This window comes from Jaculus jaculus, chromosome 10 (genome assembly GCF_020740685.1).
Source record: "Jaculus jaculus isolate mJacJac1 chromosome 10, mJacJac1.mat.Y.cur, whole genome shotgun sequence".
Taxonomy (NCBI): Eukaryota; Metazoa; Chordata; class Mammalia; order Rodentia; family Dipodidae; genus Jaculus; species Jaculus jaculus.
In genome coordinates this window covers 25,019,141-25,162,130 of record NC_059111.1, presented here as the reverse complement: position 1 = coordinate 25,162,130, position 142,990 = coordinate 25,019,141, and the positions used below count along the sequence as shown (strand labels likewise).

The window sequence follows — 142,990 nt, the reverse complement described above, 5'->3', positions numbered from 1 at the left end:
CTGTAGATTCTTCATTGAGCAAGTCCACACTACTGGTCATTTTGGGTGATGAAGGGGCCCATGGGGAGGTAATGCCCTCAGCTCTTGCACTGGTGCCTCAGGGAAGGCAGGGCTGTACCAGCTGCTGCCTACTGTGGGGGAGTGCTAGACTCCAGGTGGCTGTGAGCTCCAGGCTGGGGAGGAAAGGCAGAGGCGCTGCGTGTGCGAAGCCTTGGCAGTGGGGAAGCTTCACGTGCTTATGGCAAGCCTGCACCTGGGCAGAGCTGGAGCCCAGAGTATTGGCAGAGGATAGGCACTAACAAGACGGGAGAGAAGGGCATCAGGGCCAGATGACTTTTAGAATTAGTTCTTTAGGCAATGCACAGGCAGCGCACAGGCTACTGGGATTTTCGAGTGGAGAGAAAAACAAGTACTTGATCTCACTTAAACAATGATTTGTGGAGTCCAGAAGGTGGGTTAAGTAGGGAGGGACAAGGTAGGGAAATGAGTTAGGAGCTTACTGAGATAGGGGAAGAAGTGTGAGGCTCCCAGGCTGTCAGACTGAGGAGTGAGAAAGAATAAGAGATGCAATTCACACTAGTTACAGTTTGTTTTTATTTTTTGTTGTTGTTTTGGTTTTTGAGGTAGGGTCTCATTGTAGCTCAGGCTGACATGGAATTCACTGTGTAGTCTCAGGGTGGCCTCCAATTCATAGCAATCCTCCTACCTCTGCCTCCCAAGTGCTGGGATTAAAGGCATGTGTCACCACGCCTGGCACACTAGTTACAATTGAATCTAAGAAAAAAAAAAAAAAAAGAATGGTTTTTGTTTTCCTTGAGATAAAGTCTTGCTATATAGCTAAGGCTGGCCTAGAACTTGCTACATAATGATCCTCCTATCTGTTTCCTGAGTGGTGGGATTAAAAGAGTGTACCACCATGCCCAGTTTATCACATTTTCTTTTCTTCTTCTTTTTTTGTTGGTTTTGTTTTTGTTTGGTTTTTCGAGGTAGGGTCTCACTCTAGCCCAAGCTGACCTAGAATTCACTATGCAATCTCAGGGTGGCCTCGAACTCACAGCAACCCTCCTACCTCTGCCTCCCGAGTGCTGGGATTAAAGATGTGTGCCACCATGCCCAGCTACCACATTTTCTTTATAAAAATATAGAACTTTGGGCTGGGGAAGTGAGTGAGCGGTTAAAGGTACTTGCCTGCAAAACCTGATGGTATGGATTTGATTCCCAGTACACATGTAAAGCCAGCATGCATCTGGAGTCTGGTTGCAGTGGGAAGAGGTCCTGGTGTGCCCAGTCATTCATATCCTCTCCCTCCCTCCCTCCCTCCCTCCCTCCTTGCAAATAAAGTATATAGAGATGATAGATTAATAGATAGATAGGGATGGATGGATGGATAGATAGATAGGTAGGTAGGTAGATAGATAGATGATAGATAGATAGATAGATAGATAGATAGATAGATAGATAAATAGGGATAGATGATAGGTAGATAGATAGATAGATAATAGATGATAGGTAGGTAGGTAGATAGATATCCATGGACATGTCCTTGTTTAGGGCTGTGCTGATCTACTCTCTGTATTGTTCCAGTTTTAGTATATGCACTGCAGAACCAAACATTTGTGAGTTCTTTTAAGGCTAGTTCTTCGTCATTTGTGTTTCAAATAGTTTCCTATTTGAGGCTTTGCATTTTAATTTATTTTGTTATGCTGATACACTGAAAGGTTTTGTTTATTTATGTAGGCAGAGCGATCAATTATTTGCAGTTGTGGGTAGTATGGTGCATATAAAGATATTCCCCAATAGCAAAATGCATAAAAATGATCATAGATAATTATGATCGTGATGCAGCCTAATAGCACATCTGAGCCGGGCGTGGTGGCTCGCGCCTTTAATCCCAGCACTTGAAAGGCTGAGGTAGGCATATTACTATGAGTTTGAGGCCAACCCAGGTGTACAGAATGGGTGCCAAGTCAGCCTAGGCTACAGCAAGACCCTACCTCGAAAACAAAACAAAACAAAAATAGACCAGGCATGGTGGAGCACACCTTTAATCCCAGCACTTGGGAGGCAGAGGTAGGAGGAGCACCATGAGGTTGAGGCCACCCTGAGACTACAGAGTGAACTCCAGATCAGCCTGCACTACAGCAAGACCCTACCTTGAGAAAAAATAAAAAGCACAGCTATAGTCCCAGCTCTTTAGGACTCTGTGGCAAGAGGACGGTAGTCAAGGCCAGCCTAGGAAATGCCAGATTAACAAATATATATGTGTGCACATGTGTGTGTGTGTGTGTATGTATGTACTATATAATATATATGTATATATTTATTTATTTGACAGAGAAAGAGGGAGAGAGAGAGAAAGAGAGAATGGATGCTCCAGAGCCTCCAGCCACTGCAGATGAACTCCAGATGCATGTGCCCCCTTGTGCATCTGGCTAATGTGGGTTCTACGGAATCGAACCTGGCGGTCCTTTGGCTTTGCAGGCAAATGCCTTAACCACCAAGCCATTCCTCCAGCCCTATATTTATATAAAATTGTTAATCTATTTTTATTCTCACAAAAGCTTATTTTCATTTTTTAATTTTATTGAGTCCTTTAATACATGAACATACAGTAATCTGCTTTTTAAAAAATATTTTACTTTTAGGCCAGGCGTGGTGGAGCACGCCTTTAATCCCAGCACTCAAGAGGCACAGGTAAGAGGATCACCACGAGTTCAAGGCCACCTTGAGACTGCAGAGTGAATTCTAGGTTAGCCTGAACTAGAGTGAAACTCTAACTTGAGAAAAAAGTTTTTTGTTTTTACTTTTATTTATCTGAGAGAGAGAGAGAGAGGCAGAAAGAGAGAGAGAGAAAGTATAGGTGCACCAGGGCCTCAGCTGCTGCAAATGAATGTGCAGACACATGACACCTTGTGCATCTGGTTTTTGTGGGTCCTGGGGAATGGAACCTGGGTACTTTGGCTTTGTATGCAAGCACCTTAACCACTAAGCCATCTCTCCAACCCAGTAACTTGATTTTTAATTTTTTTTGGTTTTTCGAGGTAAAGTCTCACTCTAACCCAGGCTGACCTGGAATTCACTATGTAGTTGTGGTCTTGAACTCATGGCAATCCTCCTACCTCTGCCTCCCCAGTGCTAGGATTAAAGGGGTGCAACAACACACCCATCTTAAATATATATATAAAATTCGCAAGCAGAGACAGAGGTAGAGGGTTACAGAATGGACATGCCAGGGCCTCTACCCACTGAAAATGAACTCCAGATGTATGTGTAACTTTGTGTCTTTGGCTTTACATGGGTACTGGGGAATTGAACCCGGGACTGGCAGGCTTTGCAAGCAAGTACTTCTAACCACTGAACCATCTCCCTAACCCCTGGGCATACAGTGATTTGATCATGGTCCTATTGCTTTATCCTTTGTTGAAAAAAAATTATTTGTTTTTCCTTATGAGGAGAGAGAGAGAGAATGTATGTGAGCACCAGGACCTCCTGCTGCTGCAAACAAGCTCCAAATGCAAGTGCTACTTTGTGCATCTGGCTTTATGCGGGTACTGGGGTATTGAATCCCGGCTGCCAAGTTTTGCAGGCAACCATCTTTAACCCCACCATGCCATCTCCCCAGCTGAATATCCTTTTGTTTTCTTGTTGTCCTCTGTCGCCTGTCCCCATCCCCTTCCAAGGTGGTTCTGTTTTATTGTCTCATTCCTTTTGTCGTCCTCCATGTCAAGATGTTAATGGACTCAGAAGTGTGCTGGTGGTTTGGGGGTATTGGGAACCATTGTAGTATCATGAATGTACCAGTCCCGAAGAACAGCTACACACCCTGTGGCTCTTACATTCCTTCTGTAGTCCCAGTCTCTTCTAGTGCTGAGCTCAGGACATCCTCTTATCTTCTACTTTGATGAGTTTCAAGCCTCTTCAGTGCGTACCACCGTCTCCGTAGGGGTGGGTCTCTGGCTCGCAGTGAGAGCAGCGCTCATTATTTCTGAGACTACCTCTGCAGTGCTCCCTGAGCTGGTGGTGGTAATAGAGATGACTCATCCACTGCTAAGCCCTGGGCCTTCTTGTCATTTTCTTTTTCTTTTTTTTCAAAAGTCCACATAGGTTTTATTAATCCCAATGATGTTCAAACATTCCCATAGTCCAACATCTTTTAACTGAGCCATAATAACAATAAAAATCACAATGGCAAAAAAAACCCACAATGGCACAGAATAAACATTCACACTGCAAAAGATGGCATTGGGCATAACAAGAAAATATTGAACCAACACAAGATTTAAAACAAACAGGGAAAATATCAAACTCTGTAGCTCCAAGTCTGGCAACCCTAACCAGTAATAGGTCTCCAAGTCTGATAATTCTTTGACAAGTCTCAGGAATTCCAATTCTGCCTCTCTAGGTAGGCTACTCATAGTCCCAGAAAACTTCATCCACTGCAAGTAGCTCTGCTTGGCAGCCATCTCATAGTCCTGGCATCCCTACTGGGTCTCCACTGAAACCCACGATTCATCCTCTTTGCTTCATTGGTCTCCACACAGGTAATCCAAGAAGCCTGCTTCACACTGCCCATGGCCATTACAAAACAAAACAAAACAAAATTGCGTTTCAAATTTAATGCCCTTTTTCCTCCCTACATTTGTTACATTCCATAGTACCAGGTAGGCTACCAATTTGGCTAATCCAGGGGGTAATAAAGCAGACTTTGGAGAACAGGATACTCCTTCAGCATTCAGGCCCCTTCTAAACAGTTCGCATTCTTGGGGCTGGAGAGATGGCTTGGTGGTTAAGGCACTTTCCTGCAAAGCCAAAGGACCTAGGTTTGATTCCCCAAGACCCATGTAAGCTAGATGCCCAAGATGGGTTCTTGTCATTTTCATGAGACTTGGGTCTCCCTGGTATTTGCTGCCATCTGTAAAAAGAAAGTTCTCTGAGAGAGAGAACACCATTAATCACAGGGCTTAAGCATATACAGTAAAAGGTGATTTGGTGGGCATAACATCTCTGTTTAAGTCAAAGGACAGTGGCAGCTTTCCTGTGGGGTCTATGACTTTCTAAGCCACAAGTCTTGACTCAACCCCTCGTACCCGGCATGGATTCCCACACATTGAGAGAGGCCTCTTATCCAATCAGAGAGCAGTTGATTACCCCCACAATTTATATGCCACAGTTGCCATTGGATATGCCTTGCCTGGTGGTGGATTTTGTAACGTGCAGGATTCACTGCTGTTCAGACTGTAGATAACTTTTCTCCCCCAGCAGTTCACGTAGAACCTTCTAGCACAATGGCGGCTGTCTGGCAGGGGATGGTTTCTGTGGTAGTTTGAATGGCTGTCCCCCAGTAGCTACAGGAGTTTTTTTTTTTTTAATATATATTTTTGTTTATTTTTATTTATTTGAGAGCAAGAGAGAGATAGAGAATGGGCACACCAGGGCCTCCAGCCATTGCAAATGAACTCTGGATGCATGCGCCACCTGTGCATCTGGCTTACATGGGTCCTGGGAAATTGAGCCTCAAACCAGGGTCCTTAGGCTTCACAGACAAGTGCTTAACCACTAAGCAATTTCTCCAGCCCACAGATACAGGAGTTTTGTTAAAGCTTGTAATTTAGATCTCCAGCCAGGTTAGGGTTAGGGTGTCGCTGTGGGTAGATCCTAGGGTCCAGCCCTAAGGTGGATCTGAATTCTAACCTAAGATATGCCAAGTGCCCCAACTTCTAAGACATCCCTCCAGGCTTGCAGACACATTTTTAATCCCAGCATACAGGAGGCACAGGCAGGAAGATCAAAAGTTCAAGTTCATCCTTGGCCACATAGTATGTTTGTAGTCATCCTGACATGTATGGAACTCTGTCTCAAAAACAGACAGACAGACAGACACACAGAAAGAAAGAAAGAAAGAAAGAAAGAAAGAAAGAAAGAAAGAAAGAAAGAAAGAAAGAAAGAAAGAAAGAAAGAAAGAGAAAGAAAGGAAGGAAGGAAGGAAGGAAGGAAGGAAGGAAGGAAGGAAGGAAGGAAGGAAGGAAGGAAGGAAGGAAAGTGAAAGAGAGAGAAAGAAAGAAAGAGAGAGAGAGAGAGAAAGAAAGAAAAGAAAAGAAAAGAAAAGAAAGAAAGAAAAGAAAGAAAGAAAAGGGAAAGTAAAAGGTATACTTCTGGTATATTCACAGAGTTGAACAACTCTCACTACAGTCAATTTTAGGATATTTCTCTCACTGCAAAAAAGAAACCCTCAGAGAAAGAGATACCACCAGTGAAGAAACTCAACAGTGGACATTTGCAAGCCTTATAATTGGCCAGCCAGGCCAAATGAGCCAATGGGTGCAATAGTGGCATATCTATCATGGTGGAAACCAACTGCCCTCTAATTGGACTGGAGGCCTGCTCCATGGGAGGGAATACATGCCTGATACTGAAAACTTAAAACAGGGGTAGTCATGAGCCTTAGGGGTGTAACATCTGCTGATGTCTGGCTAAATGTATATACTATGCTTATCAAACTGCCCAGTAAGCACTTATCTTAATATTCACACCCTAATATTAATGCTACTCTCACTTTTAGTAGAGAATCTTCTCTTTTCAGATGGCAGTGACTTTGGGACAACTCAGAAGGTATCATAGTGCTGGAAAGAAGTGACTGGAGTACTGAGTAACATCTCGATCACACCTTCCAAGGCTCAGGGTCAAATGTGGAAGAGGTGGTGGAAAGAATGTAAGAGCCAAAGGAAGGGTAGGACTCCTTACAACATGCTCCCTCAAGACATAAAATGGCCTGGATATCCATGACCTCACAGTGCCTGACACTATCTACACAAGACCATCATAAAAGGAGGAAAAGATGATGACATCAAAATAAAAGAGAGACTGATTGAGATGGGGAGGGGATGTGATGGAGAATGGAGTTTCAAAGGGGAAAGTGGGGGGGGGAGGGAGGGCATTACCATGGGATATTTTTTATAATCATGGAAGTTAATAAAAATTGAGAAAAAATAAAATATAATAAAATTAAAAAAAAGAAAAAAATATATATATAAAAGAAACCCTTGGGCTAGAGAGATGGCTTAGCAGCTAATGCGCTGGACTGCAAAGCCAAAGGACTCAGATTTGATTCCCCAGGACCCATGTAAGCCAGATGCACAATGTGATGCATGTGTCTGAAGTTTGTAGTGGCTGGAGGCCCTGGTACACCCATTTTCTCTCTCCTTTCTCTCTGTCTCTCAAATAAAGAGAAAAGCATAGATATATTTCTTTTTAAAAAACATTTTCAGGGCTGGAGAGATGGCTTAGCGGTTAAGCGCTTGCCTGTGAAGCCTAAGGACCCCGGTTCGAGGCTTGGTTCCCCAGGTCCCATGTTAGCCAGATGCACAAGGGGGCGCACGCATCTGGAGTTCGTTTGCAGAGGCTGGAAGCCCTGGCGCGCCCATTCTCTCTCTCTCCCTCTATCTGTCTTTCTCTCTGTGTCTGTCGCTCTCAAATAAATGAATAAAAAAAATTAAAAAAAAAAAACATTTTCAGAGCTGGGCGTCATGGCGCATGCCTTTAATCCCAGCACTCAGGAGGCAGAGGTAGGAGAATTGCCATGAGTTCAAGGCCACCCTGAGACTCCATAGTGAATTCCAGGTCAGCCTGGGATAGAGTGAGACCCTACCTCGAAAAACAAAAAACAAAACAAAAAAATAAATAAATAAAAAACATTTTCGGGCTGGAGAGATGGTTTAGCAGTTAATCGCTTGCCTATGAAGCCTAAGGACCCCGGTTCGAAGCTCGATTCCCCAGGACCCACGTTAGCCAGATGCACGAGGGGGTGCATGCTTCTGGAGTTCGTTTGCAGTGGCTGGAGGCCCTGGCGCCCCCATTCTCTCTCTATCTGCCTATTTCTCTGTCTGTCACTCTCAAATAAATAAATAAAAATAAAAAAAATTTTAAAAACATTTTATTTATTCATTTATTTGGGAGAGAGGCAGAGAGAGGGGGTGGTGGGGAGAGAGAAGAGGCGCAGCAGGGCCTCCAGCCACTGCAAACAAACTCCAGATGCGTGTGTCCCCTTTTACTTCTGGCTTAACATGAGTACTGGGGAATTGAACCTGGATCCTTAGGCTTTGCAGGAAAGTGCCTTAATTGCTAAGCCATCTCTCCAGCCTGATATATTTCTTTGTATTGCTGAATTTTATTTCACTGAATGGTTTTCTGTATTTTGTTTGTCCGTTCAACAGTTAATGGGCATTTAGGGTTTTGTTTGTTTGTTTGTTACTTTTTGGCTATTATGAATAATGCTGCTGTGAGCATTCATATACAAGTTTTAAAAATATATATATATATATATATATATATATATATATATATATATATTTTAAAATTATTTATTTATTTGACGGAGAAAGAAGGAGAGAGAGAAAGAGAGAGAGAGAGAGAATGGGCACGCCAGGGCCTCCAGCCACTGCAGACTCCAAACACATGTGCCCCTGTGCATCTGGCTAACATGGGTCCTGAGGAATTGAACTGAGGTCCTTTGGCTTTGCAGGCAAATCTCTTAACCACTAAGCCATACCTCCAGCCCTTAAAATATTATTTATTAATTTATTTATTATATTATTACTTTGTTTTGTTTTTCTGAGGTAGGATCTCACTCTAGCCCAGGCTAACCTGGAATTCATTATGTAGTCTCAAGGTGGCCTCAAATTCATGGCGATCTGTGATTAAAGGCATGCAACACCACACCCAGATATTTATTTATGAGAGAAGGAGAGAAAGAGACAGGGAAAAGAGAGAGAGAGAGAGAGAGAGAATGGGCATGCTAGGGCCTCTAGCCATTGCAAATGAACTCCAGATGCATGCACCACCTGTGTATCTGGCTTATATTAGCTTTGTAGGCACACCCCTTACTGCTAAGCCATCTTTCCAGCCCTATGTACAAGTGTTTATTTTTGTTTTTTGTTTTTTTTTTCCGAGGTAGCCCAGACTGACCTGGAACGTACAATGTAGTCTCAGGGTGGCCTCAAACTCACAGCGATCCTCCTACCTCTGCCTCCTGAGTGCTGGGATTAAAGACATGTACCACCATGCCCAGCTAAGTTTTTTGTTTTTTTTTTAATTGCAAAGCATCTCTCTTCCCTTCCTTTATCTCTTACATTCTTTTTTTTATTGACAACTTTTATAATTGTAGAAAATAACCCATGGTAATTCCCTCCCTCCTCCCACTTTCCCCTTTGAAACTCCACTCTCCATCATATCCCCTCCCCCTCTCAATCAGTCCCTTTTATTTTGATGTCATGATCTTTTCCTCCTATTATAATGGTCTTGTGTAGGTAGTGTCAGGCACTGTAAGATCATGGATACCCAGGCCATTTTGTGTCTGGAGGAGCACATTATAAGGAGTCCTACCCTTCCTTTGGCTCTTACATTCTTTCTGCCTCCTCTTTGCAATGGACCCTGAGCCTTGGAAGGTGTGATAGAGATGTTTCAATGCTGAGCACTCCTCTGTAACTTCTCAATACCATGGTGCCTTCTGAGTCATCCCAAGGTCACTGCCATCTGAAAAGAGAAAGTTCTCTAACTAAAAGTGAGAGTAGCATTAGTATATGGGTATGAATGTTAAGAGAAGTGCTTACTGGGCAGTGTGGTGAGCATAGTATATACATTTAGCCAGACAGCAGTGGACGTTACACCCCTAGGGCTCATGACTACTCATGTTGTAGGTTTTCAGTATCAGGGATATAATCCTTCCTATGGAGAGGGCCTCCAGTCCAATTAGAGAATGGTTGGTTTTCTCCATAACAGACATGCCACTCTTGCACCCATTGGTTCATTTGGCCTGGATGCCAAATTTAAGGTTGCACTTTCCACTGTTGAGTATCTCCACTGGTGATTTTTCTCTCTCCCATTAAGCTGCATGCAGTGTAGCTTTTTCCAGCTTTCTGTCAGCTGGTCTACGTGGAGGTTTTCAGCTCACCTCCAGCAGGATTTCTCAGTGATATTGCAGCCCAGGTATTACATTCTTTTTTAAAATTAAGTATTTATTTATGAGACAGAGAGAGCATAGAATGGGTGTGCCAGGGCCTCTAGCCACTGCAAACGAACCCCAGACTCATACACCACCTTGTACATCTGGATTTATGTGGGTACTGGGGAATTGAACTTGGGTCCCTAGCCTTCACAGGCAAGCGCCTGAACTACTAAGCCATCTCTCCAGCCCATGTACAGGTTTACACACACACACACACACACACACACACACACACACACACACACGCACACATTTTCATCTATTTTGTAAATATTCCTAAATGTGGAATTTGGGTTCATGTCTTGGTTTATTTTTAACCTATCCTTATACCATATGCTGCTTATATATTAGGGACATAGTTTATTTTTCTTTTTTTGGATATAGATTTTAAAATGAATTGATATTTTGCTATTTTTCTAAAATAGTCCAATAAAGATACAGAATGGAGTTATTTAAGTATATATGGTTTTGTTAGTTGTTGAAGTAGGTCTTAGAGTTGGAGAGGATTTTCACTTCCTTACATATTGGCAGGAAGAATCTTTTCTGTAATTTCCTTTATACCTAACACTAGGACAAGCCAAATCTTTGATTCTACACCTAAGAATCTTATATAAGAACATTCTCTGAAAGTTTTAGAATTATAGTATGAGAGAATCCAGGGTGAATTATTTACTGAATCCTAAAAACTAAATAAAATTATAATTTACTTTTTCTGATTTCAAAAGCCAGAAATGTTGATTTTTAGAAAATGTACAATTAATAGAATAAAAATTTCTCATTATAACTTGCCTAGGTTTAGCCATTTATCTCACTGGACCAGTTTCAATGCTGAATAAGTGTGTTGATAACTTTAATTCATATTTTCCTCTATTTAAATTCTTAAGAGTGTTGTAAAATATTTCATTTATTTATTTATTTAAGAGAAAGAGAATGGGTACACCAGGGCCTCTAGCTACTGCACATGAACTCCACATGCATTCACCACTTTGTGTGTCTGCCTTTATATAGATACTGTGGAAGTGAACCTGGACCAGCAGGCTTGCAAGCAAGTGCCTTTAACTAGTGAGCCATCTCTCCAGCCTCAAGAGTATTTTATTTTTTATTTTTGTTTTTTTAAGGTAGGGTCTCACTCTAGCTCAGGCTGACCTGGAATTCACTATGTAGTCTCAGGGTGGCCTCGAACTCACAGTGATACTCTTACCTCTGCCTCCCAAGTGCCGGGATTACAGGTGTGGGCCACATGCCCAGCTCAAGAGTATTTTTAAATTATTTGCTTACAACTTGTTGAAAGAGGATTAAATACACATTTTCTCTAGTGTTTCTGCTTTGCTTCCTTAAAAAGCCCTGTTTCTACAACCGAGGAGGGAAGCTATCATTTGTTGAGTAAACAAAAAATTGTTAATGGTCATTCTCACAACAACCTTGTAAACTAGGTATTATAACTATAGTACTCAATTATTGAGGCCTGCTGCATGCCCAGAGACCTAGAGACAGTTCTTCTAATATGTACTTAAAGAAAGCCTGGGCTGGAGAGATGACTTAGTGCTTAAGGTACTTGCCTGCAAAGCCTAAGGTCCCTGGCTTGATTTCCCAGTACCCTTGTAAAGCCAGATGCAGAAGGATGCACATGTGTCTGGAGTTCGTTTGCAGTGGCAAGTGGCCCCGGGGTGTCCATTTTCTCTCTCTCCCTCTATCTGCTTTTTTATTTCACAAATAAGTAAATAAACATAATTTTTTTAAAAGAAAGAAAACCAGGGATGGAGGGATGGCTTCGCGGTTAAGGTGTTTGCCTGCAAAGCCAAAGGACTCTGGTTTGATTCCCCAGGACCCACATTAGCCAGATGCACAAGGGGGCTCACGCATCTGAAGTTCGTTTGCCCTGGCTGAAGGCCCTGGTGCATCCATCCCTCCCACCCCGCAAAAAAAGAAAGAAAAAGAAAAGAAAAACCAAAGCTGAGCAACTGTGAGGACCTGAGTTCAGAGCCCCAGCACCCACATACCTCCTGGTGCTGTGGTGCCTCTGTCAGCCCAGCACACCTATGGCAAGCAGGTAGGAAGGCAGGAATAGGAAAGTCTCCTGAAAGCATTCAGACCAGCCGCCATGGCAAAGCGCCGAGCAATGAGACTTGCTGCCTCCCATGACGCAGGTGGAGGGGAGGAGTGACCCCTGAAAGTCGCCCTCTGATCTTCATATACAAGCTGCCACAAGTGATCTCCACATGTGTGCTGTGACATGAGATCTCTACATGTGTGCTACAAAAGGTGATTACATGTGTGCTGGGACAAGTAATATCCACATGTGTGCTTGACAAGTGATCTCCATGTGTGTGTTGTGACAAGTGATCTGCACGTGTGTGCTGTGATATGTGATATACATGTATGTGTTTGACAAGTGATCTCCACATGTGTACTGTGACAAGTGATCTCCATGTGTGTGTTGGGACATATGATCTTCACATGTGTGCTGTGACAAGTGATCACATATTTGTTGCTATATGTGATCTCCACTTGTGTGCTGTGACATGTTGTGGTGGTTTGATTCAGGTGTCCCCCATAAACTTAGGTGTTCTGAATGCTAGGTTCCCAGCTGATGGAGATTTGGGAATTAACGCCTCCAAGAGGCAATGCACTGTTGGGGGCGGGCTTATGGGTGTTATAGCCAGTGTCCCCTTGCCAGTGTTTGGCACACTCTCCTGTTGCTGTTGTCCACCTTATGTTGGCCAGGGGGTGATGTCCACCCTTTGCTTATGCCATCGTTTTCCCCTGCCATCGTGGAGATTCCCCTCGAGCCTGTAAGCTAAAATAAATCTCTTTTTCCCAGAAGCTGTAGATTTCCACCAGCAATGTGAACCAGACTGCAACACATGTGATCTCCACATGTGTGCTGCGGTATGTGATCTGCACGTGTGTGCTGTGACAGGTGATCTCCACGTGTGTGCTTGACAAGTGATCTTCACATGTGTGCTGTAACATGTGATCTCTACATGTGTGCTACAAAAGGTAATTACATGTGTGCTGGGACAAGTAATATCCACATGTGTGCTTGACAAGTGATCTCCACGTGTGTGCTGTGACATGTGATCTCCATGTGTGTGCTATGACAGGTTATCTCCATGTTGCGACATGTGAGCCTCACATGTGTGAAGTGACAAGTGATCACATATATGCTGTGGCATGTGATCTCCACGTGTGTGCTGTGACATGTGACTTCCACATGTGTGCTGTGATATGTTTTGTCCACATGTGTGCTGTGACATAGTATCTCCATGTGTGTGCTATAATGTAATCTCCACATATGTGCTGTCATATGTGATCTCCATGCATGTGCTATGACATGCAATCTCCACACCTGTGCTGTAACATGTAACCTCCCATGTGTGTGCTGTGACATGTGATCTCCCACGTGTGTGCTGTGAAATGCAATCTCTGTGTGCTGTGGCATGTGCACACATGCATTCACACAGATGAACACATAGACATGCACAAAGACAAACACGCACACAAAAAAACATAGTCCATGAGTCCATCTTAAATCTTGTGCTGGTTTCCCATCACACTTGCTGTGAAGGTGAAGCTTGGGCTTCGCTTAGCCCCATCCAGGGCCCTGAGAAGGACCCTGAGAATGTATTCTTATATTGGCCTGCTTTTCATAATATGTGCAGCACGTCTTTTGAGCCAGGTGCAGTGGTACACATCTGTAGTCCTTCCTAGCTATTCAGAAGGTTGAAGCAGGAAGCTCTCTTGAACCCAGGAGATCAAGAACAGCTGAACAATATCATAAAACTCCTCCTCTCAAAAATACTAGGACTCGGGCTGGAGAGATGACTTAGTGGTTAAGGCACTTGCCTGTGAAGTCTAAGGACTCATGTTCATCTTTCCAGGTCCCTCACGCAAAGTGATGCATGTGAAGGTCTCACATGCACACAAGGGGGTGCATGTGTCTGGAGGTCGCTTGCAGTAGTTGAGGTCCTGGCGCGCCAGTTCTCTCTTTCTCTCTGCCTCCTACCTCTGCCTACCAAGTGCTGGGATTAAAGACGTGCATCACCACATCCAAATTCCAAATAGTACATCTTCAATATATACCTGAACCACGTCCTACTTCCCATTGTTCATGAAATAAAGTTCACCCACTCTCTTCAGTCTCACCTCCACATCAACCCCTCCCCAACTTTTTTTCTTTTCTTTTCCTTTTTTTTTTTTTTGGTTTTCTGAGGTAGGGTCTCACTCTATCCCAGGCTGACCTAGAATTCACTATGTACAAGCAAAAGAGAGACAGAGAGAGAATAGGGGTCTGAAGAAATGGCTTAGCGGTTAAGGCACTTGCATGTGAAGCCTAAGGACCTAGGTTCGATTTCCCAGGACCCACGTAAGGCAGATGCACAGGTGGTGCATGTGTCTGGAGTTTGTTTGCAGCGGCTGGAGGCCCTGGTGTGTCCATTCTGTCTGTCTTTGTGCCTGTTTCTCACTCTTTCTCTGTCTCTCCCTCCCTAAAATAAAATTTAAAAATAGAGAGAAGAGGGCTGGAGAGATGGCTTAGCAGTTAAGGAACTTGCCTGCAAAACCTAACAATGGGGCTGGAGAGATACCTTAGTGGTTAAGGTACTTGCCTGCAAAGCCTAAGGATCCAGGTTCAACTCCCCAGAACCCACATAAGCCAGATGCACAAGGTGACACGTGCACAAAATCACACAGTGCACAAGGTGGCGCATGTGTCTGGAGTTTGATTGCAGAGGCTAGAGGTCCTAGCAAGCCAATTCTGTCTCTCTCTTTCTCTCTCATAAAAAATAAAAATTATGCTAGGCGTGGTGGCACACACCTTTAATCCCAGCACTTGGAAAGCAGAGGTAGGAGAATGGCTGTGAGTTCGAAACCACCCTGAGAGTACATAGTGAATTCCAGGTCAGCCTGGGCTAGAGTGAAATCCTTCCTCGAAAAACCAAAATAAATAAATAAATGAAATGAAATAAAAAAATTATTTAAAGCAGAAACCAAAACAAAACCTAACAATGCCTGTTCAGTCCTACAGGTCCCACTAAGTGATATGTACTATTGCACAGTGACGCAACACACAATATTGCATATACGCACAAGGGGGCGTACAGGTCTGGCATTGGTTCACAATGGCTGGAGGCCCTGGTGTGCCCATTCTCTCTCTGCCTCTTTCTCCCCAAAAATAAATTCTTTAAAAAAAAAAAAAACCAGTTAGCCGGGCATGGTGGTACATGCCTTTAATCCCAGCACTGGGGAGGCAGAAGTAGGAGGGTCACCGTGCGTTCGAGGCCAGCCTGAGACTACATAGTGAATTCCAGGTCAGCCTGGGCTAGAGTGAGACCCTACCTGGAAAAATAAAAAGCATTTAAAAAATAGAGAATCGCTAATAATAAGGCATGTTACCAGAAGAAAGAATTGCTCTTATGTGAGACATCTGGAACCAGGTATTATCAAATGGTTTCCAATTTTAAGAGTTTTGGATCTTAAGGTAGCTTAGAATTAATAATAATTCTCTGGAACAATCAATGCCATACATTACTATAACCTTCCAAGGGAGCTCTTTATGTAGCTAAGAGGTTGCTCATCTGGTCTCGTTTCTTCTCCATATAGAAACGTTGATACTGATTAGTATTCCACAGGAAATGAACCTGGATGAGACGTGAACCCTGGAGAACTAAATTAGAAGAGTGAGTAAGAAGAGCAGAGATTATAAGTCACATTAGAGCGGCAGCTCCATTTGGGTTTTATTTTATCTTGACTTCCACGCCAGTGTACCAGGGGGGTGTGGTAGTTACGCTTCCCTGTCAACTTCATCAGATTTAGAGTCGCCTTGGAGACACACTTCTGTGTGTGTCTATAAAGGCATTTCCAGAGAGGGTTAACAACAGAAGACCCACCGTAAACGAGGGTGTCACCATCCGATGGCCTGGGACCCCATACTGGAGAAAAGGAAGAAAAGGAGAAAGCTAGCTGAGCCCCAGCATTCTTTCTTTGCTTCCTGTTCTGTTGACATAGGAGGAGCTCCCCTCCTTCTGCCAACGTTCTTCTGCCACATTGGCTCTTTCCCTCTAACCATGACCCAAAAAGAAATCCATCCTCAAGATGCTTCTGGTCAGTATTTGGTCATAGTAATGTGGGGCATAAGTAACACAGACAGTTTACAAATCACAGATGGAAAATGGAACATATTCATTTTAATATTGTATTTATTTATTTAATTAATTATTATTTTTGTTATTATGTTTTTGTTTTTGAGGTAGGGTCTCAGTCTAGCACAGGCTGACCTGGGATTCACTATGTAGTCTCAGGCTGGCCTTGAACACACAAAAATCCTCCTATCTCTGCCTCCTGTGTGCTGGGATTAAAGGTGTGCACCACAAGCCTGCCCAGCAGATACCTACTTAAAAAAAATATTTCTTATTTATTTATTTGAGAAACAGAGAGGGAAAAACACAGATAGAGAGAGAGAGAGAGGGCACACCAGGGCCTCCAGCTACTGCAAATGAACTCCAGACACATGTGCCACTTAGTACATCTGGCTTACTTGGGTACTGGGGACTTGAACCTGGGTTCTTACACTTCGCAGGCAAGTGACTTAACTGCTAAGCCATATATTCAGCCCTACTTTTCTTATTTAAACTTATGATAGCATCATCTATGAAGAACCAGTCACTTAGACACAATATATTTATAATTCTTTGTCTTTATTAAGTATACAAATATTGAGATTTGTTAAAAAATGTTTTTATTTATTTGAGAGGGAGAGGAAGAGGCCAATAGAGAGAGAGAATGGGTGTGCCACCCTCTAGCCACTGTAAAGGAAATCCAGATGCATGAGCCCCCTTTTGCATCTGGCTGATGTGGGTACTGGGGAATCAAACCTGCATTCTTAGGCTTCACAGGCAAGTGCCTTAACCACTAAGCTATCTCCCCAGCCCAAAATTGAGCTTTTCTATACTAAACATATTCATACCATGCATAACAAGGTTACAGTTAACAATGGACTTCATCCTGTGTTCCTTAGGACTGATTATACCACTTAATGGTGGCATAGCTGTCTGTACTGGAGGAAATCACCTAATGATACATTTCTTGGGACATGACTGTGTTAAGTGATGCATGTCTACAATTGCAAATTTGCTGAGTGGCTTGATCTACAGAAATACAAATTTGTCTTAAATGGAAAAATTCTTTTTTTCTTTTTATAAAAGATTTTATTTTTATTTATTTATTACAGTCAGAGGAAAAGAATGGGTGTGCCAGGGCCTCTAGCCATTGCAAATGAATTCCAGATGCATGCACTACTATGTACATCTGGTTACGTGAGACCTAGAGAATCGAACCTGGGTCCTTAGGCTTCGCAGGCATATGCCTTAACTACTAAGCCATCTCTCCAGCCCCCCCCTTTTTTTTTTCAAGGTAGGGTCTCACTCTAGCCCAGACTGACCTGGAATTCACTATGTAGTCTCAGCGTGCCCTTGAACGCAAGGCAATCCTCCTCCTACCTCTGTCTCCCGAGTGCTGGGATTAAAGGCTTGCACCACCATGCCCATCTCAGAAAAATTCTTTCATAATATAATTCATCACTCCCAGATTTCAAAGCTATTAACATTTAGAGGATACGGGATATTGTCATGTTCATTCCTAAAGTAGAAATGGTATATATTCTTCTTGTTGATGGTTTTGAGGTAGGGTCTTACTCTAGCCCAGACAGACCTGGTACTCACTCTGTAGTCCTAGGCTGGCCTCCAACTCACAGTGATCCTACTACCTCTGCTTTCCAGCGCTGTGATTAAAGGCATGTGTCACCACACCGAGCTAGAAATGGTATCTTCATTTTAATAATAACTGATGTTTGAGACCAGGCGTGGTGGTGCATACCTTTAATCCCAGCACTTGGGAGGCAGAGGTAGCAGGATTGCCACCCTGAGACTAAATGGTGAATTCCAGGCCTGCCTGAGCTAGAGTGAAACCCTACCTCCAAACACCACACACACAAACAAACAAACACCTGATGGTTGTCCAGGATACATTGTAACTTACTGTTTTGTCGCTAAATTACTATTTGCTTGTTCATATTTGTTTTTGTGTATGTGTATGGGATCACGTGTCACAACCCACATGTGGTCAACTTCAAGGTGTCCGCCTTCTCTGAGACAGGGTCTCTTGCTGCTGCAGATGAATGTCAGAGTGGCTGGCCCACAAGCTTCCCATTCTCCTGGCTCCACCTCCCATCGTTGCCGTACTGGGATCACAGGTGCCTCTGCCTGTGCCTCTTTAAAGCCTTTGTGTGGGTGTTGGGGGATTGAACCCTGCTGGCAGGTTTTGCAAGCAAATACCTTTAACTGCTGAGCCATCTCCCCAGCTCTGCTTGTTAACTTTTGTTTTTCTGTTGATCGTTGGGCCTGTGACTTGTGCTATTAATGTGACTATTAAATTCTATTGGGACAGATGTATTTTGTATATGGTTTATATTTTTATATTTAGATTGTAATCTAAAAAATATAGTCAATTATATTTTATTTATTTATTTGAGAGTGAGACATACACAGAGAAATTAAATAGATAGATGATAGATAGATAGATAGATAGATAGATAGATAGATAGATAGACAGACAGACAGATGAAGACAGAAAGATCATTAGATTTTGCAGGCAAGCACCTAACCACTAGCTATCTCTCTAGTCCAGAACCTTTTCTTTCTTTCTTTTTTTCATTTTTGGTTTTTTGAGGTAGGGTCTCACTCTAGCCTAGGATGACCTGGAATTCACAATGGAGTCTCAGGGTGGCCTCGAACTCATGGCAATCCTCCTACCTCTGCCTCCCAAATGCTGGGATTAAAGGCCTGCACCATCATGCCTGGCTTTTCTTTCTTTTTTAAAAAAGAACCTTTATATATATATTGTAACATGTGCATTACAGGAAACAACCAGAACACTTTCTTTTTATGTCATTTGTTTTAAAGGGTTGAATTTTAATACCCTATCAATACTTTTTTAATCTGTAAAAATTCATGTAATTGCAGCAGTAAAGTTGACAACATCCATTTTTATCTTTAATTAACTTTTCAGTTTGGCCTTCATTTTAAGAGGCTCTTACAGCAGAATTTATCACCAAGTCAAAATGGAAGTGATGAATGGAAGAGTTGACGAAGCCGCTTAGCTCTGAATTTAGCTCAGTTGACCCTGTTATAGAGAAGAAAAGCCAACAACAACATCAATATAAAAGACAACTCATTGGGCTATAGAAATTGCAATGTTTATTTTTGACTCTTGTTCTCCCCCTACCTCCTAATTCTCTTTTCACACCCTGAGTTTTAAATCCAAAGTCTCAAGTTCTTTTTGCTTAGGAGCTTTAAAAGTGGAAAATCAGGCCAGGCATGGCAGCACACACCTTAAATCCCAGCACTCGGGGAGGCAGAGGTAGGAGGATCGCCGTGAATTCAAGGCCACCCTGAGAGTGCATAGTGAATTCCAGGTCAGCCTGGGCTAGAGTGAGACCCTACCTTGACAAACCAAAAACGAAAAAAAAAAAAAGTGCAAAAGCACATCTGAAAATATTTGTCACCTGAACATGGGTCCTGTGCTAAACAAGTCACAGACCTTCTCTCTTGCCAGGGACGCTTTAAGGCATTATTTCAGAGATGACTGATGGGGCTCAAGGAAGGAGATTAAATTCACTTCAGCAAATAAGAACATCCCCGAGGTGAAGCCACCTGACTTTGAATCCTCTGCTCATTTCCTGGGTCACTGGCTCTGAAATCATGAGCTAACAAATTAGCATTCATTTATTCCATCCAGCCAACATTGGGAGTTCTAGCATGCACTCAATATACTTGGGCATACACTGATGAATAAACCAGGCACAGCTGCTGCTCAGTGAGCCAGTTATCCACAGGGGAAATAGACACGAACATGCTTAAACAATGGAATTAGAAATGATAAAAGCGGTGGTCATTAGGGTTTGGATATTTGTCCCCCAAAGGCTTGTGTGTTGAAGGCTTGATCCCCAGCTGATGGCGTTGTGAAAGGGTATGGAATTTTTAAAAATATTTAATTTATTTTTAATGCTTTTTTTTTGGGGGGGGGGAGGTTCAAGATAAGGTCTCACTCTAGCCCAGGCTGACCTGTAATTCACTATGTAGTCTCAGGCTGGCCTCGAATTTAGAGTGATCCTCCTACCTCTGCCTCCCAAGTACTGGGATTAAAGGCATGTACCACCATGCTTGAGTTTAATCCCAGCATTCAGAAGGCCAAGGTAGAAGGTTGCTGTGAGTTCAAAGCCAGCCTGAGACTAATTCCAGGTCAGCCTGAGCTACAGCAAGACCCTACCTTGAAAAACCAAAAAATTAAAAATAAAAATAAATAAATAAATAAATAGAATAAAAATAAAAGAATGGAGGGCTGGAGAGATGGCTTAGTGGTTAAGGCGCTTGCCTGCAAAGCCTAAGGACCCAGGTTCAATTCTGAAGGCCCCACATAAGAACCTAGGTTCAAGTCCCCAGGACCCATGTAAGCCACATGCACTAAGTGGCACATGCATCTGGAGTACATTTGCAGTGGCTGGAAGCCCTGAAGCACCCGTTATTCTCTCTCTTTCTTGATTCCAAAAAAATAAATTATAAAAAAAGGAAAAAGGGGCTGGAGAGATGGCTTAGCGGTTAAGCGCTTGCCTGTGAAGCCTAAGGACCCCGGTTCGAGGCTCAGTTCCCCAGGTCCCACGTTAGCCAGATGCACAAGGGGGTGTACGCGTCTGGAGTTCGTTTGCAGTGGCTGGAAGCCCTGGCGTGCCCATTCTCTCTCTCTCCCTCTACCTGTCTTTCTCTCTGTGTCTGTCGCTCTCAAATAAATAAATTAAAAAAAAAATTTAAAAAAAAAAAAAAAAAGGAAAAAGAATGGAGATGGGCGTGGTGGCACATGTCTTTAATCCCAGCACTGGGAAGGCAGAGGTAGGAGGATCATTGTGAGTTTGAGGCCAGTCTGAGATTACATAGTGAATTCCAGGTCGGCCTGGGCTAGCATGAGACCCTATCTCAAAAAACCAAAAATAAATAAAAAATGGGCAGGCCAGGGCCTTTAGCCACTGCAAAGGAACTCAAGACACATCTGCTATCTTGTGCATCTGGCTTAGGTAGGTACTGGGGAATTGAGACTGGGTCCTTAGGCTTCACAGACAAGTGCTTTAAATGCTACACCAGTTCTCCAGCCTAGGTGTGGAAATTTTAAGAGGTGGGGCCTAATTAAAGGAAATTGGGTCACTGAGGGTGTTCAACTAAAGGCAATATTGCTATCCTGGTTCCTTCCTCTCTGTTTGCTTCTGGGCCACCATGAGGTGAGCAGCTTTGTTCTGCCAAGTCCTCCCTCCGTGATGCACTGTGCGACCCAAAGCAACCACGGATAGAAGCCTGTGGAAGCCGTGAGCTCAAGCAACCTTTCCTCTCAAGGCGATTCACTCTGGTATTTTTGTCAACAATGGTGAGCTGACTCACACAGTACTGAAGGAAGGGAGCAGGGATCATGATGGGGTGAAAGCCCGAGGAAATAAAAGACCCAATTTCTCTCAAGAGGTACCAAGTAAGCCCAGATGTTGGCGTCATCACCTATTGACACCAGTTGAACCTGTTTCCATGTCCTGAATGATGGGTGCTGAGGAATTGAGCTGAGACTGGAGCGAGTCAACAGAACCAGGGGACTCCTGGCTATTTCTGCTGTGCAAAAAAAAAAAGGGGTGGGGGTGGGGAATGGGCTAGAGGGATGGCTTAGCAGTTAAGGCGTGTGCTTGCAAAGCCAAAGGACTCTGGTTCGATTTCTCAGGACCCACGTTAGCCAGATGCACAAGGGGGTGCACGCGTCTGGAGTTCATTTGCAGTGGCTGGAGGCCCTGGCACCCCATTCTCTCTCTCATAGTGTCAGCAGAGTCACGGAGTGTTCTGCAAACAGAATGTAACAGGAGAAAATCCACCTACACCCAGGGTTGAAGACACCCCGGGTTGAAGCAGGAACGGGATTTAGATGAAGCAGGGGACAGGAGTATGGGAAGGCAGGTCCAGGGGAGGTCAGGGCATGTATGAAGACCCCTGGGTAGGACTGGTCATGGTGCTTCTGGGGACTTAACCAGGGGAGGGTGGTGATACCAAGTTAGTGAGGGTGGCAGGGCTTCTCCAAAGTCATGACAAGAACTTGGGGCTTGGTTTCTAAAATGTCCCTGCTGCAATCATCTGCAGAATGTGTAGGAAAAGTTACCCAGCAGAGAGGCTGGGGCAGAGTCTAAGCTGGAGGCGCGCTGGAAGAGAGGAGGAGGAGTGAACAAGGATGACATGGCAGGTGTTGCACTTGAAGTTGAGTGTGACTTTCTGGGTGAGGAACAGACCAAGAATAACTTCGAGGATTTTGAGTAACTATTAGATAGAGAAACTTGGTTTTTTTTTTTTTTTTTTTTTTTGAGCTAGGGTCTCACTGTAACCCAGGCTAACCTGGAACTTACTCTGTAGTCCCAGACTGGCCTCGAACCCACAGACATCTTCTTACCTCTGCCTCCCAAGTGCTGGGATTAAATGCATGCTCCACCACACCTGGCTTGGATAGAGAAAAAAATTTTTTTGAGATAGGGTCTTCCTCTAGCCCAAGCTATTATGGAATTCACTTTGTCATCTCAGGGTGGCCTCAAACTCACAGTGATCCTCTTACCTCTGCCTCCCAGGTGCTGGGATCAAAGGTGTGCACCACCATACCCAGCTTAGAAGAATTTTTTTCTTTTTGAGGTAGGGTCTCACTCTAGCCCAGGTTGACCTGGAATTCACTCTGTATTCTCAGGGTGGCCTCAAACTCACAGCAATCCTACTACCTCTGCCTCCCCAGTGCTGGGATTAAAGGTGTGCGCCACCACAACTGGTACATAGAGAAATTTTTGACTGAGATGGGGAAGTTTACAGAATAGAATGTTTTGAGACATATTAAGTGATATATATATTTTTTTTCTTTTCAGGGGAGAGCGCGAACGCAGTCCCCCACTACCACAAATTATGCAGTCGAGTTTCCCGCATTTGGGGAAATCGCAGGGGTCAGCACATCCGGAGTGCAATGGATAAGCCTCGCCCTGGGAAAACCACCTTCGTGATCATGGTATCTCCCCTGCCAGGTAAGTATATATTAAATGATATTTAAGTGTTAATGATTTCAAGTTCACTATCAGACATACTGGAGCTTAGAAGTGAGACCAACATCTGAATAGGAATCTGCTCGTTGTCAGTATATGAATGATATTCATTTCTTTCTTCCTTTTTTCTGAGATAGAGGCTCCCTATGTAACCTGGGCTGGTATAGAACTCATGATCCTTGTATATGCCACTTTCTCATTGCTGAAATATAATATCTGACCAGAAGCAACTCAGGGAATGAAAGAGTTGATTTCAGTTAATAGTTCCAGAAGGTGGTGTGCATCATGGTGGGGGAAGCGTGGCAGGAGCAGGAAGCCAGTGTCACACCATCACATCAGCAGGGAGGGAGCAGAGCAGCGTGATGAAGGCTGGTGCTCAGTTAGCTTTCTCCTTGTCATACAGTCCGAGATCCCTGCCATGGAGTGCTGCCCACAATTAGCATGGGTCTTCCCACCTCAGTTAATCCCATCTGCAAAGCTCTTAACAGACAAATCAAGAGGGTTGTTTCCATGGTGATTCAAAATCCTCTCAAATTGACAACCAGAAATTAACCATCACATCTTGCCTACACTCCAGAGTGTTGGGAGTACAGGTGTGGGCTAGGGAGATGACTTAGCTGTGAAGCACTTGCCTGCAAAGCCTAAGGACCCAGGTTTGACTCTCCAAGACCCACATGAGCCAGATGTGTAAGTTGGCGCATGCGCCTGGAGTTTGTTTGTAGTGGCTAGAGGCCTGGAGTACCCATTCTATCTGTCTCCTTTTTCTCTCTCCAATAAATAAAATATTAAAAAGAGATTACAGAGCTGGGTGTGGTGGCGCACGCCTTTAATCCCATCACTTGGGAGGCAGAGGTAGGAGGATCGCCATGAGTTCAAGGCCACCCTGAGACTACATAGTGAATTCCAGGTCAGCCTGGACACCAGAGTGAGACCCTACCTTGAAAAACCAAAAAAAAAAAAAAAAAAAAAAGAGATTACAGGTGTGCCACACCAGCCAGCATATGGATAGCATCTAAGCAGGAAAACAGATAAGATCACTGCTATAGATAGCTGCATGTTGCTGGGATGAACATCCAAACGCGACCCAGTGTAAGGGAGCAGGGGCTTAAGTCAAGCTTGCAGATTCAAGGGGAAGTTCTACTGATGGAAGAAGGAACGGTTTCCACACATCAAGCAGACAGAATCAACCAACACCAAAGCAACAAACACCAACTGGCAACAAGCAGAACCCAAGCAGAGCTCACACTGTTTCCTTATAGCTTTGGGCTGGAGTTCAGATCCACCCCCAGTGACATTTCCTCCACCCAGGTGGCTAGTGATCCAAGTTACAAGCTTTACTAAAACACCTGAGTCTTTGGGGCCCATATATTCAAACACCCACAATCAATGAGAGAGGAAATATACTGGGACAAGACCCTGGGCTCCATGTTGAGCCTATGGAAATCCTGAAAACAGCCTAGATGAAAGGAAAGGAGCATACAAAGGGAATGAGGAGTGAGACAAAACAAAACAAGGGCAATAAACATGCCTCTTTAGAAGAATTGCTTGAGATTAAATGAGCTAATATTTATTTTAAATACTTAATTTATTACATTTCCCATTACTTAGCAGGGTTGCTATTAATGTTATTCAATTTGACTTTTTTGTTTGTTTGTTTTTTGGGGGGTATAGGGTCTCCTTTTAGCCTGAGCTGACCTGGAACTCACTATGTAGTCTCAGGGTGGCCTTGAACTCGTGGTGATCCTCCTACCTCTGCCTCCCAAGTGCTGGGATTAAAGGTGTGCGCTACCACGTCTGGCTTTTGTCCAGTTCTTCATATATCTTGTCTGCTAATCAATACTGACTTCTTTGGTGTAGAGTCTATGTTTTATTCACTTTGAAAATGTCCCCTCACCTGTCACCATTTGGCCATAGAAAGTAGAATTGATGCCAGGCATGGTAACGCACACCTTTAATCCCAGCACTCGGGAGGCAGAGGTAGGAGGATCTCTGTGAGTTCAAGGCCACCCTGAGACTACATAGTGAATTCCAAGTCCAGGTCACCTTAGGCAAGAGTGAGACCTTACCCTGAAAATCAAAAAAAATTGAAAATTTAAAAAATAAAAATAACTGGAAAAAAAATTACAAGTGAAGCTGGGCATGGTGGCACATGCCTTTAATCCCAGCACTTGGGAGGCAGAGGTAGAAGGATTGCTGAGAGTTCAGGAGTTCGAGGCCACCTTTGAGACTATATAGTGAATTCCAGGGCAGCCTGACCTAGAGACCTTACCTCAAAAAACAAACAAAAAATGGAGCTTGAGAGATGGTTTAGCCATTAAGATGTTTGCCTGCAAAGCCAAAGAAGCCCAGTTCAACTCTCCAAGACCCACTTAAGCCAGATGCAGAAGGGGGCACATGTGTCTGGAGTTCCTTTACAGTGGCTGGGTGCTCTGATGTGCTCTCTCTCTCTCAAATAAATAAATAATATATATTTATATTTTAAAGGGTGGCTTGGGTTCCCACCAAGAATAGATGGTAAGACCCTATTGCTGAAGACTCCATATACTTGGGCTGCAAGGTCATTGAGATGAGCTGATTACCTCCTCCATGTAGACCAGCTGACAGAAAGCTGGAAAAAGGCACTCTGCATGCAGCCCTATGGAAGAGAGAGAAATCACCTGTGAAGATACTCAACAGTGGACACTGCAAGCCTTATATTTGGCCAGCCAGGCCAAATGAGCTAATGGATGCAATAGTGGCACGTCTGTTATGGGGGAACAACCACCTTCTCATTTGACTAGAGGCCTGTTCCATGGGAGGGAATACATCCCTGATACTGAAAACCTACAACAGGGGCAGTCATGAGCCCTAGGGGTGTAACGTCTGCTGCTGTCTGGCTAAATGTATATACTATGCTCATCAAACTGCCCAGTAAGCACTTCTCTTAATGTTCATACCCATATATTAATGTTACTCTCACTTTTGGTTAGAGAATCTTCTCTTTTCAGATGGTAGTAACTTTGGGATGACTCAGAAGGCATGATGGTACAGAGAAGATATAGGAGGAGTGCTCAGCACTGCAATATCTCGATCACACCTTCCAAGGCTCAGGGTCCATTGTAGAAGAGGTGGCAGAAAGAATGTAAGAGCCAAAGGAAGGGTAGGACTCCTTACAGTATGCTCCTCCAGATACAAAATGGCCTGGATATCCATATCCTCACAATGCCTGACACTACCTACACAAGACCATCATAACAGGAGGAAAAGATCATGACATCAAAATAAAAGAGAGATTTTGAAAGCTGGGTGTGGTGGCGCATGACTTTAATCCCAGAATTTGGGAGGCAGAGGTAGGAGGATCGCCATGAGTTCAAGGTCACCCTGAGACTACATAGTGAATTCCAGGTCAGCCTGAGCTAGAGTGAGACCCTACCTCGAAAAACCAAAGAGAGAGAGAGAGAGAGAGAGAGAGAGAGAGAGAGAGAGGCGCAGATAGAGAGAGGGAGAGAGAGAGACTGAGAGGGGACGGGAATAGGATATGATGGAGAGTGGAGTTTCAAAGGGAAAGTGGGGGGAGGGAGAGAATTACCATGGAATATTGTTTATAAATTGTCAAAAAAAAAAAGGGCAAGTGACAGTTTTTTTCTTTTTGGTATTTTGAGGCAGGGGTCTCATTCTAGCCCAGGCTGACCTGGAATTCACTATGTAGTCTCAGGGTGGCCTCGAATTCACAGCAATCCTTCTACCTCTGCTTCCCAAGTGCTGGGATTAAAGGCGTGTGCCACCACACCCGGCGGCAAGTGACATTTTGCAGAGTCTTGAAGAAAGGTGTGTTTAGATATTCAGAAAGGAGGTAATGGGGCTGGGGAGGTGACTCAGTGGATAGTCTTGCTGCACAACCATGAATACCTGAGTTGGTGTCCCCAGAACCCAAGTAAAATCAGATGCTAATGTCAGTGTCACCCAAGCAGGCTTAGGGTGAGAAGGGAGGCAGAGACAGGAGACTCTGAGGCACTCACTAGGCTGTCATTCACAGTGGTGAGCAATGAGGGACCCCGCCTCAAACAAGGCACAAGGTGAGGACTGACACCGGGGTGTCCTCTGACGTCCACATGCACATGTACGCCCACGCTCACACCCATGAGCGTGCACGCACCCCACGCACATGCTACAGGAAGGGAGGAGAGCCGGACAAGACTGAATGAAGAGAGGAAAAGGTGACTGCGGAATACAGTTGCTGGGCGTGGTGACATGCGCCTTTAACCAGCCCTCGGGAGGCAGTGGGAGGAGGATCGACATGAGACTAAGTTCCAGGTCAGCCTGGGCCAGAGTGAGACCCTGCCTCGGAGAAAGGGGTGGGTTCTGGGGAGATGGCTCAGCAGTTTAAGGCACTTGCTTGCAAAGCTTGATGGCCTGGGTTCAAGTCCCCCGGTACCTGCATGCATAAAGTGGCTGCAGGCATCTGGAGCTCAGTTGCAGTGACAGGAGGCTCTGGTCAACCCATACGTGTGTGCTCTCTCTCTCTCTGTTTCTGTCTGCCTCTTTGTCTCCATCTTTTTTTTGTTGTTGTTGCTTTTTATTATTATTTTTTAAATTTTTATTAGCATTTTCCATGATTATAAAAAAAATCCCATGGTAATTCCCTCCCTCCCCCCCACTTTCCCCTTTGAAATTCCATTCTCCATCATATTACCTCCCCATCACAATCATTGTACTTATATATATACAATATCAACCTATTAAGTACCCTCCTCCCTTCCTTTCTCTTCCCTTTATGTCTCCTTTTTTTTTTTTATTTTTTTATTTTTTTTGGTTTTTCGAGGTAGGGTCTCACTCTAGCCCAGGCTGACCTGGAATTCACTATGTAGTCTCAGGGTGGCCTTGAACTCATGGCGATCCTCCTACCTCTGCCTCCCGAGTGCTGGGATTAAAGGCGTGCGCCACCACGCCCGGCTTTATGTCTCCTTTTTAACTTACTGGCCTCTGCTACTGAGTATTTTCATTCTCACACAGAAGCCCAGTCATCTGTAGCTAGGATCCACATATGAGAGAGAACATGTGGTGCTTGGCTTTCTGGGCCTGGGTTACCTCACTTAGTATAATACTTTCCAGGTCCATCCATTTTCCTGCAAATTTCATAACTTCATTTTCCTTTACCGCTGAGTAGAACTCCATTGTATAAATGTGCCACATCTTCATTATCCACTCATCAGTTGAGGGACATCTAGGTTGGTTCCATTTCCCAGCTATTATAAATTGAGCAGCAATGAACATGGTTGAGCATGTACTTCTAAGGAAATGAGATGATTCCTTAGGATATATGCCTAGGAGTGCTATAGCTGGGTCATATGGTAGATCAATCTTTAGCTGTTTTAGGAACCTCCACACTGATTCACAATGGCTGGACCAGATTGCATTCCCACCAGCAGTGTAGAAGGGTTCCTCTTTTTCCACATCCCCGCCAACATTTATGATCATTTGTTTTCATGATGGTGGCCAATCTGACAGGAGTGAGATGGAATCTCAATGTAGTTTTAATCTGCATTACCCTGATGGCTAGTGACGTGGAACATTTTTTTAGATGCTTATATGCCATTCGTATTTCTCCATCTTAAATAAATAAATTAATTAGAAAAAAACAGCAACACACAATCTGGGGAGAGATCAGAGCAAATTGCAGGGGTTCAGCTTTGGGCCGGCAGTGTAGAACTGTGGTTCAGTGGCATAGCTCTAACTAGCATGCATGGGGCATTGGGTTCATACCCAGATATGAAAAAAAAAAATTTTGTTTCAAAGAAAAATATGTCCTGGATACAGGTATATTGTTAATATTACAACAGCACAGCAACAAGCCCCAGCACTTGAGAGGCAGAGGCACAAGGGTCGAGCTTGAGGCCAGCTTGGTCTATGGAGCAAGACTCTTGGACAAACAAACAAAAACAAGGCTGATATTCCCTTTGGCTAGGTCTCAGGATTTGGTGGACAGATGCTATTTTAGGAGGACTTCGGTGGCAGCTGTACCACAGCAGCAGTGGCCATTGTTACTTGACCAGCCAGCGTCTCCCAGCAGCGTGAACATACCAGTTAACAGTCAGGCGCAACCATAACACTAGCGTGTCATTTCAGAGTGGGGAAAGCCAAGATGTGTATATCATAGTCTAGAAATAGTTGTTTGAGTTTTAAAATGTCTAATACATTACAAGCCCTTCACTTAAAAAATGGCAAGTGGGGGCTGGAGAGATGGCTTAGCGGTTAAGCGCTTGCCTGTGAAGCCTAAGGACCCCGGTTCGAGGCTCGGTTCCCCAGGTCCCACGTTAGCCAGATGCACAAGGGGGCGCACGCGTCTGGAGTTTGTTTGTAGAGGCTGGAAGCCCTGCCGCGCCCATTCTCTCTCTCTCCCTCTATCTGTCTGTCTCTCTGTCTGTCACTCTCAAATAAATACATAAAAATTAAAAAAAAAAAATGGCAAGTGGGCTGGAGAGATGGCTTAGCGGTTAAGCACTTGTCTGTGAAGCCTAAGGACCCCGGTTCGAGGCTCGGTTCCCCAGGTCCCACGTTAGCCAGATGCACAAGGGGGCGCACACGTCTGGAGTTCGTTCGCAGAAGCTGGAAGCCCTGGAGCGCCCATTCTCTCTCTCTCTCCCTCTATCTGTCTTTCTCTCTGTGTCTGTCGCTCTCAAATAAATAAATAAAAAAAAAAGGCAAGTGGTGGGCTGGAGGGATGGCTTAGTGGTTAAGGCGTTTGCCTGCAAAGTCAAAGGACCCAGGTTCGATTCCCCAGGACCCACGTAAGCCAGATGTACAAGGGGGCGGCACGCATCTGGAGTTTGTCTGCAGTGGCTGGAGGCCCTGGTGTGCCCATTCTCTCTCCCCCCTCTTTCTCTATCAAATAAATAAATAAATATAAATATAAATATAAAAAAAATGGCAAGTGTTTTGCATAGATTATGCAGGTAGCTGTCTTCTCATAATTATTTACTTAACTCTGGGGAGGTCTAGGAGTTCCAACTATGCTTGCTTGTGGCCCAATGGGCAACCATTTAATTCTAGTTTTGCACTGACAGGTACTGTGACCTTCAGCAGTTATTCAACCCCTCTCTCTCTTAAATCCCTTAGCTATAAATGTAGAATAACACTTTGCATTCATCCAGACACTGGGTAGGATGGGTTGCATCAAGTGTGGGTAAGCCCCACAAATTCTTCAGGCAAAGTACAAATTTGAGTGAAGGGTCATTAAGGATTGCAGAAGTGTAACTAACGACTGGCCCTTGTTGTGCGCCCTTTTTCTGCGGTTCCTTTATTGACCTGTGCAAAAAGATCAGCTTCATTGGATTTTGTTTCCATTTTCCTGGTTATACTTAGATCTAGGGGAAAAAAAAGTCTTAAGTGGATTTTTCTGTTGGGATTCTTAGCAAGCAGGTTCTAGTTTTAACAGATTTAGGCAGTCTGACGACTTGCAGTGAAATTTCTGCTCATAATGAATCTTAAAGGTGTCAACTCCATAACTTTCCCGTGAAAACTCAGAGGCATACTCTGCCACTGAAGTTTAAAGATAACTTGCCTGAGTCTCATCAACCAAATGAAGCTTTCTAATCAATTATGAACAGAGGGAAATGGACACAGTAGCGGGTCTAGAGGGATATGAGCCGCAGCACAAACAAAGGCACAAATGCTAATGGATGGCAACTCGGAGGACACGGCCCACGCTTGAAGTAATTGCGAATCATTTCCACGGATGGCTTGGATGAGCGTCAGAGCTGAAGTCACAGCTGTCCTTTAAGTTCTTTAGCTGTCCCCCTCATTTCAAGGAAGAGAAAATAAGCCCACAGAGGAAGGGTGATTTGTCCCAGGGTGGCTTTGAGGGCCCAGAATATAGGTCTCCCAATGGGGTCGACTTGGTGCCTATTACAGCAGCAAGATGCAGGTAGGTAGCCAGGTATGGTGGCCCATGCTGGTATTCCCAGCACTACAGGGGCCGAGGCAGGAGGATTGCCATGAGTTTGGGGCAAACCTGCTTTCTAGTGAGACTCTGTCTCAAAAACAAAGGTGTGGTGGTGTACGCCTTTAACTTTAATCCCAGTACTCGGGAGGCAGAGGTAGGAAGATCACTGTGAGTTTGAGGACACCCTGAGACTACATAGTGAATTCCAGGCCATCTTGGGCTAGAGTGAGACCCTACCTCGAAAAACACAACCAAACAAACAAAAACAAAACAAGAGGCAGGCAAAAAAAGGGGGGGTAGTTGTTGGCCAGAGAGGTCCCCGATGCCCCCAAAACATTATAGGCCATTGCTGAGGCTCTTGGCTTCCCACCAGGAATAGATGGTAAGACCCTATTGCTGAAGACTCCACATACTTGGGCTGCAAGGCCACTGAGAAATCCTGCTGGAACTGAGCTGATAACCTCCTCCATGTAGACCAGCTGACAGAAAGCTGGAAGAAGCCATTCTACATGCAGTTCGATGGGAGAAAGAGAAATCACCAGTGAAGATACTCAACAGTGGATACTGCAAGCCTTATAATTGGCCAGCCAGGCCAAATGAGTCAACCGGGTGCAATAGTGGCACATCTGTCATGGTGGAAACCAACTGCCCTCCAATTGGACTGGAGGCCCGCTCCATGGGGGGGGAAACACCTCCCTGATACTGAAAACAGGGGTAGTCATGAGCCCTAGGGGTGTAACATCTGCTGATGTATGGAAAAATGTATATACTATGCTTACCAAACTGCCCAGTAAGCACTTCTCTTAATATCCATACCCTTACATTAACGCTACTCTCACTTTTGGTAGAGAATTTTCTCTTTTCAGATGGCAGTGACTTTGGGATGACTCAGAAGGCATCATAGTTCTGGAAAGAAGTGACTGGAGTACTGAGTAACATCTCGATCGCACCTTCCAAGGCTCAGGGTCTAATGCGGAAGAGGTAGTGGAAAGCATGTAGGAGCCAAAGGAAGGGTAGGACTTCTTACAACGTGCTCCCTCCAGACATAAAATGGCCTGGATATCCATGACCTCACAGTGCCTGACACTATCTACACAAGACCATCATAAGAGGAGGAAAGATCATGACATCAAAATAGAAGAGAGACTGGTTGAGATGGGGAGGGGATATGATGGAGAATGGAATTTCAAAGGGGAAAGTGGGGCGGGAGGGTATTACCATGGGATACTTTTTATAATCATGGAAAATGTTAATAAAAATTGAGAAAAAAAAAAAAAAGATTGTACCTGTCAGAATTCAAGCCTGGAGGCTGAGCCAGGGAGCCCAGAGGGGGCCAAGTGGAAGGGATGGGAGGGGGAGAGGGAGAGGGAAGGGGCGGAGCCAGGGACGGGGATAAAGGGGCGGGGCAGTCCCAGGGCGGGGCCGTGGGGAAGTGGGCGGGGCCGTGGGGAGGAGGGCGGGGCCAATCGCCGCGGGCTTCTCGGAGAAGCCGAGCCGAGCTGCCTGCGGGCGCTTTGTCCCGCGGGCTCCGGGCCGGCGCTGCGCTCCGGGCGACATGGTGGCGCGGGGCTCGGGGCTCCGCCTGCTCCTCGTGGTCCAGCTGGTGGCGGCGGCGCGAGGTGAGCCGGGGGTCGTGGTGGGGAGCGGGGGCTTGGTAGAGGTCGTCGTCCTCGCTGGGGGAGTGCCCGCCGCAGCCCGCGGAGATGTCATCCTGGCCCGGGGGCTTCCGCACAACTTTTCCCGCCGCCGGGCCCCGCGCTGCAGGGGCGCTGCCGTCCTCCCCGCCCCCGGCCGCCGAGGGGCTTCTTCCTTCCCACGGGATGCTCGTTCGCGGGCCTGGGGTAGGGGGTCCTTCGGTTGGATTCTAGGGGTCCCTGTCTGTCTGTCTGTCTGTCTGTCTGTCTGGCTTGTCTTGTCCCTCACCCTGGGCGACGTGTGACAACGGAGCGTGCTGGATGTGGGATGCTCCTGCCTCTCAGCCTCCGCTCCCCTCCGAGCGTGCTTTTCTAGGTCTGTTTTCCAAGATGTTGCAGACCCGAATAGAAACAACGAAAAATCCTAGTCCCCTTCATACATACCCCCTTAATACTGTTTTAGAGGAAGTCTTCGCAGTACCTTGAAGAAAAATACTACCGCTCTCCCCCCGCCCCCGCCCGCCGAGATAGGGTCTCTGGCCCAGGCTGACCTGGAATTCACTATATAGTTTCGGACTGGCCTCGAACTCACAGCGATCCCCCTACGTAAAGCGCCCGTCATTTAAAAAAAAAAGAGAAAAAAACAACCAGGAGCGGTGGCGCATGCCTTTATCCCAGCACTCGGGAGGCAGAGGTAGGAGGATCGCCTCGAACCCCAGCTGCCGCCCCCCCAAAGAAAATAACTTTTTATTGACAACTTTGGAAGCATTGAGAGCGTTTCTTTCCTTTTCCTTCGTGAAGGTTTCTTACAACCGTGATTTGCTGGTTTGAGGAAGTCTAACTTTGAAGACTAGAATGAACTATTTACAAGAGGCGTATGCTGAATCAATCAAATGCTTTCGGAGGGACAGTCATGGTTTAAGAGAAGGAAAAGAATGGTTTGGTAGCCAGACAAAACCTGCATCCAGATTATATGCTTCAGTGTCTTGGGACAACCCTTTCACGTTCTTACCTTCTGTGTCCTTCATTCACTCATTTTCAGGATGAAATAAGGCATGTAATATGCCAAGCATGGAGCCTGGCGCCCTAGGAGATGGTAGTGCCCTCTTCCCGTTGGGGAAGCTGAGAACCTATGTTTTAGCTGGGCCGGGCCATGTAAACAGCTACCTCGTCTTGCTGGTGGTTACTATTACAACCACAACCGGTTACTTTTAACAAGACCCATCTTATTTGTTTTCTACTTTTCTCATATAAGCTTTTTGGAATTTTGTTCCCTTTTTTTTTTTTTTTTTTTGGTTTTTGTTCCTTTAAAAAAAAAAGAAAGAAAACTTTTTGGGGGTCTGGTTTATGGGATGGCTTGGGAATTGAATCCTGGCCATCAGGCTTTGCAAATGTGCCTTTAACCACTGAGCCATCTTCCTAGCCTCAAATTGTATTGTGTATTTTCTTTTTCTCTTCCCTTCCCTTTCCTCCTTCCCTTCCTCCCTCCCTTTCTTTATTCCCTTCCCCTCTCTACCCTTTCCTTTCTTTCTCTTCTCTATCTTCTCCCCTCTCTTCCTTTCCTCCTTTTTTTTTTTTTTTTTTTTTTTTTTTTGTTGTTGTTTTGAGGTGAGGTCTCACTCTAGCTCAGGCTGACCTGGAGTTCACTATGTAGTCTCAGGGTGGCCTCAAACTCTGGGCAATCCTCCTACCTCTGCTTTCCAAGTGCTGGGATTAAAGGCGTGCGCCACCACACCTGGCTCTTCTTCTTCTTCAAGCTCACAGCTCAGGCTAGCCTCTAACTCACTGTGTATTCAGGGTCTGAGAAATTCTGGCTCTCCTGCCTCTACCTCCTGAGTGCTGGGATTGCACATTGCTTCTAAATGCTAACCTGCTTTTGTGATGAGCTATTCTTAAATGTGCGTAGCTGAAAGTACTGAACAGAGAGAAGAGACCTACTACTAATTTGCTTTGTTTTGGGGGGACATATTACTTGACCTTGCTGATTCTATATTTCTCCCTTTGAAGATGGAAGATTGGGAGCAGACTTTTTCTCTGGATAAGTTTACATATGTATCTTATGGTTGTCATATTTTATATTCTTACATTCTATCTCTCAGGCAAAGAGAATTTTCATCTACTCAGCCAGCAGCCATAACTGTTGACTGGTAGGAGGTCACAGAGCTGTGGAAAGTGACCCGGAAGGCAATTTTGCCAGTAGTGAAATATAATTTACTAGTACATTAAGATAATGTGAGTCTTTTGAATTGACCTGTGATTAGGATGGTGACTGATGGAAATCAGTCATTAGTTTGTAATAGTTCTTAGCCGTGTGACATTTTAAGTGGCTGAGACGTTTTTCTTAGTATATTTTTAGCATATGCATTGGCTGAGTTCTCCAGGCCAAGGCAAATAAAAGAATTCATAGTAAATGAGTGCCGTGGAGGCTTTTGTTCTTCTCACCTCTAGTCATTTCACTAACATTTTTAGAAATTAGCAAAAATGCCTGGGAAGTGTCTGTCACCTCTACTTTGTGCATGTTCTTAATCTGACTTTTCACACCGTTTATGTTGGAATTAGAAGTTATTTTGGCCAGGTGTGGTAGTACACGCCTGTATTCCCAGCAGTTGGGGGGCGGAGGCAAGAGGACAGAGTTCGAGGCCACACAGAATGGGAGAGCATCTTCGCTAGCTAGATGTCTGATGAAAGATTAATATCTAGGCTAGATAAAGAATTCAAAAACCGAAACACCCAGAAACCAAACAGTCAGTCAATAAATGGGCTAGTAACACAGCTTCCGAAGGATGAGGTACAAATGGTCTATAAATACCTCAATAGCAGCAATGCAACTTGAAGCTACATTGAGAGTCTGTCTCACTCCAGTCAGATTGGCTATCCTTAAGAAAGCAACAAATAAACCTGAGACTGCATAGTGAATTCCAGGTTCGCCTAGGCTGGAGTGAGACCCTAACTGCCCCCCACCAAAGGCAACAAATGCTGGGCAAGCATGGGGGTACTTAAAACACACACACTGCTGGTGGGGATATAAGTTAGTCCAGCCACTATGAAAATCAGTATGGAGATTTCTCAAATAAGCTAAAAATAGAACTACTATGATTCCTAGCTATTTATCTGCAGGACTGTCAGTCAAATTACCCCAGATATATTTGCACATCCATGTTTATTGCAGCACCATTTGCTATAGCCAAGTTGTGACATCAGCCTCGATGTCTGTCAGCAGCTGAGTGGATAAAGTAACGTGGTACATACACGCAGAGGAGTTTTCTTTAGTCATAAAGAGAATGAAATTATGTCATTTGCAGGAAAGTGGATGCAACTGGGGATTGTCATATTAAGTGAAAAAGACTCAGAAAGACTAATGTTTTCTTTCATTCATGGCCAGGCTTTACATAAGTACATAAAATTATATATATATGAAAGTAGAAACATGGCTGAAGGAAAGAGAAAGGCGGTTGGGAGGAGGCTGAAGATAGAAGATTGCATGGAGATGAATTTCAGTGAAAATACATGATACACTCAGATGAAATGCCTTTATGAAACCCATTACTATATACAATGATTATACACTAATAAAAAATTAAAGTTTGAGGTCAGCCTATCTTGCATAGTGAGATCCTGTCTCAAAAAACTTTTTTTTTTGAGGTAGGGTCTCTCTCTATATATATATGTGTATATATGTTTTTTTTTTTTTTTTTGGGGGGGGTTTCGAGGTAGGGTCTCACTCTAGCCCAGGCTGACCTGAAATTCACTATGTATTCTCAGGTTGGCCTCAAACTCTCAGTGATCCTCCTATCTCTGCCTCCCAAGTGCTGGGATTAAAGGTGTGTGCCACCACTCCTGGCTTCAAAAAACATTTTTTATAGAAAATATCAACTATGCTCTACCACCTAGACTGTGAACACCTGGAAGATAGGATCTTATTTGTGAATTTCATTGCAGATGTACTTGATTATATCATATTATATTTATTCTTTTTCAAGGTAGAGTCTCGCTATAGCCCAGGCTGACCTGGAATTTACTATGTAGTCTTAGGCTGGCCTCGAGCTCACAGGGGTCCTCCTACCTTGGCCTCCTGAGTGCTGGGATTAAAGGCATACACCACCATACCTGGCTTATTATTATTTAAAAATTTTTTTGTTTATTATTTATTTTTTTATTTGAGACCGATAGAGAAAAAGAGGCAAATAGGTAGAGAGGCGCCAGGCCCTCCAGCCACTGCAAACGAACTCTAGATGTGTGTGCTACCTTGTGCACCTGGTTTAAGTGGGTCCTGGGGAATCGAGCCTTGAACCAGGGTCCTTAGGCTTCACAGGCAAGTGCTTAACTGCTAAGTCATCGCTCTAGCCCTTTTTTAAAAAATATTTTTTGTTTATTTTTATTTATTTATTTGAGAGCGATAGAAAAAGGCAGATAGGTAGATTTTTTTAAATTTATTTAATAGTTTTAGTTATTAAAGAAAGAGTGAGTGTGGATGCATCAGGGCTTCCTGCGACTGAAAACAAACTCCAAACACATGTGCCTGTTTGTGCCTCTAGCTTTATTTGGGTCAATTTGTGTATTTGTCTCTACATGGGCCCTGAGGAATCTAACTCAGACAGGCAGGCTTTGCAAGCAAGCCTCTACTCAGCCCTCTCTCCCCTCCCCAGCCCTGGCTTTATGTGTGTACTGAGGAATTGAATTGGGGCATTTAGGTTTTGCAAACATGGTGCCTTTAACCTGTGAACTGTCTCCCCAGGCCCTGGCTTTTGTTTTTTGAGACAGGGTCTCATGTAGCCCAGGTTGGCTTTAATGTATAGCCAAGGATGAACACTGAACTGCTGAAACTCCTGTCTTAACCTCCTAGGTGTTGGGATTCCAGGTGTGTGCCACTACACCTGGCTTGTACCTGAGTTTATTAAAGTTGCCTGTGGATGGACCTTGTGGGATGATTTTCAGATGATTGTTAGAATAGAGTTTTTTTTTTCCCCCAATCTGTAATTACAAATTACATCTAGCAAGTAATTTTTAAAACTTGGCAGAGTTTTTAGTACAGTGATTTTAGCACAGTTTTTTTTTTTCTAATAACATTACATTCCTTTTATAACAATTGGAATTAAATTCTTTCAGATGACATCTTTAGTCTAATATTGAATAAGCAAGTTGACAGAGATGTTAAAATTAGAAAAGTTTAAAAAAGAGTAGAATTTGCATTTCTGAGAATTTGCTTCCTAATAGCACTGATCTAGTTTATGATGACAATATGATGGATAATTCTTTTCTTTAATTTTTATTTATTTATTTGAGAAAGAAAGAAGGGGAGAGAATGGGCATACCAGGGCCTCCAGTCACTGCAAACAAACTCCAGATGCATGTGCTCCCTTGTGCATCTGGCTAACATGGGTCCTGGGGAAGTGAACCAGGGTCCTTTGGCTTTGCAGGCAAGTGCCTTAACCTCTAAGCCATCTCTCCAGCACCCCCAAATATTATTATTATTTTTTAATTTTTTATTTATTTGAGAGCGACAGAGAGGAGGAGGGAGAGAGAGAAAGAGGAAGAATGGGTGCACCAGGGCTTCCAGCCACTGCAAACGAACTCCAGACAAGTGCACCCCCTTGTGCATCTGGCTAACATGGTTCCTGGGGAATCAAGCCTCGAACAGGGGTCCTTAGGCTTCACAGGCAAGTGCTTAACCACTAAGCCATCTCTCCAGCCCCCAAATATTATTTTTCATGATCCTTTTCTATGATAAAAAACTTTAAATGTTTTAGTCACAATTTAGGGCAAAATGGTACTATTTCTCCTGCTGTATTTAATTCAATGACCTCATTGCACTTTTCTTATAAAATAGATTCTAGCATTTTACCAGTAAAAATAGGAGTGAGATGTGCACATTTAAATTCTGACAAGGGGCTGGAGAGATGGCTCAGCAGTTAAGGTGCTTTCCTGCAAAGCCTAACAAACCTGAGTTCAGTTCCCCAGTGCCCATGTAAAAGCCAGATGCACAAACTGGCATAGGTGCCTGGAGTTCATTTGCAATGGTTGGAGACCCTGGTGTGCCTATACTGACTTGTCCTCTCTCTATCTCTGCTTGAAAATAAATGAATAAATATTAAATTCTGACAAGAAGGACAATATGAACTTTTGGATTTTTAAAATTTCCTCTTGAAAATCGTCAACTACATGAACAGAATTAGCTAAAACTTGAGCTGGGCGTGGTGGCGCACGCCTGTAATCCCAGCACTGGGGAGGCAGAAGTAGGAGGATCACCATGAGTTCGAGGTCACCCTGAGACTACATAGTGAATTCCAGGTCAGCCTGAGCTAGAGTGAGACCCTACCTTGAAAAACCAAAAAAAAAAAAAAAGAATTAAGTAAAACCTTTCTTTGGCTAAATCTATCTGTCATGGAGGAAGTGAAGGGTCCTGGCCTCCTGGGGATATTTAGAAGCATCTGCCTCTATTCATTGGCACCCACTAAAAAAATGTCTTTAGAGGCTGTCAGATGTGTGTGCCCCATGAGATGAAATTGTTTCTCAGTGCCGGGCATGGTGGTACACGCCTTTAATCCCAGCACTCAGGAGACAGAAGCAGGATCGCTGTGAGTTTGAGGCCAGCCCGAGACTACATAGTGAGTTCCAGGTTGGCCTGGACTAGAGCAGGACCCTACGTCGAAAAAACAAACAACAGAAGCAACAGAAGTTTCTCTCTCACTGCCCACTCCTCTACAATCCTGCTTTCGTTTTATTGACCAGGGCTTCTCAAGCTTTAATGTTCACAGAAATCCCTTCGAATCCTTTGGCGTGAGGTTCGAATGCAGGTGCTGAGTCACGTCAGAGGCAGGGCCTGAGGCTCGGCATTTCTAGCACACTCTCAAGGGTTGTGGACATTGCTGGTCAGTGTACCACACTCCAGGAGAAAAGCTAGACGGTTCCCCGTTCATCTCAGTTGGGTGAGTTCCTAGGAGTCAATGAAAGTAATTTTGGACGTAGTGAATTTCCAGTGAATTTTGGCTCAAATGACGACTGATAGAAACTTAGAAAATGAACATTTTCTTCCTATCCTAATGAAGCAGCTGCCTTTATCTTCTCCCTCTTTCCCTCCCTTCTTCTCTGCATTGCTCTGCCTCCTTCCTTCCTCTTTTTAATAGGGTCTCATCATGTAGCCCAGGCTATATTATGTGTAGACAAGGCTAACGTCAAATTTGAGATTCTCTTGCCTCAGCCTCACAAGTATTTGTTACCTGGTTTTTTGAGGTAGGGTCTCACTCTGGCTCAGGCTGTCCTGGAACTCACTATGTAGTCTCAGGGTGGCCTTGAACTCACAGCGATCCTCCTACCTCAGCCTTCCGAGTGCTGGGATTAAAGATGTGCACCACCACGTCCGGCTTTGGCTTTACTTTTAAATATTTCATTCTAGTCATTATTTATTCATAACTGTATAGTTTCAAGAAAAAATTTTTTTTTGAGGCAGTACTTCATGTAGCCCAAGATGACCTCAGTTATACAGCTGAGGTCACCTTGAGCTCCTCCTTCTCCTGTCTCCCCCAAGTGCTGGGATCACAGGGTATGCCACTACACCCAGATCTAAAAAGCCGACAAGCGTCTTATTAAGGCCATACAGGCTATATGACTTCATCTGTCAGTAGGTGTTTTAGTTCCTAACCATGTAAGTGTAGCAGCTGATAATACATGTTTATTACTTATGGAGAGATCTATGGTCCCAAGTTAAGACACTGAACTCTGCATTTATTTGAGCTGGTGTTGCTCAAACTTTTTGTGTGTGTGTGCATCTTGAGAACTATTGACTGATCTAAATTTAACCCTGCCTAAGGTCATTTTGTTATTCCAAATTCTCTGAAAGTCAGGGAAGGTGTTAAATTAAGTTTGCTAAGGCATATCAATTACAGTCCAATGTTACCCCATAATTCTATGATAAAAATCAATATTGAATATAACAAAAATCCCACAGTGAAAAAAAATGCTTCTGCAATTCATCTGTAATATTGAAAAACCAAATTTTTGTTGTTGTTTATCAAGATAGGGTCTACTGTAGTCCAGGCTGACCTGGAATTCACTGTGTAGTCTCAGGGTGACCTCAAACTCATGGTGATCCTCCTTCATCTGCCTCCTGAGTGCTGGGATTAAAGGTGTGCCCCACTACATCTGGCTAAAAGAGTAATTATTGGGCTAGAGAGATGGCTTAGTGGTTAAGGTGTTTGCCTGCAAAGCCAAAGGACCCCAGTTCAATTCCCAATGACCAATGTAAGCCAGATACACAAGGTAGCACGTGTCTGGAGTTTGCAGTGGCTGCAGGTCCTGGTGTACCCATTCTCTCTTTCCCTCTGTTTGTCTGCCTCTCTCTCTTTCAAATAAATCAATAAAAAATAAATAAAAATATTTTTTTAAAAGAGCAATTATTGAGTGTACTTATTGGTCACATTGAAAAGGCATTTATAGGGTTACCTGGACTCTTATAGTAGTATCAATATAAAAGTCTGGGTGGGGCTGGAGGGATGGCTTAGTGGTTAAGGCGTTTGCCTGCAAAGCCACAGGATCCCGGTTCATTTCTCCAGGACCCATGTAGGCCAGATGCACAAGGGGGCACATGCGTCTGGAGTTCATTTGCTGTGGCTGGAGGTCTGGTGTGCCCATTCTCTCTCTCTCAAATAAATAATAATAAAATAAAAGAAGCCTCCAGGTTGGTGGAGGCTTCTTTAAAAAGATAAATAAATAAAAGTCTGGGGTGGGTGGGAGAGGTGTGGCCCTCCCTGTTGTATTATAATAATAATGCCCTGCAGTTCAGTGCCAAAAGAAAAAAAAAGATATAATGGTTGATTATAATCACTGTTTTGTCTTCCTGTTGCTTAATATAGCCCTTCTGGTACTGCTGCAAAGAGGATTTTTTTTTTTTTTTTTTAAAGCTATCAAAGTCACTTTGTGTTAGCTTAAAAAGATAAAAGGAGACTTGGGCTGGAGAGATGGCTTAGCGGTTAAGCGCTTGCCTGTGAAGCCTAAGGACCCCGGTTCGAGGCTCGGTTCCCCAGGTCCCACGTTAGCCAGATGCACAAGGGGGGCGCACGCGTCTGGAGTTCGTTTGCAGAGGCTGGAAGCCCTGGCACGCCCATTCTCTCTCTCTCTCTCCCTCTATCTGTCTTTCTCTCTGTGTCTGTCGCTCTCAAGTAAATAAATTAAAAAAAAAATTTAAAAAAAAAAAAGAAAAAAAAAGATACAAGGAGACTTAACGGGGAGGATTAGCTAGTCTAAGAATGCCATGATTATGAATTAAGGATATATAATAGCTACCATACTTGTGAACCATTTTAGAGATATAATTTTATTTCTTTCTTTTGGTAGCCTGTGAAGATGTTTCAGGATATTGGCAGTGCCTCACAAAATTTAAAGCATACATACTCTTTTTTTTGTTCATTTTTATTTATTTATTTGAGAGTGACAGAGAGAGACAGAGAGAGAGGCAAATAGAGAGAGAGAGAGATTGAATGGGCACGCCAGGGCCTCCAGCCTCTGCAAACGAACTCCAGACGCGTGCGCCCCCTTGTGCATCTGGCTATCGTGGGTCCTGGGGAATCGAGCCTTGAACCGGGGTCCTTAGGCTTCACAGGCAAGCGCTTAACCGCTAAGCCATCTCTCCAGCCCCGTAAAGCATACATACTCTTGACTCAGCACTTCTGTGGCTAAGCGTTAGTGGTTGCATAAGTTTAGAAAGACAGATATGTAAGGATGTTAATTATGGCATTTTGCCATGGTAGCATTATTAGGAAGACACCCAAATTGGGGCTGGGGAGATGGCTCAGTGGATAAAATGTTTGTCACATGAGTGGGAGGAATTCAGACCCCCAACATCCATGTCAAGCCAGGCAAAAAATGTGCCAGATGTGTCTGATGCTCATTTGCAGTGATAAGAGACCCTGGTGCATGTGCACACATACAAATAACTAAGTGAATAATTTTTAAAGTTTTTAAAGAAAAACAACCAACCATAAACTAAACATTACATAAATGCCCATCATTGATGAAAACTCAAAATATAATACACCTATAACGCTTATGTTTGTTTGCTTTTGAGTTAGGGTCTCATGTAGTCCAGGCTAACCTGGAATTCACTACGTGGTCTCAGGATGGCCTCGAACTCATGGCGATCTTCCTACTTCTGCCTCCCGAGTGCTGGGGACTAAAGATGTGCGCCACCACGCCTGACACCTATAATGCTTATGAAGAAAGAATAGAGATGGGTGGATACCTAATGACTTAGTTTTGAATGAAGAAAGCAAGTTACAGAACTTGAATAGAGGACAAAATTTCTAACATGCATGCACACTACACATAGGGAGAAAGACTACATGTAGTGTGCATGCATGTTAGAAATTAAAATTGACAGCCAGGCATGGTGGCACATGCCTTTAATCCCAGCAGTTGGGAGGCAGAGGTAAGAGGATCGCTGTGAGTTCGAGGGCAGCCTGAGAATACATAGTGAATTCCAGGCAAGCTTGGCCCAGAGTGAGACCCTACTTTGGAACAACCAAAAAAGAGTCTACACTTCAAACTTAGTAATGCCTACACCTGTAGTCAGGGAGAGTGAGATGAGAGTCTCTATTTTAAGAACTTCTGGGTTTGAATTTTGACAATGACCACAGTTTATAATGTTGTAATGAAAGCATCATTAGAGAGGGAATTATGTTGTTTTTCATTTATTGAGGTAGGGCCTTGCTGTAGCCCAGAATGACCTGGAATTCACTATGTAGTCTCAGGCTGGCTTCAAGCTCACAGAGATCCTCCTACCTTGGCCTCCCAAGTGCTGGTAGCCCAGCTATCATTTAGGGAGAAGCAAAACAAATCTTGAATCTAATCCAATCTCTGCTTTTTACTAGCTACTTTTAATACAGCAGTGAGTCTCAAACAAAGGCTAGTTTTACACCACCCTCCCAACACACACCTCCAGTGTCTTAAGATATTTGTTTTCTTTTCACTTTTGTTTTTATTAACAACTTCCATGATTATAAACAATATCCCATGGTAATGCCCTCCCTCCCCCCACTTTCCCCTTTGAAACTCCATTCTCCATCATATCCCCTCCCCCTCTCAATCAGTCTCTCCTTTATTTTGATGTCATCATCTTTCCCTCCTATTATGATGGTCTTGTGTAGGTAGTGTCAGGCACTGTGAGGTCATGGATATCCAGGCCATTTTGTGTCTGGGGGAGCATGTTGTAAGGAGTCCTACCCTTCCTTTGGCTCTTACATTCTTTCTGCCACCTCTTTTACAATAGACCCTGAGCCTTGGAAGGTGTGGTAGAGATACTGCAGTGCTGAGCACTCCTCTGTCACGTCTTCTCAGCATCTTGATGCCTTCTGAGTCATCCCAAGGTCACTGCCATCTGAAAAGAGAAAATTCTCTACCAAAAGTGACAGTAGCATTAATATTAGAGTATGAACATTAAGAGAAGTGCTTACTGGTCAGTTTGGTAAGCATACTACATACATTTAGCCAAACAGCAGTAGACATTACACCCCTAGGGCTCATGACTACCCCTGTTTTAAGTTCTCAGTATCAGGGATATATTCCCTCCCATGGAGTGGGCCTCCAGTCCAATTAGAGGGCAGTTGGTTTCCACCATGAGAGATGTGCCACTATTGCACCTGTTGGCTCATTTGGCCTGGCTGGCAAAATTTAAGACTTGCAGTGTCCACTGTTGAGTATCTTCACTGGTGATTTCTCTCTCTCCCATTGAAGTACAATGCAGAATGGCTTCTTCCAGCTTTCTGTCAGCTGGCCTACATGGAGGAGGCTATCAGCTCAGCTCAAGCAGGATTTCTCAGTGGCCTTGCAGCCCAAATATGTGGAGTCTTCAGCAATAGGGTCTTACCATCGATTCCTGGTGGGAAACCAAGGGCCTCGGCAATGGCCTGTAATACTTTGGAGGTATCAGGGACCTCCCTGGCCAACAACTCACTGGAAGGTATCTTAAGATGTTTTTGGTTTTCATGTGGGGGCAGCGTATTTAGAGAGTAGACTCTTCACTACTAAACATTATACAGTGTATAAGACAGGCCCCCACAAGAGAGGGTATTCATCCCCACCTACCAGAAGTGCCACATCATGAAATCCTGGGTTTATATCTAATGGCTACAGCCATATTCAGATATTCATGAACTGATGTATTAGCAAAGACCTGCAGGGTGGGTGAGTTAGCCATGTGGTCAGGGATGGAGAACGTGTATGTTGCAGGAGAGAAGAGAGACATGTCTGAGAAACAGACCCTTCAGCGCAATTGTGGCCAAGGGCCAAGGGGAGAGTCACACCAGAAGAGGCTGGGGACAGACCCAGTGGCACTTTGGCCTTTGGGATTTGGATCTGTCTTTTTGTCTTTTTTCCTCTCAAAATTTTATTTATTTGATAGAGAAAGAGACAGAGAGGTGTGTGTGTGTGTGTGTGGTGGGGGTGACGGAATGATCATTCCAGGGCCTCTGGCCACTGCAAATGAATTCCAGATACATGTGCCACCTTGTGCACCTGGCTTATGTGGGCCACTGGGGAAATGGACCTGTGAAAACAAAAAAATGTCTTAAGATACAGCTTAAGATAGCCATGGTCAATCTTTTTGTTTATTTATTTTTATTTTAATTTTTTTTAATTGACAACTTCCATAATTGTAGACAATAAATATGGTAATTCCTTCCCTCCCCCCACTTTCCCCTTTGAAACTCCATTCTCCATCATATCCCCTTCCCCTTCTCAATCAGTCTCTCTTTTATTTTGATGTCATGATCTTTTTCTCCTATTATGATGGTTTTGTGTAGGTAGTGTCAGGCACTGTGCAGTCGTTTTGTCTCTGAAGGAGCACATTGCAAGGAGTCCTACCCTTCCTTTGGCTCTTGCATTCTTTCTGCCACCTCTCCCACAATGGACTCTGAGCCTTGGAAAGTGTGACAGAGATATTTCAGTGCTGAACACTCCTCTGTAACTTCTTCTTAGTACAAAGGTGCCTTCTGAGTCATCCCAAGGTCACTGCCATCTGAAAAGAGAAGCTTCTCTAACCAAAAATGACAGTAGCATGAATATATGGATATGAACAAAGAGAGAAGTGCTTACTAGGCAGTTTGATGAGCATAGTATATACTTTTAGCCAGACAGCAGCAGACATTACATCCCTAGGGCTCATGACTACCCCTGTTGTAGGTTTTCAGTATCAGGGATGTATTCCTTCCCATGGAGAGGGTCTCCAGTCCAATTAGAGTGCGGTTTCCCCCATGACAGATGTGCCACTATTGCAAACATTGGCTCATTTGGCCTGGCTGGCCAAATTTAAGACTTGCAGTGTCCACTGTTGAATATCTCCACTGGTGAGTTCTCTTTCTCCCATTGAACTGCATGCTTTTTCAGCTTTCTGTCAGCTGGTCTACATGGAGAAGGTTATCAGCTCAGTTCCAGCAGGATTTCTCAGTGAACTTGCAGCCCAAGTATGTGGAGTCTTCATCAATAGGGTCTTACCATCTATTCCTGGTGGGAAACCAAGGGCCTCTGCAATGGCCTATAATGTTTTGGGGGCATCAGTGAACTTCCTGGCCAATAACTCACTGGAAGGTATCCCACCCCTGGCACTGAAAATATTCTATTAACAATTTATGGCTTCTGAATGTTCCATTGTTGAAAAATGTAGGTTTCCATATGACTTATTTATAGCCTCTTAGATTTTGATTAGCCCTCCCTCTACTTTTCCTTTACTCAGTCTCTTCCCCTGACCTCACTTAGGTATTTTCACCCCCACTAATCTTTTCTTCTACTTATATATACACAATATCACCCTATTAAGTCTCCCCTTCTCTCCCTTTCTATTCCCTTTATATCTCCTTTCTAGCTTAGTAGCCTCTGCTACTGAGTTTTATTCCTACTCACATAGTCCAGTCATTTGTAGCTAGGATCCACATATGAGAGAGAACATGTGACATTTGGCTTTCTGGGCCCGAGTTACTTCATTAAGTATAATCCTTTCCAGAGCCATCCATTTTCCTGCAAATTTCATAATTTCATTTTTCCTTACCGTAGCCAAGGTCTATCTTAAGCAATGGAAAACTCTAAAAGGCTTATAAACCAGTAGATAACATCAGCGTTGTGTTTTGAAAATAATGCTTAGGGGCTGGAGAGATGGCTTAGCATTTAAGGCACTTGCCTGGGACGCCTAAGGACCCAGGTTCAGTTCCCACGTAAGCCAGATGCACATGGTGGCGCTTTTGTCAGGAGTTCGTTTGCAGTGCCTAGAGGTCCTGGTGCACCCTTTCTCTCTCTCTCTCTTTTTCTCTCGCTCAGATAAGTAAATAAGTAAAACTTTTTTTTGTTTAAAGAATAGAAGGCTTAGGTATCTGTACAGAAAACCAAGTGGTAGTGGTGGGCAGGGCAGGGCACTGAGAAGATGGTTGTGCCATCTGTTGGCTGGTGGTTCTTTTGCTGTACCTGGAAAGAAATCAAGAGTAGGCATAGAGAGGCTCGTCATGTGTTGGTGTTGAGTAGCTTTGCTTTGCCCAGCAGTGCCTGGCAGCTACAAGCCAGTGGAAGTCGTGGGAAGTGGTGCTTTCTAGTCTTATACCCTGTGGTTGGTTGAATGTAGAACGTTCCTCTGTGGAGTCATGCGTTTGAATCCTTGATCCTCATTTGGTGGCACTTTTTGGGGAAGATTGTAGAGCTTTTGGGAGGTGGAACCTTGCTGGAAGAACTGTGTCACTGAGGGCAGGTTTTGGGGTGTTACAGCCCAGCTCTGCTTGTCACATTCAGCTCACTCTTTCTACTTCCTCTCTGCTGACGTGGCAATGTGATTTCAGGCTGTCTGCTCCTGCCATGCTCTGCCCGCCATGGTGAAGCTTCTCAAAAACCCTAATCCCTGAATAAACCCTTTCCTTCCAGAGGCTGCTTCTGGCCCAGGTGTTTTGTTCTCGCTATGTGATCTTTTGGCCAACCTGGAGTATCAGGACCCATGACCCTTGACAGCAGGTGGAGCTGTCAGACAGGCATCTGAGACCCTTGGCCCTGAAGACTGGCTGGTCTCTGGAACTTTTCTGGAGACCCCAGCCTGTAGGATCTCTTCTCTGGCTCCCTGTAGCCTGTCATCCTCCTGCAGCCTTGGCTCTCTGCTTTCTTGCCATCTCTCTACTTTCACGGTCCTGAGCAGGGCCACTTGGCCGGAGTGTCTGGCTGGGCCTCCGCTGCCTGCGCATCGGCTGCCTCACCTGCTCCCACAGTTGGCTTTGCCATTTGCATTCCTACCTCCCCGGCTGTTCCGCTGCCTCTGCCTTCGTGTGTCCCAGCTGAGCCTGTATTAGCAGACAGGGTCAGGGCGGCTATGCGGAGTGAACCTGAGCAGCCGGCTTAGGTGTAGTGAGTTCAGGGAGGGGTGTTTGGTGTTTGGACTGGTCACAGCAGTCTCTCTGCTAGACTCCTTGAGAATGGGGCTCCCCCTCCTGCCAAGGGGGGAGTGGTTGGGGGTCATCTAGAGTTCACTGATGCTTGTGGGAGTGTCTGGTATCAACGCCCTTGGGCTCCACCTTCAGGACTGGGCGATGGTTGCGGTCATACTGTGGTTGGTTATATCCGAGTGTCTGTGGACTGTTTGCAATCTGCTTGGCTGTTGGATCACTGGTCCTCTTCTCAAGGCAGCTCGAGAAGCAAGGGAGCGTCCAAGAGCCGCTAATCAGGGAGTCAGATCGCCCACCTCCAATAGCTCCAACATCTTTGCTCGTCTGCAAGAAAATCCAGAAGGTGTGCTTACAATATAAACACGGAGACCTTAGCGTTGATGTTAGACTACAGATGTGGTCACTTCAAGAAGCCCTGAGGCCTGGGACCAAAGTCAAATGGAAAAGCAGGACCAGGGGCTGGAGAGATGGCTTAGTGGTTGAGGTGCTTGCCTACAAAGCCAAAGGACCCAGATTCCATTCTCCAGTAACCCACGTAAAGCCGCATACACAAGGTGGCACGTGTGTCTGGAGTTCGTTTGCAGCAGCTGTAGGCCCTGGTGCGCCCATTCACTCTTTCTCTTTCTCTCTATCTGCCTGTCTGTCTCAAAATTAATAAACAACTAAATATATTTTAATAAAAAACAAGACCAGCCAGTGACCTCCCTGCACCCCCAAGGCCGCCAGAGTTATGGCTTTGGGTTCTATTTAATACCACCTTGATTTTCTGTACCACTACAGCTCCTTGCATGTAGGCTGGGTCACATGGTGTGGAACTTTCCCCCTCTTTTGGAACTCTATAAAATCAGGAAACTAAGCCAGGTGTGGTGGGTAACACACACCTTTAGTCCCAGCACTTGGGAGGCAGAGGTAGGAGGATCACCGTGAGTTTGAGGCCACCCTGAGACTACATAGTGAGTTCCAGGTCAGCCTGAGTTAGAGTGAGACCCTACCTTGAAAAACTTAAAAAAAAATTGGGCTAGAGAGATGGTTTAATGGTTAAGGTGCTTGCCTATGAAGCCTAAGGACCTAGGTTCAATTCCCCAGTACTCATGTAAGCCAGATGCACAGGATGGCACATGTATCTGTAGTTTGTTTGCAGCACACATTCTGTCTATCTGCCTCTCTCTCTTTCTCTATCAAGTAAATAAATAAATAAATATATTTAAATATTTTATTTATTTGATACAGAGAAAGAGGCAGAGAGGGGGGGAGGAGAGAATGGGCACGCCAGGGCTTTCAGCCACTGTAAAGGAACTCCAGATACATGCACCTCCTTGTGCATCTGGCTTACATGGGTCCTGGAGAATCAAACCTGGGTCCTTTGGCTTTGCGCACATGCCTTAACCTCTAAGCCATCTCTCCAGCCCTGTAAGTATATATATTTTAAATTTCCTAAAATTGGTTAAGGTGATGGCTGCACAACTCTGCAACCATAACTAAAAACCAGTTCATTATACACTTTAGGCAGTTGAAGTGTATGGTGTGGTGTTTTGTACCCCAATAACGTTGTTACTTAAAAAGAATGAGAGAACATTTTGATGATTCGGAAACAGACAATATAGCAATAAATCAGAACTGAGAAGTATGCCATAGAAAATAACATTTATTTTCATACTTGGAATACCTTGTTGGAACAATGACTCTCGTTTTCTCTATGTAAGTCAGAAGGATAACCCACTACCCAGCGCTACTGTATCGCCTCAACAGCTAAGCCACGGCTCCAGCCCTACTGTATCCCTCCTTACGTGTTAAATATTTTATGCCTTTCCTGGTAATGGTCTTTTTTGATAAGTGCTTTTAGTAAATAAAATGTGACATTTAGGTAATAAAAATGTCAAAGCACATTTGAAAAGTGTCAGTAGCACTCTTTATAATGAAGAGACTGAAGTCCCCAGAGGTTGTCATTTGCCCTGGATCCGACAGCTGAGGCAGGCTGTCACCAGGCTTCGATGCCATTCTTGTGACCAAAGTCCAAGGCTTGTCTTTCTTTCTTTCCTTCCTTCTTTCTTTCTTTCTTTCTTTCTTTCTTTCTTTCTTTTTTTCTTTTTTTCTTTCCCTCCTTCCTTCCTTCCTTCCTTCCTTCCTTCCTTCCTTCTCTCTCTCTCTCTCTCTCTCTCTCTTTCTTTCTTTTGCCACCTTTTAAGGGTAAGTGCCAGTGACGCACAGAGCTGTCATGACATGAGACAGTCCTCTTCTTTCACTAGCTCCCCCCGAAGGACCATACCCTCCCCAGGCCTAGGTGATTACTGACTCATTTACTGTGCCTACACGCGTACCTATTCTGGACATTTCATATAAGTGGAATCATAATATGGGGTCTCTTGTGACTGCCTTTCTTGTACTTACTATGGTGTCTCCAAGTCTCAGCATGCATCAATAATTCATTCCTTTTTATGACTAATCTGTCATACGGATATTCCACATTTCATCTGTCCACTTACCAAGTCAGTGAATTTTCGGGTTATTTTCACCTTTTGCCTCGTATAAATCATGGTGCTGTGAGCGTTCATGTTCAAGGTTTTGGTGAGTTATCTGTTTTCAGTTGGAATTGCTGGATATACCTAAGATAACGCTGGGTACTTTTCAAAATATATATTTTTAAGATTTTTTCTTTTTTGTTTATTTTTATTTATTTATTTGAGAGTGACAGACAGAGAGAAAGAGGCGGGGGTGGGGGGAGGAGAGTGGGCACGCCACTGCAAACAAACTCCAGATGTGTGCACCCCCTTGTGCATCTGGCTAACATGGGTCCTGGGGAATCGAGCTTCGAACCGGGGTCCGTAGGCTTCACAGGCAAGCATTTAACCGCTAAGCCATCTCTCCAGCCCTTTTTAAAATATTTTATTTGTATTTGTTTATTAGAGACAGAGAGGAGAGTGAGAATGGGAGTGCCAGGGCCTCTAACCACTGGAAACAAACTCCACATGCATGTGCCACCATGTGCATCTGGCTTACGTGGGACCTGAAGAATCGAACCAGGGTCCTTAGGCTTTAAAGGCATTAGCTTCAACCATTACGCCATCTCTCCAGCCCCTAAAACTATTTTTTTATTTACCCTAATTTTTAAAAATTATTTATTTATTTATTTGAGTGCAACAGACACAGAGAGAAAGACAGATAGAGGGAGAGAGAGAGAATGGGCGTGCCAGGGCTTCCAGCCTCTGCAAACGAACTCCAGACGCGTGCGCCCCCTTGTGCATCTGGCTAACATGGGACCTGGGGAACCGAGCCTCGAACCGGGGTCCTTAGGCTTCACAGGCAAGCGCTTAACCGCTAAGCCATCTCTCCAGCCCTACTTTTTTATTTATGTATGTGCATGTGTGTTTATGGCTGCTCCAGGGTCTCTTGCTGCTGCAGACAAGTTCCTATCCAGCTTTATGTGGACAGCTGGTGAATTGAACCCAGACCAGCAGGCTTTGCAAGCAAGCACCTCTAACAGCTGAGCTATCTCCCCAGCCCCCGTAACTCTGTTTAACCTTTTGAGGAGCTGCTAGACTGTTTTCCACAGTGATTTCACCCATTTACGTTCCCACCAGTAGTGATCTGAGTGTCTCATTTTTTTTCCATGTTCTCTTTAACATTAAAAAAAAATTATCTTAGCCAGACATGGTAGCACACACCTTTAATCCCAGCACTTGGGAGGCAGAGGTGGGAGGATTTCTGTGAGTTCTAGGCCACCTTGAGACTGTATAGTGCATTCCAGGTCAGCCTGAGCTAGAGGGAGACCCTACCTCAAAAAAACAAAATCTTATTTTAGAGAGAGAGAATTGGCACACTGTGGTTGAGTAGATGGCCCCCAGTGTATTGAGTGTTTTATTAGCTTGTAGTTTGGATCTGCAGCGACCTAGCTGGAGGCAGTTTAGGGTCCAGCCCTAACGTGTGGTGGTGGGTTTGAGATTCCAATCTAAAGTTCTATAAAGTGTGCCTAGCTAGGGTTCCTGAAGTGTGCTGTGATGTGTGGCTTTTGTTTGTGGTTTTTCTCTTTGTGTTTGGTCCTGTGAAAGCAGGACCAGCCTCTACTATGGAACTTCTCCTGGATCTGTAAGCTTCAATAAATCACTTCCTTCCATAACTGTGCCTGGTCTGGAAGTTCAACCCAGCGAACCTGAAGCTGTCTGCTGGCACCGATGCTTCAGCCACTGCAATCAAATTTAATATGCTTGCGCCACCTAGTGGGCATGTGTGACCTTGCACTTGCCTCACCTTTTGTGTGTTTGGCTTACAGGTGATCTAGAGAATTGAACATGGGTCCTTAGGTTTTGCAGGCAAGTGCCTTAATTGCTAATCCATCTCTCCTGCCTGTCCTCAACATTTTTTTTTAAACTGCCTTTTTGGTAATAGATACTTTAGTGAGTCTTCAGCCATGCCACCCTGCAGCACCCAATATCCTCTGATATCTTAGTATGAAGGTGTACCTGACTGTGACTTTTAAGGGTGTTTTGCCTCATAGCAAATGGTGTTGAGCCACTTTATATGTACATTTTGGCCATTCTTCTGTGGAGAAATGTCCACTGTTAGTTTTTTTTTGTTTGTTTGTTTTTTTTAAACTGCTTCTCACTCTGAATTCCAGTAGTCTGGCATTCACTATATGCAACTCAGGGGCTGACCTCAAATTTGTGCCAATCCTACTTTCGCCTCCCTGAGCGCTGGGATTACAGGTATGAACCACCACACCCAGATTCTTGCCTATTTTAAAACTAGATTTTGTTTGGTTTTCACTCTAGCCCAGGCTGACCTGGAAGTCACTTATGTAGCCTCAGGCTGGCCTAGAACTCACAGTGATCCTCCTACCTCTGCCTTCCAAGTGGTGGATCAAAGGTGTGCGCCACCATGCCGGCTTATTTTATTTATTTTTTAAAAATAATTTTGTGTGTGTGTATATGTATGGCATGTGTATGTGTGTGTGTGTTTTTAGGAGTGTGAACACAAGCATGTGTGTGCCAGTGTATGTTTTCACACATGAGTGTGAAGGACACAGGTCACAGGGTCTCTTGGTGAACATAGCACTCACTGATTCAGCTGTACTAGCCAGCTAGTGAGACATAGAGATTCCCTGCCTCTACCTCCACCCCCAGCTCTGCAATTATAGGGGCACACAATCATGTCTGCCATTTTATATGGGTTCTGGGGATCCAAATGCAGATCATCATGCTTATGTGCCAAGTACTTTACCCACCGAGACATCTCTCTCCCTTCCTCTGTTTTGATTTTTTAACCAACTGTGATGGTTTGATTCAGGTGTCCCCCCCCCCATAAACTCAGGTGTTCTGAATGCTAGCTTCATCATCGCTGCATTGGCCAGGCTTGCTGACCTACAACCTGCTAGCTGTTCCTCCTGTCTCCACATTCCATCTCACCACAGAAGCACCGGGGATTGCAGATGTGTGCTAATGCATCCAGCCTTATGTGGTTTCTGAGGTTCTGAGTTTAAATGTGCATGCGTACACACTGAGCAGCTTATCTACTGAGGCATCTCCCCAGCCCTGTGATCATCTGCTTTTTTTTCCTTTCTATTCTTTTCCTTTCTCTCTCTCCTTCCCTTCTCTCTTCTCCCCTCTTCTTCCTCCCTCCCTCCCTTCTTTCTCTCCCCTTACCTTTCCTTTCCTCTCTTCTCTTCTCCCTCCTCTTCCCTCCTCTCCCCTCCTCTTCCCTCCCCTCCCCTCCCTTCCCCTCCCCTCCCCTCCCCTTCCCTCCCCTCCCCTCCCTTTTCTGTTTTTGAGGCCAGATCTCACTCTAGCCCAGACTGACCTGAAACTCACTGTGTAACCCAAGTTGGCCTCAAACTCATGGCAATCCTCCTGCCTCAGCCTCCTAAATGCTGGGATTATAGGCATGAACCCCAGAGTCTGGTTTAGCCCTGTGATTTTCTTGAAGTATAGGTATTTGGTGGGAGCAAAGCCAGTATACTAACTTCTAAAATTTTGTTATGCAGGATTATCTGAACTATCCTTGGTTGCAAAACATGAAGACAATTTGTTTAAGGATTTATTCGAAGACTACGAAAGATGGGTTCGTCCTGTGGAACACCTGAATGACAAAATAAAAATCAAATTTGGCCTTGCAATATCTCAATTAGTGGATGTGGTAGGTGTGCATGAGCTTATGTATTCCACTTCACACCCATTTAGGGAGGGTCTGTAGTGTGCCCAGGTATGATAGCAGGCACTAAGGTTGTGAGACGTAGCCCCTTTCCTTAAGGAACTTTCGATAGAAAATGTTGCTGTGCCACAGACGTAGGTATACACTGAGTGTATATGCTGTTGTATCATTTAGAAATTGTTTTTCTTTTCAAGGTCTTGCTGTAGCCCAGACTGACCTGGAATTCAGTATGTAGTCTCGGACTGACCTTGAATGCCTCCCAAATGCTGGGATTAAAGGCCACCATACCCAGGAGAGAGAGAGAGAGAGAGAGAGAGAGAGAGAGAGAGAGAGAGAAGGGAATGAGGTGCACCAGGGCCTTTAGTCACTGTAAATGCAATCCAGATGCATGTGCCACTTTGCACATCTGGCTTTATGTGGGTACTGGGGAATCAAACTCGGATCATTAGGCTTTTCAGGCAAGTGCTTTAACTGCTAAGCCATCTCTCCAACTCCTAGAAATTGTTTTATCCCATTTTCTAGGAATAGGTTTAACAAATTTATAAATATTATGAAATTCCTCCTTACATGTGTTTAGCACATGACTAAAAAGTTGAAGTGGTCCAAGAATAGATTTAGGTTCTAAGTATCAAAATAAATAAAATAAAATGAAATAAAATCAACAGAACAGTGTCTCAGGATCACACCTACAACACTGAAGAGATGTTTATATATGTCATATGCCAGAGAAGATAGGCTTTCTTGACAGTCCCTTTTTCCTGTCCAGATATCCTTCCTGTTTACTCTAAGATATTCACACTTGTAAACTAGCTCATTCTTGTTTTGATCATGTTGATCAATTATTATTTCCATGCTGGGTTCCTAGAGTAGTGAAAAACAATCTACATATATTAAAAATAACATTTATAGTTGGGCATGGTGGCACACACCTTTAATTCCAGCACCCAGAAAGCTGAGGTAGGGGGATCGCCATGAGTTCGAGGCTACCCTGAGAATACATAGTGAATTCCAGGTCAGTCTGGGCTAGAGGGAGACCCTTTCTTGAAAAACCAAAACAAACAAATTATAGATATACCTTTATTTTATAATTAGAGAAGTCCTGCATGATTTTCAGCATTTATAATGTGTAAAAATATAAATAAAATAAGAATTGATTATAATTTTACTATCCGTAGATGGCTAATGTTAACAGTTGCTGGGCATGGTTGCACACACCTATCATTCCAGCATGGAGGAGGTGGAGGAAGGAGCATCAGGACTTTAAGGTCATCCTTGGCTGCACAGTAGTTCTAGGACAGCCTGAACTACACGAGACCATGTCTCAACCCAAACAAACAAACAAGAAACCACAAAAAGCACAAACCAATTTGTTGTGTTTCTTGCTATTTTTTCCTTTGTGTATGTTTAATAAAATTTGAATTTTTTTTTTTTAAGGTTGAGTCTCGCTCTACAGGCTAACCTAGAATTCACTATGTAGTGTCAGGGTGGCCTCAAACTCATGGCTATCCTCCCACCTCTGCCTCCCAAATGCTGGGATTAAAGGTGTGCGCCACCATACCTGGCTCCCTAGAATTCATTTTTATTCTTATAATTGGCAGAAAATTGTTCTGTTTTCTTATTATAAATAATGATACCGTTTGTACACAAACGTCTGAATTTCTCCTTTCCTTAGAAGGCAGGCTGGGGGCTGGAGAGATAGCTTAGTGGTTAGGCACTTGCCTGTAAAGCCTAAGGACCCCAGTCCGAGGCTCAATTCCCCAGTACCCACATAAGCCAGGTGCGCAAAGTGGTGCATGCATCTGGAGTTCATTTGCAGTGGCTGGGGGCCCTGGTGTACCTGTTCTCTCTCTCTCTCTGCCTCTTTCTCTCTCTGTTGCTAATAAACAATTAAAAAAAAAAAACTTAAAAAGGCAGGCTGGGCATGATGGCATCTATTTGTAATTTCAGCACTTAGGAGTCTGAGGCAGGAGGATTTCCATGAGTTGGAGGCAGGCTTGAGCTATAGAGTTATGGAGTGAGATCCAGTCTTAAAACCAGACCAAACAAAAAAAGACAGCAGTTAGTGGAGGCCTGAGGGTATATCTCAGTGCTAGAATTCTTGCCTAGCATGGAAGAGACCCTGGGTTTGATTTCTAGCACTGAGGAAAAGAAGAGAAAAACAAAGAAAGAGGGAGGGAGGGGAAGGAAAGGAGGAAAGGAAGGGAGGAAGGAAGGAGAGGGAAGAAGAGAGAAAAGGAGGAGCGGTGGTCAATCAAAAGATGAGTAAATGGGTGTGTGTGTGTGTTTAAAGTCTGTTGACGTAATCTATTTGTTCCAGAAAGGTCAATGAATATAAATGAACTATGTGCTTATCTCTTCCCTAGGCAATATGGGGAGATTTAAAATATCAGTAAAAGCAGAAAAGGGGAAAGTAAGATAATGTGGGGCTGGCTCTAAAAGAGCTTATTTCTAATTGAGGTTCCTGGCTCAAAGGAAGGTCACAGCCGAATATTGCAGTCCTGGGTCGTGACGCTGGGGTTTCAGAACTTGGTGGCTGAGATTATAAAGAGGGCAGGCAGAGGACTGGCATTTGAACAGATCTGGATGTAGGCAGTGCAGGATTTGACATGGTGGATGTTGCAGTCAGGTTCGCATTGCTGGCAGAAGGTACCCGACCAAGAGCAGCTTGTGGGAAAAATAGGGTTTATTTTGGCTTACAGACTCGAAGGGAAGTGTCACGATGGCAGGGAAAACGATGGCATGAGCAGAGGGTGGACCTCACCCCCTCACCAACATCAGGTGGACAACAGGAACAGGAGAGTGTGCCAAAAACTAGCAAGGGGACACTGGCTATAACACCATAAGCCCGCCCCCAACAATACACTGCCTCCAAGAGGCATTAATTCTCAAATCTCCATCAACTGGGAACCTAGAATTCAGAACACCTAAGTTTATGGAGGGGACACCTGAATCAAACCCCCACAGTGGAGAAGAACAATGCTTTAATAATAAGAAGGAACAATAAATATAATCCTAGTTTGTAAGTGCCGCATGGAGTTGTTTAGATCAAATCAGCATGGAAGCCATGCTCTGTAGAAATGGTCTAATAGGGGCTGGAGAGATGGCTTAGCGGTTAAGCTCTTGCCTGTGAAGCCTAAGGACCCCGGTTCGAGGCTCGGTTCCCCAGGTCCCACGTTAGCCAGATGCACAAGGGGGCGCACGCGTCTGGAGTTCGTTTGCAGAGGCTGGAAGCCCTGGCGCGCCCATTCTCTCTCTCTCCCTCTATCTGTCTTTCTCTCTGTGTCTGTCGCTCTCAAATAAATAAATAAAAAGTTAAAAAAAAAAAAAAGAAATGGTCTAATAGGGGCTGGAGAGATGGCTTAGCAGTTTTGGCGCTTGCCTGCAACACCAAGGGACCCAGGTTTGATTCCCCAGGACCCATGTAAGCCAGATGTACAAGGTGGAGCAGGCATCTGGAGTTCATTTGCAGGGCTGGAGGCCCTGGCACACCCATTTTCTCTCTCTCTCAAATAAGTAAATAAAATATTTTAAAAAAGAAATGGTCTAAGAGGATGGATTGTGTGGGGGGGCCAGTGAGCTCTGCGTTCACTATTCCTATTTGGTATTCCTCCCTTCTCCCTCCCTCCCGTGTGTGTGTATCTGTGTGTGTGTGTGTGTGTGTGTGTGTGTGAGTGTGCGATGCTTCTGCATGTGTTTCGTGTGTGTGCGTGCAGGCACACTTGTGGAGGGTAGAAGACAGCCTTGGGTGTCAGTCCTTGCTCTCCGCTGCGCCTGAGCAGAGTTCCCCACTCTCACTGGGTAGGCTGGCTGGCTGGCCTGCAGGCTTCCAAGGGAGACTCCTGTGCCCGCCTCTGCTCCTGGCTACAGGCACACTGGGATTCTAGACACTCGTGCCACAGTGTCTGGCTTCACGTGGGTTCTGGGGGTCCAAACTCAGGTATCCACTGAGGCATCTCCTCAGAGTCCTTTACATTGTTTTCTAAATATTTTACTTATTTATTTGAGAGAGAGAATGGTCATGCCCAGGCCTCCAGGCACTGCAAACGAACTTCAGACGCATGCATCACCTTGTGTGTCTGGCTTGCATGGGTCCTGGGGAATCAAACCTGGGTCCTTAGGCTTCACAGGCAACCGCCTTAACCGCTAAGCCATCTCTCCACCCTGAGCTTTTTTGTTTTATTTATTTATTTATTTATTATTTTTATTTATTTACTTGAGAGTGACAGAGAAAGAGGCAGATAGAGACAGAGAGAGAGAGAGAGAGAGAGAGAGAGAGAGAGAGAATGGGTGCGCCAGGGCCTCCAGCCACTGCAAATGAACTCCAGACGTGTGCGCCCCCTTGTGCATCTGGCTAACGTGGGTCCTGGGGAATCGAGCCTAGAACCGGGGTCCTTAGGCTTCACAGGCAAACGCTTAACCACTAAGCCATCTCTCCAGCCCTGTTTTATTTTTTAAACTTGGTGAGCTTTCCCACTGGTACAAGCTATGTAGTTTTCAAGGCTGAGTTATGTCAGACCCTATGTGAAATCTGATCAGACTTCCTAAGGCAGTCTCCTCTGTGCAGACAGCGTCTTGCACACCAACATAGAGCCTATTTCATTGATCTGCAGAGCAGGGAGATTTTATTCCTGTGTTTATTTATCCTTGTCAGCATCCAGGTCACTCAGTAAATGCTGAGTGCACAAGAGATCTGAGAAGCCACGGACATGGTAAAAAGCAATCTGTAAGCGGTCCGTGCAGCCTGTCACATAAACCAAAGCCAGGGATCGAATCTTTAAGCTGTGCTTGATTCAAAGCGTTACAATCTGAGAAGATGCTGGATTCATATCTCAAGGATTTGTCTTGCCCACTCTTTTTTTTTTTTTTCTTCATTACCATTTTTTTTTTAATAGGGAATCTGAACAAAGGCAATAAATCTATTCCAAATGTAGGCTTATCCTGCTGCCTCGTGGGTTTTCAAAGTTCCGTCTTAAGTCGCTTTGTCCCTTGGTCCTGTCCCTGCGATCTCACCCTCCTCATTTAGCCGCGCTGTCCGAGAGCGCGGGGCCCTGCTGTCCGCCGAGCCTCGCCGTTAGTGCTGCATGCTGAGTGTCGAGCTGCTTACAGTACGTCCTCGTGTCCCCAGAGGTCTGTAGAATACCAGAAAAGCAGTGATATATCATGGTTCTGAGGAGGACAAGGGAACCTGGAGGCTTGAGATAGGAGACCACGCAGAGGAAGGAACGGAATGTGACCATCGGATGTGGAAGGAAGAGGGTGGCAAATTTAGAATGGAAGGGCAACAGCCCAGTGATGTCTGTACTGTGTGTGCACGAAGGTGTCGGTCCTCATCTTTCACCTTGTTTGAGTAGGGTCCGTCTGCTTTCTCTCTCTCTCTTACCCTCCCTCCCTCCCTTCCTTTCTCTCTCTCCTCCTTCCCTCCCTCCCTCCCTTCCTTCCTTCATTCCTTCCTTCCTTTCTTTCTCTCCTCCCTTATTTCCTTTCTCTCTCTCTCCATCCTTCCCGCCTTCCTTCCTTCCTTCCTTCCTTCCTTCCTTTCCTTCTTTCCTCTCTCCCTCCCTCCCACCGCTGGGAATGCCAGACTAGCTGGCCTGAGAGCTTGGGGATTCTTCTGGCTCTGCCTCCTATGGCTGTAGGCACATTGGGATTACATACATGTGCATCATGCATCTGGCTTTACATGGGTTTGGGGGATCTGAACCCCAGTGATCAGGCTTGCCCAGAAAGTGCTTTTACCCACTAAGCCATGACACTAAGCCTCCTGTTTTAAAAAAAATTTTTTTGTTTATTTTTTATTTGAGAGTGACAGAGAGAAGGAGGCAGAGAGAGAGAGAGAGAGAGAGAGAGAGAGAGAGAGAGAGAGAGAGAGAGAGAGAGGGAGAGAGAGAGAGAGAGAGAATGGGCGCACCAGGGCCTCCAGCCACTGCAAACGAACTCCAGACACATGCGCCCCCTTGTACATCTGGCTAACGTGGGTCCTGGGGAATTGAGCCTTGAACAGGGGTCCTTAGGCTTCACAGGCAAGTGTTTAACCGCTAAGCCATCTCCAAGCCTCCTTTTTCAGTCTCCGGGTTGGCTATACTTACAGTTTATTGATGGTAGATGAATATGGCGACCTGTTACTGGCTCAGGTGACTCTGCGAAATCTCAATAAAATTTAGTGGAAGAAATGTCACTTTCATTAGGCCTTGAAAACTTGGACAAGTACTAGCATAGCAAATCTAGGGCAGCAGGAAGGAATAAATGACAAGTATGAGGGAACCTGGTTCTCTAGGAAGTAAAATGTTAAAAGCTTAATGAATTGTCACTGAAGGTGAAGACCGCAGGGCGCTGTCTACATGACAGACCCAGACCTTTGCCTCGGTAGAGGTAAATGACTACAAGCAATAATCTTCAGGAATGCCATCTCTCCTGACCCTTACGCATATACCCGTCCACATTCTGTCTGCTCAGAACTCAAGATCTGTATTATAATGAATAGAAGTGTGGGCTTCATCTCCAGCCTTTTCTCTTGTTATAGAGCCAAGCACATAGCGTGGTGCTTATATCTCAGATTTTTGACTAGTAAGTGAGACCATGGAAATTCAATATACCTTTGGGTAGTGTTGTAGTCAGCTTCAGTTGCTGGGATGAACATCCAAACCAGGCACAGGTTATTGGAGGAAGGGAATTGATCTGAAGCTTATAGATCCAGGGGAAGTTCCATAACAGTGAAAGAAGCTGGCCCCTTTACCAGATCCACGCAGAGAGGGGACAGCCACCATCAGCACAAGCAAGCACACTCCAGGAACTCCAGGAAGCACACTGCATATGCTTTGCTGGAATTCAAATCCGCCCCCAGTAACAAACACCTTAGGGCTGGACCCCAGGATCCGCCCGAAGGAGATCTAAATTACAAGCTTTAATAAAGTACTGAGTCAAACCACCACAGATAGCTTATCTGAAATATAGAGTACGTGTAAGGAATAGTGTGTGTGATGTGTGTGCGTGTGTGGATGTAGATATGTGTGGATATAGGTGTGTGTGTGTGTATATGTTTATTTAGAGGTCAGAGGTTGATACTGGGTGTCTTCCTCAGTATTTCTCCACCTTATTTATTGATTAAGACAGGGTCTTTCATTGACTCTGGTGCTCACTGATTCAGCTCATCTAGCTAGCCGGCTTGCCCTGGGGACCTGCCCTGTCTTTGCCTTTTGAGTGCTGGGATTATAGGCACATGCCTCCATGCCTGGCATTTATATGGGTGCTGGAGATACGAACTCAGACCCTCATGCCTCATGTCAAGCACTTTACCCACTGAGCCATAGCTCCAGCCCTAAGAGCCTAGTTTTTGTTTTTTTCTAAACTTTATTTGAGAGAGAGAGAGAAAGAAGCAAAGACAGGGAGAGAGAGAATGGGCGTACCAGGGCCTCCAGCCACTGCAAACGAACTCCAGATACATGCATTCCCTTATACATCTGGCTTATGTGGGTCCTGGAGAGTTGAACCAGTATCCTTTGGCTTTGCAGGCAAATGCTTTAACTGTTAATCCAGCCCCAGAGCCTAGAATGATGAACAGAATATTCATCTTATAGGACAGGAATGTTTGTATAAAAATATGTAAATTTTTCAAAGAATCACTGTTTAGGTAACTAAAATGATGAACCTTTTTTTTTATTTTATAGGATGAGAAAAATCAGCTAATGACAACAAATGTCTGGTTGAAACAGGTATGTATGGTATTGGTACAGGGGCCCAGCCAGTGGCTGGCCCCACTGGTTATTGTAGGACTCACAGCAAAAAGGAACATAAATACGTGGCCTTGACATACCGCCAGAACACAGAGAGATGAGGGTAGATGGAGTTAGTGCGCTCATTCAGCCTGTGTGCGTGTGTGTGCATGCATGCGCCCTTGCATGCTCTATGGAGACCAGGCTGACTCTGATATGGGGACAAATAAGTAATGGGAGCCCATGGAGTAGCTCATAGGCCGCTACAAGGATTTGGGCCTTTACGCTGAATGCAATGAAAAGGAGCAAGAATGTAACTGCTTATTATTTAATAACAATCATCACCTTAATCTTTTGTGTGTATATGAAGTATCTATGTGTGCGTGTGGGTATGCACACTTACCAAGGTGTGCAGAGGACAGCGTCTGGTGGCAGTCCTCACCTTCCGTGTTGTTATTATTTTTCTTTCTTTCTTTCTTTCTTTCTTTCTTTCTTTCTTTCTTTCTTTCTTTCTTTCTTTTTTTTGGTTTTTCGAGGTAGGGTCTCACTCTGGCTCAGGCTGACTTGGAATTCACTAGGGAGTCTCAGGGTGGCCTTGAACTCATGGCGATCCTCCTACCTCTGCCTCCAGAGTGCGGGATTAAAGGCGTGCACCACCACGCCCCGCTTACCTTCCACGTTATTTGAGGCAGCGTCTCTTGTTGTTTGCTGCTGCTCATGTCAGGTTAGCTGCCCCAAGAGCTTCTCTTGTCTCTGCCTCCCTCCTCACTGTGGGCGAGAGCTCAGATTCCAGGTACACTGTGGCACCCAGAAACCCAAGTTTAAATCCTCATGCTTGCATAACTCCCCTTTGCATGAAGCAGCCCATCCAAATCAGGTGACAATATAGCTGGAAGAGAAGGTTCCCCCAAGCTCCCCTGATCCTGGGCCTTGGGGACCCATGGCTTCTATTCCTAAGTATGTTCAGATGGTGAGAGGAAAGGCGTCAAGTGGAGTGCCCCAGCCACTGCACGGGGGGCAGGCTCCGCTCCGCTCAGTGGGTGTAGGCTTCTGTAGTGGAAGCAGAGATGATTGGGATCTAAAATTTCTGGGTTTGACAAAAGGTAGAGTTTAAGCTGGGCTTGGTGGTACACACCTTTAATCCCAGCCCTCGAGAGGCAGAAATTGGAGGATTGCTGTTTGTTCGAGGCCAGCGTGAAACTATATAGTGAATTTCAGGGCTAGAGTGAGATCCTACTTCAAAAAACCAAAAAAACAAAAAACAAAAAAAACAAAACAAACAAAGATAACGAATATAGTTTCAACTTATTTTGACTTTTGTTTTGATTGAAACTAAGATAAATTTGTCATCTTTAAAGGAGTGGATAGATGTGAAGTTAAGATGGAACCCTGACGACTATGGTGGAATTAAAATTATACGTGTTCCTTCAGACTCTCTCTGGATTCCAGACATTGTTTTGTTTGATAAGTAAGTTCTATTCCAAATACCCTAATTTATGTTTTCAAGTTAAAACTTTATTAGGCACTAGTAATTTTTTTCCTCCCTCCTGAAAACTGTTTAATGTAAAATCAAAATGACTTGACCTTATGCCCTTTTGTCTCACAGGTTCATGGATTCTCTGTTGTTATTTGATATATTATTTTCTAATGCTTTAAGTTAGAGGGAGAGAGAATGGGCACACCAGGACGTCTTGTCACTGCAAACAAACTCCAGACATAAGCACCACATTGTGCATCTGGTATAGACATTGGGGAATTGAACCTGGGCCAGCAGCTTTTCCAAGCAAGCACCTTTAATCACTGAGCTAGCTCCCTGGCTCTGATATATTATTTTTTCTTTTTATCCTAAAAGTATTATCTGATTTCTGAAGTCTGTAAAAAAAAAATGTCCATAAAAGTACAGGGTGAGAGAAATTAGAAGCTATCATTGCTATTAGCTTAGACATATAACAAGTAAACTTACATATGGTTGGCAATATGCCAACAAGCGCCTTCTATGCTTTATGTCATTTGATTCTCACAATAACCTCATGTGCTGGGTGTGGTGGTGCACACCTTTAATCCTAGCACTGAGGAGGCAGAAGTAGGAGGATCACCATGAGTTTGAAGGCACCTTGAGACTACATAGTGAATTCCGGGTCAGCCTGGGCTAGTGAGACCCTACCTCAAAAGACCAAAATAAATAAATAAAAGCATAACAATAACCTCCTTTGCTAGGTATGCCATCTCCATTGTACACGGGCCTAAGGTACTTACACTTGTCTAAGGTCATATAGATCTCATATGGTGGGATAAGGGCTGCCCCAAGGCAGTGTGACATCTTCATTATCCGTTTATTTAAGAGGCTGCGTATTTGACAGATGTCCAGATTTATTTGGGGGGGGGGCTTTATAATTGAGGTCATATTTTAAGTTTAGTATATACCCTTCTAATTTTGTTTAGATGTTATATTGTCATTGTAATATGACAGTGTCATTTTCCTATGATATGGAATGTTGGATTAATTACAAGTTCAGCATCTTTATAGGTAGCCAGTCTAGGTGTGTTTTGAGGGTGATTTTTTTTTCTTTTTGTTTTTTCAAGGTAGGGTCTCACTGTAGCCCAGGCTGACCTGGAATTCACTATGTAGTCTCAGGGTGGCCTTGAACTCACAGCAATCCTCCTACATCTGCCTCCAGTCAAACTAGAAGGCAGTTGGTTTCCCCCATAACAAACATGCCACTATTGCACCAGTTGGCTCATTTGGCCTGACTGGCCAAAGGTAAGGACTACAGTGTCCACTGTTGAGTATCTTCACTGGTGATTTCTCTCTCTCCCATTGAACTGCACGCAGCATGGCTTTTTCCAACTTTCTGTCAGCTGGTCTACATGGAGGAGGTTTTCAGCTCAGCTCCAGCAGGATTTCTTAATGACCTTGCAGCCCAAGTATGTGGAGTCTTCAGCAGTAGGGTCTTACCAAGGGTGATTTTTTTTTTATTTGTTTGTTTTTTTGAGGTAGGGTCTCACTTTAGTCCAGGCTGACCTGGAATTCACTAAGTAGTCTCAGGCTGGCCTTGAACTCATGGTGATGCTCCTACCTCTGCCTCCTGAGTGCTGGGATTTAAAGGCGTGCACCACCACGCCTAGCAGAGGGTGATATTTTTAAAATTTTTTTCTTTTTTTTTATTTATTTATTTGAGAGTGACAGACACAGAGAGAAAGACAGATAGAGGGAGAGAGAGAGAATGGGCGTGCCAGGGCTTCCAGCCTCTGCAAACGAACTCCAGACGCGTGCGCCCCCTTGTGCATCTGGCTAACGTGGGACCTGGGGAACCGAGCCTTGAACCGGGGTCCTTAGGCTTCACAGGCAAGCGCTTAACCACTAAGCCATCTCTCCAGCCCAAGAGGGTGATATTTTTAGTGGGGGTAGAGGATATGTCTGAGTACCAGCTTGATTTTTTTTTTCCCCTAAGATCATCTCAGAGCAGATCTGGGAATTTGTGTTTATTTTCTAAAGCATGGTCACATTTACTTCATGTGACATGAGGATAGAGGAAATCCTAAGCAGAATTGATCTTTGAGGGACTAAGGAGATGGCTCAGCAATTAAAGGCTCTTACTTACAAAACCTGCTGGCCAGGGTTCCATTTCACACAAAACCAGAGGCACAAAGTGCTGCACATGTCTGAAGTTTATTTTGTAGCAGCAAGAAGCCCTGGCACACCCATATTCTCTCTCTCTCTGTCTCTCTCTGTCTCTCTGTCTTCTCATAAGTAAGTAATTTTTTTTTTTTAAAGCTGCTCTACAGGCTTGGAGTAGAGAACGCAGGTTGTTGAGATAGAGCTATAGGGTTTTATGGTTTTTTTAAAATTTTTATTTATTTATTTGAGAGCGACAGACACAGAGAGAAAGACAAATAGAGGGAGAGAGAGAGAATGGGCGCGCCAGGGCTTCCAGCCTCTGCAAACAAACTCCAGACGCGTGCGCCCCCTTGTGCATCTGGCTAAAGTGGGACCTGGGGAACCGAGCCTCGAACTGGGGTCCTTAGGCTTCACAAGCAAGCGCTTAACCGCTAAGCCATCTCTCCAGCCCATAAGTAATGTTTTGTTTTATTTTAGTTTAGTTTTGGTTTTTCGAGGTAGGGTCTCATTCTAGCTCAGGCTGAACTAGAATTCATTACGTAGTCTCAGGGTGGCCTCGAACTCTTGTTGATCCTCCTACCTCTCTGCCTTCTAAGTGCTTTAAATAGTTTAAAAAGCTCTTTGAAACCTTTCAATCCCATATCCAATCGTGAAGGGTGAACAGAGCTTGTAAAGTAACAAAATGCAGTAACCACTCTTAGTATTTGAAAGCACTTTTATACTAAGCATGGATATATTGCATAGTACTGTGCAAAGGGCACATGGACTTGAAGAGCCAGATTTGGAGGAAACCACGTCCTGGGAGTTCTGCCAGTAGCTGAGGCACTCTAGTGCAGGGGCTCCCTTGCGGGAGAGCCCAGGAGACACTGTTGCCCTCGTCACCCCAACTGTAGAAGGTGTCTACTGGCGTGGTAGAGGAGGAAGAGCACTGTGCAGGGAGGCTAGGAATGTGGCCTTGGGTTCTAGTTCTGTGTGTGCCTAGGGTATAAATAGCAGAACTCCATTTCATATAGAACATGAGGTCTTATTCAGCCACTGAAATCTCCAGGTTCTGAGGAATGTGGGTTTGTCAGTCCACGTGGAGATGTGGGCAAGTAGGTTCAGTTCCAGTGGAATGAGCCATGTAAGAAAGGTGTCCCTAGAGCAGGGTCCTCTACATGGGGCAGACATTTAGACAGCTAATAATTTAAAGTTTATTTTGCTCTTAGTTTCAGGCTTTCTTACGTATTAGGCCTGTAAAATGTGTGCTTGGGTTGCTTAATTTTTTTTAAAAAATATATTTTTTAATTAATTAATTAATTTATTTGAGAGCGACAGACACAGAGAGAAAGACAGATAGAGGGAGAGAGAGAGAATGGGCACGCCAGGGCTTCCAGCCTCTGCAAACGAACTCCAGACGCGTGCGCCCCCTTGTGCATCTGGCTAACGTGGGACCTGGGGAACCGAGCCTCGAACCGGGGTCCTTAGGCTTCACAGGCAAGTGCTTAACTGCTAAGCCATCTCTCCAGCCCTAAAAACATATTTTATTTATTTATCTGCAAGCAGAGTGACAGAGAGAGAATGGACATGCCAGGGCCCCCAACTGCTGCAAACGAACTCCAGATGCACGTGCCACTTTGTGCATCTGGCTTTTACGTGGGTACCAGGAAATCAACCCCAGGTCATTAGGCTTTGCATGCAGGCAAGTGCTTTAACTGCTGAGCCATCTTTCCAGCCCAGTATTGCTTGATTGTTTTTTTTGTTTGTTTGTTTGTTTTGTTTTTCAAAATAGGATCTTGCTCTAGCCCAGGCTGACCTGGAATTCAGTATGTAGTCTTTGGCTGGCCTTGAACTCACAGTGATCCTCCTACCTCTGCCTCCCAAGTGCTGGGATTAAAGGTGTGCGCCGCCACACCCGCCCTGATTTTTGCACTGTTACCGCGTGTGTGTGTTTATCTTAGTGCCGATGGACGTTTCGAGGGAGCGAGCACAAAAACGGTCGTCAGGCACAATGGCACCGTCACCTGGACACAGCCAGCCAACTACAAGAGCTCTTGTACTATCGATGTCACGTTTTTCCCATTTGACCTCCAAAACTGCTCCATGAAGTTTGGCTCGTGGACCTATGACGGGTCCCAGGTGGACATAATCCTCGAGGACCAAGATGTGGACAGGACAGACTTTTTTGATAACGGGGAGTGGGAAATCGTGAGCGCGACGGGGCGCAAAGGGAACAGGACAGATGGCTGCTGCTGGTACCCGCACGTCACCTACTCCTTCGTCATTAAGCGGCTGCCTCTCTTTTACACCTTGTTCCTCATCGTCCCCTGCATCGGGCTGTCCTTCCTGACCGTCGTCGTCTTCTACCTCCCCTCGTACGAAGGTGAGAAGATCAGTCTGTGCACGTCGGTGCTCGTCTCTCTGACGGTCTTCCTACTGGTAATTGAAGAGATCATACCCTCGTCCTCCAAAGTGATACCACTCATCGGGGAGTACTTGGTGTTCACCATGATTTTCGTGACACTCTCCATCATGGTGACCGTCTTCGCCATCAACATTCACCATCGCTCTTCCTCAACCCACAATGCGATGGCTCCCTGGGTCCGCAAGATATTCCTCCACCAGCTTCCCAAAGTGCTCTGCATGAGAAGCCACGTGGACAGGTACTTCAATCAGACAGAGGAAAGCGAGAGCGAGAGCAGACCGAAGTCTTCCAGGAACACGCTGGAAGCTGCCCTTGACTCTATTCGCTACATCACGAGACACGTCGCGAAGGAGAATGACGTCCAGGAGGTCTGTGGCTTGTGTCTAAACCATGTGTCTGCTTCTGTGGCAAGGGAAGTGTCTGTAATCCTTCAGAACAGCCCTCATGACCAGGTGTAGACTGAAGAACAGAAGTGTCCACACGCTTTTCTTTTTTAAAAAAATTTTATTTATTTGTGAGGGGAGGGAGAGAGAGAGAGATGGAGGGAGGGAGAGGGAGAGAGAGAGGGAATGAATGGACACACCAGGGCCTCTAGCCACTGCAAACAAACTCCAGGTTCATGTGCCACCTTGTGCATCTAGCTTACGTGGGTTCTGGGGAATCGAACCTGGGTCCTTAGGCTTTGCAGGCAAGCACCTTAACTGCTAAGCCATCTCTCCAGTGCCCCCCAACACACTTTTATATAAAAGAGCTTTATTCAAATGTGTTTCCATAAAAACCATTGCCAGTGGGCATTTACACAAATCTTACCACTCTGTTTCCTCTGAGAGAAAGAGAAAATTGACGCACCAGCTCATCAGCCACTGAAATTGAACTCCAGATGCTTGTGCCACCTAGTGGTCATGTGTGACCTCGCTCTTGCCTCACGTTTGTGCATCTGGCTCACGTGGGATCTGGAGAGTTGAACATGTGTCCTTAGACTTTGCAGCAAGTGCCTTAAACACAAGCCATCTTTCCAGCCCTTTTTTAATTTCTTTATGAGAGAGAGAGAAGGCACACATCAGGGCCTCTAGCCACTGCAAACAAACTCCAGAGGCATGTGCCAACTTGTGCATCTGGCTTATGTGGGTTCTAGGGAATCGAATCTGGGTCCTTTGGCTTCACAGGCAAGTGCCTTAACCACTAAGCCATCTCTCTAGCCCTCAAGAAAATTTGGTATGCATTTCAAAAATGCTGATCGTCCCCCTTCCTTCCTTCCTCCCTCCCTTGTGTGTGTGGGGTGTGTGCATACCACAGCATGTATGTGAAGGTCTGAGGACAACACTGAGGTGTCTGTCCTCTCCTTCCTTCTTTGAGACAGAATTTCTCATTGTTTTGCTGCTGCATGTGTTGGTCTGGCAGGCCCATGAGCTTTCAGATTCTCCTAGTTCTGCCTCCTATGTTGAAGATATGTTTGAGATTAAAAATGCATGTGCCAGGGCTGGAGAGATGATTTGGCAGTTAAGGTACTTAACTGCCAAGCCTAAGAACCCAGGTTCAATTCCCAAGTACCCATGTAAGCCAGATGCACAAGGTAGTGCTTGCATCTGGAATTCGTTTGCAGTGGCTAGAGGCCCTGATGTGCCCATTCTTTCTATCTGTCTTTCCCTCAAATAAATAAATAAAATATATATTTTTAATTGTATGTGTCACAAAGTGCTCAGAAGGCAGAGGTAGGAGGGTTGCTGTGAATTTGAGGCCAGCCTGAAAGCACATAGTGAATTCTAGGTCAGCCTGGGAAAGAGCAAGACCCTACCTCAAAAATAAAACAAACAAATAAAAATGTGTGTGCCACTTTATGTCTGGCTTTACATGACTGCTGAGGAATTGAACTTGGGTTGACAGGCTTGTAAGTGTTCTTCAGCGCCATCTCCTCTGCCATTTTGCCCTTATTTTTAAAATTTTTTTCTTATTTTTATTTATTTATTTGAGAGCGACAGACAGAGAAAGAGGCAGATAGAGAGAGAGAGAGAATGAGCACACGAGGGCCTCCAGCCTCTGCAAACGAACTCCAGACACGTGCGCCCCCTTGTGCATCTGGCTAATGTGGGTCCTGGGGAATCGAGCCTCAAACCGGGGTCCTTAGGCTTCACAGGCAAGCGCTTAACCACTAAGCCATCTCTCCAGCCCCTTTACTTTTGACTCTGAAATGATTTATCATTTAAGTTTATCTTCAGTAACTTTGCTTCTGAATTTGAATTCTGAAGTCAGGCACAACTGCATTGTGATTTGTCAAAAGTTATTTTATTGGGGGTGGGAGGGTTGGAGGGTTGGCTTAGTAGATAAAGTGCTTGCTGTGCAACCAGAGGACCTGAATTCAGATTCTCAGTGCTCATGTGCAAGCTGGGTGCAGTGGCCTGTCACTGCAGTGCTGGGGAGACAGAGGCAGGAGGGTCTTCAGGGCTTTCTGACTACTTACTTCTAGCCTAATCGGTGAGTTCTGGTCTCAGTGAGATACCTTGTCTCAAAGCGGAGATGATTAAGGAATATTGTTTCTTATAAAATATTTTATCCATTTATGTATTTATTTATTTATGAGTCAGGCAGGGAGAGAGAGAGAAAGAGAGAGAGAATATCAGCATGCCAGGACCGCTAGCCACTGCAAACGCCAGACACCTGTGCCACTTTGTGCATCTAGCCTTACATCATGGGTACAGGGGAATTGAACCCTGGTCCTTAGGATTAGCAGGCAAGTGCCTTAACTTCTAGTCATTTCTTCAGCCCAATTAAGGAATATTCTTGATGTAGACCTCCTTTTTTTTTTTTTTTTTTTTTTTTTGAGGTAGAGTCTCACTCTAGCCCAGGCTGACCTGGAATTCACTATGTAGTCTCAGGGTGGCCTTGAACTCACGGCGATTCTCCTACCTCTGCCTCCTGAGTGCCGGGATTAAAGGTGTGCGCCACCATGCTTGTTTTTTTTTTTTTTTTTTTTTAATGAGCCCAATGTAGGTTTTTAGGTTCAGACAAGATATTTTTCTAGAAAACCTTTTTGGTAGATCATTTACAAGAGAATATTAATAAAATTGACTTGGAAGATAGCTCATTTGTTACATTGCTTGCCTTGCGTTCGTGAAGACATGAGTTAAACCTCCAGGACTTATAATGTGCTAGGCATAGAGTCATGCGCCCGTAATGCCACCGCTGGGGGGGGGGCGGTGGAGACAGGAGGACCCCTAGAGCCCCCTGGCCAGCCAGTCTAACCTCATTCTTAAGCCGCAGGGCAATGAGAGACCCTGTCTCAAAAAGGCGGTGGTGGCATCCATGAGGAATGCCACACAGGGTTGCCCTTTTCCTTCCACATGCATGTGCAGACGCATGCACACCCCTCATACTAACATGCCGGCTTGCTTGTACACCACACACGCGTAAAGAAATATTAGTAAAACTGAAAGGTGTAAGGTGCCAATAAGCATGGTGGCACACACCTATAATCCCAATGTTCAGAAGACTGAGGCAGGGAGATTGGGAAATAGAGACCGGCCTGGACTGCCTAGAAAGTTCAAAGTTTGCCTGGGCTATATAGTGAGACCTTGTCTCAAGAAAGGGGGTCAGGGCTGGAGAGATAGTTTAGAGGTGAAGGTGCTTGCCTGTGAAGCCTAGGACCCAGGTTCGACTCTCCAGATCCCACATAGGCCAGTTGCAGAATGTGATGCAAACACGCAAAGTCACACATGCGCACAAGATGGCACACGTGTCTTGAATTCAATTGTAGTGGCTGGAGGCTCTGGTGTGCCAATTCTCTCTCACACATACACATTAAAAAACAAACAAACAAACATAGCTGTGTGTGGTGGCGCACATGCTTAATCCCAGCACTAGGGAGGCAGAGGTAGGAGGATTTTCATGAGTTCAAGGCCAACCTGGCACTACAGAGTGAGACTTTACATCAAAAAGCCATAAAAATGAATGAAAGGAGTAAGTTATTTTGTGTTTTTATAGGAAGTGGTAAGATTACCCGATTTGCTAAAACAAAACTGTTAGCTGGGAATGGCTAGTGGTTAAGGGCACTTGCTTGCAAAGCCAGTTCCCACTTAAAGCCAGATGTATGAAGGGCTCCATCTCTCCAGTCCCCATGCCCAGGTTTTTTTTTTTTTTTTTGGTTTTTCTTTTTTTTTTTTTTAAGTTATTTAGTTGAGAGCGACAGACACAGAGAGAAAGACAGCTAGAGGGAGAGAGAGAGAATGGTCATGCCAGGGCTTCCAGCCTCTGCAAACGAACTCCAGACGCGTGCGCCCCCTTGTGCATCTGGCTAACGTGGGACCTGGGGAACCGAGCCTCGAACCAGGGTCCTTGGGCTTCACAGGCAAGCGCTTAACTGCTAAGCCATCTCTCCAGCCCTTTTTTTGGTTTTATGAGGTAGGGTCTCACTCCTGTCCAGGCTGACCTGGAACTCACTGTGTAGTCTTAGGGTGGCCTCAAACTCACGGCAATCCTACCTCTGCCTCCCAAGTGCTGGGTTTAAAGGTGTGTGCCACCACGCCTGGCTTATCTCCAGTTTTTTGTTTTTGTTTTTTAATGGAAATTTTTCTAGCAGGTAAAATAATCTGATAAAATAAACACCCTCTTTTAAAGCTTTTGTAGTAGGGTTTGACTTCTGGACTCATGCATGCTAAGTAAATACTCCATCACTTACCTTTACTCCAAGCCTTTAACAGCCTTCTTTTCAAAAGAATTATTTGGGGCTGGTGAAATGGCGTAGCAGTTAAGGCATTTGCCTATGAAACCTAAGGACCGGGGGCGCATGCATGTGGAGTTCGTTTGCAGTGGCTGGAGGCCCTGGTATGTCCATTCTCTCTTTTTATCTGCCCCCCCCAATAAATAAGTAAAATATTTTTCTAAAAACTACAAAAGAAGTATTTGAAATATACCTTTACCCCCTTCCTTCTACTTTTTTTTTGTTTGTTTTTGTTTTTTGAGGTAGGGTCTCACTCTAGCTCAGACTGACATGGAATTCACTATGTAGTCTCAGGGTGGCCTCGAACTCACAGCGATCCTCCTACCTCTGCCTCTTGAGTACTGGGCTTAAAGGTGTGCGCCACCACGCCTGGCTCTTTTTTTTTTTTTAGACAGAGTCTCATTTGACTCAGGTTTGCCTTGTATTCTCAGTCTCCTGCTTCAACTTCCTGAGTACTGGGATTGCAGCATGACCACCTTGTTTAGCTGATGAATTGTGACTCTTCTTTTAGTTGTTTGAGATGGAGGTGTCACTGTGTTGTCCAGGCTGTCCTGAACTTCTGGGCTCCTACCTCAGCCTCCCAAGTAACTAGGACTACAGACATGTACCACTGTGCCAAACTTACTTTTTGTTTGTTTGCTTGTTTTGTTTTTTGTTTTTTGAGGTAGGGTCTCACTCTAGCTCAGGCTGACCTGGAATTCACTATGGAGTCTCAGGGTGGCCTTGAACTCTCTGTGATCCTCCTACCTCTGCCTCCTGAGTGCTGGGATTAAAGGTGTGTGCCACCACGGCCAGCTACCAAACTTACTTTTTTTAAAAAATGTTTTATTATTTTTATTTATTTGAAAGGAGAGAGAGCAAGGAAAAGAGAATGGGCACACCAGGGCCTCTAGGCATTGCAAATGAACTCCAGAAGCATGCACAACCTTGTGCATTTGGCCTGTGTGGGTACTGAGGAATCGAACCTGGGTCCTTAGGCTTCATAGGAAAGCACCTTAACCCCAAAGTCATCTCTCCAGCCCCAAACTTATTTTTTTCAAACGTTTAATGTTTTGGACTTGCAGTTTCTATTTAGTGGCAGTATAATTGATTTAGTTTATAAGGTCTAAAGCTATTTGTGGAGTCTTGAAAATTGTGGATATTTATTAAGTAATGAGGAATTCGGGGGGGGGTGTCAGGTTTCAAGGTAGGGTCTTGTTCTAGCCCATGCTGACCTGGGATTCACTATGTAGTCTCAGGGTGGCCTTGGTGGCCTTGAACTCATGGCGCTCCTCTTACCTCTGCCTCCCGATTGCTAGAATTAAAAGTGTGCACCACCTCGCCCAGCATGATAATAAGGAATTTAATAAATGTCTGCAAAGTCTTATGCAAAAGGGCTGAGACCATCTCACTTAGATCAGGAAAAGTTTTATTTTCAGGAGGATTGCTTACACACAGGGCAGTAGTAGAGTGTTTACAATATCCTAAATTCTAAGTTATTCCACAGCTTGGGTCTGGGACCTGTAAAGACCCTGTGCTTCCAAAAGGCTCAGGGCACAAGAAGTCCCTGGGAAGGAAATGACTTGGCTTCTTAGTAGGCGCAGTGGTCCTTTCCATTGAGATGGCTCAGACCCGTGGAGCCAGGTTCTCTCTGCATGAGTTTAGGTTAAATGTTTGTATCTGAAAATATGTACACGGATGTATTTACATATACTTTTCTTTTCTTTCTTTTTTTGCAACAGGTTGTTGAAGACTGGAAATTCATAGCCCAAGTTCTTGACCGGATGTTTCTGTGGACTTTTCTTCTGGTTTCAATTGTTGGAACTCTTGGGCTTTTTGTTCCTGTTATTTATAAGTGGGCCAACATAATAGTACCAGCTCACATTGGCAATACAATAAAGTGACACTTCCCAGGATATCCCACTGAATTTAGCTAGCTGGCATACATCTCTGATGGCATTTACACAATGATGAAACGTGAAGTTATTTACAACTTGATGCAAGCTGTAACAGTTTAACAGTTGCCAACATTGGTCTGCCATTACTCATTAGAAAAGCTACCTGTCCATTAGAATATGGCTGAAGTAATATCTAGAAATGGCAGCAAAACATCCAAACTGTGCTCATGAGCATCAGACATTTGCAGCATGGCAATAATTCTAGTTTACAATCTTCCTCGTGCGGGAAAATACAGGTGTATTTGAAAACTGATTTACAAACTATTTGAGGGTTTGGTAAAAGTATAGATTTTGTGAAGTTTTGATTTTTAAATATTTTATTTTATTTTATTTATTTGTTTGACAAAGAAAGGTGTGGGGGAGAGAATGGGCATGCCAGGGCCCCCAGCCACTGCAAACGAACTCCAGATGCATGCACCCCCTTGTGCATCTGGCTAATGTGGGTCCTGGGGAATCGAACCTGGGTCTTTCAGCTTTGCAGGCAAACACCTTAACTGCTAAGCCATCCCTCCAGCCCTGAGGTTTTGATTTTTAAAAGTAGGTCTCATTAAACTGCTCTAGCTGGCCCCAAATTCCTAGGCTCAAGAAATCCTTGTGTTTAAGCCTACTGAGTAGCTGGAACTCTAGGTATGTTCTACTGTGCTGGAATAATGTATATATTTTAAAATCCTTTCTGTCCCAGATTCACTGAGTAACAGCTAGTGTGTGGTACATTATCCTGCTACATAAAATAAGCTAGTTACTAAGTTTGGTAATGACAGTATTATGCTGCTACACTATACCAACATTTGAGTTGGGCATCTTGGCACACTTTAAAAATATTATTTATTTATTTATTTATTTATTTATTTATTTATTTATTTGAGAGAAAGAGGCAGAGAGAGAGAGAGAGAGGCGGGGGGGGGGGGGAGAATGGTCACGCCAGGGCCTCCAGCCACTTCAAACGCCAGATGCACTCGCCCCCTTGTGCATCTGGCTTACGTGGGTCCTGGAGAGTTGAACTGAGATCCTTTAGCTTTGCAGGCAAATGCCTTAACCACTAAGCTATCTCTCCAGCACCCCCCCCCAACACTTTTAATAAGTGAAAAATAGAGATTGGAAACTCACTTTAAGGCCACCTTCTTCTTTAGCTGGAATAACTGGAATAATTTAGTGGACTAACTCTTGTATTAACTAATTTTATAGAACATCTTCCATTGTAAAAAATAAACACACACACACGATAGACAACTCCTGTAGACATGCACTCACATAGCTTTAACATGAACCTCAGTCCTCTTGGTCACATTCTGCAGTTAATACAGCCAACATATAAATTGTGTCAGCATCTCTTTATAGTACCCTGCAATTATGCAAGTCCCATTTCAAAAAGAGATGTTGCTTCTATGCCTAGATGATTCTGGGGGGGGGGGGACATTTTCCAAGTTTAATGATGGCATTCTAAACTGGTTGTGGTGGCTCATGCCTGTAATTTCTTATACGCCAGAGGTTGAGGCAGAAGGACCACTGTGGGTTCCAGGCCAGCGTGAGCTGCATTGAGACCCTGGAGGCAGAGGTAGGAGAATCACTGTGAGTTCAAGGCCACCCTGAGACTACATAGTGAATTCCAGGTCATCTTGGGCTACAGTAAGATCCTACCTCAAAAAACTAAAAAAATTAACCAAAAATGGTTGTATAAGTTGGTATAAGCACATTATTGCATACCTGTAAATGTTTAAATTTTCTCTTTCATCCCAACAATTACAATAATAAAATTTTAGAGTCAAAAGGTGGTTTAGATGCCATATTACTAAGTATGGCATGTCCGTCTTAAGGTATAACAGATCACAGGTAAACAGTTTAACTTCACATCTAAATTTCCTTGACTCACATACCATCAGGAACCTTGCATTTGATTTAGGAATCTTAGCAGCTAGGATAACAGACATCTCATTTATTTACAGGACTCTTACCCGTTTAAGTTCAGGCCAATACTCAATACTCAATCCTGTCTGATTTGCATTTCATTGGTTGAATGTCATTCAGTGAGTGAACGTCCATCACAGTTGGAATAAGCACTCATCAGAGGCTCATCTCATAAAACCTTGGTTGTCAACCCAAGATTCTACGGTGCTTCTGAGAAGCAGTAGACCTTTAGGAGGTAGAACCTGGGGAAGGAACTTAGCTCCTTAGGGGCAGGTCCTTCTTAGGGGCAGACCCTCAAGAGGATGTTGAGATACCTGCCCTTCCTCTCTTTGCTTCCTAGACACCGCAGGTAAACCACTTTGCTCCACTACACCTGCCCTCCGTGATGGACTGCATTGTCGCAGGCTCAGAAGCAATGAGCCAGGCAACCACGGGCTGATAGTGACCAAAACCATGAACCACGACAACCCACCTGTTCTATGTCATGTACCATGGCACAGTGACAGAAAGCTGGTATAGGAAATCAGTCCCCAGAAGTGGAATCTATAATGTGACTTGTCCCGGGGAGTCTTTATTTTCATTCGCCCCAGATGGAAAGGGCAGTGATAGACCAAAGAAACAGTTCTATTCAAGTCCAGCTTGGTGAATCAGTGAGTTTCTTTATTGGGGTCACTTACAGGAACATGAATGAGGGATTACTTACATGCGCATGGGTGACTTGGGCAGCTGCATCACTGAAAGCCAGCCCCCCCAACATGTAACAACTTGTGAAGGAAGGCTGCATCACCGGAGCCCTCTGTGCAATGTGCAGGTGGCTCCCCAAAGTCTCCTCTCCACCAGCAGTCATACACCTGGGGAGGGGCCTTGTGAGTCTTAGAAGTTACTTGTGATTTTCATGATCCTGGAGAACCGTCCCCACCCCAACCCCCCCGCCCCCCTTCAGGAGGAACAGTTTAAATCCAGAGGAAACAGCTATGCAATGGGATCTTTGCTATGAATTTTCTTGACGATGGGGTTCACAGCTGTTGAACTTGGCTCGTGGGAGGAGTTTGGAAGAAGCAGGCTAGAGAACATTAGGAGTCTGAAAACACAGCTTAACGAGCTATCCCCTAAGGGTTGAGAAGACCAGATGCTGATGGAGCTCTATCAGAAGAGGCTACGCTGGGGACCCGCCAGATACGATAACTAGCTAGTACTAGGAAGCAGACCTAGAGCAAGTGGCTGTGGCATGGTTACTGCTGCCTGCTTTTAACCAAGTTCTCAGTGAAAACTTGGAGTGAAAAAACAGAGCAGAATGATATGGAAAACTTGCAGTTTGTGCAAGAATGTAGTGGATTTATATTTCATTTAAGAGACAGAATAGGTGTGCCAGGGTCTCTAGCTGTTGCAAATGAACATGTGCCACCTTATGCATCTGGCTTACACAGGTCCTGGGGGAACGAGCCCGGGTCCTTTGGCTTTGCAGGTAGATGCCTTGACCGCTAAGCCATCTCTCCAGCCTATGAAGTTAGTGGATTTAAAGGCTCCCATGGAGGCATTTGCCAAAGTGATTAACACTGTTTAAAAAAACACGCGCACACACACACACACATTCTGCACCAGGACAATAACAAACATGCTCTGAAGGCATCTTGAGGGTGAAGACCCCTCCCATTGTAGGCTTTAAGGAGTAGAGGTGCGAACTCAAGGCCTGTCCTTGGAAAACAGTCTCAGGACAGTGTGCTTGCTGGGGAACTGTTGCCCTGAGATCTCTCTTGTGTTCAGCCGTCAGGACGGTGCAGGCGTGGTTCAAGTTGTCCCCTCTCAGCTTGTGCTGGTGGCAGTTCCAGACATCCACAGGCATGTAAAATGCAAGCACCATGGAGGCTTCCACCAAGATTTCAGGAGACAGCCGGCCTGGGAGGTCAAGTAGGCGTCCCTGTCAGCAGCCCCTGACTGGCAAGGGTAATGTGTGAAGCTGTACAAATGCAGCTAGTGCCACAGTGGATACCCAAGGAGATGCCAGGATGTGGAGTGCCTGCTGAGGGAACTTCCAGCCCGAGAGAGTGCCTATGTGGGCCACGGGACAGGATTGCCCAGACCCCTGGAGTCCCACGTACTGCCACTGTGTGTTCCAGATGGCATATGTGTTGGCTTCATGTTTAGCCTGATGCTTTCTACACGCCTACAACTCCTTTGTGCAACAGGACTCCTGTGTTCCACCACTGTACCTATCATCTGACTTTTTTAAAAAATAGTACTTATTTATTTGACAGAGAAAGAAGGAGAGAGAGAGAGAGAGAGAGAGAGAGAATGGGCACAACAGGGTCCCCCAGCCACTGCAAACGAACTCCAGACGCATGCGCCCCCTTGTGCATCTGGCTAATGTGGGTCCTGGGGAATCGAACCTGGGTCCTTCAGCTTTGCCATGGGCCTCACCCCCACCCCACCATGATGGACTGACAAACTACAAGTTCAAAGCAACAGGCCAAGTGAGTGACTGGGGACTGCAACCTCTGAATCTATGAGCCAAAAACAAACCTTTTCTGCTTTTAACTTGGTTGTCTCAGATATTTTGTCACAGTAAGGGAAAGCTAAAAAAGTGCGACATAAATTGCTTGTTTGAACATCTCTCATTTCTGTTACCCACATTTACTGTCACTTAACAAACTGTGTACGTCAATAAATTTCACAGGACGACCCTTCTGGCTTACTGGACTACGAGTTGTGATTGTTTCTGTTCTGGCATAGGTAAAACGTGACTTGTGAGAAGATCCCATGGTCTCTGAATTGTCATGTCTGTCCAAATGTAATGCAGGAAATTAAAATTAGCTTAAAGCAGAGCTTCCAACCAGAGCCCATTTTGCCCCCGAGACTTCATTTAACAATGTCTGGAGACATTTCTGAGTATCACAACTGCTGAAGGCAGGGGGCTTCTCATTGGCATCTATGGGTGGAGGCCACAGGGCTGTGGAAGGTCCTACATCCACCCCATCCCTCAACATGAAAATGGCCTATGGAATGGAGAGATAGCTCAGCAGTTAAGGCACTTGCCTGCAAAGCCCAAAGATCCAGGTTCAATTCCCTGGTACCCACATAAAGCCAGATGCACAAGGTGGTACATGTGTCTGGAGTTCGTTTGCAGTGGCTAGGAGGCCCTGGTGTGCCCATTCTCTCTATCTTCCCTTCATTTTCAAGTAAATTTATTTTTGTTTATTTATTTGAGAGTAACCGACAGAGAATGGGCACGCTAGGGCCTGCAGCCACTGCAAACAAACTCCAGATGCATGTGTCACCTTGGCTTACATGGGTCCTGGGGAACTGAGCCTTGAGCCGGGGTCCTTAGGCTTCACAGGCAAGTGCTTAACCACTAAGCCATCTCTCCAGCCCTCAAGTAAATATTTATATATATATATATATATATATATATATATATATATATGTATATATACATTGCTAGAACTAAAGTTGAGAAACCCTCTCATTGGGTTTCTCCAGTGGTCTGGGTGTGTTTCCTTCAGTTTGTATGGTGCAATATACCTAATATACATCAGTGCCAACAGGCAAGTAGGTCACGAGTTCATATCTTCCTGAATGGAGTTAGGTGTCCTTACAGAAGACTCTGGAGGGAGTCGTCCTTGAAGCTAGGTGAAGGCACACTAGAGAAGCCCTCCTCAGACACTGGACCTTGCTGGAACTTGGACCTTGGACTTCCCACACATTTCAGTTAACAATGAATGTGTGGCTGGGTATATTTCTCATGGATTTACGGTAATTTGGAATTATCATAAATAGCTGAAATGCACAGCAAGAAGTGATCATGGCCAGGCACTGCTACAGCAATGTCAAGATTCAGAGAGGAAGGATCTAAGTACAAAATTTGAAGATGTACAGTGATGCTGAGCTAGTTGATTTTTTAATATTTCTGAGCAGGAAGCTTTTCTATCCAGTTAGGTTTCAACCACCAAAAAAAAAAAAAAAAAAAAAAGAACCTCCTAGTTGAATACACTACTTAACACTGTGGGGGATTATATTTGACATTTTTCTTACCAAAAGGCTAGTTAAATCTTTTATCTATGAGACACTTTTCTTCCACTTTTTTTTTTTTTTTGCCAGAAATCAGGATAACTAGTAAATAAAAGTATAAGAAAAGGTAATTTGATAGCAAAGTGAGGTGCTGGAAAGAAAGTGCCCCCTTCCTCAACACACAGCTGGGCCTCAGGTGAGCATAGGTTGGGGTTATGCATCATCCCGGACCATCAGGGGCTGCAAAAACAGTCCTGCGGTCCCTAAGATGCACACGAGGATGAAAACCCACAGAAAGATACGGTCAATCACCATGGCGACATACTTCCAATCGTCTTGAATCTGAAAGACAAAAACCACGAGAAAACGAAGTATGAGGGGAAAAGGGAGAGCACACTTTCAACACTGAACGATGTTACAGTAGCAGCGGAAGCCGGTTCATCTCTGATAGGCAGGAAATCTTTTTATTCTAATTGATGGATGGGGGGCGGGGTCTGAGGAAATCTACCATTCTTAAATTTCTATGCATACTGTAAAGAAACAGGTATAAAAAATATGTACCATGCTAGCTCTGTTATAATTAATATATTTTTCTTCTCTTTCTTTCTTTTTTTTAAAATATTTTTTTGTTCATTTTTATTTATTTATTTATTTGAGAGCAACAGACACAGAGAGAAAGACAGATAGAGGGAGAGAGAGAGAATGGGCGCACCAGGGCTTCCAGCCTCTGCAAACGAACTCCAGACGAGTGCGCCCCCTTGTGCATCTGGCTAACGTGGGACCTGGGGAACCAAGCCTCGAACCGGGGTCCATAGGCTTCATAGGCGAGCGCTTAACCACTAAGCCATCTCTCCAGCCCATCTTTCTTTCTTTCTTTCTTTTTTTTTTTTCTAGGTAGGGCCTTGCTCTAGCTCAGGCTGACCTGGAATTCACTATGGAGTCTCAGGGTGGCCTTGAACTCACAGTGATCCTCCTACCTCTGCTTCCTGAGTGCTGGGATTAAAGGTGTGTGCCACCACGCTCAGCTTGTTTTTCTTTTTCATTTGAGATAAGGTCTCATTGACTAGCTCAGGCTGGCCTCAAACTGGTGATCCTCTATTGTGATCACAGGTATATGTTACCATGCTTTGGCTTCGGGAATGTCTTTATTTTTATTTTTTATTTTTTAAATTTTTTTGGTTTTTCGAGGCAGGGTCTCACTCTGGCCCAGGCTGACCTGGAATAAACTATGTAGTCTCAGGGTGGCCTTGAACTCACAGCAATCGATCCTCCTACCTCTGCCTCCCAAGTGCTGGGATTAAAGATGTGCGCCACCATGCCCAGCTGGGAATGTCTTTATACATATGACCTTTCTAAAAATATATTTTTGAAAGTGTGGGGGGGGGGGCAAGGAGGGAATTACCATGGGATTTTTTTTTATAATCATGGAAAACGCTAATAAAAATTTAAAAAAATATATATATATTTCAAAAATTTTTGTGCAAGTAGAACGAATGGTAGAGAGAATAGAGAGGAAGAGAATGGGCCCACTGGGGCCTCTCGCTGCCTGCACCATTTTGTGCATCTGGCTTTATGTGGGTACCAGGGAATAGAACCTGGGTCATTAGGCCTTGCAGACAAACACCTTAATTGCCGAGTCATCTCTTCAGCTCCCTACCCATTTTTTTTTTTTCTAATTTGACTTTCAGTTTATAAAGTTAATAAAACCAGTTTGTCTCTATGGAAGGACCTGGGGCTCTACCTAGAATGGACAATGCAAAGCTAGGCGTGGTGGGGTAGCACTCAGGAGGCTGAAGTAGAAGGATCACTGGGAGTTCAAGGCCAGCCTGAACAGAGTGAGTTACAAACCACCCTAGGTTAGAGGAAGACCTTACCTCAGAAAACAAAAAAAAAACAAAGTCTATTTATGCTGGGGAGATGGATCAGTAGTTAAAGGGACTTGCTTGCAAAGCCTTTCAGCCTGGGTTCAATTCCCCAGTAAATTTAAGGTGCATCTAGAGTTCGTTTGCAGCAGCAAGAGGCCCTAGCGTGCCCATACTCTTTATCATAAATAATAATTTTTTTAATAGAATGGACAATAACATTTGCCATTGTGTGAAGTACTTATTTGTATCCAATTGTAAATATTAATTTCTTACTTGTTTATTTTATTTGAGAGAGTAAGAAAGAGGCAGATAGAGAGAATGGGCATGCCAGGGCCTTCAGCTTTTACAAATGAACTCCAGATGCATGAGCCACCTTGTGCATCTAGCTTATGTGGGTCCTGGGGAATCAAACCTGGGTCCTTTGCTTTGCAGGCAAGTCCCTTAACCACTAAGCCATCCCTCCAGCCATATTTTCTCTTTTCACATCTGTTTCAAAAGTGAAGTACGCACATTAGGTAAGCCTGCCATCCTTTTCTTTCCCACTGCTCCCTTCCAAAATGTCCCCCTGGCCAAATGTCCCTGGCCGAAGTGCCGGAGGTGGGGGGCAGACCACTGAACCTCGGTAATCATAGCTGACAATGATGCCAAAGATGGCAGAAAGAACAAGACTAATTGTACATGATGCTGCTTCAATTTGGGCTTGAACTAGCAAGGAGAATCTATGATAATTAAACTCTGAGACAATTCAGAAAGCAAAGAAGCCACAATTGAGTTGAGAGAGAGAGAAACCCATGAGTCAACTGGTTTTGAAGCCATAATCGCATAATAAAGCAGCAGCATGCGATCTTGTAATTCAGTTAAGCACACCGGAAATGGGGCTGGGAGATGTATGGCTTTTATTTCACAATTATGAGCTTGAGTAAATGTGTCCTCTCAGTGACTCTCAGTTGTCATGGGCAACGTTAAATTATAATGCTGTGTTTGTCACAAGTAGTAGTTGAATTCCCAAGACTTCAAATCAGCCACAGACTGGGTCCTCCCTCATTCCACAGGCTAAAGCAACCAACCACGGCTTTATGACGCAAAAGTAGGGCAGGGGCCTTTGAGACACACTTCGGTTATAATCCCAGTTCCGGTCCCTTTGTTCTAAGCATCTGAGTAAAAGCCCATCTTCTCCTTTAGTCTCAATGACCCCATCTGAAAAATGGGGATAAGAACAATACTTTCTCAGAAGCTGAGAAGAACAGAGCTTCAAGAATGGTATTTCAGCCGGGCGTGGTGGCACATGCCTTTAATCCCAGCACTTGGGAGGCAGAGGTAGGAGGATCGCCATGAGTTCAAGGCCACCCTGAGACTACATAGTGAATTCCAGGTCAGCCTGGGCTAGAGTGAGATCCTACCTCAAAATAAACAAGAAAAAAAAAAAAAAGCGGCACAGTGCGTGTGTGGAGGTCAGAGGATAACATTGGAGTCATCTGTGCTCTTAGCTTCTTTGAGACAGGGTCTCTTGACACTGCAAACGACTATCAGGCTAGCTGGCCTGTGAGGGTCTGATTCTCCTGGCTCCACTCCCCATTGTCTTGGAATCACAGATGCATGTGAGCCTTTTTGCATCCAGCTTCCTATGGGTGCTGGGGAGTTGAACCCAGGCCAATAGGCTTTGCAAACATGTACTTTTAACCACTGAGCCATCTCCCCAGCCCAAGAGGGTCTTAATGTCTTAACCTCTACCCTACGCCTTGCCACACAAGGAAGCCACAAATGTCCACTGAGCGACCAAGAAAACAGCAACCATTATCCTCACCTCTTTGGCGACGTTCTGTGCTTTCATGTTTTCAGCAATGTACTTGACACTTTGGATGGCTTCTTTGATTTCTGGCGACAAGGCAGAGAGGGGCGGCATGGCATCGACAGACTCCGAGCTGGAGCTTCTTGTGAGGTTGGCACTGAAATTCGACACTTTCACCCTGCTGTGGTGGCAGTAAGCGCACAGCCCGCCCCGGCAGGGGCGACCTTCCCGGCAGCCTTTGGAGTCGGCGTGGCTGAAGCAGTTCAGGTTGGAGAGCTCGGCGTTGTGGAAGGACCTTGGCTTCTGAGGGGCCCCCTCGCCGCCGCCGCTCGGCCTGGTCATGAACATGACCCTGGGGAGCAGGTTCAGGAACACGGCTTTGACCCACGTGGGCATCGTGTGCGTGGTCGGGGTTCTGTAGTGCATGTTGAGCACGAAGACCGTGATGACGATGGACAGGGTGACGAAAATCATGGTGAAGAGGAGGTACTCCCCGATCAGGGGGATGACCAGCGAGGTGGACGGGATGGTCTCCGTGATCACCAGGAGGAACACGGTCAAGGAGAGCAGCACGTTGATGCAGAGGGTCACCTTCTCCCCGCAGTCGGAGGGCAGGTAGAAGACGAGCACGGTGAGGAAGGAGATGAGCAGGCAGGGGATGATGAGGTTGACGGTGTAGAACAGGGGCAGGCGGCGGATGTACAGGGAGTACGTGATGTCCGGGTAGATCTCCTCGCAGCAGTTGTATTTGATGTCGTGTTTGTAGCCCGGGGCTCTGATGATGGCCCATTCACCGCTCTCCCAGTAGTCCTTGAGATTCATAGAGGAGCCGATCAGGACCAGGTCGATTTTTGCCTTGTCATAAGACCAGGAACCAAACTTCATGGTGCAGTTTTGGTAATCGAATGGGAAGTAGGTCACATCGATTTTGCACGAGCTCTTAAAGATGGCCGGGGGCATCCAGGTCACTTCCCCAGTGTACTTGAGCAGGGCTTTGGTTTTGTCGTCCACCTGGAAGTCCCCAACAGCACTGTGAAGATAGAGGGGGGGCACAGCACATGAATCGTCACTGCATGGCCATCCAGACCAGTTTCTCATGCTGCCGGCAGGCTGCAGAATAAACTAGCTGGGCGTGGTGGTGCACACCTTTAATTCCCGCACTCAGGAGGCAGAGGTAGGAGGAAAATGTGAGTTCGAGGCCACCCTGAGATGACATAGTGAATTCCAAGTCAGCCTGGGCTACAGCAAGACCCTACCTTGAAAAACAAAAACAAAAAAGACAGAGAGAGGCTGGGCGTGGTGGCGCATGCCTTTAATCCCAGCACTCGGGAGGCAGAGGTAGGAGTATCGCCATGAGTTCAAGGTCACCCTGATACTCCATAGTGAATTCCAGGTCAGCCTGGGCTAGAGTGAGACCTGAAAAAAACAAACAAACCCTCCCCCCAAAAAAGAGAGAGAGAGAGAGAGAGAGAGGAACACGGCGCTGGGGCAGGTGTTTAGGCCTTTGGGGATATTTGCTACCAGCTGCCCCTGTGGTCTGGACTTTGTTAATATCTCATCCATTCACTACTGGACATGTGAGAAACCAGATGGCGGCACTGGAAAGAGCTGCCTGGAGCAGTCACAGGAGCCTGGGCCATGCAACGGAGCCTTGAAAGCTGGGTTTATTTTCAAACCCTACCTCCAGCTCCCAATCCTGCTGTTCGCCCTTACTCCTGCTTCCTTTCAACACTGTTTCCCAACAAAAGATGATGCCCAAGGATCCCTCAATAAACGATGATGTCTAAGGGTCCCTCAATAGACGATGATGTCTAAGGGTCCCTCAATAGACGATGATGTCTAAGGGTCCCTCAATAGACGATGATGTCTAAGGGTCCTTCAATAGACGATGATGTCTAAGGGTCCCTCCGGACACGTTTTCAGATTGAAATTGGGCAAACAGGTTCCTCCACCTTCATCCTTCTTACACCTGTCTTTTTCTTTTCTTCCTCGTAGCATGGGCACCCGGACTCTTTTTATGCAGATACATCTGTTTTCCCTGTTTGCCCCTCCTTTAGAATCGTCTCGTTGCTGTTTATAAACTAGTTTCTTAACAGGAGGTCTGATTATGATAATCTGTCCTGCAGAGCTTGCACTTGGCAGTTCACCTCCGTGGCCCAGGGATGTCACCTGGGAGCAAGGCCAGTTCCTCTTCACAACAATGTCCCTCCTGCTGAATGAAGGTCCTTTTCTTTTTTATTTTTTTTTAATTTTTTTAATTTTTATTAACATTTTCCATGATTATAAAATATATCCCATGGTAATTCCCTCCCTCCCCACCCCCACACTTTCCCATTTGAAATTCCATTCTCCATCATATTACCTCCCCATTACAATCATTGTAATTACATGTATACAATATCAACCTATTAAGTATCCTCCTCCCTTCCTTTCTCCACCCTTTATGTCTCCTTTTCAACTTACTGGCCTCTGCTACTAAGTATTTTCATTCTCACACAGAAGCCCAGTCATCTGTAGCTAGGATCCACATATGAGGGAGAACATGTGGCACTTGGCTTTCTGGGCCTGGGTTACCTCACTTAGTATAATCCTTTCCAGGTCCATCCATTTTTCTGCAAATTTCATAACTTCATTTTTCTTTACCGCTGAGTAGAACTCCATTGTATAAATGTACCACATCTTCAATATCCACTCATCTGTTGAGGGACATCTAGGCTGGTTCCATTTCCCAGCTATTATAAATTGAGCAGCAATAAACATGGTTGAGCATGTATTTCTAAGGAAATGAGATGAGTCCTTTGGATATATGCCTAGGAGTGCTATAGCTGGGTCATATGGTAGATCAATCTCTAGCTGTTTTAGGAACCTCCACACTGTTTTCCACAATGGCTGGAAGGTCCTTTTCTTTTCCTTCCTTCCTTTCCTTTCTTTTCTTTCTTTCTTTTTTTTTTTTAAATTTATTTATTTATTTGAGAGTGACAGACAGAGAGAAAGACAGAGGGAGAGAGAGAGAATGGGCGCGCCAGGGCTTCCAGCCTCTGCAAACGAACTCCAGACGCGTGCGCCCCCTTGTGCATCTGGCTAACGTGGGACCTGGGGAACCGAGCCTCGAACCGGGGTCCTTAGGCTTCACAGGCAAGCGCTTAACCGCTAAGCCATCTCTCCAGCCCTCTTTCTTTTTTTTTTTTTTTCAAGATCGGGTCTCACTCTAGCTCAGGCTGATCCAGAATTCACTATGTAGTCTCACAGTGGCCTCAAACTCACAGTGATCCTCCTACCTCTGCAACCACACCTGGCTCTTTCCTTCTTTCTTTCTTTCTTTCTCTCTCTCTCTCTCTCTCTCTCTCTCTTTCTTTCTTTCTTTCTTTCTTTCCTGAGACAGGGTCAGTGCAAGCTAAACACTGGAACTCACCTTTCTCTTGTTTCAGCCTCCCAAGTGCTGGGATTACAGATGTGCGCCACCACTCCCAGCTCACAGAAAGCTGTTGACATTGGGACAGCCCTGATGAACTTGGTAGCAAGTAGCATTTTTAGAGGCATTCATGTCCTTCATGCCCCTTTGGCTGGCATGCGGAAAACTGAGAGGAGTTAAAGATCTAAACACTCATGGGCTGGAGAGATGGCTTATTGGTTAAGGCACTTGCCTGCAAAGCCTAAAGACCCAGGTTCGATTCCCCAGTACCCGTGTAAAGCCAGATGCACAAGACGGTGGGTGCATGCCTGTGGAGTTTGTTTGCAGTGGCTGGAGGCCCTGGTGCACCCGTTCTCTCCCTCTGCTTGCAAATAAGCAACTGTAAAAAAGAAAAATCTAAACACGTACAGATGGCTTTGTGCTGGTGTTATTGGCAAGGGTCCTGTGGCAGCCAGCAGTGTTCTGGGTGCCCGGCTCTCCCCCCGGCTTGCCTCTGCCCTTTCCATCCCCACCGTGCGCTGCTTCTGAGCAGGGAAGTTGCCACATGGCAGCGCCGTGCCCAGAGCCCTATTCACTGTGCCCCAGCTGTCCTAATGGGTTTCCACATTCTAAGCCCCTCCTGGCTTCAGAGGAAGGGAGAGGGAGGAGGGGAGGGGGCTCCACACAGCCTTCAGGTGGGCTCTTTTCTTTTTTTTTTTAAAATTAATTAATTTATTTATTTGAGAGTGACAGACACAGAGAGAAAGACAGATAGAGGGAGAGAGAGAGAATGGGCGCGCCAGGGCTTCCAGCCACTGCAAACGAACTCCAGACGTGTGCGCCCCCTTGTGCATCTGGCTAACGTGGGTCCTGGGGAACCGAGCCTCGAACCGGGGTCCTTAGGCTTCACAGGCAAGCGCTTAGCCGCTAAGCCATCTCTCCAGCCCCAGGTGGGCTCTTTTCATGCTCAACGCCTTTGAGGCCCCATGAGAGTTCAAGAGAAGCTTGAAGGCCCTCTGGAATGTGGGGCCTCCTGAGCAAGGCTCCCCAGGCCATCCTGGATCAATACGTGGGAAGCAAGGGACCTTCAGAGCGCGGGGCCAAGCCCAGAGGTTGGCAAACCGTGTCCCATGGACCTGCCTCATGTTTCCACACATTTTTTTAAAAAATATTTTATTTATTTATTTGAGAGCGACAGACACAGAGAGAAAGACAGATAGAGGGAGAGAGAGAGAATGGGCGCGCCAGGGCTTCCAGCCTCTGCAAACGAACTCCAGACGTGTGCACCCCCTTGTGCATCTGGCTAACGTGGGACCTGGGGAACCGAGCCTCGAACCGGGGTCCTTAGGCTTCACAGGCAAGTGCTTAACCGCTAAGCCATCTCTCCAGCCCCACATTTTTTTTTTTATTGGAGCTACTGCCATTTGCTGTCCATCACGGGGCTCCTTTGAGCTATAAGGGCAGAGCTGGGCAGCTATGACGGAATCTGTATTAGCCCCCAGCGTATCCATTTTACTGTCTGACCTTTCCAGAGAGTTTGTCCACCCCTGCTCTCATTCAATCCTTCATTTTGCTGAGCTGGAAAATGAGAACAGAGAGCAGGAAAGATTGCTCAAGGTCCCCTGAGTGTTTGTGGACAGAGCTCTGGCCACTCAGAATAAGTCCCATGCAGAACCCAAAAGACATATACCAGAGATAGACATTTCTGAGGTCTCTGGAGCCTGGTCGCTGGTTATTGTCTCAGAACCCCCTGCAGTGTCTGCCCAGGCCAGAAGACCTGTTTGCTGCCCACGTCTGGATCTACAGGGGCATCTCTGCCACCAGGAGACAGTGGACATGAGGACCCAGCTGATGACTGCAGCTTGAGCCACACAGAGCGCTTGTAAGGATTTGTTGGCAGCATGAATGAGCAGCAAGTTCCCTGCTGCACAGAACCTGAGAGATGGGTGATAGCGAGGACAGCGGAAGCAAGAGGAGCACGAGCCAGCTAACTGTCAACTAAGGAAGGCAGGGTGTGGTGGTTTGATTCCCGTGTCCCCCGTCAACTTGGGTGTTCTGCACGCTAGGTTCCCAGCTGATGGAGATTTGGGAATTAACGCCTGCTGGAGGCAGTGTATTGTTGGGGGCGGGTTGATGGGGGTTATAGCCAATTCCCCCATGCCAGTGTTTGGCACACTCTCCTGTTGTATTGCCCACCTTATGTGGGCCAGGGGGCGATGTCCACCCTCTGCTCATGCCATCGTTTTCCCCTGCCATCGTGGAGCTTCCCTTCGAGCCTGCAAGCCAAAATAAACCTCTTTTTCCTAGAAGCTGCTCTTGGTTGGGTGATTTCTACCAGCAATGTGAACTGGACTGCAACACAGGGTGTGCAAGAAGATTAGCCGAGGTGTCACTTTAATATGAGGAAAGATTAAGCACGGAAGTGGGGCAAGGGTAGGAGAAAGATCACCACGGTAGAGTTTTGTGAAATCTCTCCAAATTCCCTCAGAAAAAATAGGGCAAGTAGGGCAGCAAAAGAACAGCCCTGGGCTGAAGAGATGGCTTAGTGGTTAAGCGCTTGCCTGTGACGCCTAAGGACCCTGGTTCGAGGCTTGGTTCCCCAGGTCCCACGTTAGCCAGATGCACAAGGGGGCGCACGCATCTGGAGTTCGTTTGCAGAGGCTGGAGGCCCTGGCGCGCCCATTCTCTCTCTCTCCCTCTATCTGCCTCTTTCTCTCTGTGTCTGTCGCTCTCAAATAAATAAATAAAAAATTAAAAAAAAAAAAAAAGAACAGCCCTTCTGTCCACATGGTCAACGAAGTTGGGTCTCACTGTGGCTCCTGAACTTCACTATACGAAGGTGCAGGGTCAGAGCATCATGGGACCAGGGGACCCGGTGGGTGGATGTATCCAATGAAAAAGAAAAGGGGGTCCTTAGATGTTAAGAGTGACAGATCAAGACACATCTAAGAAGTAGATGCCACTTACAGAAGAGGACCATATACAGGCCTGGTGACACATGCCTATTATCAGGCAGGAGGATCACAAGTTTTTGTTTTTTTTTTTTTTGTTGGTTTTTCGGGGTAGGGTCTCACTCTGGCCCAGGATGACCTGGAATTAACTGTAGTCTCAGGGTGGCCTCGAACTCACAGCAATCCTCCTCTGCCTCCCCAGTGCTAGGATTAAAGGCGTGTGCCATCACACCCGGCATCACAAAGTTTTTTAAAAAATATTTTAATTACAGAGAGAGAAAGAGGGAGAGAGGGAGAGAGAGAGAATGGGCACACCAGAGCCTCTAGCCACTGCAAACAAACTCCAGATGCATGTACCACCTTGTGCATCCAGCTTTACATGGGTACTGGGGAATTAAACCTGGGTCCTTAGGCTTTATAGACAAGTGCATTAACCACTAAGTCATCTCTCCAGCCCAGGATCACAAGTTTGATGTTAGCTTGGGCTACATTGTGACATCCTGTCTCAAGAATTAATTTTTTTTTTTTTTTTTAAAGATGACCCTATTCAGGATTGATTCCCAGGGCACAGTGGAACAAAATCTGGCCTCCCCAGATTGCTGTTTGTGGGTGAGAATAAAAAGGTGGTGAGACTTCTTGGAGGGTCTGTAGAAAAGTCAGTCAGGTCTGGGGAAGGCTCTGAGGATCTTAGATGTATCTCCTTCTAAACTACCTTCCAGAACCACAGAGATCCCCTAAAAGAAAAGACTGCTTATGGTAGGAACCAAACTAAGAGGGACAGAAAATGGGATAAGAAGAGACAAGGCTAATCTAAAATAGAGAAGTTGAGGTCCACAGGGAAGCAGCTTGCAGACTGTAGAGGTGGCTGTCAACTTACCATACTCGCCCCCTCCAGGAACCTGTCCTGAAACAGGGGACCCACCCTTACCACACTCGCCCCTCCAGGAACCTGTCCAGAAACAGGGGACCCACCCTTACTATGCATACCCCTCCAGGAATCTATCTTGAAAGTATATATAGCAGAGGTCATCTATTTAAACATGAGCAACAGAAACCAAAAGAAATGATAAAGCAGAATCCGTAAACACACAGCAGGTAAGGGCATCCCATGAAGCAGCCAGAAAACTGAAGGAATTGACAAGAAGTTGAGATGACCAACTGAACTAAAGGAGGTGAAAAAGTCTTTAGAACCTGAAAAACAGCATCAAGCTGACAGGCAAAAAGACAGGATATAATCTGGCTGAGGAATGAGAGGGTGTGTAAAGAACTGACAGGATCAGGGTCAAGTCGGATGAAACTCATTCTATGAAGATGAAAAAAATGGTGTTTGGCTTGATTTTATTTGTTTGTTTGTTTTTTGTTAATTAATTTATTTATTTTTGGTGCTAGGATTAGATCCAGACCTTGTGCATGTAAGCAAATCTTCCACCATTGAAATACTACCCCTAGCCCCCAAAATGGTTTTAAAAGTAAAAACACTATAACACTAGAGGCAAAGCATAGGTGAAAAATGTTGTTGTTTTTTGAGGGCTGGAGGGATGGCATAGTGGTTAAGACACTCACCTGCAAAGCCAAAGGACCCAGGTTCAACTCCCCAGAACCCATGCAAGCCAGATGCACAAGGTGGCACATGCATCTGGAGCCCATTTGTAGTAGCTGGAGGTCCTGGTGTGCCCATTCTCTCTCTCCCTCCCCCCCCTCTCTCTCTCTCACACTCTCTACCTGCCTATTTCTCTCTCAAATAAATAAATAAAAATATTTTTAAAGAAATGTTTTTTTTTCAATACCTGGAAAGGAAACTAGTACATACTCTAAAATGTTGGTTAAAATATATGTTAGTCCATAAAGGAGTGGAAGAGGGTGTCAGTTTTGCATGGGCTTAGGAAAAAGAGGTGGGTGTTAGAGGTGCCAAGTGGGCAGAAGAAGAAAGCAAGGGAGGGGGCTGGGACTTGGGAGGCGTGGACCACCTGACTCAGGCTCCTCCAGCCCTGCCCTTTGCCCACATCCCCATTCTCACTCAAAGAAGAGGGCAACAGAACCACTCACTCCCATCCCTGTGTTCAGAGCTGGTGCCAGGCTCTCCTCTGCCATCCCAGAGTCCCCCATCATACACTGGGGCTGCTCTCCAATCCCCCAGCTTTATGTGCCACAGACAGCCAGCGAACCCATTTTAACTGCCCACACTATATTCTCCTGCCTCCCTGCGCCACGTCCTCTCCTCCAGCTCCTCCCCACCCCCCACCGTGTGATCTTCAAGAGCCACTTCAATGTCCTTTCTTCCCCACAGCTTTCCCTGGTGGTCCTCCCCTTCCTCCACCTGCTCGTCATCCCCCTTGTGAGTCCCTCACCACCCTGCCAATCTCTGGCTTGCCAACATCTGCAATACCCCGGACATCACACATGCTCAATACCTGAAGTGGGAACAAATGAGCAAAATCCCTCTTAGAAAGGACCCAGGGCCAGGTGTGGTGAGGCACACCTTTAATCAAAGCACCTGGGAGGCAGAGGTAGGAGGATTGCTGTGAGTTCAAGGCCACCCTGAGACTCCATAGTGAATTCCAGGTCAGCCTGGGCTAGAGTGAGACCCTGCCTCGAGGGGTAAAAAAAAAGAAGAAGAAAGGACAGAGGAAAGCCAGTCGGCAAACACTTGACTGGCCAATGTGCCCAGAGTCTAGGCTGCCAGCCCCAACAAGGTACAGGCCAGCCAGCATCTTACTTGTTGTACAGGACAATGTCTGGCTTCCAGATCTTCTCCGCGGGGACGCGCATGAACTCCACCCCTTCGTAGTCAGAGGGCGTCCATTTTAGCTTGTAGTCATTCCAGATCTGGCAGAAGGAGATAGCAGAAGGCCCAGTCATGCTTTAATTTTGCCACCACACCACAGTGACAGGCCACCCTTGCCTCAGGTCACTGAACCACTTCCTCAGGGCAGACCATGTAGGACCAAATCCTCACACAGGGGCAGATGGCATTTCCCTGTGGGCACCATCCCTTCATGACTGCAGGGAGATTAGCCCCTCACCAACCAAACAAGAACCATTAATTTGTGCATTCTCTGGTGATTCTAGGGCCAGGGCCATTCTCCTGGACTTCTACCAGCAGGTCCATACATTAAGCTCCTACTGTTTACAACCCTTGAAGTCACTCTCCAGGCTGGGTGTATTGGCAGGAAAGGTTAGGAGTCTGAGGTCAGCCTGGGCTACATTGATACCCTGCCATGAACAGAGAAAAACAACCTAACTCTTAAAGGTTCTGGGAGGGAACCATGATGCTCCAGGGCCTCAGAAAGTGTTGGGGTGCAGAGCACAGAGGAGAGAGGGCGAGGCTACGGACACAGAAGGAGCGTGTGCCATGGGTCTGTAGGTGGGGGTGCCCTATGCCCCCCTAGGTTGCGTGAGCTGAGCATTAGCCTGGCTGAGCTGGCAGAAGGGTCATCGTTAGGCCAGAGGGTCATTATGTGTCTTAACAGGTCTGGTCAAAGCCTCCCTGGGGATGACACGTGGGAACTAATTTCATTTCTCTGAGTGAGAAAATCCAGAGCCCTTACTCTACCTCTACCAGCTATCTCACAGAACCCAACTCTGGCTTCAGGGTGACTTTTTGTAAGAAGAAAGGGAGGAGGTGGTCTCAGGTACCAACAAGAGTTGGGGGCTGGGCTGGACAGATGGCTTAGTGGTTAAGGCACTTGCCTGTGAAGCCTAAGGTCCCAGGTTTGATTTCCCCACTGCCCATGTAAGCCAAATGCACAAGATGGCACATGCATCTGGAGTTTGTTTGTAGTGGCTAGGGGCCCTGGTGTGCTCTTTCTTCTCTCTCGCTCAAATAAATTAGTAAATAAATAAAATATTTTTAAAACTTTATTTTTATATTGTTATTTACTTGAGAGAGGGAGAGAGAGAGAGAGAGAGAGAGAGAGAGAGAGAGAGAGAGAGAGAGGGAGGGAGAGAATGAGCATGCCAGGGCCTTCAGTCACTGCAAATAAACTCCAGATGCATGTACCACCTTGTGCAGCTGGCTTATGTGGGTCCTGGGGAATTGAACCTGAGTCCTTTGGCTTTGCAGGCAAGTGCCTTAACCACTAAGCCATCTCTCCAGCCCCCAATATATATACACATACATATATGTTTAAAGTAGGGTCTCACTCTAGCCCAGACTGATCTGGAATTCACTATGGAGTCTCAGGGAGGCCTGAAACTCATGGCAATCCTCCTACCTCTGCCTCCCCAGTGCTAGAATTAAAGGCGTGTGCCACAACGCCTGGCTCCATAAAATATTTTTTAAAAAAGAGTTGGTGGAGTACTGAGTAACATCTCGATCACACCTTCCAAGGCTCAGGGTCTAATGTGGAAGAGGTGGCAGAAAGAATGTAAGAGCCAAAGGAAGGGTAGGACTCCTTACAACATGCTCCTCCAGACACAAAATGGCCTGGATATCCATGACCTCACAGTACCTGACACTACCTACACAAGACCATCATAAGAGGAGGAAAGATCATGACATCAAAATAAAAGAGAGACTGGTTGAGATGGGGAGGGGATATGATGGAGAATAGAATTTCAAAGGGAAAAGTGGGGGGGGAGGGTATTACCATGGGATATTTTTTTATAATCATGGAAAATGTTAATAAAAATTGAGGGGAAAAAAAAGCCATCACCAAACTCAAAAAAAAAAAAAGAGTTGGGGGCCACGCTTCCAGTCCTAGGTTTCTCATTATGCAGTGTAACTGTGGGGAGGACTCCCTCTCCAGGCTGAAGTCTGTCCACTTGGGACTGGAGAGGGCAGCCCCTCAAGAGCGGCCCAGGTTCCCCCAGCGCAGGGCAGAGAATGGGCTGCCTTCCCCACCAGGTTCCCAGCAGCAAACAGAGCAGCTACCACCAGGGGGCAGAAGCGCATCGCGTCTGGTCACTTACTTGCTTGAGCCACAGGTTGGTCTCCATGATCTGGTTTACTTCATCCTAGAGAGACAGAGATTGAAACAGACAAGTGAAGGACAAAAACGAAAGCTGGCTCCAGAAGGACTCGTCCAGAATCCCGTGACCACGGCTCATGGCTCTGGCACTCACCACCTTCACCAGCTGAGATATGGACACCTCAAACTGAATGATGACTGGGTCGGACACGTTGGCCACAGGTCTGATGATCTCGTTGTAATCCTCAAACAGGTAATCAAACAGGCGGTGCTCAGCTTCCGAGGCGCTGGCCACTGAGGGGAACAGCCTTGTCAGTTACCCGCAAGTGCCACTTCTCCCTCCCATCTTCCAGCAACAGCCTTCCACCTCCTGGGGTCCCCTGCACACCACCCCCAGACTTTTCAGACTGGTAATGCTCCCTGAAGTTGCAGACTGGAAAACTGAGACCTATGAATGACAGGGATCCTATCACATCACACACACACACACACACACACACACACACACACACACACACACGGTGGTTACAAGTCTAGACAGATCTAGTGCAAATCTTAACCAACCGTCAGAAAGTGTGAGCTTAGGCTTTTGGAATCTCAGTTTATCTGTCAAAATAAAGATTATATAAGCATTCTGGGCTGGAGAGACGGTTTAGCAGTTAAGGCATTTGCCTGCAAAGCCAAAGGACCCCGGTTCGACTCCCCAGGACCTACATAAGCCAGATGCACAAGGGGGTGCAGGCGTCTGGAGTTTGTTTGCAGAGGCTGGAGGCCCTAGCGCGCCCATTCTCTCCCTCTCTCTCTCTGCCTCTTTCTCTCTCTCAAATAAATAAATACATAATTTAAAAAAGATTATACAAGTATTCACCTCCAAGGGTTTTTAGGAGTGATGTATTTAACTCAGCGTGGCATGTTTGGCAAGAGCTTAAGAGCTATTCACGTGATGGGATTTGAAGAGTCTGCATTTCTTGAAATTTTCTTAGTTATCTCTCTCAAATCTAAGAATGTAAACTACCTTTATTATTTTTTTTCTTTTGGGTTTTCGTAGTAGGGTTTCACTCTAGCCAAGGCTGACCTGGAATTCACTATGTAGTCTCAGGGGGCTGGCCTCGAACTCAAGAGCGATCCTCCTACCTCTACCTCCCAAGTGCTACAATTAAAGGCGTGTGCCACCGTGCCCAGCTACCTTTATTCTTAATGCACACCTCTCATCCTTTTTTACTTAAATTTCTTTATGTAATAAGCCATTCCAACTGAGAGCGAGAGTGGGGGGGGAGGAGGTGCCCTACTTTGGGGCAGGGTGTGGTGCCATTGCTGGTCAATTATAGCCACTCACTGCTTCCCGACGGAAAGGTGACCCCACCCAAACCCAGGGTCTAGGACACTCCCATTCAAGGGCCAATGAGGCCCAGGTGTCCCAGCCTCCCCCCTGTAGGGGTTTGGCCGCCAGCCTCGGAGCTTACCTGGCTCCTCCGGATCTCAGCGTGTGCCCGTGGCTCCCGCTCCTACCCGCTCCACATCCTCATCCAAGTCCCTTACCTCTCTGAGGTCCTTGGACCCTCTGTTCACAAGCCTCACCCCAGCATCTGTGTGCTGCTCCCCACCTACACATCTGGGGACAGTCTGGGGAGAGGTCTTGAGGGAATTCTGGCCCCACTTCTTCAGGCCTTGCTTGATTCAGGAGGGCCGTGGATGGACGTGGAGAGGCTCAGCACGCAGCCACAGAGACCGCACGAACGGCGCGCCCGGGCGGAACGCTCGCCCGTAACGCCCGGGTGAACTACACACCCTTAGCCGGCCCGCAGGGGACCACACCGCCCTGCTGAGTCCTTGTCCCTGGCTCATCTACCAGCCATCCAGGCCATTCAAGAACCTCCTGGCAGAGGTCGCACAAGCAATTGCTCAGAGGAGCAGAGAGGGCTATGCGCAGGATGGGGACTCGAACCTGCAACTTCTGAGCAGACAGGAGGGTTTGCTAGGGCGTCCCCTAGGTTTGTGATCAAAGGGGTGCTCACCCAGGGGCTTCGTGGAGCGAAGTAAGGGACTTGGATGAGCATGTGAAGAAAGCATCCACGGGAACCGTGGTGCTCGGGCTGAGATGGGGAGCCAAGGAGGGCGCCCCGACTTCTAAGAGGTTGGAGGTCCAAGCGCTGCAGGATGCAGGCATGCGAGGCGCAGGCGAAGCCCGGGTGTCCCTCGCACCGGGGGCTCCCGGCCCCGATCGCTCCCCGCGCGCACCCCCTTCCAGCCTCCGTGGTCCCTCGGCTCCCCGCGTCCCTACCTGGCAGCAGCAGCAGAAGCAGCAGCAGCGCTCGGGCGCCCATGGCGGGAATCCGCGGGGACCGCACGGGCGGAGCCGGGACTGCCCGGGCTTCTCGGCGCTGCGCGGCCGCCGAGCTCCGCGAGCTCTCCGGGGAGGGAGCCTGGCGCGGGGCGGGGCGCGGGGAGGTGGGTTCTGCGCTCGGGGCCCGGCGGGAAGGCGCCCGGCCGCTGTCTCTGTCGCCGGGAGAAGGGGACGGAGTCTCTGGTCCAGGGTTTGCGGGGGGCGTGTGGAAACTCCACCCGGGACTTGCAAGGCTAATTACCGTCTCTACGTGAGCGAATCCGGAGCAACTTCGAAAAACGAGGCTCCCATCGTCGATGGTCTTAAGTTATTGTTAAGTACGTTTAGCATGATCTGTTTTGATGTTTTTGCTTTTTTATTTTTTTCCACCCCCCATCCCCCAGAGAGCTCTAGCACAGGCTGATCTTGAATTCACTATGTAGTCTCAGGCTGGCTTTGAACTCACGTCGAATCTCCTACCTCTGTCTCCTGAGTGCTGGGATTAAAGACGTGAGCCACCACGCCCGTCCTGCTGTCGTATCTTTAAAAAAATTTATTTTATTTATTTCAGAGAGAGAGAGAGAGAGAGAGAGAGAGAGAGGGAGAGGGAGAGAATGGGCACACCAGAGCCTTCAGTCACTATAAATGAACTCCAAATGCATTTGCTCCCTTGTGCATGTGGCTTCCTTGGGTCCTGGGGAGTCGAACTTGGGTCGTTTGACTTTGCAGGCAAACGCCTTAACCACTAAGCCATCTCTCCAGCGCGTCGTGGTTTGTTGTTGTTGTTGTTGTTGTTGTTATTGTTTGTTTGTTTTTAAGTCAAGTTTAGGGGAGATGGATAGATTGGAGTCAGTGGAAACAATACTGGTGATGAGTTGATGAGTTGAGGGATGGAACACAGGTATTTATTTTAATACTGTTTTGTTTAATTTAGAATGTATTTGAAATGTTTCTTTTTTTTAAAAAAAAAAGTTTCTTAATAAAAAGTAAAACTGGAGGTGGAGAGATTGGCTTAGCGGTACCTTAGCGATATGCACAAGGGGGCGCGTGGGTCTGGAGTTGGTTTGCAGTGGCTGGAGGCCCTGGCACGCCCATTCTCTCTCTCTCTCTCTCTCTCTCCTGTCAAATAAATCAATAATAAAATGTTTTTAAAAAGTAAAACCGGCTCAATTTAAAGATAATTGCTTGCCAAGCTTGCCAGTCCTGGTTCAATTCCCTGCCATCTATGTAAAGCCAGATGGAATTCATTTGCGGTGGCAAAGCCTGACCACCCCCACCCCCGCCACCACGTGCAAATAAATACACAAGTAAAAATTACCAAAAAAATTATATCATAAATAACCAAATAAATAAATGTAAAACGTTTTAAAAAGGGATGGAGAAATGGCTTAGTGGTTAATGCACTTGCCTGTGAGGCCTAAGAACTCAGGTTCAATTCCCCAGAATCCACATAAGCCAGATGCACATGGTGGCACATGTGTCTGGAGTTTGCAGTGGCTAGAGGCCCACTGGTGCGACCATTCTTTCTCTCTCTTATAAATAAATAAATAAATAAATAACGATGATCCTCCTATCTTTGCCTCCCGAGTGCTGAGATTAAAGGCATGCACCACCACGCTCGGCTAACAACCCACTTTTAAAATGATCAAAAAAGGAAAACACATTTAGCCAGAGTAGACATACAGAAGGGACCAAAAGGCAAGAAAAGCACCTGGAAAGCTATGTTTCCATTAGGAAAATACAAATTAAACCCAAGATGATGAACTGCAGCCCGTCCCCTGGGCTTGCTAAAATAAGAACAAGAGAAACAAACAAACAAACAAACAAAAAAAAGTGAAACTGGGGTCCAAGGCAACCGCAGGGCTCACACGTTGCTGGTGTGGTTACAAAATGGTACTGCAGCTCTGGAAAGTAGTTTCTTATGAGCCAGGCTTGGTGTCATATGCCTTTAATGCTAGCGCTCGGGATGCAGAGGTAGGAGGATCACAGGGAGTGTGAAGCCACCCTGAGACTCCATAGTGAATTCCAGGTCAGCCTGGGCTAGAGTGAAACCCTACCTCAAAAAAAAAAAAAAAAAAGCAGTTTCTTAGAAGCATATGCTTACCATGTGATCCACCGTCAGGCTGCTACTATCTAGAAAAATGGACACTCTTGCTCAAAGCAATCCTCTATGTGGCAGGTCTGGAAACCTAACCGTGCTTCAGCATCCATAGGCCGGATAGAGTACTGCTCAGCATACAAAGGGACCCCGCTACTGGTACGCTCAACACCCCAGGTGCGTCTCAGAGACATCATGCTCCACGACAGAGGCCACTCTCCAAGGGTCGCGTCCCATAGATGTCCGTTCCAGCAGCTGGCTTGGGGACAACGAGCCACTGCAGCAGGAGGAAGAGGGGAAGGACGGAATTTGGGGACTAGGTGTACAGGACATGGGACTAAACAGGAAAAGGAGCAGAGTTTGTTTTGGGTGACACGTCTGTATCCTAGTGACAGTGATGGTTAGGCGAATGTATACTTGTAAAGATTCATGGAGCTATGCGTTAAAAAGGTCAATTTTATTACATAACAACACTAAATACAGAGCTCTTTAAAATATTTTCCTCCATTCCAGAAATATCTTAGGTGTCTTCTACAGACCAGGCACAGGGGGAAACAAATCAGGATGTGTGAGGGAGACAGACTTGAACTAGTCACGGTACACAGGCAGAAAGCAGCCAGGGTGGTGATGTTCCCAGAGGTGGGGACCAGGGACAGCTGCCCAGAGGGGACATGTGAACTCAGAGAAGGAGCCATTTATTTATCCAACGCACGTTTTTATTTTGTGCCTGCTGCGTTCAGAGCTGTCTCGAGCCCTGGAGTGTAAAGGGGAGCAAACCTCTGCTGTTATGGCGTCACATACTCTCCCGGGTGAGATGAGATCCAGCGGGCCACTGGGCGCAAAGCAGAGGGTGCTGGGAAGGTGGCTATTAACATGATCATGGGAGAGGCCGCTTTGCCATGGGTGACCAGAGAAGGACTCTACAAGGAGGAGACGTTGGAACAGTGGACTATGGAAGCAGAGCCCTGATTCATGCAGACAGACGTGGGAAGGGCTTGGGAAGCACAGGTCTGGCGAGACGGTCCGAGCAGAAGGTGCCACAGATGCGAAGGTTTCAAAGCTGGGAAGGATCTGGAAGAACGTGAAGGAATGAAAGAAGGCCTGGGGCTGGGGAGATGGCTTAGCGATTAAGGCATTTGCCTATAAAACCAAAGGGCTCGGGTTCGATTCCTCAGGACCCACAAACGCCGGATGCACAAGGGGGCACATGTGTCTGGAGTTCATTTGTAGTGGCTGGAGGCCCTGGCGGGCTAATTCTCTCTCTCTCTCTCTCTCTGCCTCTTTCTCTATCTCTCTCACCTAAATAAATAAAAATAAGAATAAAATAGAGCTGGGTGTGGCGGTGCACGCCTTTAATCCCAGCATTCGGGGAGGCAGAGGTAAGAGGATCACCGTGAGTTCGAGGCCACCCTGAGACTACAGAATGAATTCCAGGTCGGCCTGAGCCAGAGTGAGACCCTACCTCGAAAAACCAAACCAAAACAAACAAACAAAAATATATAAACATAAAGAAGGCCTATGACACTAGTGGACTGGACAGAGTGAAGGGAGGAGGGAGTAGAAAGGCAGACCAGGATGTGGCTGGCACAGTGCCTGGCACAGAGCAGGTGCCAGAAGTATGCCTGTCTAACTCCAATGCCTGGCACACAGAAGGACTGTCTAGGCTGGACTTAAGCAGTCCGCAGCCCCCTCCTGCAGGGGCTTCCTCCGAGGCATTCGGAGAGGACAGCGTGGGTTTCCCATCCGTGCCCCTCTCGTGGCTGTGGCTGGTTTGATGGGGCCGCTTGTCAGTGGTGACATATTTATTATTCATCACAGGGTCTCCTCAGCTGCAGCCCAGGAAGTAGCAAACCGCCTGCTTGGCTGCTCTCATTCATCTCAATGACAACTTGGGGGGGTCCTCCCCCCCGAATATGCTGGGCAGCTTAGGACTCCTTGGGAGGTGTGTGGGTCTGGAAGAGGGGAGGCAGGAAAAGCCCCACGGTGCCCAGGATGCACACAATCACGAACACCCACAGGAACAGCCGGTCCACCACCATGGCCACAAACTTCCAGTCCTCGATGACCTGTAGAATACAGAGGGAATCATTACAGGTGCCAAGCACTGGGTTCCCCCACCCCCACTCTAAGTCGCTTTTTCACCTGCTGCGCAAGGATCCTACAGGCCTGGAACCCATACAACTAGTGTGGCAAGTTCCAATTTCCAGGCTGGCCCACCAGGATAACTTTGGCTTTCTTGGTGGTCCCCAGCCCCGACCAGCCTGACTACCTCCCTGGAGCCACCAGGGACTTAGACCTGGCAGAAAAGCTTGGAATGTAGGGGTCATTAATGCAGCCGTCCTTCAGTACTCTCAGGGGTTTAGGAACCCCTGTGAATATTCAAGTTCAAGGATGCTGAAGACCCTTATGTTTAAAAAAAAAAAAAAATATATATATATATATATGTATGTATGTATGTATGTATATATGTGTATGTGTATGTGTATGTGTATGTATATGTATATGTATATGTATATGTATATGTATATGTATATGTATATGTATATGTATATGTATATGTATATGTATGTAATCAAGCCGGGCGTGGTGGTGCACACCTTTAATCCCAGCACTTGGGAGGCAGAGGTAGGAGGATCACCGCCGTGAGTTTGAGGCCACCCTGAGACCACAGAGTGAATTCCAGGTCAGCCTGGGCTAGAGCGGCACCCTACCTTGAAGTCATAATTGATACCCATCCTCCTTGTCCTTTTTGTTTTTGTTTGTTTGCTTGTTTGTTTTTTGAAGCAGGGTCTTGCTCTAGCTCAGGCTGACCTGGAATTAACTCTGTAGTCTCAAGGTAGCCTCGAACTCACAGCAATCTTTCTACCTTCTGCCTCCCAAGTGCTGGGATTAAGGCGTGTGCCACCACACCCGGCTCTGTTTTTGTTTTTGCTTTTGTTTTTTTGAGGTAGGATCTTGCTCTAGCCCAGGCTGACCTGGAGTTCACTCTGTAGTCCCAGGCTTGCCTCAGACTCACAGTGGTTCTTCTACCCCTCCCTCCTGAGAGGTGGAATTAATGATGTGTGCCACCACACCTGGGCTCTCCTTGTATTTTCACTTGTCTCTAGATTATTTGTTATATATTATAAATGTAAAAGATATATAAATAGTTGTCATATTGTATTTTGAGGGAGTAATGATAAAAGAAAAAAGTCTGTACATTTTAGTTGTTTTCCCTCTCATATATTCTTTTGTTCATATGTGGATCTTAATTTCTATTTTTTTAAAGTTTGAATTGGAGATGATTTTTTAAAACAATATTTATTTATTTATTTGACAGAGAAAGTGGGAGAGAAAGAGAGAGAATGGGCGCACTAGGGCCTCTAGCCACTGCAAATGAACTCCAGACACGTGCGCCCCCTTGTGCATCTGGCTAATGTCGGTCCTGGGGAATCAAACCTGGGTCCTTTGGCTTTGCAGGCAAACACCTTAACTGCTAAGCCATCCCTCCAGCCCTCTAATATTTTTTGAAAATGTTATTTATTTATTTGAGAGATAGAGACACAGAGAGAGAGAGAGAGAGGATGAGCATGCTAGGGACTCCAGCCACTGCAAACTCCAGACACATGTGCCTCCTTCAAACCAGGGTCTTTAGGCTTCTTAGGCAAGCACCTTAACAGCTAAGCCATCTCTCCAGTCCAAGTTCTAATATTTTTATTGATAACTTTCATACACGTATATAATGTATTTTGGTCATAATTTCCTCCCATTACCTTTTCTTGACCACTTCCCATCACCCTTCTCCTGCACCCCTTCTTCCTCCCAAGCAGTCCCACTTCAACTCGCACGTCTCTTTTGGTTCCTGTGTGTTTCTCCAGTCTATTCCATCGCAGGTGACTGGCCCCATAAATGCTGGCCCTGTGGTGGAGCAGGCAGACTGTATCTCAGACTGCAATTTGAAAACTAAATCTTGTTATGAATAAAATGTTCAGGCTTGTGGATCACAAGACTCCTCATTTTTATCCTAGGCCCTCTGCATGTGCTGGCAGAGATCACGAGTGAACCCGCTTTCTTGAAAGCTTGCAGAACACCTGGAAAATCGTACTGTTGGATTTGTCCAATTCCAGTCACAGCAGGGCCTGCTGTTTCCTATAATCAAGACCCAGCCTCCTCCTCCTCCTGCCTCGTCATCTGGCTGTCCCTGGTGTCTTACTGTCTTACCCCTCCCCTGCCATCATCACAGACCCATCTATGAAGTGCGACATTAGCAGCAACCTGCCAGGCTTCCAGAGGTACCACCATGGGCGTATCTGCTTCCTTGGTGCCGAGGGACACCCTCAGAGAGAAAGACCACGTGCCCGGCATCTAAGCCACCCCTTCGTGCCCCATCACCCTGTGGCTTGGAAGGCTCCACAGAGGCTCTGGAGCTGGAAAGCCAGGCAGCGCTCGGCAGGCTGACGTCAGCGACCCAGTTTGTCAGGGCGCCATCGATGGTGTGTGTCACACTTCAGGCTAATCCTATGTTGGGCCAGCCTCTGTGCCCCTGACAAACTTAGCACCAGTCTCCACATAGGTGATCTTGGGCTTTTTTTTTTTTTTTTTCCAGCCCTTAATTCCAAAGATGGTTGGGGAGGGAAAGAGAGGATATGCGTGTGTTTGTGTGTATATGAACTCTCCCTATGGTTTTTTTTTTTTTTTCTTGTCGAAGCAGGAACTCACTTTATTGTTATAAGCAGTTGCCTCTCTCCCTATGTTTTTAATAATTTTGTGCTATATATAATGACCAGTGAATCCCTAGGAAGGGTGAACATGCTAAAGACAAGAAATGGCGCCTAGGATGGCTTAGGGGAGAGCCTGCTCCTGGAGGGAAGACAGATTCTTCTCCAATCAGCACTCAGGAAGAGCAATCTGACTAATAAATCCACTCAGTGTAGGACAGGTCACTAGGAGGGACCAGACAAGAAAACCTGGCCCAGACCCTGGCTTTGACCCATATCAGCTGTGTGACCCAGGACAAGTCAGAAGGTGCCTCTGGGTATCATTTTCTCCCTTGTAAAATGAGGGTTCTAGGAACAGCCTAGGTTCCTGGTTGGTTAGTATTGCATGTCAGCTCCTGGCTGAGCCTATGTCTGGCACTTCAGGAGTACTGTGATTATAACAGCGGCAAGTCCTGGCTGGCTCCTTCCCTTTCAGGACTTGTAATTAATTGAGCTAGAAATAGCAAGAGGCTAGTGAATGGCAAGAGAGTGGTGAGGCCCAGAGAAGAGCAAGTTCAGGGTGAGTACTAGCTTGACCCGGGGGGTGCAGGCGGCCAGTGCTTCTCAACCTAGAATGTTCACAACAAACCAAGAGGCTCAACATGCAGGCTCCTAAGTACCTTCCTTAGAAATCCTGACTTAGTGGAAGCTGTACTTGAAAAGCTGCCTGTGGTTCTCCTTGAGCAGCCAGATCCCAGAAGGCACAATGCTGTTTAATAGCCAGTGGATAGGATGGTGCTGAACTCCGGAATGATTTTACACTAAAGAACAGTGGGATCAGGGCTGGAGAAATGGCTTAGGGTTAAGGTGCTTGTCTGAGAAGCCTAAAGACCCAGGTTCAACTCCCCAGAACTCATGTAAGCCAGATGCACATGGTGGTTCATGCATCTGTAGTTCGTTTGCAGTGGCTAGAGGCCCTGATGTGCCCACTCTCTTTCTCTCTCTCTCTCTTTGTGTGTGTGTTAAATAAATAAATAAATAAAAATAAAATATTTTCAATTAATACTCTTTTTTTTTTTTTTTTTGTTAGGTAAGTTTTCACTCTAGCCCAGGCTGACCTGGAATTCACTATGTAGTCTCAGGGTGGCCTCAAACTCACGGCGATCCTCCTACCTCTGCCTCCTGAGTGCTGGGATTAAAGGTGTGCGCCTGGCAGAATTTTTTTTTTTTTTTGGATTTCTGAGTTAGGTCTCACTCTAGCTCAGGCTGACCTGGAATTCACTATATAGTCTCAGGGTGGCCTCAAACTCATAGTGATCCTCCTACCTCTGCCTCCTGAGTGCTGTGATTAAAGGCATGTGCCACCACACCTGGCTGAAATAAAATATTTTAATAAAAGAATAGTGTGATCAAATCATTTGTTTTTAAAAGGTGTGCTACAGTGCCTCTCAAAGTGGACAGGTCAATAAATCTGCAATCTGGTTAAAATGCAGATTCTGAATAGGAGAGCCAAAAGCCTGCATTAAAAAAATATTTCAGGCTGGAGAGATGGCTTAGCAGTTAATGTGCTTGCCAGTGAAGCTTAAGGACCCAGGTTTGATTCTCCAGATCCCATGTAAGCCAGGTGCACACAGTGGCACATGTGTCTGGAGTTTGCTTGCAGTGACTAGAGGCCCTGGCGTGCCCATTCTCTCTCTCTCCCTGTCTCTCTCTATCTCAAATAAAAATAAATAAATTACTTAAAAAGCATTTCTTATTTTTTTTTTTCAAGGTAGGGTCTCACTCTAGCCTGGGCTGACCTGGAATTCACTCTGTAGTCCCAGGCCGGCCTCCAAGTTATAGCAACACTCCTTCCTCTGCCTCCTGTGTGCTGGGATTAATGGCCAAAAGCCTGTGTTTCTTTTTTTTTTAATTTTTTAAAAATATTTTTATTTATTTAGTTGAGAGCAACAGACAGAGAAAGAGGCAGATAGAGAGAGGGAGAGAGAATAGGCGCGCCAGGGCCTCTAGCCACTGCAAACGAGTTCTAGATGCGTGTGCCCTCTTGTGCATCTGGCTAACGTGGGTCCTGGGGAGTCGAGCCTCGAACCGGGGTCCTTAGGCTTCATAGGCAAACGCTTAACCGCTAAGCCATCTCTCCAGCCCAACTAGCCTGCATTTCTAGCAAGCCTCCAGGTCAGGCTGGTGCTGCGGGTCTAAGGGCTAGCACAGTCCCTCACGCCCTACAGTCAGCCTGTTAGCGGCTCTCTCTCCCTTTGCACAGTAGGATTCTGAAGCATTTTTCCTGCCCCTGCTTGTCAGTGTGTGCTAACTAATGGAAGACCCAAGTTTTCCCTTGAGAAAGCAGCCAGGGGGGGGGGGGAAGGCTTGCAGAAGATAATAACAAGGAGATAGGCTCTTCTATCCTCGCCGCTGCGAAAGAGACACTGTGTTGTAACGACAACATAAATGTGTTCAAAGACTGATCAGCTTTGTGTTGGAATGCAGTTATTCACACAGTATGAGACTTGCTCTGTGCCATATAGAAATGCATGGGAAGATGTCTAACCATAACCATGATTTGTGTCCAGTTGCTACAGAATCTCCCTTATGCAGGTTATTTGTTCGGAAGAGTCATCTGAGACACCCAAACTCCACAACTCCTTGCCTTGTCCTGTGAAGGTAAACTTAACCTCCGTTTTGAAGACCTGTCAGTCTGCCAGATGTGGCGCACACCTTTAATCCCAGCACTCGGGAGGCAGAGGTAGGCGGATGCCGGTGAGTTCGAGCCAAGCCTGAGACTACATAGTGAATTCCAGGTCCGCCTGGGCTAGAGTGAGACCCTACCTCGGAAAAAAAAAAAAAAAAGAAAGAAAGAAAAAAGAAAAATTTGTCAGTCTAACCACCTCACCTGATAATTTATTAGTCTGGTAGCAATAATACTTTAATTGGTGTTTCTTTACTCCGGAAGGATAAACGTTTCTATGGCTTCTTTGTAAGTTCGAGAGAAAGGGAGCAGATGTCGGGCCCAGCCCTGCCCAGCCGTGCTGAGCCACTTCCCAGCCTGCTGACGGTGTCCCACGTCAGGGCCTGCAGCGCCTCCCTTTTCTGCAGCAGGGCTTTCTCCTGCACCAGCGGAACTTTCTCGGACATAACTGGGAAGGGAAGGGAAAGCTAATGGCCTGGGCTACTCTCAACTAGTGGTAATGGGAGCTGCTGAGCAGCTTCCATGCAAGGGATCATCCAAGGCTAGCTGTCGGGGTTGTCGGGGGCTCCCCCCACCACAGTATTGTGCTCACTGGTACCCAACAGTGACTTTTCTCCTTGCCTTTGTCTTGCTTGGCTTCCTCACTGTGCTTGCTGGGGTCATGTGGCAAATAAACTACCTGCACCCCAAACCCCTCTCAGGTTCTGCTCTCAGGACCTCATGCATAAAGCTGTAACAAAACGCATTCCATGCATGGGCTGGAGGGATGGCTCAGCAGTTAAGATGCTTGCCTGCAAAGCCTAAAGACCCAGGTATGACTCCCCAGAACCCATGTAAGCCAGATGCACATGGTGGTGCATGTGTCTGGAGTTTGTTTGCAGCAGCTAGAGGCCCTGACACACCCATTCTCTCTCTCTAATAAATAGATAAAAATAGAATATTTAGGGCTGCAAAGATGGCTTAGCAGTTAAGGGGCTTACCTGACAAGCCTAAGGACTCATGTTTGACTCTCCAGGTCCCATGTAAGCCAGATACACAGTAACTCAAGCACACAAAGTCACATGTGTGCACAAGGGGCGCACGCATCTAAAGTTCGATTGCAGTGGCCGGAGGCCCTGTCGTGCTAATTCACTTTCTTTCTCTCTTGTTCCCTCTCTCTCACTCTTGCTCTCTTGCATAACAAAAAAGAGACCAGTCTGTTGGGCTTGCCTCAAAAAACAAAAACAAATAAAAAAGTTAAAAAAAGAAAAAAACTCCTTTCAGAGCTGGAGAGATGGCTTAGTTGCTAAGGCACTTGCCTGCAAAGCCTAAGAACCCAGGTTCGATTCCCCAGTATCCACGTAAGCCAGATGCCCAAGGAGGGTGCATGCATCTGGAGTTTGTTTGCAGTGGCCGGAGGCCCTGAGTGTCCATTTTCTATCTGCCTCTTTCTCTCTCTCAAATAAATAAATACAAATTAAACTATTAAAAAAACACCCTCATTTCAGTTCTAGATGCTCTACTCTTTTTTTTGTTCATTTTATTTATTTATTTGAGAACAACAGACACAGAGAGAAAGGCAGAAAAAAAGAGAGAGAGTGAGAGAGAGAGAGAGAGAGAGAGAGAGAATGGGCATGGCAGGGCTTCCAGCCACTGCAAACGAACTCCAGACGCATGCACTCTCTTGTGCATCTGGCTAATGTGAGTCCTGGGGAATCGAGCCTCAAACCGGGGTCTTTGGGCTTCACAGGCAAGTGATTAACCGCTAAACCATCTCCCCAGCCCTAGATGCCCTACTCTGGTACAGGAGTCTTTATCACCTGAGTGGATCAGGCAGGGAATGGTTATCTGAGCCCTTCGCGCTGGGCAGGTGGGCAGGGGCGGGGCTCACAACTTACGCTTTGGTCTTGGTCATCCCTCTTGAGATGCTGGGCGATGAAGCTGACGCCTTCCAGCGCTTCCCGCAGGTCCTGCCGCAACCTCCCGGAAGACCTCAGTCTGACGTCCCTGGGGAGGCCCGGGGCAGATCTGGAGACGGCCGGGGCGGGGTTTACAAAGTACATGGCGCTCCCATAGAGGTTGGGGGGGCCGGTGGTAGTGTCCGCCTTGGTCAGGCACAGCTGGTTGGGCTGGGGGTCACCCAGCAGGTTCTCTTCAAGGCCGGGGCGCTTCATGAAGAGGAAGGTGGGCAGTCTGTGCAGGAAGCACTGCTTGACCCAGGACGCCATGGTGTGGGTGCTGGGCGAGCGGTGGTGCACGTTGAGCACGCACACGGTGGTGACGATGGAGAAGGTGACCAGCACCATGGTGAACAAGAGGTACTTGCCGATGAGGGGCACGTCCAGCGACGTGGGCGGCACGATCTTGGAGATGAGCAGCAGGAAGAAGGTGAGCGCCAGCAGCACGGAGATGCACAGCGTCATCTTCTCGCCGCAGTCCGAGGGCAGGTAGAAGACCAGGATGGCCAGCGAGGTGATGAGCACGCAGGGGATGATGAGGTTGATGGTGTAGAAGAGCGGCTTGCGCTTGATAATGAAGTCGTAGGTCACATCTACGTAGCTGGGGTCCTGTGGGTTCACCGTCCTGCGTCCCGGGAGGGCCACGATATCCCACTCCCCACTGGGGGTGAAGTCATCCATGATGGCGCTGGGCGAGATGAGGACCATGTCGATCTCCGTGTGGTCGTAGGTCCAGGAGCGGAACTTGAGGGTGCAGTTCTGCTGGTCGAAGGGAAAGTGTTTCACCTCAATCTTGCAGGCGCTCTTGTAGATGGCAGGGGGCAGCCACGTGATGCTGCCGTTGGAGTAGACGATCACGTTGGTGTAGACAGACACCTCGTAGGTGCCGTCAGCACTGGGCCGGGAGCAAGGCATGGTGAGAAACATCATGAAACCTTCACAAGAGGTCAGGCATGTTCTCAGAACACCCCTCCCCTGAGAAGAGCCCTTGGGAATTACTCCTCCATTCGCTGAGAGAAGTCTGACCTCAAGGCCTACTACTACCACGAGGCATACTAAAGACTTCTCCTGGGGCTGGAGAGATGGCTTAGCGGTTAAGGTGTTTGTCTGTAGAGCCAAAGGACCCAGGTTCGATTCCCCAGGACCCACGTTAGCCAGTTGCACAAAGGGGCACACGTATCTGGAGTTTGTCTGCAGTGGCTGGGGGCCCTGATGTGCCCATTCTCTCTCCCTTTCCCTCCCTCTTTCTCTGTCAAGTAAAATACTTTTTTTAAAAAAGGCTCCTCATAGAATAACCCACTTATATCTAGCAGTAATCCAAGTTGGTAGCTTTTATTATTTTTCCCATTTCACAGATAGGAAAAACAAAAGGCCCAAAGAAATTAGGAGCCTTCCTCAAGTTTGTTAAGCTAGTAAGCAATATTTGAACTCCTGCCTGTCCGCTAACTATATACTTTTTTTTTCTTGAGATGGACTCTCACCTTATTTAAAATTTATTGTTTATTTATTTATTAGAGAGAGAGAAAGAAAGAAAGAGAGTCAAGAGAGCAAGAGAGACAGAATCAGCTCACCAGGGCCTCCAGCCACTGCAAACAAACTCCAGAAGCATGCATCACCATGTACATCTGGCTTAGTTGGGCTCTAGGGAATCAAACCTGGGTCTTTAGGCTTTGCAGGCAAGCGCTTTAACCGCTGAGCCGTCTCCCCAGCCCAACTCTCACTTTATTCCACAAGCTGTTCTCAGACTCCTGGACTCATGATGCTCCCACACAGCACGTCAGAGCTACACACCCCATGCTGACAAAGCCACTGAGGCTCAGAGAGACAGAATGGAGGCAGAGGGGAAAGCAAGGGCTCAGAAGGCTGGCCCGCTCCCAGCTCTGCTGAATAGGACAAGACCCTTTTCCTCCCCGGGCCCAGCTATGTGGAATAGGACAAGGCTCTTTTCCTCCCTGGACCTCTGACTTCCTATCTTCCCAGACCGAGAGCTCTGTCCCTGATCATCTCTGTCTCCAGCCCAGTGGCCTAGAAGCAGAAGTGGAGGTCCCGGGTTGGTCTGGATAACCTCTCTGGGCTGGGCCTCCTGCGCTGGCCTGACCCTCACCAGGCTACCCCATCACTCACTTGTTATACAGCACAATGTCAGGCAGCCAAATGCGCTTTGCGGGGATCCTCAGGATGTTCACCCCTTCATAGCAAGAGCTGTTCCAGGACAGGCGGTAGTCAGTCCATTCCTGAGCGCACAGCAACGTCCCATCACTCATAGGCCGAGGGCCACCGAAGGGTACCGTACAGGAAACGCCCCCCACCCCCAGGCTGGGGGACACTCAGGGCACTTACCTGTTTCAGCCAGATGTTTGTGGTCATGAACTGTTCTCGTTCATTCTGGGGGAGGGAAATGGGGCTATCAGTTCATCAGGAGCACCTCTGCGCCCACGGATCACACTTCACAAGGCCATCCCAACATCTCTTAGGTGACATATTACTACTTTCCTCATTGCTACAACTGGACATCTGACAAGAAGCCACAGAGGGGAAGAAGGATGGGACTTCAGCTCAGGGTCTCATGGCAAGGGAGGCTTGGAGGCTGGGCCTTGGGCCTTGGTGGGCAGCCTGTGGCTGATCACGTCGCAGGGGCAGATAGGACGCAGGGAGGGACTTGAGCTGGGACCAGGACTAGGTAGGTATATGTTGCAGTCAGCTCTAAACTGGGATGAACTTTCTCTACAGGAGGAATGTAATTTATTTGAAACTTTCAGATCCAGGGGAAGTTGCATAACGGCAAAGGAAACTGCCCCCTTTCACAGGTCCACATAGAAACACAACCACCGGCCACACCAGCAGCAAGCAAATGCTGGAAGCCCAGGCAGACCTCAAGCCCTCTGCACAGTTTTAGTCTGGAATTCCAGATGTGCACCCACACCTAAGGGCTGCACCCGAGGATTCACCCAGTGACACTAGATTACAAGTTTGTTTTTATTTATTTGAGAGTGACAGAGAGAAAGAGGGGGGGGGGGAGAATGGGTGCTCCAGGGCCTCCAGTCACTGCAAACGAACTCCAGATGCGTGCGCCCCCTTGTGCATCTGGCTAACATGGGTCCTGGGGAACCAAGCCTCGAACCAGGGGTCCTTAGGCTTCACAGGCAAGCACTTAACCGCTAAGCCATCTCTCCAGCCCTAGATTATAATTTTGAATTAAAGCTCCTGAATCTACTGGGGGACATCCATTCAAACTACCACAGTATAACCCACGATTCTGCATTTACAGACCTACTCCCTCACCTTTTGAGGTTCCAAACCTTCCCTAAACAGTACAATGGTCTGAGTGTTCAAATGCAACCTGCGGGGACATTCTCCATTCAAATGATAGCGCTCTGCCCCTGGCCCCTTCAGGTACCCGGCCAACTCAAAATGCATTCAGTTCAACCTCAAAAGTGCCCATGGTCTTTCAGTTCCTGCACTGTTCAAAAGTCTAAAAGTCTTCCCTGAGAATCAAGGCAATTCCAATTGTGACTCTGTACAGTCAGATACAATTTATCAGTAGCATATGATAACACAGAGTAAACAGCCCCATTCCAAAAGAGAAGCGTGGGGCTGGACCAAACCAAGACTAAAACCCAGCAGAACAAACACCAAATCCCACAGTTCCATGTCCACATTTCGGTCTCTTAGTGGCATCCCCTGGGCTGATACTTTCAACCTCCCTACATCAGTAGCACCCCCATTTTTCCCTATCTCACCCCGTCTTGTCCTTATAGTACTTATAGCACTTAACACCAGTGGACAGCATTTATCCTTTTTTTTTTTGTTTTTGGAGGTAGGGTCTCACTCTAGCTCAGGCTGACCTGGAATTCACTATGGAGTCTCAGGCTGGCCTCGAACTCACGGTGATCCTCCTACCTCTGCTTCCCGAGTGCTGGAATTAAAGGCCTGTGCCACCACGTCCGGCTAACATTTATCTTTTTGTGTAGCATCACCACGTCCCTCTAGGGTTCATAGATCCCAAGGAAAGAAAACACTTAGAGTAACCAGGATATGTCAGATACCTGGCATTTTCTTTTAAAAAAAAAATTTAGAAAATTTTTTGTTCATTTTTATTTATTTATTTAAGAGTGACACAGAGAAAGAAGCAGATAGATAGATAGATGGAGAGAGAGAAGAGAGAGAGAGAGAAAGAAAGAGACAGATAGAGAGGGAATGGGCGCGACAGGGCCTCCAGCCTCTGCAAACGAACTCCAGACGCGTGCGCCCCCTTGTGCATCTGGCTAACGTGGGCCCTGGGGAACCGAGCCTCGAACTGGGGTCCTTAGGCTTCACAGGCAAGTGCACAACCACTAAGCCATCTCTCCAGCCCACCTGGCATTTTCTGAATGTGTACATTAAGGCTGTTATCATATCAAAGCTACCAGCATTCATCCCTCACTGTAGGACTACTGCACAACCTAAGTGGTTTATGTCCATTCTGCGCGCGCACACACACACACACACACACACACACACACACACACACACACTCCTTTGTAGCTAGAATGAACTCCCCAAAATTCCTGCCATTTCCCCAGCCCCAATCTTATCTATGTTTAGGTGACTTCTCTGGCTTCCTTCACGTATAGAATAACAATGTAACTATTATACAAGGCTGGCAGGACCCTGCCCACGTTCCCAGCCTCATTTTACCTCCCTAGGTGCTTTACTCTGTGCCCAGTCCCTTGAACTCCTTAGTTCTCAAATACGTCTTGTGCTTCTACCTAGATCATCTTCCTGCTTCCTCTTCAGTAAGGTAATGGCAAGTGTCCTGATTTCAGCACAATTTCACGTAATCCAACTAGGTAAGCACAGGACAAAATTTAGCTGCCACGACCAGAGAGTCGGAGTGACAAAGGTTTAAATAAAGTGAAAATGACATCCTTCTCATGAAACATTTTGGAAATATACAACAAAAATTCTTGTTGCAGTGCTGAAATTGAATCCAGGGACTCGTGCTTGCTGGGCAAGTGTTCTAACACTGAGATACCTTAGCCCACAGCCCAATGGCAGTTATTTAAAGTCTGTATGAAGGGGTTGGAGAAATGGTTTTGAAGTTAAAGGAACTTGCTTGCAAAGTCTGCTGACATGGGTTAAGATACCCAGTATCCACAAAAAGCCAGATGCATGAAGTGATACATGCATCTGGAGTTTGTTTACAGTGGCTAGAGGTCCAGGCATGCCCATGTCCTCATTCTCTCTCTCTTCCTACCCACCTTTCTGCTTGCAAATAAATAAATAAAAATATTTTTTAAAAGTCTGTGGGCTGGAGAGATGGCTTAGTGGTTAAGCGCTTGCCTGTGAAGCCTAAGGACCCCAGTTCGAGGCTCGGTTCCCAGGTCCCACGTTAGCCAGATGCACAAGGGGGCGCACACGTCTGGAGTTCGTTTGCAGAGGCTGGAAGCCCTGGCACGCCCATTCTCTCTCTCCCTCTCTCTGTCTTTCTCTCTGTGTCTGTCGCTCTCAAATAAATAAATAAATAATTAAAAAAATATTTTTTAAAAGTCTGTATGAAGAGTCTGATATCTAGGTCATCTATGTGTCTGATTCAGATTTTTTTTTCTGTCTTCATCTTCCCTCACTTTATTTTACTTTACAGCATGCCCGCTGTTTTTATTTTATTCTATTTATTTGAGAGAGAGAGACAAAGAAAAAGAGGCAGACACAGGGAAAGTGGGTATGGACATGCCGGGGCCTTCTTTACATGGGTGCTGGGGAATAGAACCCAGGCATCAGGCTTTGCAAGCAAGTGCCTTTAAGTGCTGAGCCATCTCTCCAGCCTCCATGCCTACTGAGTTTTAATCTGATTTTGTCTGCACCAGAGAGTATTTACCTTGGCTCTATCTCAGACCAAAACTAGGGGTATACCCCCTCAATTTAGTGTGATGCTAAGCTGGTTCAAAAACTTTACTTTTTAAGAGGGCCAATCAGTTTTGTATCCTTTTTTTTTTTTTTTTTGGTATTTTTTGTGGGGAGGGGTTGAGGTAGGGTCTCACTTTAGCTCAGGCTGACCTGGAGTTCATTATGTAGTCTCAGGGTGGCCTCGAACTCATGGCAATCCTCCTACCTCTGCCTCCTGAGTGCTGGGATTAAAGGTGTGCGCCACCACGCCCAGCTTCAGGGTTCTCCTTCTCCTCCTTCTCCTCCTCCTCTTTCTCCTCCTCCTCCTTCTTTTTGGTTTACTTTTCTCACCAGCACCAAGTCCTTGTCTATATCCTTAACTTTCCATCTTCAAATGGGCAGTGCTTCTAACGCACCCTCCTCAACAACAACAAAAAGAAAATCAATTCTGACAAATGAGAAGAATCCCACCCTCCCCAAAACCAAGAATCTCTTTTACACAGAAGCTTCTGGCACCATGATGGCTTACAGAGGCACTAGCAGGGGCCAGGGCTAGAGGCTGCATGTGATCCTCCTCCTTCTGGTATAGATCTTTTATCACCTCACAAGGCCCACAAATTGGATCTGGCAGGGCAAGTCCGCACCTGGTACTGTGGCTGGAACTGCCTGCCCATGCATCCTTGCCAGAGTGGCACTTCACAACCACAGTTGGGCTTGCCAGATGAAGCACAAAGCCCTTGGCTAGGCAGGGACAATCAGAGATGCCTGGCCAGAAGCCCTCACTACTTCCGATTGGCTGTGGAAGGGGAGGGGAGCTCGGCAAGGCCATAAACCACCACAACCACCCATCTGTGGCTGGGCTTCCTCCACAGGGATGGAGGTGGACATCAGTTTGGTCAAAGCCTTCTTGAGAACCACAGACTGGAGCTTCTGGACCTAGGGGACCCGTGGGGCTGGAGAGAGAGAGAGAAAGATTGAGAGAGAGGCTGTGGACTAAGAAGATGACCATTGCCCAGAGGATCATGTGCTTAAGAAATAACAGTGGAGCTGGGAGGGTGGACGGAGAAGAAACCTGTGGATATGACAGATGTCGCGGGGAGCCGAGTCCATGGCGGGCTCACTGGATGCCTGACCGGCGATCCTTTCTCATCCTTTCTTCTTCCTTAACTAAACTGTCCCTTTATACCTCAGGCACCCATGAACCCCATGAGCTTTCTCCAGTCTTCTTGCCATGTCTCCTTAGCCACAAAGCTAAACCATTTTACTGAGTAATTCTGTTCCTCTGGCCAATTATTGGTGAAGGTTTGGACACCCGCTACCTGGCCATGAGATGTAAGGGATAGAGGGGTAGGTTTCTGTGAATGATTTATTTACTCCAAAAGGAATAAAAAAAAAAAATTAAAAATTTTTTGACTGGGGGGCTGGAGAGATGGCTTAGCAGTTAAGGCACTTGCCTGCAAAGCCAAAGGATCCCGGTTCAACTCTCCAGGACCCATGTAAGCCAGATGAACAAGGGGGCGAATGTGTCTGGAGTTCATTTGCAGTGGCTGGAGGCCCTGGTATGCCCATTTTCTCTCTCTCTCTTTCCCCACCCACTCTCTCCCTCTTTCTCTTTCTCACATAAATAAAATATTTAAAAAATTTTTGTTTATTTTTATTTATTTGAAAGCAACAGACAGAGAGAGAGAAAGGCAGATAGAGAGAGAATGGGTGTGCCAGGGCCTCCAGCCATGGCAAACGAAATCCAGATGCATGTGCCACTTTGTGCATCTGGCTTATGTGGGTCCTGGAAAATTGAGCCTCGAACCAGGGTCCTTAGGCTTTACAGGTAAGCGCTTGACTGCTAAGCCATTTCTTCCCCCCCCCCAAAAGATTTTTTTGTATCCTGTCATGGACACTGCCATGTGAGGACTTTATGTTTGGATCTGTAACTGACATCTTGTTACCATGAGGAGAAAATAAGAGACGCACAGGACGTCAGCTTCACTGACACCACCCTAATGCCCCGATGTCACTGGATGATTGAGTTAAGCAACACTGAAAGTCCAAGCTGCTCTCCTGTGTGATGGAATGGATGCCCTTTTACTTCTAGCCATGCTCCGTTGGAGATTCTGTTCCTTAGTGGCGAGGCATTTTGATTGCTGTTGAGATCATGGCTCCAGACTGCACAGAGAGGGCGGGGCCCGAGCCCCAAGCAGAGAGAACAGCAATGTGTACAGGCACAGGTCTCAATTTAGGAATGAAAGAAAACCTGGAGGCATGGTCAGAATTATCCCAGTTTGGGCAAATTTCATAATCTATGCATGCGCAAAGAGATCCGACCTTCAAGGAAGCAGAGTGGAATACTGGTCACAAAGGCTGTGTGGGGAATGGGGGGGGTGATTAAATGGGCACTAGGGTGGATAGCAGGAACAACTTTTAATTTTATTTAATTTTTATTTGAGAGAGAGAGAGAGAGAGAGATTGAGAATGGGCATGCCAGGGCCTCTAGCCACTCAAAACAAACTCAGGATGCATGTGTCACAATGTGAATCTGGCTTATGTAGGTACTGGGGAATCAAACCTGAGTCCCTAGGCTTCGCAGGAAAGTGCCTTAACTGCTAAGGCCAGCAAAAATGACTTCTAAAGATCTTAGCACCATTGGATAACTATGGTTAACAACATCTAATGGAATATTTCATGATACCAATAGAATTTTGAACATTCCCAATATGAGGAAGAGACAGATGCTGGTGGTGTGAGATATGCCAATGACCTTGAGTTGATCATCACATACTGTGTGCATATATTACAGTGTCACGCTGTACCCTATAAGTAGGTATCAATTTAAATTTTTTATTTTTATTTTTTTAATTTTTATTTATTTGAGAGCGACAGAGAGAGAGAGAGAGAGAGAGAGAGAGAGAGAACGGGCGCGCCAGGGCCTCCAGCCACTGCAAAGGAACTCCAGACATGTGCGCCCCTTGTGCATCTGGCTAATGTGGGTCCTGGGGACTCGAGCCTCGAAACAGGGTCCTTAGGCTTCACAGGCAAGCGCTTAACCACTAAGCCATCTCTCTAGCCCGTAGGTATCGATTTAACATCTATCAATGCATATTTTAGAACATGGGCTAAGGGGATGGCTCAGTGGTAAAGTACTTGCCATGCAAGCCTGAGCACCTGCCCTTGGCTCTCTAGCTGTCCAGGCTTCTGCACTCCCATGCTGATGTCCAGATAGTCTTCCTACAGAGAGGACTGCAGTTCTACCCTACCCTCACCCTCTCTGACCTGGAGGCACCTACGCCAGTTTGGGAGGCGGAGCCTCGCTGGAGGAGATGTGTTGCTGGGGGCCAGGCCTTGGAATTTATTAGCCCTGGTTTACCAGTGTTCATTTGGCAAAACCCTCCTGCTGCTCTTGTCCACCCATGTTGGCCAGGAAGTGATGTCCAGCCTTTGCTCATGCCATGATTTCCCTGCCATTATGGAGTTGCCCTTCAAGTTTGTAAGCCAAAAATCATCCCTTTCCTCCCATCAGCTGCTTTTGGTCAGGTGCTTTTGACCAGCTATGAGAAGGTAACTAGAAAAACAATGCCCATATACACATGAGGTATATACACACACACACACACACACACACACACAGGAGAGAGAGAGAGAGAGAGAGAGAGAGAGAGAGAAAGAGAGAGAGAGAGAGAACAAAGAAGCAAGGGAAGGAAGGAAGAAGGAAGGAAGGAAGGAAAGAAAATAGTAGGGAAAAAAATGAGCAATTTGGTTTCTTTCCCATTAGGACAAGGCCAGAAGCAAAACTCCACTTGCCTGACCCTCCTACGCTACCCCGCTCCTCATCCTGAATAAGTACTTCTTCTTCTTCTTCTCCTCCACCTCTTCCTCCTCCTTCTTCTTTTGGCTTTTCAAAGTAGGGTTTCACTCTAGCCCAGGCTGACCTGGAATTCACTATGTAGTCTCAGGGTGGCCTCGAACTCACAGCAATCCTCCTGCCTCTGCCTCCTGAGTGCTGGGATTAAAGGCATGCAGTACCACGCCCGCTACTTCTTCTTTTGTTGGTGTCTGTTTGGGGAGGTAGGGTCTCACTGTGCTGACCTGGAATTTATTATGTAGTCTCACGGTGGCCTCGAACTCACAGTGATCCTCCTACCTCTGCCTCCCACCGTACCCGGTTAAAGTACTCCCTTTTCCAAGGCCCGCTAGAAACAGATCCTGTCTGTTCTTCCAAGCCTACAGCTGCCTGGGCACCTACCACACTGATAAGCTGGGCCAGAGAGAGCTCCAGGTGGATGGAGATGAGCTGCGAGTTGCTGGTGGCGGGGCGGATCAGGTTGTTGTAGCGAGTTTTGTTCAGGAGGTCGTCCATCAGCTTCTCTTCGGCGTTGGCCAGGCGGCATTCCCCTGGGAAATGACACAGTCAGCTCCCCTGGGCCCTTGTCGCGTGGGACCCCACTGCGATGGTGGCAGCAAAGGGGGGAACTTAGCAGCCCACAGGCTGGCTGAGAGCTGTTAGGTGCCAGCAGGCTTGCCTCTCCTCAGGGAACTCAAACAAAACCCAACCCAGAAAGTTCACTCTGTCCTCCAGGCTGGCTGGACTTTTCCATCTTCCTGATCCTTCTGGTGGTGACTGGTTGTTCCATGCTGTGGACATCCAGTCCTAAAACTGGGCAGGCTTCTCCCTGGGCCGCTCCTGTCTGTTCAAAGTCCCTACTCTCTCCTCCGGTCTCTACTCCTCGGCCAAAGTCCTCCCTCACCTCCCCTGCCCTGCGCTGTTAGGGTGGCATCCTTGCTTTCTCCACACCTACCTACCCATGCCACCCAGGTGGTCTTCCTGCAGAGAAGTGGATTGGAGGACTTCCCTAACCACAGCCTCTCTGAGCTGAAGGCAGTTGAACCGTAAATGTTTTGGCTAGGCCTTTAAGACCCTTTGTCCCCCGCCGCCCAGCACCTGGTTAACTTTCTCACTCTGGTCTTCTCTCGCCTCTCCTCTGTTCTTAATGCAGACATTCTATTTGGCCACATCCCCTGCTCGCCTCTCCCCCAAGTGTCTTTCACTGTCTCTCTTGTGGGTCTTTGAGCACATCCCTGCCAGGATTGTCCTTGGCCCCAAACATATGAGTGTGGAGGTTGTGCCTGGCACTGTGCTGTGTAGTGGGTAAAACCCAGGAAGAGCTCCTGTCCCAGGGGGCACCCAGTGTGTGTATGTGTGTGTGTGGGGGGGTCATTATTATTCAAATGTGGGTTTGTGTGCAGAACTGGGGGTGTGGTAGTATTTTTCCCAACTTGGGGGGGGGGTGGAGGACTAGGATGGGCAGGGCTTGCCTAGATTCAGACTTGGATTTTCAGAGCGCGAGGGCCCTTTGAGACACCAAATGAGACGGTCCAGTTGGCAGCTGGTTTCTGGTCAAACAGGTTCTTGGCTCAGAGCTACATTCAGGACCAGCTCCAGTACAGCCTCTTACCATCCATCAGCCCCTGGAGCCCCCACAGCTCGGGATCTTCCTCCCGCACATCCCAGCCCGGTTACCAAGTAGGACTTGGGTCTTTGTCTGTGGGGGGAGGGGACTTGGAAAGAGAGTCCGAGGAAGGTCACGGACGCGCGCGTGAAGCAGGAGCGAGGTGAGAGTGGGCGCAGGAAACAGGGTTGGGGCGGGCGAGCCGGCTAAGGCAGGAGAGGGCGGAAGTGTGGACTGATGCTCTCTAGTTTCGGGAGTCTGGCTGCATCCTCCCCAAAGAGTCTCATCAAACCCCTCCCTCTCTGAGTGGAGCAGGTACCCAGGGCAGGGATCACCCCAAGCCAGGAGCTACCAGGTGGACTTCCGGGTGGGGTGTTGTGCTGGCCACATGGTCAACTGAGGAGCAGCCGCTGCCTACTCCACGCACTTTCCAACTCGCTGCCTATCTGGAGCAGATGCAATATTTAGTGCCTTGTGGCACATGCTCCTGGTGCACCTGCTGCCCCTCCCCTGACTGCCTTGGGTTGCTGGCGGGGGTGGGGGGGTTGTCTGGTGTATATCTGACCTAGATTCTTTGGTGTGTGTGTGTGTGTGTGTGTGTGCCATGGCCTGTGTGTGGAGGACAATTTGGGGCACTGGTCATAATCCTCACCTTGTTCTGAGACAGGGTCTCTCATTGTTCACTACTGCGTTTGACAGACCAGCTGACTGTGAGCTTCTGGGGGGATGTCTCCTGTTTCCACCTTCCTTCTCACCGTGAATGCGCTGGGAATATGGGCATTTCTTTATGTCTGTCTTATATGTGTTCTAGGGTTTCATATTCATGTATTCACGCTTTCATGGCAGGTACCTTATCAATTGAGCCATCTCCCCAGCCCTAGCTTAGATTTTGAATCCCGTGTCTCACACCCCGGGCCCCCTCTCCCAGAGGCCAGCAGTCTGAATACCCCTGGAGCTAATCTATACCCTGGGTCCCTCTACAGACCTTTAGTTTATCTATTTGGCTGACCCTTCATGCGATAGAGTGACTTTCCTGGGTATGACAATTCCCAGATCCACCTGGCATGTCTGGAGTTCCAAACGGCAGCTCTCAGCCTCCAGCCCTACAAGCCTGGGGGAGGCTGGACGCCATGTCTCTGTAGCCCCTTAAAGACTGGTTCGACTGGGTCCCCAGGTTCCAGGCTGCTCTGCAGGCTGTGGGGCATCATGATCCAGCCCTGAGCCAGCCTGGGACGCTCGGCTTGCTCACCTCTGACTTGTCAAGTCTTTTAGGTATGCAGCTGACCCAAGCGATCCTCCCCATCTCGAGGACTAGTGATCAGTTCCAGAGCTAGTGGTCTCTAGAATTGTATACGGTTCACCCAACCTTCTAATGTCCTTGGAAGCTGAACCCAAAGAGGGAGAAAACTCATGAAAGGGCTCCAAGAAAGTCAGACAGAGCAATGGCTAGCACTTCCTTCAGAGAGAGAGAGAGACCTCCCATCCAGACTCTTGTGACTTCTATTTTTTTAAACATATATTTTGGGGCTGTAGAGAGGGCCTAGCGGTTAAATATTTTATTTTTATTTATTTATTAGAGAGAGAGAGATACAGTAATAGGCAGGCAGAGAGAGAAGGAGGAGAGAATGGGTGCACCAGGGCCTCCAGCCACTGCAAACGAACTCCAGATGTGTGCACCCCTTGTGCATCTGGCTTATGTGGGTCCTGGGGAATCAAACCTGGGTCCTTTTGGTTTTGCAGGCAAGCACCTTAACCACTAAGCCTGCGAAGCCTAAGGACTCATGTTTGACTCTCCAGGTTCCACATAAGCCGGATGCACAGTGACGTAAGCATTCAAGGTCATACATGCACACAAGGGGGTGCATGCATCTGGAGTTTGATCACGGTGACTGGAAGCCCTGGTGCACGGATTCTCTCTCACTCAAAAAAAAAAAAAAGGCAATCTGTTGGGCTTGCCTCAAATATATATATTTGAGAAAAAGGCAGATAGAGAGAATGGGCATGCCAGGGCCTCCAGCCACTGCAAATGAACTCCAGATGCATGCGCCACCTTATGCACTGGGCTTATGTGGGTACTGGGGAATCGAACCTGGGTCCTTAGGCTTTGAAGACAAGCACCTTCACTGATGACATCATTAGTGCAGTCCAGAGCAGCACATGTGTGTCCATGCCTAGGCCGTGTTTGTGCTTGTTAGTGGGTCTGAGGGTAAGCCATGGGACAGGAAGACCCAGCAGAGATGCCACCTATGGCCGGAATGCACCCTCAAAAGTAGAGGGAGTATCCCCAATAGCAAATGTTTAGGCCTTGTAATCTACTACCTAATCCATACAAAATCTGCAAGGTCCAAGAACCAAGAGACAGGCCATTCATTTCCATCTGACAGGCATGGCCAAGAATTGTGCCCAAGCTCCTGGGGTACAATTAGGTCTCATCCAAGTACATTAACAGCTTGACACCGTCAAGCAGAGGCACCACCACTAGGGGTCAGTCATGATACAATGATTCTTGCGAGGAATGCACTTAACTGGCCTCTGTCCAGGGTTCTTGGGAGATTTTTCCTTGGGAAAAAGGCTCCTCTGAAGAAAGGGGTTAATCTGAAAGATCTCTATAGCTGGAATTCTAAACTCACACGCATGTATGTGTGCGTGCATGCGTGCATGCGTTTCCAGCCTGAAAAAAGTACATCCAGTCCAATCAAAGAAAGCTATTCCTAATTTTTGGAATGCAGTTACAGAAAATCATCGTCAACAGAGTCTTTTTGATCATGGCAGGACTTGTCAGTCGAGGGAGTGTCCTTAGCTGAGGAAAGGCATACGAGATGAGTGTTTGTTAAAAGATAGCTGTGTAGTAGTCAGAAAGATGCGATCCTTTTGGAAGAATCTCACTACATACTGTCAGTGCTTCTCCGATCAATGCACAAATCAGCCAGGTGCATAGAAACAGATCCCCAGGTTCCATTACCAGATTCAGATCACCTTGAGCTTAGGGCCGGGGTCCTGGAGTTCCTATAGGGTGGTGCAGGCCACTTGGAAGGACCACACTTAAGAACACACTGCAAGTGGACTGGAGAGGTGGCTCAGAGGTTGTTAAAGGCTTGCAAAACCTGACGGCCTGGGGTTCAGATCCCCAGTACTCAAGTAAAGTCAGGCACACAAAGTGGCACATGTGTCTGGAGTTCATTTGCACTGGCAGGAGGCCCTGGGGCGCCCATTCTCTCTCCCTCACTCTCTGCTTGTAAATAGATAAGCCATAATTTTGTTTTAAAGAAAGACTGCAAGTGGCCCTCCACCAAGGCGACAGACAGGAACATCTACAGAACAGAGGGCGAGCCGAGGGCGGAGAGATGACACAGGGGTATTCAACAAGTGGTCCGAAGCCAGCGTGATCTTTGAGGGGAGGGGACCTTGACTGTCCCCCACCCTCTGGTCTCCACTCCTTCCTCCAGCACCTTCTGCAGTTGCTCTGTTAGTAGAGAAAGGTAGCCCTGGTCCTTTAGCTTAACTGGGGCCCAGAGGATAAGCTTGTGGCAGAGTGGAGAAACAGGAAGGCTGTCCTTGGAACTTAGTGGGACAGCTGAGGCCCGGGGAAAGCAATCTTCTCTATTTCTGAACACTGCCTGGGGAGAAGGGCCCAGTGTGTGTGTGGGGGTCTCTTCCTGGTGCCTGAGAGGTAGGTTTCTGAACGACCCACTCCAGTTCACCCATCCATCCACCCTCTGCCAAGCTGTCAGTGCAGCGTTAGGGACTGGAGGTAGGGATGGTCATAAAGTATGTTTCCTGCAAGATCCACACCCCCGTACCCTCAAAGTGTACAATACTCCCGAGCTAACGACTGGGGCCAGCTGCTTCCCTATGCCTCCCCATCCTCTGGGGCAGCGGTGTTAGGGTGACCTCTCTCCGAGGCAGATCAGCAAGCTTGCTCCCAGATATTTTACACCGCCTGAATTACAGGGGGCCGAGCGGGGCTACTTACAGAGCCAAGGTTACTTTGCCCAGCGCACAGACACTCATGAGTGACCTGGCCCATAGGGGAGACAGACCGCGACCCCAACCCTTACAGACCCACCCACCCAGGCCCGCCCCGTCCATGCCCCAGCTATGCGGGGGGCAGTCACGGGCCACTCCTCCCGGCTCAGGACACCCTTCCTTGGTGGCCAGTCCCGCTCAGAGCGACCAGGCCGTCCCCCCCTCCCCACCCCCCAGAAAAAAAAAAAAAAAAGAAACTCACCGCGCCAGCAAAGGGCGAGCAGGGAGCAGAGGACGAGCGGGTGCGCGCTCCTCATGGCAGCCAGCACCCCGCACCCAGCGCCGGGCGGCGGGATCAGCCCGAGCACCCGCGAGCCAGCCGAGCCGCGAGGGAACCAGCGCCTACCTCCCCGGTCTGCCGGGCGGCGGGGGCGGGCACTAGGACCCGGCGGAGCCCGCGCGGCCAGCGTGGGAAGCAGCTGTGGGCCCCGCCCAGATGGGGGGGGGGATGGGCTCGAGGAGAGACCCCCACCCCCCACCCCAAGCTGAGGGGCTGGGACGTGTGTGGAAGTATTTTGAATGCTAGGAAATGTGGGATTTGGGAAACTAGGAAGTGTGTGGAATTTGGGATGCTGGGAACTGTGTGGAATTTGGGGTGCTACGAAGTGTGTGGATTTTGGGGTGCTGGGAAGTGTGTGGCATTTGGGATGCTGGGAAGTGTGTGGAATTTGGGGTGGTACGAAGTGTGTGGAATTTGGGGTGCTAGGCACTGTGGAATTTGGGATGTAGAAGAGTGTGCAATTTGGGATACTGGAAAGTGTGGAATTTGGGATGCTAGGAAGTGTGTGGAATTTGGGATGCTGGGAACTGTGTGGAATTTGGAATGCTAAGAAGTGTGCAATTTGGGGAGCAAGGAAGTGTGGAATTTGGGATGCTAGGAAGTGTGGAATTTGAGATGCTAGAAGTGTGGAATTTGGGATGCTGGGAAGTGTGTGGAATTTGGGATCCTAGGAAGTGTGGGATTTGGGATGCTGGGAAGTGTGTGGAATCTGGGATGTTAGGAAGTGTGGAATTTGGGATGCTAGGAAGTGTGTGGACTTTGGGATGCTGGGAAGTATGGGATTTGGGATGCTGGGAAGTGTGGAATTTGGGATGCTGGGAAGTATGGGATTTGGGATGCTGGGAAGTGTGGGATTTGGGATGCTGGGAAGTATGGGATTTGGGATGCTGGGAAGTGTGGGATTTGGGAAGTGTGGGATTTGGGGGTGCTAGGAAGGGTGGGGCTTGGGAGGGTGGAGCAGCTCAGGGGTCCCTCACCTAGCTTGGGGACTGGAGGAGGGGACAGCGTAAAGAGTCTGTTTGCTGGCTGGGTACAGGACCACAGTGGCTGGTTGCATCCTGCCATGACCTTAAACCTGAGCTTCGAAAGAGGTTCAAAGCAGCCAGGGCAGCCTTCCCCGGCCTGGAGGCTTTCCCGGTTTCAGAACCAAATAGCTTTTACTTGGGAGGTGGGGAACACCACATAGCAGATATCATTGGCAGGACAAACTCACCGCTGATTCTGGTGCAAGAGGAGGTGCAGTCAGGGACCTGGGGGTACCTTGTACACCTTGCTGTAGCCCAGGGCGCACTCTCACCCTTCAAAACCCTGCACCTCTTCTGTCTAGGCCCCAAGAGGCAAATGTAACAACTAGGAGGGGCAAGGTGGGGTAACAGCGAGGGCTGGAGGGTGGAAAGAAGTCACCCCTATTTTCTGCTTCCCTGACTTCTCAGTCTTGACTTCCTGTCGCCTTCCCCGTTGTCTCCTTGCTATAAGCTGACATGTTACAGGCACAGGATCTTTATTTATTTTATTTATTTTTTATTTATTTGAGAGAGAGGGATACAGAAATAGACAGGGAGAGAAAGAGAGGGAGGGAGGGAGAGAGAATGGGCACGCCAGGTCCTCCAGGCACTGCAAACAAACAAACAACTCCAGACACATGCGTCCCATTGTGCATGGCTTACGTGGGTCCTGGGGAATCAAACCTGGGTCCTTTGGCTTTGCAGGCAAGTGCCTTAACTGCTAAGCCATCTCTCCAGCCCAGGCACAGGGTCTTTAAAACGAAATCAAAACAAACAAAACCAAGTTAAGTCCACTTGGAAGGCAGAGGTAGGAGGATCCTGGTGAGTTTGAGGCCAGCCTGAGACTGCATAGTGAATTCCAGGTCAGCTTGTGCTACAGTGAGACCCTACCTTGAAAATTATATATATTAACCAGGCTGAAAATAAGATCATCCTCCATGAATCAAAATCAGTAAAGATGCAATATGGCCAGGGACTGAAGCTGGAGATCTGTTGGGCTTTGGAAGCCAAAGGTAGTGGCAGGCCCTTTGACATAAAGGGGACTTAACAGACTCTTGGCTAGAGGCAGAGAGCTCGAATGTACCTCAGTCCTTGAGAGGATGCTGGGAGAAGGAAAGCCTGATGTTAATTAATTGGTTGTCTGCAGTCCCGGCTGTCAGCTATCGAGGATGTGTATTATCCCAACACACTACACTGAGAGATTGAGATTCACTACAGTCTTGCACTGTGTGAGGGAAGGGACATGCTCAGAGAGGGTTGGAGACATGTCAAAGGGATAGAAGCTGTCTTACAGGCTGACCAAACCAGAGATAACCTGAGCGTTTAAAACAAATGATAGTAGCCAGTGGGGTGGCAAACACCTTTAATCCTAGCACTCGGGGAGCTGAGGTGGGAGATTTTCAGTGAATTCCAGGTCATTGTGGCCTAGAGTGAGACCCTGCCTTGAACAAACAAACAAACAAAAGATAGTGATAAATTATAACTCCTTGAGAAAATCAGAAACTATGAATTTATATTTACAAAAAGAGTTGAAAGCTTGATGAGGAGTGAGATACTTACAGATTGTCAAAGTACCTCTCTACAAAATACTAATTATAAGGAGTGAAATTTAACTACCTGTAAAGCCTGACAGACACCATGTGCAGTCGACTGTCTATCCTGATCCCAGAATGGTGGCTGTCACCTTCTGCAGCAAAAGGGATTTTCACAAGTATGATTCTGGAGATTCAGCCCTAGTGAGCAAAACTGTGTTGTTTGTAGGAAAAGGGATGGAATGGGACTGAAAATCCTGGTAAATACAACAAGCCAGACTTAGAAAGATAACTGCCATGTGTTTTTCACATATGGAATCGAGACCAAATAAGACATGAAAACAGAAGGAGAAGTATTAGAGGAGAAGAGGGGTCCTGGAGGAGGGGGAAGTAGGACAAGAGAGAGGTTATGATCAATGACCAAGGAACATGGCACACACATGTGAAAAAGTCAGTGAAATCTTCTTTTGTTCAATTAGTACATACCAATAAAGAGGCTAAAAAAATTTTTTTTAAAAAGAGAGAAAAGAAAAAAGACTTTAGAACATAAACTTTCCTTAGATGGAGGAGATAGCTCACTAGTTAAAGGCGTTTGCCTTGCAAAGCCTGGCTGCCTGGGTTTGATCCCTCAGTGCCCATGTAAAACCAAATGCACCAAGTAGAACATGCATCTGTAGTTTATTTGCAGCAGTAAGAGGACCTGAAGTGCCCATTCTCTCTTTCTGTCGCATTCCCTATCTCTCTCCTCATAAATGAATAAATAAAAATATTTTAAAACGTACTTTATAAAAAGAATTCCTCTGGGGCTGGAGAGATGGCTTAGCGGTTAAGCGCTTGCCTGTGAAGCCTAAGGACACCGGTTCGAGGCTCGGTTCCCCAGGTCCCACGTTAGCCAGATGCACAAGGGGGCGCACGCGTCTGGAGTTCGTTTGCAGAGGCTGGAAGCCCTGGCGCGCCCATTCTCTCTCTTCCTCTATCTGTCTTTCTCTCTATGTCTGTCGCTCTCAAATAAATAAATAATTAAAAAAAAAAAAAAAAAGAATTCCTCTGGTCAGAGAACTTCCATTTCTGGCCAAAGCATTTCTTACATGGGTGAATGAGTGCTTTTCAATTTGTTTTTTTTTTTTATTTTATTTTTATTTATTTATTTGAGAGCAACAGACAGAGAACGAGGCAGAGAGAGAGAGAGAGAGAGAGAGAGAGAGAGAGAGAATGGGCACGCCAGGGCTACCAGCCTCTGCAAACGAACTCCAGACGCGTGCGCCCCCTTGTGCATCTGGCTAACGTGGGACCTGGGGAACCGAGCCTCAAACCGGGGTCCTTAGGCTTCTCAGGCAAGCGCTTAACCGCTAAGCCATCTCTCCAGCCCTCAATTTGTTAATCAAATAAGTCATAAACTACTTAGAACAGAGCTGGAGAGATGGCTTAGTAGTTAAGGTGCTTGCCTGCAAAACTTAATGACCCAGGTTCTATTCCCCAGTACCCATGTAGAGTCAGATGCACAAAGTGGTGCACGCATTTGGAGTTTGTTTGCAGTGGCTGGAGGCCTTGGCATGCCCATTCTCTCTCTTTCTCCTGCCTCTTTATTTCTCTCTCATAATAAATCAATAAACAAACACTTTTTAAATGATGTGCTAGAAATAGGTTCTTTGTATGATGCTTACAGTGGTCCTGTAAAATTGAGATAAACAGGAAAATGCACCTAGAACCAACATTTGAAAGCAAATGAAACCATTGAAGAAAGATAGCCAATAAAATAATCAGTGAGTTCATTCCAGACCAAACCTTTCTATAAAAGTCTGACAGATATGTTTTTTTTTTTTTTTTTTTTTTTTTTTTTTTTTGGTTTTTCAAGGTAGGGTCTCACTTTAGCCCAGGGTGACCTGGAATACACTATGGAGTCTCAGGGTGGCCTCAAATTAAAGACGTGCGCCACCACGCCCGGCTTTGACAGATATGCTTTTAAATAAAAGGAAAAGAGGTAGAGCTATTCAGTTACTACTAAGAATAGCATGACCTTGGTGAGTCATCATAGACAAGGCCATGCAGCCTGCCCGAGGGTCTATGACACAGGCCTGCGTGGCCTCCTGAGCCTGGCATTCTGCATCTGTACCCTGCTGCCACTACTTACCTTCTACATGACCTTGAAGAAATGTCTTGACTTCTCTGGGCCTTAATTCCTTCATACTTCATGCTTCTGGAATGAGAAGATATAATTCATGGGAAGCACCTTAGTGGAGTTTTAATAGGCCTGGAATACATAAAACTTAACAAATGTTTGCTAGTATTGCCTTTTATGAACGTAGATTCTAAAATCCTAACTAGAAGACTATCAAGTTTAATACAGCATTGCACACATGGAAAATAAGGCATCATGGAAAGTAAGCTTTCTCAAGAGCGTAAAGATGAGTCAGGATCAGGTAATTCATTAATGTAATATAATAACTTACCTAATTAAATATCCACCCAATGCAACTATTAGCACACCACTTCCTTAACCTAATAAGCCCGCAGCCACACACCTCGTGGTAAAACTCTGGAACAGTTCCCATCACAGTGGGACTTTGACAAGGAGGTGCTCTGTCACTGCTTTGACTCGGCCCTGTGCTGGAGGTTTTGGGTAATGTGTTACGTTAAAATTAAATTTCCAGTTTTTCAGGTCACAAGCTGTCCAACATCAGCAATTTGTAGCATTTAGCCTATAACAGAAGGAAATAAAGGTAATACATTTTAAGAATTGGAAAGAAAAACTACCCATATTTGCAGATAATGTGATTGCTATGTAGAAAATCCAAGAGATAAACGAGCAAGCAGATAAACTATTAGACAGTTAGCAAGGTTGCTGTATTGAGAATTAACTTAAGGGCTGCAGAGGTGGCTGAGCAGTTAAGATGCATGCTTGCAAAGTCTGACAGCCCAGGTTCGATTCCCCAGTTCCCATGTAAAACCAGACGCACACGGTGACATATGTATCTGGAGTTTGTTTATAGTGGCTAGAAGCCCTACCACACCCATTCTCTCTCTCTCTCCCTCTCTCTCTCTCTCTCTCTCTCTCTCACACACACACACACACACACACACACACACACACACACACACACTTTCTTTCTTTGCACTTGGGAGGCAGAGGTAGGAGGATGACTGTGAGTTTGACTACTTAGTGAGTTCCAGGTCAGCCTGTGTTAGAACAAGACCCTACCTCACAAAACCTAAGAAAAGTATTTTATTTATTTATTTGAGATGGTGGGGAGAGAGAATGGGCATGTTAGGACTTCTAGCCATTGCAAACGAATGCCAGATGTATGCACCATTTTGTGCATCTGGCCTATATGGGTCCTGAGGAATCGAGCCTGGGTACTTTGGCCTTGCAGGCAAGTGCCTTAACCACTAAGCTATCTCTCCAGCCTAAACAATATTTTTCATTTTATTTATTTGAGAGAGAGAGAAAGGTGGAGAGAGAGAAAGAGAAAGGTGGAGGGACAGAGAGAGAGAATGATCACACCAACGCCTCCAGCCACTGCAGACAAACTCCAGGTGCATGTACCCCCTTGTGCATCTGGCTTTACATGGGTCCTGAGGAATTGAACCTGGGTCCTTTGGCTTTGTCAGCAAGTGCCTTAACTGCAAAGCCATTTCTTCAGCCCACAATCGGATATTTTCAATGGAGTACAACAGTTGATTCTAAAATCTTTGTCGAAATCAAAAAAAGCTAATGAAAGAACTCAGAGCTAGAGTACTTACCTAGCATTGTAAGGCTCTGGGCTTTACCCCCAGCACAACAAAACAACAGGAAAAAATACAATCTTGCCAGGTGTGGTAGCGTATGCCTGTAATCCCAACACTGGGGAGGCCGAGGCAGGAAGATCACAGATTCTAAGCTAGTGCAGGCTGCACAGCCCCTGTCTCTAAAATAGCGCACTCTTGCCTCTAAAAAAACAGAGAGACGACATTAAGTAAAGGGGGGTAGAACAGCACAGGAGCAGGAATGGAGCTCTGTGGCAGTGTGCGGTTAGCATGTATGAGAAGTCTTGGGTTTGAGATCTAATAGGTCAAAAAAAAAAAAAAGTTGAAAGCAGGGCTGGAGAAATGGCTTAGCAGTTCAGGCGCTTGCCTAAGGACCCAGGTTCGATTCCCCAGGACTCACATAAGCCAGATGCACATGGTGGCACATGCTTGTCGAGTTTGTTTGCAGTGGCTGGAGGCCCTGGCATGCCCATTCTCTCTCTCTCTTTCTCAAGCAAATTAAAAAAAAAATAAATAAAAATGAGACTCAAAATAGAAAAATGCTTACATCCAAATTTTTACCTTAAGGTCTGCTTATAGGGTAACTGAAATGGATGCATTTAAAAATATAAGAATGACGTAGAGGTGTTAGATAAAGAAACTTATTAAGACTTTTAGTTATAACATCATAGGTATTAAGACAGTGTGAAATATTGTCAAGGGGATAGATGGACAAATAAAATTCTGGGAGAAACAAAAACCCAGCAAGGGCCGGGTGTGGTGGCACACACCTTTAATCCCAGCACTCGGGAGGCAGAGGTAGGAGGATTGCCATAAATTTGAGGCCATCCTAAGAGTACATAGTGAATTCCAGGTCAGCCTGAGCTACACTGAGACCCTACCTCAAAAAACAAAACAAAAACAAAAACAAAAAACAAACACACACACATACACAACAAAACAAAACAAAAACACCAGTAAAGAGCTGGAGAAATTGCTCAGTGGTCAAAGGTGCTTGCACAGCCTGATGGTCCAAGTTCAATTCCCCAGTACCCACGTAAAACCAGATGCTCTGTGTGCTACATATGTCTGGAGTTTGTTAGCAATAGCAGAAAGCCCTGACATATCCATACTTTCTCTCTCTCTCTCTGTCTGCCTCTTTCCCTCTAATAAATAAAAAAGACATTTTTTAAAGCCAGGCATGGTGGCTCACACTTTTAGTCTCAGCACTCAGGAGGCAAGGGTTGGAGGATTGCCATGAGTTCGAGGCCACCCTGAGACTACATAGTGAGTTTAATGTCAGCTGTAGCAAGACCCTACCTTGAAAAGCCAAAAATCCTTGAATAGCCAAAACAATTTTGAGCAACAAAAATAAGGCTGGTGGCATCACCATACCCAATTTTAAGCTATATTACAAAGCCATAGTAATAGCATGGTACTGGCAGAAAGACGGGTACAAAGATCAATAGAGAACAGAATAGAGGACCCAGATGTTAAGAAAACAAATGAAAATAAACGTTGGCAAGGATGCGGAAAAAGGGGAACCCTACTGCACTGTTGTTGGGAATGTAATCTGGTACAGCCATTGTGGAAATCAGTGTGGCGTTTCTTGAGACAGCTAAAAATAGATTTGCCATATGATCCAGCTACAGCACTCCTAAGCATATATCCTAATGACTCTTCTCACTATCTTAGAGATACTTGCACAATCATGTTTATTGCTGCTCTATTCACAATAGGTAGGAAATGCAAGCAGCCTAAATGTCCATCCACAGACGAATGGATAATAAAGCTGTGGTGCATTTACACAATGGAGTTCTATTCAGCAGTAAAGCAAAAATGAAACTATGAAATTTGCAGGGAAATGGATGGATCTGGAAAGGATTATATTGAGTGGGGGAACCCAAACCCAGAAAGCCAAATGTTGCATGTTTTCTCTCGTATGTGGATCCTAGCTACAAGTGTTTAGACTTGTGTATGAGCTGGAACCAAAAATCGGTCGCAGAGGCCAGTAAGCTAGAAAAAGGCTATAAGGGAGGGAGGAGAGGGAAGGACTTTAGGGGATGGTATTGTATGTATGTAAGTAGAAGAACAGATAAAAGGAAGTGGAGTAGCCTACGTGAGGCCAGGGGAAGAGATTAAGAGAAGGGTGGGGGGAGAGTCAATCAAAATTCAAGATATTCTGAATAAGACATATGAAAGCCTACTTTATTTGGGGGGGGGGGAATGGCACATCCAGAAATCATAGATTGCTACTGGAAATTTTTCAGTGCCAGGGATAGTATACTTCCAGTGAGTTGTTGGCCAAGGAGGTCCCTGTTGCCTCCCAAAACATTACAAGGCTATTGATAAGGCACTTGGTTTCCCATGAGTAACAGAGGGTAAGACCCTGTTGCTGAAGACTTCACATGCCTAGGCAGCAAAGTCACTGAGAAATCAAGCTGGGGCTGAGCTGAAAATCTCTCTGTAGACCAGCCAACTGAAAGATGGAAAATGCTGCACTGCATGCAGCCCTATGGGAGACAGAAGTCATCAGTAATGAAAACAATGGACACTGGAAGCCTCAAGCTTGGCCAGACAGGCCAAATGACTGAATGAGTACAATAGTGGCATGTCTGCTCTGGGGGAAACCAACTGCTCTCTAATTGGACTGGAGGCCTGCTCTATGGGAGGGAATACATGCCTGGTACTGAAAACCTAATCAAAAGCCTATGGCAGGGGAGGTCATGAGCCTTAGGGGTATAAAGCCTGTTCTTGTCTAGATAAATGCATATATTATGCTCACCAAACTGCCTTGAAAGCACTACACTTAATGTTCATATTCATATATTAATGCTGCTCTCATTTTTGGTTAGAGAAACTTCTCTTTTCAGATGGCGATGACCACTGGAATGACCCAAAGGGCAACATAGTTCTGAGAAGAAGGGACAGAAGAGTGCTCGGCACTGAAACACACCCTCTAAGGCTCAGGGTCCACTGAGGAAGAGGTGGCAGAAAGAATGTAAGAGCCAAAGGATGGGTACCACCCCTTACAATGCAACTGTCCACACAGAAATTGGCCTCGATATCCATGACCTCATAGTGCTTAGCAATGCCTTCACAAGACCTCCATAACAGGAGCAAAAGACGATGACATCAAAACAAATGAGGGACTAATGGAAACAGGGAGGAGATATGATGGAGAGTGGAGTTGTGAAGGGGAAAGTGAGGGAAGGGAGGGAATTATCATGGTTTATTGTCTATAGGTATAGAAGTTGTCAATAAAAACTTTTTTTTTTTTCGAGGTAGGGTCTCACTCTAGCCCAGGCTGATCTGGAATTCACTATGGAGTCTCAGGGTAGCCTCAAACTCACAGTGATCCTCCTACTTCTGCCTCCCAAGTGCTAGGATTAAAGGCATGCACCATCATGACCAGCTTAATAAAAAGTTTTTTTTTTAAAGTAAAAGAAATAAAAAGAAAAATATTAAGACAACAACAGCAGCAGCAGAAAAAAGGCTGGGGAGATTGCTTAATCATTAAGGAACTTGCCTACAAAGCCAATGGACCCAGGTTTGATTCCCCAGGACCCGCATAAGCCAGATACACAAGGTGGCACATGCATCTAGAGTTCATATGCAGAGGCTAGAGACCCTGGCATGCCCATTCTCTCCCCTCCTCTCTCTCCCTCCCTTCCTCTCAATCTCTCTGTCTCCCTCTCTCTCTGCCTTTAATAAATAAATAAAAAATTGAAAAACAAACAGCAAAAGACCTATGCCACAGAAATTTGAAATGGGACATAAGTTGCTTTGCAGAACATCAAGTAAATCATAGAGCAGTCTATAGCTAGTGTTGATACAATTGATTGTACATATAGAAAGTGAATATAATGAGATTCCTGTTCACATTCTACCAAGAATAAAACCAATGTTGATTAAGCGCACAGTTGTAAAAAGTAAAGCAGAAAAGCTCTTGGAAGTAAATCCACAGGAATATCATTATGACTAGGGTAGTGACTTAGCATGGGCCACCTGACAGGGTGTTACAGTCAGGTTTGCATTGGTGGCAGAAATCACCTGACCACCAGCAGCTTGTGGGGGGAAAAGGGTTTATTTTTGGCTTATAGCCTTGAAGGGAAGCTCTAGGATGGCAGGGGAAAACAATGGCATGAGCAGAGGGTGGACATCACCTCCTCGCCAACATTAGGTGGAAAACAGCAACAAGAGAATGTGCCAAACACTGGCAAGGGGAAACTGGCTATAACACCCATAAGCCCTCCTCCAACAATACGCTGCCACTAGGAGGCATTAATTCCCAAATCTACATTAGCTGGGAACCTAGCATTCAGAACACCTAAGTTTATGGGGGACACCGGAATCAAACCACCACCCAGGAGATAGTTACTGTGTGGCTTAAACAACAAACATTTATTTTTCATAATTCTGGAGGTAGAAGTCCGAGATCAGGGTGCCAGTGTGGTTTGTTTATGATGAGGGCCCTCCTCCTGGCTCAAGATGTCGGTCTTGTATCCTCATATGGTGGAGAGCAGAGAAAAAGAGTTTCTTCTTGTCAGGATCCTAATCCCTCCATGATGGCTCTACTTCCATGATCTAGCCACCTGCCAGAGGTCTCCTTTTCTAACCACTGCCTTGGGGTTAGGCTTTCAATATAGCAATTTTGTCTATAACAGGTAGAAAGTAATTTCTTAAACAAAATACCAAAAGGATATACCCCCCCCCAAAAAAAAGTGAAGATAGAGCCAGGCATTGTGGCACATTCCTTTAATCCCAGCACTCAGGAGGCAGAGGCAGGAGGATCACCATGAGTTCGAGGCCACCCTGAGACTGCATAGGGAATTCCAGGTCAGCCTGGGCTACAGCAAGACCCTACCTGGAAAAACTTAAAAAAAAAAAAAAAAAAAAAAAAGAATGAAGATAGATTTGACTGTTACTTAAACTTTGACTTCTTTTTTCATTATTTTATTTATTTACTTACTGAGGTAGGGCCTCACTCTAGCCCAGGATGACCTGGAATTCACTATGTAGTCTCAGGCTGGCCTCAAACTCACAGCAATCTCCTGATTGCTGGGATTAAAAGCATGTGCCACCACACCCAGCTAAAATATTACTTCTATTTATTTGCAAGGAGAGAATGAAAATATGATATTAAGAGAATGGGACCTGAAGAGATGGCTTAGTGGTTAAGACGCTTGCCTTGTGCAAAGCCTAAGGACTCATGTTTGACTCTCCAAATCCCACATAAGCCAGACACACCGTGACACAAGCACACAAGGGTTAGGTGCACGAGGGGCACACGTATCTGGAGCTTGGTTGCAGTGGCTGGAGGCCCTGGCCTGCCAATTCTGTATCCACACCTCCTCTCTCACGTAAAAAAAAAAAAAAAAAAAAAAAAAAAAAAAGCCAATCTATTGAGCTTGCCTCAACAAAAAAGAGAAAGAGAGAAAGAAAGAATTGGCAGGGCATGGTGAGTTTGAGGTCAGCCTGAGACTACACAGTGAATTCCAGGTCAGCCTGGGCTAGAGTTAGACTCCACCCCCCCCCCCAAAAAAAATAGGCTCGAGACATGGCTTAGTGGTTAAGGCACCTGCCTGAGAAACCTAAGGACCCATGTTCAACTCTCCAGATCCCATGTAAGCCAGACACATAAAGGTGAGGCAAGCACAAGGTTGCACATGCCCACTAGGTGGCGCAAGCATCTGGAGTTCAATTTAATTGGCTGAGGCCCAATTCTCTCCGTGTGTCTCTGTCTCTCTAATTTTATTTTAAAAGTCTACCAACCAAACAGATATGATATGGCAACCGATATGAAAAGAATGGGTTACTTAGAGGAGAGGAAACTTTAATGACTTACAGAAAAGGGAAAAGATGTTTTACTTCAATAGGAAAAGGTGAAATGAAAGCAGTAAAGGCAAGGAGACTCTGTTGCACTCTATTTTGAAAGCTCAGTAGTCATAGGCATTGGAGAGGATGCCAGAAAATGGGAATGTTCATAAACTGGAGCTGTCGATTGGGCCTGCCAGTTTTGAGAGGAACTTGGCACAATGAGTAAAAGACGCTTGTGCCCAATGCCCAACCTTTCTTCTTCACGATAGGCACGTGTGGGGGTTGTATTCAGGTGTCCCCCATAAACTCAGGTGTTCTCGGTGCCTTGTCCCCAGATGATGGCAATTTGGGAATTAAAGCCTCTTGGAGGCGGTGTATTGTTGGGGGGCAGGCTTATGGGTATTATAACCAGCTTCCTCTTGCCAGTGTTTGGCACACTCTCCTATTGCTGTTGTCCATCTGATGTTGGCCAGGGGGTGATGTCCACCCTCTGCTCATGCCATCATTTCCCCCTGCCATCACGGAGCTTCCCCTTGAGTCTGTAAGCTGAAATGCCCCCCCCCCTTTTTTTCTTCCACAATCTGCTCTTGGTCGGGTGTTTTCTGCCAGTAATGCAAACCTGACTGCAACAGCACCTGGCAGGATTCAGACCCTTGTACAGTGGCATTCACAGTCACTTTTATGCCACAGCGACCAATTGGAAATGACTGAAGTGTTCACCCACAGAAACCCAGATATTCACACAGTATGAAATCTCAAGCAGGCGTTGTTTGCTCCTCATCCTGTTTTCCTGGAGCAAACTGTTTTCTACATTATTAAAGACAGTCAGGCCTGACAGTGTACGCCTTTAATTCCAGCACTCAGGAAGCCGAGGTAGGAGGATCACTATGAGTTTGAGGCCAGCCTGGGACTACACAGTGAGTTCCAGGTCAGCCTAGGCTACAGTGAGACCTTACCTTGAAAAAAAATAACTGAACAAAATAATAATAATAATAAAAGCTAAATAAAGTGTATGTGACAGAGGTCATCAGAGCAAAACCTAAAATGCTTATACTCTGGCTTTTCATACAAATGTTGTAGACCCTTGAGAGTCACATGTATAACAAATCTTTCTAAAAAAAAGAGAGAGAGAAAGGCATAATTCTATATAAAAATCACATGGATATTATCACATATATGAACATGTGCATGTGAACTAGTTAACATGTTAAAATGTGCTTAAAGATCCCTCTATTAGCCAGATGTGGTGGTACACCCCTTTAATCTCAGCACTCAGGAGGCAGAGGTAGGAGGATTGCTGTGAGTTCAAGGCCAGCCTGGAACTACAGAGTGAGATCCAGTTCATCCTGTGCTGGACTGAAACCATACCTTAATAAAAAAATAAAATAAAATAAAATAAACAAAACCTGTATTAGTAGCAGAACTGTAAAATTTGCCCAAAGTCATAAACTTTAATTTTGGAGCAATGATTACCTCTGGGGATGGGAAATGGGATGAGTGTGGGAAGGGATTCTGGGGTTTTATTTCTGTCTAAAATGCTTTACTTCCTAGAGTAAGACGATCTGACTAAATATAACACTGGGTAGTGGATCTCCTACAGATTTCTATGTAGTCGAAATAGTTTCTAATAAACAAAATACCTCAAAGGAAAGAGCAAGTGGCTCGTGTGATGGTGCCCAGGAGGATGATGGCTGTGGAGAAGGGTGGGCAACATTCCCGCCTTGTGCCAGCCAGGCAGGCTGACGTCCTGGCCTGAGGCTCTTTCTGCAGTTGCCTTGGCGTGGAGAGGCCAGCAGCTCACCAGCTGAGGCCTCGGCTCCAGGGTTGCTGGCTGAAAGCACAGTGAGGATCTACAACAGGAAGCCAGGACCTGACACCCTCATGTGTACAGCAAAATGGTAGGTGCCATGGTCGCCAAGCTCTGTTGCCCTGGGGCTCGGGGCTCTGAGGCCCAGGGCCCTGTCCTCCAGTTAAGACACTGGGTTACAGAACCTAGCTTACAAACGAATTCCTGGCTTTTCACCCTCATCCTGAAATGCCTCTCCCTGCCTTCCAGCCGGTGCTGACGCTCCCTGAGGAGGACCCTCAGAAAGGGAGAATGGACCCAAAGAGCAATGCAGAGGGACTTGGAAAGCAGATGGGAACAGCTGTGGGTATGACAGATGTCACCATACCAGTGGGGTCCAATGGCCTTACTCTGCCCTGTGGGGTTTCCTCTGGCTCCTGACCCTGACTGCTCCCTACACTGGCCCAGCTCCCATCCCAGGTTCTCTGCAGCAGCTGGGTGGTTAGGATTTGAATATAACACGTCTCCCAGAGGCTCATGTGCTGAAGGCTGGTCCCCCAGCTGGTGCCACTACTTTGGGAAGTCCTGGAAACTTTAGGAGGTGGGGCCTAGTTGGAGGAAGTAGGTCTGTGGGAGCACGTCATGGGGGGGGGTTGTATTTTGACCTGGTCTCTCCTTTCCATACCATTCCCCTCTTCCTCTTCATTCTCCCTTTCCTCCTCCTCCTGGCTCTCTGCCACTTTCCTTTTCTCTTTCTCTCTTTGTCTCTTTCTTCCCCTCTCTCTCCTCTCCTTTCACTTTCTCCTCCCTCTCTTTCTCTCCTCTCTCCCTCTCTCTTTTCCTCCTTCCCCGTCCTTCTGTCTCTGCCTTGAAGAACCCTGACACTTTCTTGAAGGCATCTGAAATGGCAAGACCGTGCTGGGCACTGAGCACCCAGGGAAGCGTGGGGGTGCATGCTTGGAACCTGGGCTGCTTTCCCGGGGCTTCTCTGTGGTTCTAGAAGGGAACATGCTTTATCTTGTCTCTTGACAGAATTACCTGGTTAAAAAAAAAAAAAAAAGTTAAAGCCAGGCATGGAGGTAGGAGGATCGCCATGAGTTCGAGGCCACCCAGAGATTACATGGGGAATTCTAGGTCAGCCTGAGCTAGAGTGAGACCCTATCTTGGAAAACCAAAATAAATAAATTAAATTTAAATTAAAAAATAAAGAAAAGTTAAGTCTTGGGGCTGGAGAGATGGGTCAACTACGAGCACCCATCACCTATGTGAAAAATTAGGTGGGGCCCCACACTCTCCTGTAAGTCCGGTGCAGAGGAGGACTTGGACAAGCTGTGGCTTGCTGGTCAGCCAGACTAACTGAAAGACAGTGAGCTCCAAGTTCAACGAGAGACCCCATCTCAAGGAAACAAGGCAGGTGAACAATAAAGGAAGACACCTCTGGCCTCCTCACGCATGCTCACTGGGCACGCACAAATGTACACACACATGTATGCATGCATCACACACATCATGTAATATATGTGCATATACACCAAGAAGAGGAGAGACAGAGTTAAGTCTGATCCCCTGCCCCTAGCCTGACAGCGCCACAGACTAGGTGAAACCTTGGAGCCTCATCTCTCAGGATAGGTGCGGAAGACCACAGCGACAGATCTCATCATTAGTTCTCGCCTGTAGTTCTCCCAGAAGAAGTTACTACCCCTATTTTATCAGGGAGAAAACTGGACAGAGGGAGGTGGGCAGAGCTGACATGCAAACCCACACTTCAAAGCCCCAACTTCCCTGAGTCCCTTCCCCGGCTCTCTTGTCCACTGTAGTGATTTGTCAGCAGATCATCTGGCCTCTAGTGGGTCTGTGACCACCTTCGCCCCCCCCACCAGGCACCCTGAAACTTTCTGCTCCCCACCACCACCTCCACCACTCGCGGCCTCCTTTCTCCTACTTAGCTCAGTGCACGAGAATAGAGTCATCAGCGCCAGGCATACAGCTGCGCCACAGAGCCGGTGGCGCTGGTGCCTGTCACAGGGCTCGGTAGGCAGCTGTGACTAGGGCCCAGGGCCATGCATCAGCGCTTCCTTTAACCAGAGACCTCAGAGTCACCTAACCTGAGGCGTTCGAGAAGAGGACAGCTGGTCCCCAGTCCCTTGGTTGCCTCCCCTAGGCATTTCCAAAACCTTACCCTGGACTGGAGCCCAGATCAGTGCCTGCTGCTAACCAAATGCCATGTCTTGGAGAACCCGACCAACATATTAATAGAAATGAGTTTTCTCCAGCCCCAGAGATTCCACGGCCTCCCATCTATAGGTGACAGTTAAGACTGAGGTAGCTGAGTATGGTGGCGCATGCCTTTAATCCTAGCACTTGGGAGGTAGAGGTAGGAGGATGGCTGTGAGTTTGAGGATGGCCTGAGACTACATAGTGAATTCCAGGTCAGCCTGGGCTAGAGTGAGACCCTACCTCAAAAAACCAAAAAACAAAACAAAACAAAAACAACAACAACAAAAAACCAAGGTGGACAGACAAAGGTTTCCAGGCTGATACTGTCACTTTGGAGCTCTGTGACTTTGGGCAAATTTCCTCATCTAGAGGGATGTTTTGATGGGAAAGCCAGACAGCCTGATGGCAGCCCTGAGCCCAGTGATCCGGCTCAGAGGCAATAGCAGCGTGGACGGGAGAGGTGGCAGGGGAAAGCGCAGGAACTTCTGTCCTGATCCACTTGGGCTCAAATCCCAGTGGGGACGAGGGTGAGTTTCCTCAACTTTTTGAGCCCTGCTTTTTCCATCTATAAAGACAAGGGTAACTGTACCCTGCCCTCCATAAATTGGCCTGAGCTTAACCAGGATAATGAGTGTGAAAGCTCATTGTTCCCTCTTCTCCTCCATTTCCCGCACAGTGTGGGCACTCAGATGTTCCCATGGTCACGACCCTTTCAAAATGTAACCCTGGTGTTCCTTTAGTCTTTAGGGTCATCGCTAATGATGTGGACTTTCGACTGAGAGTTCAGAGGGAGGCAGGAAATACAACATTTCTAAACGCAGGATTTCTCGTCTAAAGACCCCACTTGATCTTGTGCTGGGCGGCTGCCTCCTTCCTTCCTTCCCGATTGTTCCCTTTTCAGGACTCACCTCCCCCAGGCAGCCGCCTCCCAATTTATCTCAATCTCCGTGGTGTCAGCTTCCTGGATCCTCAGTTTTTGTTTTTATAAATATACTTTTATTGACAACTTCTATACTTACAGACAACAAACCATGGTATTTCCCTCCCCTCCCCTCTCTTCCCCGACTTTCTCTTTCATATCTCTGCTCTTTATCATATCCCCTCCCTCTGTCCATTAGTCTCTCTTTTAATTTGATGTCATCATCTTTTTCTCCTATTATGAGGGTCTTGGGTGGGTAGTGCTAGGCACTGCGAGGTCTTGGATATTGAGGCCAAATTCTTTCCAGACAATTGTATGTAAGGAGTGGTACCCTTCCTTTGGCTCTTACATTCTTTCCGCCACCTCTTCCACAATGGACCCCGAGCCTTGGAGAGTGTGAGATGTTTCAGTGCTGGACACTCCTCCATCCCTTCTTCTCAGCACTATGTTGCCTTTTGGGCCATCCCAGTGGGCATCGCCATCTGAAAAGAGAAGTTTCTCTAACCAGAAGTGAGAAGAACATTAATATATGAGTATGAACATTAAGTGTAGTGATTTCAGAGCAATTTGGTGAGAGTAATATATGCATTTATCCAGACAAGAGCAGGCTTTATACCCCTAAGGCTCACGACCTCCCCTGCCATAGGCTTTTGATTAGGTTTTCAGTACCAGGCATGTATTCACTCCCATAGAGTGGGCCTCCAGTCCAATTAGAGAGCAGTTGGTTTCCCCCAGAGCAGACATGCCACTATTGTACTTGTTCAGACATTTGGTTTGTCTGGCAAAACTTGAGGTTTCCAGTGTCCACTGTTTTTACTGCTGATGACTTGTGTTTCCCATAAGACTGCATACACTGCAGCTTTTTCCAGCTTTCAATTTGCTGGGCTACAGGGAGAAGGTTTCCTGCTCAGCACCACCTTGATTTCTCAGTGACTTTGCCTCTCAGGCATGTGATGTCTTCAGCAAAAGGGTTTTACCATCTCTTTCTCATGAGGAACCAAGGGCCTTGGCAATAGCCTATAATGTTTTGGAGGCAACATAGACCTCCCTGGCCAATGACTCACTGGGAGGTATCCCATCCCAGGCACTAAAAATTTTCAGTAGCAATCTATGGTTTCTGGATGTGCCACTATTTTAAAAAGTAGATTTTCATATATCTTACTCAAATATCTTGAATTTTGATTGACCCTCCCCCCATCTTTCTTTTATACAATCTC

General features: G+C 46.2%; 3 protein-coding genes and 1 non-coding gene across 4 annotated transcripts; 1 reads left to right on the top strand and 3 right to left on the bottom strand.

Annotated features, from left to right (window-relative positions):
* Positions 1-22,973: 22,973 nt before the first annotated feature.
* LOC123464298 lies at positions 22,974-23,137 on the bottom strand. The gene has a single exon (XR_006639525.1). It is a non-coding gene; the product is annotated as a U1 spliceosomal RNA (small nuclear RNA).
* A 9,515-nt stretch (positions 23,138-32,652) lies between these two features.
* Chrna5 (cholinergic receptor nicotinic alpha 5 subunit) lies at positions 32,653-74,582 on the top strand. Its single transcript, XM_045160890.1, has 6 exons — positions 32,653-32,687; positions 54,075-54,226; positions 61,906-61,950; positions 63,309-63,418; positions 67,510-68,341; positions 74,409-74,582. The coding sequence occupies exons 3-6, from the start codon at positions 61,924-61,926 to the stop codon at positions 74,568-74,570; spliced, it is 1,131 nt and encodes a 376-aa protein (XP_045016825.1). The 5' UTR covers positions 32,653-32,687; positions 54,075-54,226; positions 61,906-61,923; the 3' UTR covers positions 74,571-74,582.
* A 6,085-nt stretch (positions 74,583-80,667) lies between these two features.
* On the bottom strand, positions 80,668-97,782 carry Chrna3 (cholinergic receptor nicotinic alpha 3 subunit). Its single transcript, XM_004660373.2, has 6 exons — positions 97,722-97,782; positions 95,595-95,734; positions 95,442-95,486; positions 93,247-93,356; positions 84,204-85,218; positions 80,668-80,876 (listed from the first exon to the last, which is right to left on the bottom strand). Exons 1-6 carry the CDS (start codon positions 97,762-97,764, stop codon positions 80,748-80,750), a joined length of 1,482 nt encoding a protein of 493 aa, XP_004660430.1. The 5' UTR covers positions 97,765-97,782; the 3' UTR covers positions 80,668-80,747.
* Positions 97,783-101,384: 3,602 nt separating this feature from the next.
* Chrnb4 (cholinergic receptor nicotinic beta 4 subunit) lies at positions 101,385-124,761 on the bottom strand. Its single transcript, XM_045160630.1, has 6 exons — positions 124,695-124,761; positions 119,263-119,411; positions 111,501-111,545; positions 111,285-111,394; positions 109,101-110,055; positions 101,385-101,927 (listed from the first exon to the last, which is right to left on the bottom strand). The coding sequence occupies exons 1-6, from the start codon at positions 124,747-124,749 to the stop codon at positions 101,787-101,789; spliced, it is 1,455 nt and encodes a 484-aa protein (XP_045016565.1). The 5' UTR covers positions 124,750-124,761; the 3' UTR covers positions 101,385-101,786.
* Between the last annotated feature and the right edge of the window lie 18,229 nt (positions 124,762-142,990).

Coding starts and splice junctions, on each gene's coding strand:
- Chrna5 (XM_045160890.1), top strand. CDS start 61,924: ATGACAACAAATGTCTGGTTGAAACAG. Junction 61,951..63,308: donor CAAATGTCTGGTTGAAACAG/GTATGTATGGTA, acceptor TCATCTTTAAAG/GAGTGGATAGATGTGAAGTT. Junction 63,419..67,509: donor GACATTGTTTTGTTTGATAA/GTAAGTTCTATT, acceptor TGTTTATCTTAG/TGCCGATGGACGTTTCGAGG.
- Chrnb4 (XM_045160630.1), bottom strand. CDS start 124,749: ATGAGGAGCGCGCACCCGCTCGTCCTCTGCTCCCTGCTCGCCCTTTGC. Junction 119,412..124,694: donor GCTCGCCCTTTGCTGGCGCG/GTGAGTTTCTTT, acceptor GTCATTTCCCAG/GGGAATGCCGCCTGGCCAAC. Junction 111,546..119,262: donor TGGCCCAGCTTATCAGTGTG/GTAGGTGCCCAG, acceptor TCCCTCCCCCAG/AATGAACGAGAACAGTTCAT.
- Chrna3 (XM_004660373.2), bottom strand. CDS start 97,764: ATGGGCGCCCGAGCGCTGCTGCTGCTTCTGCTGCTGCTGCCAG. Junction 95,735..97,721: donor GCTTCTGCTGCTGCTGCCAG/GTAGGGACGCGG, acceptor TGTTCCCCTCAG/TGGCCAGCGCCTCGGAAGCT. Junction 80,877..84,203: donor CACAGAACGTCGCCAAAGAG/GTGAGGATAATG, acceptor TTTGTCTTTCAG/ATTCAAGACGATTGGAAGTA.